The 124,773-nt window shown below is 41.2% G+C and overlaps 1 protein-coding gene across 3 annotated transcripts; it reads right to left on the bottom strand.

Annotated features, from left to right (window-relative positions):
• Window positions 1-3,368: 3,368 nt before the first annotated feature.
• On the bottom strand, window positions 3,369-97,612 carry LOC128693196 (uncharacterized). Of its 3 annotated transcripts, none has more exons than XM_053782676.2 (5): window positions 97,489-97,612; window positions 88,755-88,933; window positions 70,576-70,743; window positions 61,911-61,998; window positions 3,369-5,412 (listed from the first exon to the last, which is right to left on the bottom strand). In XM_053782676.2, exons 2-5 carry the CDS (start codon window positions 88,916-88,918, stop codon window positions 4,267-4,269), a joined length of 1,566 nt encoding a protein of 521 aa, XP_053638651.2. In that variant the 5' UTR covers window positions 88,919-88,933; window positions 97,489-97,612; the 3' UTR covers window positions 3,369-4,266. The 3 variants fall into 3 exon arrangements, with proteins under 3 accessions (XP_053638651.2, XP_069945629.1, XP_069945631.1); XM_070089528.1 differs by lacking the exon at window positions 97,489-97,612 and adding an exon at window positions 78,280-78,865 and having other exon boundaries at window positions 88,755-88,893; XM_070089530.1 differs by lacking the exon at window positions 88,755-88,933 and having other exon boundaries at window positions 97,489-97,594.
• Between the last annotated feature and the right edge of the window lie 27,161 nt (window positions 97,613-124,773).

The raw sequence follows: 124,773 nt of genomic DNA, 5'->3' as shown, positions 1-124,773 counted from the left end.
ATGGTAGAAAATTTAATCTTTATACACTCAAGTTTTTACCTAATACAGAGAGAGAGAAAGACAATATTTCCAACTTGAGCTGGAAGTATTGATTCTCTCTGGACCAGAGAGAAGCAAACTCACCTGACAGCCACAATGTGAGGATAATATTAAATGTTTAGGGGAGGATCCCAAGCACAACCTGTCACTAGGGACGCTGGCTGTGAGTGGTGCTGCTGGCTGTGAGTGGTGCTGCTGGCTGTGAGTGGTGCTGCTGGCTGCGAGTGGTGCTGCTGGCTGTGAGTGGTGCTGCTGGCTGTGAGTGGTGCTGCTGGCTGTGAGTGGTGCTGCTGGCTGCGAGTGGTGCTGCTGGCTGTGAGTGGTGCTGCTGGCTGGTGTAGTCTTAAACTGTTATTATCCGAGTCAGTACTTTGAATTTCGACTGTTGTTATCACATGAGCGAACTGTTTCACCTTACACCTTAGTTATCATTTGAACGAACAGACACAGATATCATCTTTAAAGCATTTACGAAATCCTAGATAAACTTAGACCTGATTCATAAAGGTCGGGGAATTATTAAAAATGCAGTTCCAGCGTGAATATGTTCCACTTATACTTGGAAAGTTAGCAGTGAGTGTATTGTTGTTTTATCTGCCATTGTTCCATAATTTCATAACCAACATGTGCATCACACTTCTTGATAAAAGTTGTAATAACGTAGTTGTAATGTGTCTGACGCACAACAAAGCTTATCATCTGTTTATACACTTACACTTATAATTAGGAATTCCCGAAGGCCAGCCATTAATTGGTTACTAGATTTTTTATCCAGTTTTGTTTTACTTTCTAGAATTTTTTTTTCATTCATGACACCAGAAAGTCTCATCTGATCGACTTCAAATATTCAGTACTAGAATGCGGTAACTAGGGCAAGATTTCTAGTAACACTTGACATATGCAAGTGCCCAGCATCCTGGAATGACTCCAGTAATTTCCAAAATCCTCTGCGGCGTAGCTTCAAACATTAAAAAATTGGATCTCTTAATTCAGTAAGAGTCTAGAGTGAAATTCCATTATGTATGTCGGTGCACATTTGCTAATTTTAATTCTCATTGAATCGTATTACGGTCAGGTGAGCGTCCATTATGTTTAGTTTACCTGCGGCTAATTTTGTCAAACCAATATATTTTTTTCATTTATTTTGGAACTGATGGAATCAGAGTTATAAATGGAGAATTCCTCTTCTGATAGGCTTCAGAAGTGTTAATAAACTTCATTAAAAGATAACTTGACTTTCTCATTGAGTTTTGTAAAAAATTAATTGTCAGTTATATCAGATATATTCAACGGCTCTTCTGATCGGCTTCAATAACTTAATTATTGATGTATGGCAACTGTAAATGTATTTTTAGTGAAATTATCAATGTTCCAGTTATATATTGTTATCAAGTTTGACCTTAAAAAACCCAATTCAAATGACATAAAAGACTTTGTTCGGATTTTTAACCCAGGAGGGTAAGCCACCAGGGGAAATCCCATGAAAGTCAGTGCGTCATCGAGGGTTGTCTGTCTTATTTCCATTGTGGTCCTCAGTCTTGTTCCCCAGGATGCCACCCACACGAATCAACTAACACTCAGGTACCTACTTGACTGCTAGGTGAACGGGACAACACGCCCAATGTTTCCAACCTTGCCTGAGATCGAACCACAGAGACTCATCGTGTGAAGCAAGAACGTTGCCTACCAGGCCACGGGCCACCAGTACCAGTATATGCCCTCTCTTAAATTTTACGAAGACGATCCCATAAATTGGTTTTCCCGAGATAATTCTAGAATGCCTCTTCCGACCAGGTTCATAATTTCAACACAGTTTCGTCTAAGTTAGAGCAAAGTTTGTGATGTTTATGGTGTGTGTTGGCGCCATTTTTACCACTTCAAATCTTTAAATAATATTGTAATATTTTGCATTAAATAATTAGCTTATACTTCTTGAAGTAGGATGCCTTGATGTCATTCAGGGGCTCTTGATCCAAGGAAAAGAAATATTCTTCCTATTGCTTAGCTCGTCTCTGAATGCCTTCCCATCCACAGGCACCTTATAACCCCTACGGGTTTAACAATTCCCCCTCATTAAAATAAATGATCTGCGAATAGTATCAGTCAATCTGGGGCATATATAGGAAATCTGCTTAATATATGTGGTATCTTATTTCCATTAATAAGAGATCTTAATATATCACATGTGTTATTATAGTGCCTGTTTCTATATTCTTCAATAAGCAGACCAGTAAGTATATAGTGTTCAAGAGAGTGATAACAGGGCTGCCCACACTGCCAGAAGTACTTGTACCTAACCCTGAGTCTGGCTGCTGCAGCAGTTGGCTCACATTGGAAGTTGCTCCAAGAGCGTACTTATCTACAGTTATGTTATCACACTGGATGATACACCTACTCAGACTTTTATCTTCATTGCTATAACATTCAGTTGCATTATTTACTTATCTGCTAATTTATTTCTAATGCTTGACACAGGCATACCAAGGTTATATTGTATATTTGCCTTCAGGGTATGTGTGATGAGATACATAACACTTGTACCTGGAGTTTACCTGGAGAGAGTTCCGGGGGTCTGTGACCAGGCCTCCTGGTGGATCAGAGCCTGATCAACCAGGCTGTTACTGCTGGCTGCACGCAAACCAACGTACGAGCCACAGCCCGGCTGGTCAGGTACCGACTTTAGGTGCTTGTCCAGTGCCAGCTTGAAGACTGCCAGGGGTCTAATGGTAATCCCCCTTATGTATGCTGGGAGGCAGTTGAACAGTCTCGGGCCCCTGACACTTATTGTATGGTCTCTTAACGTGCTAGTGACACCCCCTGCTTTTCATTGGGGGGATGTTGCATCGGAGTTTTGAGTATGTTTATCGGGCTCCACCAGTTAACATGTTGTTAAAGTCATAATGGGAATCAAGTCTTTAGTGATGACGTGGAATTAGTAATAGTAATGGAGTCAAGCTCAGTCTCATAATTTAACTTTAGCACTATTAGAATGGCAAACAATTCAGTTTGCAATGTAGAATGTTAATCATTGTTAATTTTGATATCTAACTTTACATAGTTCCTATCGTCATTTTCTAGGGAGATTGTAGCAAGAGCAGACGCAGCCCTGCCAGTAGACTCCTGCTTAGATCCATCAGTGTATATAACTTGCAAAAAATTACCACAGACAGGAGTTGCCTTTACAATTGATTTAAGGAAAGGATTTCTAATGATGAGCTTCTTGGAAGGGAAAAATAAAATAAAATAAAATAGATATACCTAGGTAAAGAGAACATTAGTATATATAGGGCGGGGAGTTTTGTGGAGAATGAAGATTGAGAAACTTATGCAATACATGGGAAACTTTATTGAGGAAACGTTTCGCCACACAGTGGCTTCATCAGTCCAATACAAATCAGAAAGGTTTAAGTAGAGGAGGAATTTGAGGTAATCAGTCCCTCAGCCTGGAGTCGATGTGTTCAGTCCATCAATCTTGTAGAAAGTACAGTATAGGGCCGTAGAAGTGGCTTATATAACTGAGGTGAGGTCATAGTGGTATCATCCACTAGTCGAAGTAGGTCTTCGTCCAAAGGATGGACAAGGTTGAAGAATTCTTTGTTTCAAGATCCCATAATGCTGCAGTGTCTGACAGATATGATAAATGGTTTAAAACCGACAAGTTTAAGATTGAGACACTTATGTAACATAGGCAATCTTTAATTAAAGATTCCCATATTTTGCATAAGTATTTCAGTCTTCAACTTGTCGGCTTTAAACCATTTATCACACAGGTGGAGAATGCTGGGTAGGTTGGATTTGAGACTGACCTGCACGGGAGGGGCAGGTGTGCTTCTAGTTATGAAGGATAATGAAGGAACTTCTTAGCAAGTGGTTCAGCTATTTTATAGAACAGTTGTTCTGGTTGAAATTGCTAGATATGCAGATAACTGATGATTCCAGGCTTCTGCAGTACTGATTCTCTTCCCTGGCGATAAGTCTTGCGTTTCTGTAGCTGATTAAATGGTTGTGGAAATTTCGGTGTTGAGTGCAGGCGTTCCTTAAATCATGGATTCTGCCTTCGTATTGGTGTTCAGAAATACGTGTGTGGAGGTCTCTGGACGTCTCGCCGACGTATAATTGATTGCAGTCATTACTAGGGATTGTGTATACTCCTGTAGAGGGGTAAGTTACCTATCACATAACCTTTATAATATTAGCAAAAAATGCAGGCCTCAAGAACATACAAGGTTAACTATTAATTATTTCACGAAAGACTGATACAACTTTGTCATGACACATTTGTGCAGTGTCGGAGTTTATGCAATATGGTGAATAAAACATATCAAACTCAACCTTCTCACGTATATTACATATGCCAGTAAAAAATACGAAATCACTGGCATTTAGGGGAACATAATATTTTATCTCTGTCTGTTGTACACGTCTTCCTACTCCATAGTTAAAAAATCTTGGTAAAAACATATTTGTAAAAATATAGTCATATTTAGGAGGTGAAGGAGTTGCATACAGATGATCAAGGTTGCAGGTATCTGGGAGAGTCATCTTGCGTAAGGCAAAATCTCTTAATATCTGTTTGTTTTTCAGGTTGCTGCGGAATTCAGTGTCAAACTGCGTAGCATATTCCCAGAATATGTCTTTGACATTGTAAGGGGTTGCCATGGTGTGTGATATTGAAAGAGTATGGAAACCCATTGGGTATACTTCAGAGTATCCTTTCATGTAACGGCGAAGGTCAATGGAGTGTAAACTGCTAATATTGTAGATGTCGCGTATAATTCCAGCCTCCCTTACTAGCTCAACCAAAGCAGTGTTCACTAAACCAATAAATCCAGAGTTGAAAGTGATTTTTCTAGCCTTGCATTCTTCATTAAACTTATTAACTTCAGAAAAATCTAGTACTGCATATTGTAAGTTTTCTGTACTGATATTAGGTGGTGAACTTGGAGTACCGAATGCTTCTACAAGAAGTGGAGTGTGCTTTCTATTTTTTAGCTCATTTAGCATTAATTTTAACTTTTGGGGATCCTTTTCAAGTTCTTCTGTCATTTGTTGAACAATCTTTGATGTATGACTGTGGTCAACAAGTTGTCCAAACTGTTGCTTATCAATAGGGATTTTGCTGATGTAATCCTCCAGAAGCTTCGTAAATAACCCAGTAATTGAAAGTAAATCGGGACCATCAACTATTCCATGATGGAAATTAAACAACACTTTGTTTTGATATGGGAACTTTTCTTTCACTTCCGGCCAGAGACAAGGGTAGTCAGATGAGAGTGGCATAAGTCGAACTTGCCACAGTGGTCCTTCACTCAAGTTGAATGGCGTGTTTACCATAGCCTCTCCTTCCATAAATGAGTCTGGTCCATTGACAACCTGAAAAAAAACACAACCGTGATGATGATTAATTCAAAGTAGAAATTACTTGACACATAGATAATGGCACATAATCCTGAAGTATTTAACATTTAATGAGATTACCAACAGTGGTGTACCTAAGATATAGCAGGTATGGCATATTCCTTGGGTGCCACTTGAAGGGGGGGGGGCGCCACTGAGGAGTTTCTATTAAAGTCAGACAAGTAATCCTCATTATTATTTTTATTATAAACAAATAAAGCGCTAAACTGACAAGGGTCATGCAGCGCTGTGGGCAGAAAATAGTGCCGGGTCTATAAACAACTAGTTGGAAAGGGGATCCAAGGTGGGGGGGAAGAGGGCTGCAGATGACACTATGGGCCATGCATCAAAGTTCGTATAATAAAGCAGTTGCTGACAAAAAGTCAAAAACTCATCGTAAGTTAAAGGTAGGGTCGTCTGCAAGAAGGGAAGATAAGGTAAGAGCAGTAGGGTTGTAGCGTCGGTGGAAGTAAATCCTGCAAGCTCGCTGGTAAACCAGACAATCCACAAGCTCGCTGATAAACCAGACAATCCACAAGCTCGCTGGTAAACCAGACAATCCACAAGCTCGCTGATAAACCAGACAATCCACAAGCTCGCTGGTAAACCAGACAATCCACAAGCTCGCTGGTAAACCAGACAATCCACAAGCTCGCTGATAAACCAGACAATCCACAAGCTCGCTGGTAAACCAGACAATCCACAAGCTCGATGATAAACCAGACAATCCACAAGCTCGCTGGTAAACCAGACAATCCACAAGCTCGCTGGTAAACCAGACAATCCACAAGCTCGCTGATAAACCAGACAATCCACAAGCTCGCTGGTAAACCAGACAATCCACAAGCTCGCTGGTAAACCAGACAATCCACAAGCTCGCTGGTAAACCAGACAATCCACAAGCTCGCTGGTAAACCAGACAATCCACAAGCTCGCTGACAATAAACCAGACAATCACAAGCTCGCTGGTAAACCAGACAATCCACAAGCTCGCTGGTAAACCAGACAATCCACAAGCTCGTAAACCAGACAATCCACAAGCTCGCTGGTAAACCAGACAATCCACAAGCTCGCTGGTAAACCAGACAATCCACAAGCTCGCTGATAAACCAGACAATCCACAAGCTCGCTGGTAAACCAGACAATCCACAAGCTCGCTGGTAAACCAGACAATCCACAAGCTCGCTGGTAAACCAGACAATCCACAAGCTCGCTGGTAAACCAGACAATCCACAAGCTCGCTGGTAAACCAGACAATCCACAAGCTCGCTGGTAAACCAGACAATCCACAAGCTCGCTGGTAAACCAGACAATCCACAAGCTCGCTGGTAAACCAGACAATCCACAAGCTCGCTGGTAAACCAGACAGACAATCCACAAGCTCGCTGGTAAACCAGACAATCCACAAGCTCGCTGGTAAACCAGACAATCCACAAGCTCGCTGGTAAACCAGACAATCCACAAGCTCGCTGGTAAACCAGACAATCCACAGACAATCCACAAGCTCGCTGGTAAACCAGACAATCCACAAGCTCGCTGGTAAACCAGACAATCCACAAGCTCGCTGGTAAACCAGACAATCCACAAGCTCGCTGGTAAACCAGACAATCCACAAGCTCGCTGGTAAACCAGACAATCCACAAGCTCGCTGGTAAACCAGACAATCCACAAGCTCGCTGGTAAACCAGACAATCCACAAGCTCGCTGGTAAACCAGACAATCCACAAGCTCGCTGGTAAACCAGACAATCCACAAGCTCGCTGGTAAACCAGACAATCCACAAGCTCGCTGGTAAACCAGACAATCCACAAGCTCGCTGGTAAACCAGACAATCCACAAGCTCGCTGGTAAACCAGACAATCCACAAGCTCGCTGGTAAACCAGACAATCCACAAGCTCGCTGGTAAACCAGACAATCCACAAGCTCGCTGGTAAACCAGACAATCCACAAGCTCGCTGGTAAACCAGACAATCCACAAGCTCGCTGGTAAACCAGACAATCCACAAGCTCGCTGGTAAACCAGACAATCCACAAGCTCGCTGGTAAACCAGACAATCCACAAGCTCGCTGGTAAACCAGACAATCCACAAGCTCGCTGGTAAACCAGACAATCCACAAGCTCGCTGGTAAACCAGACAATCCACAAGCTCGCTGGTAAACCAGACAATCCACAAGCTCGCTGGTAAACCAGACAATCCACAAGCTCGCTGGTAAACCAGACAATCCACAAGCTCGCTGGTAAACCAGACAATCCACAAGCTCGCTGGTAAACCAGACAATCCACAAGCTCGCTGGTAAACCAGACAATCCACAAGCTCGCTGGTAAACCAGACAATCCACAAGCTCGCTGGTAAACCAGACAATCCACAAGCTCGCTGGTAAACCAGACAATCCACAAGCTCGCTGGTAAACCAGACAATCCACAAGCTCGCTGGTAAACCAGACAATCCACAAGCTCGCTGGTAAACCAGACAATCCACAAGCTCGCTGGTAAACCAGACAATCCACAAGCTCGCTGGTAAACCAGACAATCCACAAGCTCGCTGGTAAACCAGACAATCCACAAGCTCGCTGGTAAACCAGACAATCCACAAGCTCGCTGGTAAACCAGACAATCCACAAGCTCGCTGGTAAACCAGACAATCCACAAGCTCGCTGGTAAACCAGACAATCCACAAGCTCGCTGGTAAACCAGACAATCCACAAGCTCGCTGGTAAACCAGACAATCCACAAGCTCGCTGGTAAACCAGACAATCCACAAGCTCGCTGGTAAACCAGACAATCCACAAGCTCGCTGGTAAACCAGACAATCCACAAGCTCGCTGATAAACCAGACAATCCACAAGCTCGCTGGTAAACCAGACAATCCACAAGCTCGCTGGTAAACCAGACAATCCACAAGCTCGCTGGTAAACCAGACAATCCACAAGCTCGCTGGTAAACCAGACAATCCACAAGCTCGCTGGTAAACCAGACAATCCACAAGCTCGCTGGTAAACCAGACAATCCACAAGCTCGCTGGTAAACCAGACAATCCACAAGCTCGCTGGTAAACCAGACAATCCACAAGCTCGCTGGTAAACCAGACAATCCACAAGCTCGCTGGTAAACCAGACAATCCACAAGCTCGCTGATAAACCAGACAATCCACAAGCTCGCTGGTAAACCAGACAATCCACAAGCTCGCTGGTAAACCAGACAATCCACAAGCTCGCTGGTAAACCAGACAATCCACAAGCTCGCTGGTAAACCAGACAATCCACAAGCTCGCTGGTAAACCAGACAATCCACAAGCTCGCTGGTAAACCAGACAATCCACAAGCTCGCTGGTAAACCAGACAATCCACAAGCTCGCTGGTAAACCAGACAATCCACAAGCTCGCTGGTAAACCAGACAATCCACAAGCTCGCTGGTAAACCAGACAATCCACAAGCTCGCTGATAAACCAGACAATCCACAAGCTCGCTGGTAAACCAGACAATCCACAAGCTCGCTGGTAAACCAGACAATCCACAAGCTCGCTGGTAAACCAGACAATCCACAAGCAAGTGAAGAACCGAAATATGGATCTGACAAAGCTCACAGAGATAAAGAGGGTTTTGCTCTATGAGATACCCATGGGTAAGGTGAGTATACCCGATGAGATACCCATGGGTAAGGTGAGTATAGCCGATGAGATACCCATGGGTAAGGTGAGTATAGACGATGAGATACCCATGGGTAAGGTGAGTATAGCCGATGAGATACCCATGGGTAAGGTGAGTATAGACGATGAGATACCCATGGGTAAGGTGAGTATAGCCGATGAGATACCCATGGGTAAGGTGAGTATAGACGATGAAGAAACGGGAGAGTGCAGTCTCCTGAGTACGGCAACGGTGGTAAGAAGATGGCCACAAACCCAAATGCAGTTTAATAAAATGTAATTTGTTATGGTGCATTTCCGACCACCGTTGTTGTCAACGACCATGAAGATAGGTAGAGTTGATGGTAAAATGGACCCTGAATGGAATAATTCTACAGGAAACTGGAAGATCATGCACTGCTGACCGTGCAGCAGCAACCGCCTGTTTGTTGCCCCATACATCAACGTGTCCCGGGACCCAACAGAAATTGGCCACTTTGTGTTTGCTAGTTACATGGCACAACCAAAGTTGAATATGAAGGACCAACAGATGAGGGGAATCAAATTGTTTAATGGCCTGCAAACCACTGAGGAACCCGAAATGATCACGAAAACTGAAGGAAATATTAATACGGAGAAGTGCTAAGAGGATGGCATACAACTCGGCAGTAAAAATACTAGCATGGCAGTAAAAGTACTGCCGTGCTAGTTGGGTTTGCAGCGGCAAAAATGTTGCCATGATCCCAATTCCGTCAGAAGATTTAGAACCATCTGCATAAACAGCAACAGCACAAGTGTGAGACTGGAAGTGATCAAGAAAAAGAGTGAGCAGCAGCCGTAGGTAGGGGAGCATTAGCACATGGCAGTAGGGGAAGACATGAACCGTCAGAACCTCCCAAGGAGGAAGGGAAAACGCAGACGCTACATGAACATACAAGTGAGGCAACTTGAGAGAAGACCGGAGTGAGCGAAGACAAAGAGGAAATTGACAGAGTAAGCAGGGGCACTGATCAAATAACGGACCTCTACTAACATCCGAGACCAACCTATATGTAGAAGGAACACAAAGTAACGAATGCAATGAGCATCATGACTATCAGCTAAGGAACATTCACCTCAGCATAGAGACTTTCAACAAGGGATGAACAAAAGGCACCAAGGCATAAATGTAGACCCTGATGATGAACGGGATCTAGTTTAGAAAGAGTTGCAGGAGAACCTTGGTTGCCATAGTCCAGCTTTGACATGACTAAGGTGGAATGCAAATGGAGGAGAGGCCGGCAATCTCCTCCCCATGAAGAGGGCAAGAATTGTAATGTGGTCCAGCCAACCATGGCAAGCTGTCTTCAAAGAGGAAACATGAGGGTTTTCATGTCAAACGGTGATCGAACAGAAGGCCAAGAAACTTGACCGTATTACATTCCAGGATATGTGAGCCGTGCAAATACAATGGAATATCTGGGACAAGAGAGCATCTAATGAAGGTATTGAAATGGAGTATTGCACTAGAAAATTTAAATCCACGAGAAGTGGCCCTGTAGAAAATGCTGTATATTTTCCAAAAGTACAGTGTATTTTGTATGTAAATCGATGGCATATATTGTAGGTAATAAAAATTAATTTGTAAATAAATAAAGAACCAGCAATGGGTGAGCGTTGCTGGGGAGAGACGCCATTGTTTGGAATGGGGTAAAGGAACGCTAGTGAAATGTGCATAAATTTCTTCGCTCTGGAAGTTAAATTGTGGTTGAAACTTCCCAAATAGGAGCCAAAATTGTTGGATTTGCAGTCCTGCATAATGTGAGCATTAAGCAGATGGACAGGACAGCTTTGGAACCCCAGCTAAGTTGTCTATTCTTGCCTGTATTTTCTTCATAATTTTTAGGCAGGGGGTTTGTGTATGATACACCAAGTAATCTCCAGACAAATTGGCGAGTGTTATGATTATAAATTCTCCTTGTGTTACATAAATGTGTATATGTAATAATTTATTAATTTTAATATACAGTCTACATATTTATATTAATGTTTTTACCAGAATTCCTGGTGATGTATATTTCATTTGAAATTAATATAGGTCCAGAGTGACTTATGGAGAGATTATCGGAAGTATCAAAGGGGGACATTTTTTGTGACCTAGGTGTCCTAAAATTCCTACTTGTCTCTGTAACCTTGATAAAGAATAATTATCTTTGTTACCATTTACTGGTATGTATCTTATGAGTTACATCCAGGTAAATTTAATCTTCCACAGGCCCAATGGGAAACATGGTCAATCACATCCTGAAGGGAGACTGCTACCAGGGAACAGTCAGCGCCTGTGTAAGCTACAGCAAAGCCATCCATATAAAGTGACGACCAATATGAGATGGAAGAATGGACGGTAGGTCATTCATAGCTAATAGAAAAAGGGCAGTGCTAAGGACACAACCTTCTGGGACTCACTCGGCCTGAACAAAGTCTGAGGAAAGCCGGGCACCAACACGGACACGAAAATGTCTTTCAGATGAGAGAACAGCAAGAATGGTCGCTAGATTACTGCAAAGGCCTAAGGGGCTGCAGGTCGTCCGCGGCGCGAGAGTGAAAAAATCGAGAAATTATGAAAATTGAGTTAATCATATAGAAAATAGCTTATCTCTTTGGCAACACTGGTACATATAAAAATATAAATATTTATTTCTTTGTACAGCTTACATGTTATAAGCTTACATGTTATAAGATTTTAATTACAAAGATGGTCATTATCATGCCTAGACACTTCCTACAAGGAATTAGTCATTTATAACGTGCAGTGACACCACCAGCCGTAGCATGATTACTCACCTGTCGTTAATTTTACTTTTTTTCCCATTTTTTCGTTTATTTCTTGTATTATTCTTTCTAATATAGTAATTGGCGATTCTGCAACATAACAGAGTGGGCGGAGCTAATGAGGAGTCTGAGAGCCAATCAGGAACCGCCAGGGAATATTTGTTTACGTCAGCGGGAATTCCTGAGTCTCGAGATAAAGGGAAAATATTTTATTATTACGATAATATCAACTCTACGGCTTATTTACCAATCACAATTTATCTAATATGACATAATAAACAATATAAATGACATAGAAACATGGTAAATACTACAGAATTAATATTTGGCATAAATAGCGGTGGTCCGCCGGAGGTATATTACTTCTGAGGGGAAGAGGTGAACCGGGACACTCCTAATCCCCTTATGGGTACCATGTATTAGAGAAAACGTAACGTAGAACAAGGCTAACTATGATATACACTCGTAATGCATCATAAAACTGAAAAAAAACTATTTTCTCGGAAAAAAAAAAATCGGCGGGATTGCGCTTGTTTTCGTCGATATCTCGGAAGTTATCCATTTATTTCTTGCCATACTGTCATTAATAATGATAGGAATGCAATATATTTCACAGACAACATAAAACAATGATTGTTACACAAACTGGTTCTGGAGTTTATCTGGAGAGAGTTCCGGGGGTCAACGCCCCCGCGGCCCGGTCTGTGACCAGGCCTCCTTAGGTCAGTGTCCCAGGATGCGACCCACACCAGTCGACTAACACCCAGGTACCCATTTTACTGATGGGGAACATAGACAACAGGTGGAAAGAAGCACGTCCAATGTTTCTACTCTGGCTGGGAATCAAACCCAGGCCCTCACCGTGTGAAGCCAGAGCAGATATTTTGCTAAATATCAAAACCATACTAACTTTATTTTTTTAAGAACGAAGATTGCATAAATTACAGTAAATAGTTTCGTGTAAAAATCGGATTAGCAATGTTTTATAAGTAGGTTGCGCCAAAATATTTTCTCCCAGTGCCAATACATGTCTATGGCTTTCAATGTATGATTTTTGGTAATTTTTTTTTCTCAATTCTTTGGAAATAAATGGTATAAAATACCGACACAATGGAAATTGAACATTAAAATGGTATAAAATACCGACAGGTTGTTAGGTAAGACACATATGCAACAGTTAGGTATCTTTATTATGAAACGTTTCGCCTACACAGTAGGCTTCTTCAGTCAAGTACAGAAAAGTTGATAGAAGCAGAAGATACTTGAAGACGATGTAATCAGTCCATCACCCTTAAAGTTTTGAGGTGGTCAGTCCCTCAGTCTGGAGAAGAGCATTGTTCCATAGTATGAAACAATATGGAGAAGAAGTGACAGGATGGAGCTTTTTATAGCGCCAAGAGGTGAGACGTAGGCCACTAGGAGAGGTAAGAACTCAGATGTTGAGAGGTCAGGTCCCTCTCAAATCCAGCCCCTCTCACTAGTGGAAGTTGTCGAAGTTGATTGCAGGTCTGTACCAAGATACCCTTGTGTTGCAGTGTCTGACAGATTGAACATTAAAATGGTATAAAATACCGACAGGTTGTTAGGTAAGACACATATGCAACAGTTAGGTATCTTTATTATGAAACGTTTCGCCTACACAGTAGGCTTCTTCAGTCAAGTACAGAAAAGTTGATAGAAGCAGAAGATACTTGAAGACGATGTAATCAGTCCATCACCCTTAAAGTTTTGAGGTGGTCAGTCCCTCAGTCTGGAGAAGAGCATTGTTCCATAGTATGAAACAATATGGAGAAGAAGTGACAGGATGGAGCTTTTTATAGCGCCAAGAGGTGAGACGTAGGCCACTAGGAGAGGTAAGAACTCAGATGTTGAGAGGTCAGGTCCCTCTCAAATCCAGCCCCTCTCACTAGTGGAAGTTGTCGAAGTTGATTGCAGGTCTGTACCAAGATACCCTTGTGTTGCAGTGTCTGACAGATTGAACATTAAAATGGTATAAAATACCGACAGGTTGTTAGGTAAGACACATATGCAACAGTTAGGTATCTTTATTATGAAACGTTTCGCCTACACAGTAGGCTTCTTCAGTCAAGTACAGAAAAGTTGATAGAAGCAGAAGATACTTGAAGACGATGTAATCAGTCCATCACCCTTAAAGTTTTGAGGTGGTCAGTCCCTCAGTCTGGAGAAGAGCATTGTTCCATAGTATGAAACAATATGGAGAAGAAGTGACAGGATGGAGCTTTTTATAGCGCCAAGAGGTGAGACGTAGGCCACTAGGAGAGGTAAGAACTCAGATGTTGAGAGGTCAGGTCCCTCTCAAATCCAGCCCCTCTCACTAGTGGAAGTTGTCGAAGTTGATTGCAGGTCTGTACCAAGATACCCTTGTGTTGCAGTGTCTGACAGATTGAACATTAAAATGGTATAAAATACCGACAGGTTGTTAGGTAAGACACATATGCAACAGTTAGGTATCTTTATTATGAAACGTTTCGCCTACACAGTAGGCTTCTTCAGTCAAGTACAGAAAAGTTGATAGAAGCAGAAGATACTTGAAGACGATGTAATCAGTCCATCACCCTTAAAGTTTTGAGGTGGTCAGTCCCTCAGTCTGGAGAAGAGCATTGTTCCATAGTATGAAACAATATGGAGAAAAAGTGACAGGATGGAGCTTTTTATAGCGCCAAGAGGTGAGACGTAGGCCACTAGGAGAGGTAAGAACTCAGATGTTGAGATGTCAGGTCCCTCTCAAATCCAGCCCCTCTCACTAGTGGAAGTTGTCGAAGTTGATTGCAGGTCTGTACCAAGATACCCTTGTGTTGCAGTGTCTGACAGATTGAACATTAAAATGGTATAAAATACCGACAGGTTGTTAGGTAAGACACATATGCAACAGTTAGGTATCTTTATTATGAAACGTTTCGCCTACACAGTAGGCTTCTTCAGTCAAGTACAGAAAAGTTGATAGAAGCAGAAGATACTTGAAGACGATGTAATCAGTCCATCACCCTTAAAGTTTTGAGGTGGTCAGTCCCTCAGTCTGGAGAAGAGCATTGTTCCATAGTATGAAACAATATGGAGAAGAAGTGACAGGATGGAGCTTTTTATAGCGCCAAGAGGTGAGACGTAGGCCACTAGGAGAGGTAAGAACTCAGATGTTGAGAGGTCAGGTCCCTCTCAAATCCAGCCCCTCTCACTAGTGGAAGTTGTCGAAGTTGATTGCAGGTCTGTACCAAGATACCCTTGTGTTGCAGTTTAAGGGTGATGGACTGATTACATCGTCTTCAAGTATCTTCTGCTTCAATCAACTTTTCTGTACTTGACTGAAGAAGCCTACTGTGTAGGCGAAACGTTTCATAATAAAGATACCTAACTGTTGCATATGTGTCTTACCTAACAATCTGTCGGTATTTTATACCATTTTAATGTTCAATCTGTCAGACACTGCAACACAAGGGTATCTTGGTACAGACCTGCAATCAACTTCGACAACTTCCACTAGTGAGAGGGGCTGGATTTGAGAGGGACCTGAACTCTCAACTTCTGAGTTCTTACCTCTCCTAGTGGCCTACGTCTCACCTCTTGGCCCTATAAAAAGCTCCATCCTGTCACTTTTTCTCCATATTGTTTCATACTATGGAACAATGCTCTTCTCCAGACTGAGGGACTGACCACCTCAAAACTTTAAGGGTGATGGACTGATTACATCGTCTTCAAGTATCTTCTGCTTCTATCAACTTTTCTGTACTTGACTGAAGAAGCCTACTGTGTAAGAACATAAGAACATAAGAATGTAGGAACACTGCAGAAGGCCTACTGGCCCATACGAGGCAGGTCCTTATCAAAACGACATCTACCTAAAGCTACTCAAGAAACAACTCTCGCACCCCCCAACACCAATCAAACCCAGCCCCTCCCACTCATATATTTGTCCAGTCTCTTCTTAAAGCTGCCCAAGGTCCTAGCCTCTATCACCCCACTGGGAAGACTGTTCCACGCATCTACAACTCTGTTAGAAAACCAGTACTTACCTATGTCCTTTCTAAATCTAAATTTATCCAACTTAAATCCATTATTCCTGGTTCTTACCTGGTTCGACACCCTCAGTACTTTATTAATGTCTCCCTTGTTTATGCCCGTCATCCACTTATACACTTCAATGATATCTCCCCTCATTCTACGCCTCTCCAGAGAGTGGAGATTTAAGGCTTTAAGTCTATCTTCATACGGGAGGTTCCTTACACAGTAAATCATTTTAGTCATTCTTCTCTGTATGTTCTCTAATGAGTCTATGTCCATCCTGTAGTAAGGGGACCAAAACTGAGCAGCATAATCTAAATGAGGCCTCACTAGTGATGTATAGAGCTGTAAAATAACTTTTGGACTTCTGTTACTTATACTTCTTGAGATAAATCCAAGTAATCTGTTGGCCCCGTTGCGCACACTGAGGCACTGCTGTCTTGGCTTTAGATTTCTGCTTACCATGACTCCCAAGTCTTTTTCACATTCTGTATGACCAAGCTCTACTTCACCTAGATTATAGCTTCGAGGGTTATTTTCATTACCAAGGGCAAGTACCTTACACTTATCCACATTAAACTTCATCTGCCATTTCTCAGACCAAGACATTAATTTGTTCAAATCGTCCTGGAGTTCATTGACGTCCTCCTCAGAGTGAATTATACGGCCTATCTTTGTATCATCAGCAAACTTACTCATGTCACTAGTAATCCCTTCATCAAGGTCATTAATGTAAATTATGAACAAGAGAGGGCCTAAAACTGATCCTTGTGGAACGCCACTAGTGACTAATCCCCATTCAGATTTCACTCCATTAATGGTAACTCTCTGCTTTCTATTGGTAAGCCATGCCTCAATCCATGCTAGAACTTTACCTCCTATACCATGAGCTGCCACTTTTCTTAAGAGTCTCTTGTGAGGTACTCTGTCGAAGGCTTTACTAAAATCCAAATAAACAATATCATATTCCTTATCACTGTCAACTGCCTCAAATGTTCTATTGAAGAACGTCAGTAAGTTTGTCAGGCAGGAACGACCTCTCGTGAATCCATGCTGAGATTCATTTATCAAGTTATGCTCTTCAAGGTGACTTCTGATAATGTCAGCTATAATTGATTCTAATAACTTGCCCACTATAGATGTCAGGCTTATTGGACGGTAATTTGAAGGAGTGGACTTATCCCCTGATTTGAATATAGGAACCACATTAGCCATCTTCCACATCTCTGGCACAACACTGGTAAGGATGGACGCATTGAATACACTCGTTAATGGCTGACTAAGCTCCATCTTGCATTCCTTAAGTACCCTTGAAAACAACTCATCGGGTCCCGGGGACTTATTTTGTTTCAGTTTGTCTATCTGTTTAATAACCATGTCCCTCGTGACAGTAATATTAGTTAACTTAAATTCATCAGGAACTAAATAATTGTTAATTACTGGAATCTCATTTACATCTTCCTGTGTAAAAACTGACAAAAAATAGTCATTAAATAAGGAACACATTTCCAGTTCATTATCCGTCAGCTGTCCATTCCCAGATTTCAGAGGTCCTACTTTTTCCTTCACCTTCGTCCTATACACTTGAAAGAACCCCTTTGGATTAGTCTTTGATTCATTAGCGACTCTAATTTCATAGTCACGTTTAGCCTTTCTAATCGCCTTTTTTACTTCTCTTTTAAGCTGAACATATTGGTCAGTAAGGTTAACCTCTCCTCTTCTGATGCGCCTATAAATTCCCCTTTTCTCCCCTAATAGATGCTTTAACCTCCTGTTAACCCATTTGGGATCGTTATTATTAGACCTAATTTCTCTCTGGGGAATGTATATACTCTGGGCACTGTGTACATTATTAAGAAAACAATCATAAAAGCAGATCCCTTCATATTCATAAGTATGATTATCGTCAATAAAATCATTAGCTAGATAACCCCAATCAAGATTAGAGAGATGTTCCCTAAGTCCATTATAATCGGCAGAACGAAAATCGGGGATTTTTACTGTATTATCATTATTCTTGCATTCCCAATTAATGCTAAAGGTGATGGATTTGTGGTCACTTGCGCCAAGCTCTTCAGTGATCTCCAGATTATTCACTAGTGTTTCCTTATTTGACAAGACTAGGTCTAGCAAATTATTACCCCTGGTAGGTTCAGTTACACTCTGTTTCAGAAAACAGTCCTGAACTGTTTCCATGAAGTCACTGGACTCTAGATTACCTGTCAAAGAATTCCAGTCAATTTGGCTAAAGTTAAAATCCCCTACTATGACTACGTTACTGTGTCCAGAAGCCCTAACAATTTCGTCCCAAAGAAGTCTCCCTCTATCGTGATCCAAGCCTGGAGGTCGGTATATTACACCTAGAATTAGTTTTTCTTGACCCTCCACGAACTCTACCCAAACAGACTCTGTTACTGCTCCATCTATTTTTATACCTGTTTTTATGCAACAATTAATATTTTCTCGAACATACAATGCAACTCCTCCCCCCTTCCCATTACATCTATCCACATTGAATAACTTAAATCCCTGAATATTACACTCAGCAGTCATATCCCGACTCTTTAAATCATACCACGTTTCAGTTAATGCAATGATATCAAAGTTCCCAGCACATGCTACCAAACGTAGTTCATTAATTTTATTTCTTGCACTTCGACTGTTAGCATAAAATACCATCATATGTTTTTTCTTCTGCACATTTTTCCTATTCATCTTTGTTTTTACACAATTTCTGAAATTATCATTACCCAGAGTTACTCCATGACAGTTACTATTAAGATTCTTAATATCAGAGCATAAGTCAATATATCCATACTCATTATTAATCATTTCTAAACCCATACCTCTAACTAATCCTAGTTTAAAGTCCTAACAACCCCCTCAACTGAGTTAGCAAGAAAACCCACACCTGCCCTGGATAAGTGAACCCCATCCCTGGCATACATGTCATTTCGGCCATAGAAGTTGTCCCAGTTGTCAATGAATGGTACTGCATTATCCTTACAGTGTTTATCCAGCCAACAATTAATACCAATTGCTCTGGACAACCATTCATTACCAACACCTCTTCTTGGCAAAATGCCACATATAACAGGGCGCCCCCCCTTCTTCCTAATCATGTCTATAGCTGTCCTGAACTTTCTAACTAAATCCTCACTTCTACGCTTGCCTACATCATTGCCTCCAGCACTGAGGCAAATAATAGGATTGATCCCATTACCGTTCATGATGTTGTCAAGCCGGCTAACAATGTCCTCCATCCCAGCCCCAGGAAAGCATACCCTTTGTCTCCTACTCCTGTCCTTCAAGCAGAATGCCCTATCCATGTATCTAACCTGGCTATCCCCAACAACAACAATATTCTTACCTTCCTTGTCGTTCGTCGTGACGATCCCAGTAGTAGACTCACATTCGTCGGGTAGCACCGAGAATGCGTTGGAGGTTTCCACGGGAGTTTCCACAGCAGTCTCTTTCTTCTTCATCGTTTCTGGCTTTCCATTCGTCTTCTTGATCGTCAACTTCGTCGTCCCCTGCTGTCCAGCCACTGACCACGATCCCTTCTTGACCTGAGGACTCGAAACAGGAGGACTACTACGAATCCTCTTGTTTTCCTCGGTCAATCGCCGTATCTCCATCTTCGCTGCCTTCAATTCTTCCTTAAGTTGCTGGTAAAGTTGCTCGATGGAGGGCATCTTGGTTCAGTCCACGGGAGCAAACAAGACACTTCTTCACAGAGTTAAGTACAGGTCAGCAATCAAAGTACAGGTCACCACTCAAGAGCACACAAACAGGTCTTCACAGAGCTAAGTACACGTCACCACTGGACTAAGTACACGTCACCACTGTAGAATGTAGGCGAAACGTTTCATAATAAAGATACCTAACTGTTGCATATGTGTCTTACCTAACAACCTGTCGGTATTTTATACCATTTTAATGTTCAATCTGTCAGACACTGCAACACAAGGGTATCTTGGTACAGACTTGCAATCAACTTCGACAACTTCCACTAGTGAGAGGGGCTGGATTTGAGAGGGACCTGACCTCTCAACATCTGAGTTCTTACCTCTCCTAGTGGCCTACGTCTCACCTCTTGGCGCTATAAAAAGCTCCATCCTGTCACTTTTTCTCCAGATTGTTTCATACTATGGAACAATGCTCTTCTCCAGACTGAGGGACTGACCACCTCAAAACTTTAAGGGTGATGGACTGATTACATCGTCTTCAAGTATCTTCTGCTTCTATCAACTTTTCTGTACTTGACTGAAGAAGCCTACTGTGTAGGCGAAACGTTTCATAATAAAGATACCTAACTGTTGCATATGTGTCTTACCTAACACATAGGTAAGTACTGGTTTTCTAACAGAGTTGTAGATGCGTGGAACAGTCTTCCCAGTGGGGTGATAGAGGCTACGACCTTGGGTAGCTTTAAGAAGAGACTGGACAGATATATGAGTGGGAGGGGCTGGGTTTGATTGGTGTCAAGGGGTACCGGAGTTATTTCTTGAGTAGCTTTAGGTAGATGTCGTTTTGATAAGGACCTGCCTCGTATGGGCCAGTAGGCCTTCTGCAGTGTTCCTACATTCTTATGTTCTTAAATGGTATAAAATACCGACACAATGGAAATATAAACACATATGCAGTATAATGTGATCCTTCATTGACTACGCTTCGCCCACACAGTGAGCTTTTTGAAGTCACAAACAGATCTACCTAGGGTGGAAGAGATGCGAGTATTTATAGTCAGGTTCAGAATGCTGAGGTCAGGTGGAGAATGCTGCATCTGATGATGTACCGAGTGGGGTTATAGAGTCTAAAATCTTGGGTAGCTTGGAAAGGAGATTGGATAAGTTTGTGAGCAGACCTTCTACAGTGTTCTTCCATTCCTGTGTTCTTATGTGGGATAGCGATGAAGAAGTTTCTTGGCAAGTGGTTCAGCTATGTTATAGAGGCCACTATTCTGGTTGAAGTTGTCGGATATAGAAATAAGTGATGATTCCAGGATTCTTCGGTATTGAGTGTTGTCTTCTGTGGCGATAAGTCTTGAGTTTCTGTAGTTTATCAAGTGGTTGTGTGAATTACGGTGTTGTACACAGGCATTCCTTGTGTCTTCAGACCTGCTTGCGTACTGGTGTTCTGAAATACGTGTTTGGAGGTCCCTTGCAACAAATTATACGTGGGCGAAACATCAAGGGACCTCCAAACACGTATTTCATAAAGTAAAAGGACACAAGTGCAACTAATGTGACATTTATTGTGGCAACGTTTCGCTCTCCAGGAGCTTTATCAAGCCATTACAAACAATACATGGACACAGAGGGTATATAAAGGCTCAGAGTGAGGTGAATACTAGTGAGGTACCATTTCGATGTTCACTAGTGGTAGTAGTAGTAGTAGTAGTAGTGGTAGTGACAAAAGTAATACAATATGGTAGAGCAATTAATTCGTACATGAGTAAAAGGATATAAAAGCTATTACTTGGGTAACATAAAAATAGGTTGGACAAATATAAACTGGAATGAGGCAGCTTGTTTCAGTGTTCACTCTCTGTGCTTTGTGTAGTATAACAGGAGAGACTATGTGATGGCAGGGTTTACTGTTTTCAGGAGGATTCTTGCTAAGACTTCGGAGATGGTGAAGCTGCCGTTGTTTTGTTTAATTGTATTCGAAACAGCGATCAGTGCTGATTCAAGGCACTTGCGTGTGCGGAAATTAGTTTCTTTTATCACTAATTGGGCGTCTCTGAATTTCATAAGATGATTGGTGGAATTTCGGTGTTGTACACAGGCGTTGTTTAAGTTGTCGTTCCTACATGCGTATATGTGTTCATTGAGGCGGGTGTCGAGGTTTCTTGCTGTTTCACCTACGTAGATCTTGTCACAGCCTCCACAGGGTATAGTGTAAACTCCTGCATTGACTGGTTCGTGGTGCTTGGGTTTTGTCCTGGTTAGATCCTTTATTGAAGTGGTAGAAGCGATGGCGACTCTGGTGTTAGCTTGTGAAAGTACTTTTGAGACGTTTAGTGCAACCTGGCTGTTGGGAAGAATTATAACTTTGTTGGGAGCGGTGTTGATGCGTGGAGAATTGATGATCTGAAGAGCTCTTTTCTTGCAGTCTTTGATGAAAAAAGAAGGAAATTGTAACTCAGTGAATGTTTGGTGAATGTAAGTACATTCCTCGTCAAGAAACTCAGGACTACAAATTCGGTATGCTCTTAGGAAAAACCCGATGATGATGCCTCTTTTGGTCTTGGTATCTTGACTGGAATAGAAGTGTGTGAGATCATTTTTATTGGTGGGTTTCCGATAAACTTGAAATCTTAGGTTGTTGTCTACTTTGTGAATGAGGACGTCGAGGAAAGGTAGCTTGTCATTGGACTCTTCTTCTAGTGTAAACTGAATCGCTGGTTCAACTGCGTTGAGCCTTGCCTGAAGATCCCGTACATCAAAACGTTTTGGAGTTATTACGAGGACATCGTCCACGTAACGTAACCAAGTGACGCTTGAAGGGATGATGTTGGCGAAGTGTTCGGACTCTAGGTGTTCCATGTATAAGTTGGCTAGGACGGCACTTATTGGGGACCCCATTCCCATGCCGTAGGTTTGTTTGTAGAGCTTGTTATTGAAGGAAAAACAGTTGAAGTTAACACAGAGTTCAATCAAGTCAACAAAATCTCCGGGAGGTAAAGGAAGATTAAGGTCCTGGTTGACTTTACGTCGTAGAACCTCGATGGCTTTTTTGGTAGGTACTTTTGTGAAGAGGGAAGTCACATCCAAACTGCTTAGTTTCTTGTTACGGATGGAGAGGTTACGGATGCGGTTGAGAAGGTCGCCTGAGTGTTTAAGATGAGCGGGGCTGATGGTCCCCAGAAGGCAGGAAAGATGTTTGGCAAGAACTCCGGCTAGTTTGTGTGGAGCACTGCCTATTCCTGACGTGATTGGTCTGAGAGGAATATTGTGTTTATGGGTCTTGGGTAAACCATACATGTGTGCTGGTTTAGGGTTGCTTGGTAACAAGTACAGAAGTTTCTTCCCTTCTCTAGTGCGTTTGAGTATTTGTCTGGTTTTGTATAGAAAGTCTTTGGTGAGCGTCTCCCACTGTTGAGTGCTGATGGGTTCGTATGTAGATTGATCATTCAAAAGGTCCATCATTTTAGTGTTGTAGTCACTGGTGTTGAGTATGACGACTCCACCTCCTTTGTCGGCGGTGGTGACGATAATGTTGGGGTCGTTGGCGAGGTCCTTAAGGGCAGTGATGTATCTTCTAGGAAGATTAGAAGAAGAAGGTTCACATAAAGCTGCAGTGAGAAGGCCCTGTATATAACCCTTCTGGAAGTTGCTGTCACTGTGTCTATGGTTCCTGGTAACAAGATTGAGTTGATAGTTAGGTTTGCGTATGTTGGTGGTAAATTTGAGTCCCAGACTCAGTGCTTGTTTCTCGTAGTCGGTTAAGGTGCGTGACGATAAGTTGTTTATCAGGGATTCGCGTCCCATTTCCTTCCATCGACTGTTAGTGCAGAGGTACTGAAGTTTGCGATTGAGTTTGATCTTCTGTTGGAGGTTAGCTGTGGTGACTGTGCTGAGAATATGCTCAGCAGTGTGTTGGTCAATCTGAAGATTGGCCCTCATATTCCTTGCAGTTTCAAAGGTTTCCTTAGCGATGTTAGAAAGTTCTTCGGCACATTCAGTTAAGTAAGCTTGGGTAGCTGGAGAGAAGGGGTGCTTGGAGTTGGAGAGTTGTGCAGGAGTAGACTTAGGGATCACCTTCTCTGCCAGGCAATCTTGTAGGAAGTTGTGTCTGTTGCGATAGCTGTGAGCACGAAGAAGGGTGTCCAAATAACGTCTGCATGAAATGTCCATTATGTTGCGGTGTCCGACAGATTGTAATAAAGTTGGTAGAATTACCGACAATATGTAAAGTAAAAGGACACAAGTGCAACTAATGTGACATTTATTGTGGCAACGTTTCGCTCTCCAGGAGCTTTATCAAGCCATTACAAACAATACATGGACACAGAGGGTATATAAAGGCTCAGAGTGAGGTGAATACTAGTGAGGTACCATTTCGATGTTCACTAGTTGTAGTAGTAGTAGTAGTAGTAGTGGTAGTGACAAAAGTAATACAATATGGTAGAGCAATTAATTCGTACATGAGTAAAAGGATATAAAAGCTATTACTTGGGTAACATAAAAATAGGTTGGACAAATATAAACTGGAATGAGGCAGCTTGTTTCAGTGTTCACTCTCTGTGCTTTGTGTAGTATAACAGGAGAGACTATGTGATGGCAGGGTTTACTGTTTTCAGGAGGATTCTTGCTAAGACTTCGGAGATGGTGAAGCTGCCGTTGTTTTGTTTAATTGTATTCGAAACAGCGATCAGTGCTGATTCAAGGCACTTGCGTGTGCGGAAATTAGTTTCTTTTATCACTAATTGGGCGTCTCTGAATTTCATAAGATGATTGGTGGAATTTCGGTGTTGTACACAGGCGTTGTTTAAGTTGTCGTTCCTACATGCGTATATGTGTTCATTGAGGCGGGTGTCGAGGTTTCTTGCTGTTTCACCTACGTAGATCTTGTCACAGCCTCCACAGGGTATAGTGTAAACTCCTGCATTGACTGGTTCGTGGTGCTTGGGTTTTGTCCTGGTTAGATCCTTTATTGAAGTGGTAGAAGCGATGGCGACTCTGGTGTTAGCTTGTGAAAGTACTTTTGAGACGTTTAGTGCAACCTGGCTGTTGGGAAGAATTATAACTTTGTTGGGAGCGGTGTTGATGCGTGGAGAATTGATGATCTGAAGAGCTCTTTTCTTGCAGTCTTTGATGAAAAAAGAAGGAAATTGTAACTCAGTGAATGTTTGGTGAATGTAAGTACATTCCTCGTCAAGAAACTCAGGACTACAAATTCGGTATGCTCTTAGGAAAAACCCGATGATGATGCCTCTTTTGGTCTTGGTATCTTGACTGGAATAGAAGTGTGTGAGATCATTTTTATTGGTGGGTTTCCGATAAACTTGAAATCTTAGGTTGTTGTCTACTTTGTGAATGAGGACGTCGAGGACTCTTCTTCTAGTGTAAAAGTTGAGCCTTGCCTGAAGATCCCGTACATCAAAACGTTTTGGAGTTATTACGAGGACATCGTCCACGTAACGGGTCCCCAATAAGTGCCGTCCTAGCCAACTTATACATGGAACACCTAGAGTCCGAACACTTCGCCAACATCATCCCTTCAAGCGTCACTTGGTTACGTTACGTGGACGATGTCCTCGTAATAACTCCAAAACGTTTTGATGTACGGGATCTTCAGGCAAGGCTCAACGCAGTTGAACCAGCGATTCAGTTTACACTAGAAGAAGAGTCCAATGACAAGCTACCTTTCCTCGACGTCCTCATTCACAAAGTAGACAACAACCTAAGATTTCAAGTTTATCGGAAACCCACCAATAAAAATGATCTCACACACTTCTATTCCAGTCAAGATACCAAGACCAAAAGAGGCATCATCATCGGGTTTTTCCTAAGAGCATACCGAATTTGTAGTCCTGAGTTTCTTGACGAGGAATGTACTTACATTCACCAAACATTCACTGAGTTACAATTTCCTTCTTTTTTCATCAAAGACTGCAAGAAAAGAGCTCTTCAGATCATCAATTCTCCACGCATCAACACCGCTCCCAACAAAGTTATAATTCTTCCCAACAGCCAGGTTGCACTAAACGTCTCAAAAGTACTTTCACAAGCTAACACCAGAGTCGCCATCGCTTCTACCACTTCAATAAAGGATCTAACCAGGACAAAACCCAAGCACCACGAACCAGTCAATGCAGGAGTTTACACTATACCCTGTGGAGGCTGTGACAAGATCTACGTAGGTGAAACAGCAAGAAACCTCGACACCCGCCTCAATGAACACATATACGCATGTAGGAACGACAACTTAAACAACGCCTGTGTACAACACCGAAATTCCACCAATCATCTTATGAAATTCAGAGACGCCCAATTAGTGATAAAAGAAACTAATTTCCGCACACGCAAGTGCCTTGAATCAGCACTGATCGCTGTTTCGAATACAATTAAACAAAACAACGGCAGCTTCACCATCTCCGAAGTCTTAGCAAGAATCCTCCTGAAAACAGTAAACCCTGCCATCACATAGTCTCTCCTGTTATACTACACAAAGCACAGAGAGTGAACACTGAAACAACCTGCCTCATTCCAGTTTATATTTGTCCAACCTATTTTTATGTTACCCAAGTAATAGCTTTTATATCCTTTTACTCATGTACGAATTAATTGCTCTACCATATTGTATTACTTTTGTCACTACTACTACTACTACTACTACTACTACCACTAGTGAACATCGAAATGGTACCTCACTAGTATTCACCTCACTCTGAGCCTTTATATACCCTCTGTGTCCATGTATTGTTTGTAATGGCTTGATAAAGCTCCTGGAGAGCGAAACGTTGCCACAATAAATGTCACATTAGTTGCACTTGTGTCCTTTTACTTTACATATTGTCGGTAATTCTACCAACTTTATTACAATCTGTCGGACACCGCAACATAATGGACATTTCATGCAGACGTTATTTGGACACCCTTCTTCGTGCTCACAGCTATCGCAACAGACACAACTTCCTACAAGATTGCCTGGCAGAGAAGGTGATCCCTAAGTCTACTCCTGCACAACTCTCCAACTCCAAGCACCCCTTCTCTCCAGCTACCCAAGCTTACTTAACTGAATGTGCCGAAGAACTTTCTAACATCGCTAAGGAAACCTTTGAAACTGCAAGGAATATGAGGGCCAATCTTCAGATTGACCAACACACTGCTGAGCATATTCTCAGCACAGTCACCACAGCTAACCTCCAACAGAAGATCAAACTCAATCGCAAACTTCAGTACCTCTGCACTAACAGTCGATGGAAGGAAATGGGACGCGAATCCCTGATAAACAACTTATCGTCACGCACCTTAACCGACTACGAGAAACAAGCACTGAGTCTGGGACTCAAATTTACCACCAACATACGCAAACCTAACTATCAACTCAATCTTGTTACCAGGAACCATAGACACAGTGACAGCAACTTCCAGAAGGGTTATATACAGGGCCTTCTCACTGCAGCTTTATGTGAACCTTCTTCTTCTAATCTTCCTAGAAGATACATCACTGCCCTTAAGGACCTCGCCAACGACCCCAACATTATCGTCACCACCGCCGACAAAGGAGGTGGAGTCGTCATACTCAACACCAGTGACTACAACACTAAAATGATGGACCTTTTGAATGATCAATCTACATACGAACCCATCAGCACTCAACAGTGGGAGACGCTCACCAAAGACTTTCTATACAAAACCAGACAAATACTCAAACGCACTAGAGAAGGGAAGAAACTTCTGTACTTGTTACCAAGCAACCCTAAACCAGCACACATGTATGGTTTACCCAAGACCCATAAACACAATATTCCTCTCAGACCAATCACGTCAGGAATAGGCAGTGCTCCACACAAACTAGCCGGAGTTCTTGCCAAACATCTTTCCTGCCTTCTGGGGACCATCAGCCCCGCTCATCTTAAACACTCAGGCGACCTTCTCAACCGCATCCGTAACCTCTCCATCCGTAACAAGAAACTAAGCAGTTTGGATGTGACTTCCCTCTTCACAAAAGTACCTACCAAAAAAGCCATCGAGGTTCTACGACGTAAAGTCAACCAGGACCTTAATCTTCCTTTACCTCCCGGAGATTTTGTTGACTTGATTGAACTCTGTGTTAACTTCAACTGTTTTTCCTTCAATAACAAGCTCTACAAACAAACCTACGGCATGGGAATGGGGTCCCCAATAAGTGCCGTCCTAGCCAACTTATACATGGAACACCTAGAGTCCGAACACTTCGCCAACATCATCCCTTCAAGCGTCACTTGGTTACGTTACGTGGACGATGTCCTCGTAATAACTCCAAAACGTTTTGATGTACGGGATCTTCAGGCAAGGCTCAACGCAGTTGAACCAGCGATTCAGTTTACACTAGAAGAAGAGTCCAATGACAAGCTACCTTTCCTCGACGTCCTCATTCACAAAGTAGACAACAACCTAAGATTTCAAGTTTATCGGAAACCCACCAATAAAAATGATCTCACACACTTCTATTCCAGTCAAGATACCAAGACCAAAAGAGGCATCATCATCGGGTTTTTCCTAAGAGCATACCGAATTTGTAGTCCTGAGTTTCTTGACGAGGAATGTACTTACATTCACCAAACATTCACTGAGTTACAATTTCCTTCTTTTTTCATCAAAGACTGCAAGAAAAGAGCTCTTCAGATCATCAATTCTCCACGCATCAACACCGCTCCCAACAAAGTTATAATTCTTCCCAACAGCCAGGTTGCACTAAACGTCTCAAAAGTACTTTCACAAGCTAACACCAGAGTCGCCATCGCTTCTACCACTTCAATAAAGGATCTAACCAGGACAAAACCCAAGCACCACGAACCAGTCAATGCAGGAGTTTACACTATACCCTGTGGAGGCTGTGACAAGATCTACGTAGGTGAAACAGCAAGAAACCTCGACACCCGCCTCAATGAACACATATACGCATGTAGGAACGACAACTTAAACAACGCCTGTGTACAACACCGAAATTCCACCAATCATCTTATGAAATTCAGAGACGCCCAATTAGTGATAAAAGAAACTAATTTCCGCACACGCAAGTGCCTTGAATCAGCACTGATCGCTGTTTCGAATACAATTAAACAAAACAACGGCAGCTTCACCATCTCCGAAGTCTTAGCAAGAATCCTCCTGAAAACAGTAAACCCTGCCATCACATAGTCTCTCCTGTTATACTACACAAAGCACAGAGAGTGAACACTGAAACAAGCTGCCTCATTCCAGTTTATATTTGTCCAACCTATTTTTATGTTACCCAAGTAATAGCTTTTATATCCTTTTACTCATGTACGAATTAATTGCTCTACCATATTGTATTACTTTTGTCACTACATACTACTACTACTACTACCACTAGTGAACATCGAAATGGTACCTCACTAGTATTCACCTCACTCTGAGCCTTTATATACCCTCTGTGTCCATGTATTGTTTGTAATGGCTTGATAAAGCTCCTGGAGAGCGAAACGTTGCCACAATAAATGTCACATTAGTTGCACTTGTGTCCTTTTACTTTACATATTGTCGGTAATTCTACCAACTTTATTACAATCTGTCGGACACCGCAACATAATGGACATTTCATGCAGACGTTATTTGGACACCCTTCTTCGTGCTCACAGCTATCGCAACAGACACAACTTCCTACAAGATTGCCTGGCAGAGAAGGTGATCCCTAAGTCTACTCCTGCACAACTCTCCAACTCCAAGCACCCCTTCTCTCCAGCTACCCAAGCTTACTTAACTGAATGTGCCGAAGAACTTTCTAACATCGCTAAGGAAACCTTTGAAACTGCAAGGAATATGAGGGCCAATCTTCAGATTGACCAACACACTGCTGAGCATATTCTCAGCACAGTCACCACAGCTAACCTCCAACAGAAGATCAAACTCAATCGCAAACTTCAGTACCTCTGCACTAACAGTCGATGGAAGGAAATGGGACGCGAATCCCTGATAAACAACTTATCGTCACGCACCTTAACCGACTACGAGAAACAAGCACTGAGTCTGGGACTCAAATTTACCACCAACATACGCAAACCTAACTATCAACTCAATCTTGTTACCAGGAACCATAGACACAGTGACAGCAACTTCCAGAAGGGTTATATACAGGGCCTTCTCACTGCAGCTTTATGTGAACCTTCTTCTTCTAATCTTCCTAGAAGATACATCACTGCCCTTAAGGACCTCGCCAACGACCCCAACATTATCGTCACCACCGCCGACAAAGGAGGTGGAGTCGTCATACTCAACACCAGTGACTACAACACTAAAATGATGGACCTTTTGAATGATCAATCTACATACGAACCCATCAGCACTCAACAGTGGGAGACGCTCACCAAAGACTTTCTATACAAAACCAGACAAATACTCAAACGCACTAGAGAAGGGAAGAAACTTCTGTACTTGTTACCAAGCAACCCTAAACCAGCACACATGTATGGTTTACCCAAGACCCATAAACACAATATTCCTCTCAGACCAATCACGTCAGGAATAGGCAGTGCTCCACACAAACTAGCCGGAGTTCTTGCCAAACATCTTTCCTGCCTTCTGGGGACCATCAGCCCCGCTCATCTTAAACACTCAGGCGACCTTCTCAACCGCATCCGTAACCTCTCCATCCGTAACAAGAAACTAAGCAGTTTGGATGTGACTTCCCTCTTCACAAAAGTACCTACCAAAAAAGCCATCGAGGTTCTACGACGTAAAGTCAACCAGGACCTTAATCTTCCTTTACCTCCCGGAGATTTTGTTGACTTGATTGAACTCTGTGTTAACTTCAACTGTTTTTCCTTCAATAACAAGCTCTACAAACAAACCTACGGCATGGGAATGGGGTCCCCAATAAGTGCCGTCCTAGCCAACTTATACATGGAACACCTAGAGTCCGAACACTTCGCCAACATCATCCCTTCAAGCGTCACTTGGTTACGTTACGTGGACGATGTCCTCGTAATAACTCCAAAACGTTTTGATGTACGGGATCTTCAGGCAAGGCTCAACGCAGTTGAACCAGCGATTCAGTTTACACTAGAAGAAGAGTCCAATGACAAGCTACCTTTCCTCGACGTCCTCATTCACAAAGTAGACAACAACCTAAGATTTCAAGTTTATCGGAAACCCACCAATAAAAATGATCTCACACACTTCTATTCCAGTCAAGATACCAAGACCAAAAGAGGCATCATCATCGGGTTTTTCCTAAGAGCATACCGAATTTGTAGTCCTGAGTTTCTTGACGAGGAATGTACTTACATTCACCAAACATTCACTGAGTTACAATTTCCTTCTTTTTTCATCAAAGACTGCAAGAAAAGAGCTCTTCAGATCATCAATTCTCCACGCATCAACACCGCTCCCAACAAAGTTATAATTCTTCCCAACAGCCAGGTTGCACTAAACGTCTCAAAAGTACTTTCACAAGCTAACACCAGAGTCGCCATCGCTTCTACCACTTCAATAAAGGATCTAACCAGGACAAAACCCAAGCACCACGAACCAGTCAATGCAGGAGTTTACACTATACCCTGTGGAGGCTGTGACAAGATCTACGTAGGTGAAACAGCAAGAAACCTCGACACCCGCCTCAATGAACACATATACGCATGTAGGAACGACAACTTAAACAACGCCTGTGTACAACACCGAAATTCCACCAATCATCTTATGAAATTCAGAGACGCCCAATTAGTGATAAAAGAAACTAATTTCCGCACACGCAAGTGCCTTGAATCAGCACTGATCGCTGTTTCGAATACAATTAAACAAAACAACGGCAGCTTCACCATCTCCGAAGTCTTAGCAAGAATCCTCCTGAAAACAGTAAACCCTGCCATCACATAGTCTCTCCTGTTATACTACACAAAGCACAGAGAGTGAACACTGAAACAAGCTGCCTCATTCCAGTTTATATTTGTCCAACCTATTTTTATGTTACCCAAGTAATAGCTTTTATATCCTTTTACTCATGTACGAATTAATTGCTCTACCATATTGTATTACTTTTGTCACTACCACTACTACTACTACTACTACTACTACCACTAGTGAACATCGAAATGGTACCTCACTAGTATTCACCTCACTCTGAGCCTTTATATACCCTCTGTGTCCATGTATTGTTTGTAATGGCTTGATAAAGCTCCTGGAGAGCGAAACGTTGCCACAATAAATGTCACATTAGTTGCACTTGTGTCCTTTTACTTTACATATTGTCGGTAATTCTACCAACTTTATTACATCCGGCTTGACAACATCATGAACGGTAATGGGATCAATCCTATTATTTGCCTCAGTGCTGGAGGCAATGATGTAGGCAAGCGTAGAAGTGAGGATTTAGTTAGAAAGTTCAGGACAGCTATAGACATAATTAGGAAGAAGGGGGGGCGCCCTGTTATATGTGGCATTTTGCCAAGAAGAGGTGTTGGTAATGAATGGTTGTCCAGAGCAATTGGTATTAATTGTTGGCTGGATAAACACTGTAAGGATAATGCAGTACAATTCATTGACAACTGGGACAACTTCTATGGTCGAAATGACATGTATGCCAGGGATGGGGTTCACTTATCCAGGGCAGGTGTGGGTTTTCTTGCTAACTCAGTTGAGGGGGTTGTTAGGACTTTAAACTAGGATTAGTTAGAGGTATGGGTTTAGAAATGATAAATAATGAGTGTGGATATATTGACTTATGCTCTGATATTAAGAATCTTAATAGTAACTGTCATGGAGTAACTATGGGTATTGATAATTTCAGAAATTGTGTAAAAACAAAGATGAATAGGAAAAATGTGCAGAAGAAAAAACATATGATGGTATTTTATGCTAACAGTCGAAGTGCAAGAAATAAAATTAATGAACTGTGTTTGGTAGCATGTGCTGGGAACTTTGATATCATTGCATTAACTGAAACGTGGTATGATTTAAAGAGTCGGGATATGACTGCTGAGTGTAATATTCAGGGATTTAAGTTGTTCAATGTGGATAGATCTAATGGGAAGGGGGGAGGAGTTGCATTATATGTTCGAGAAAATATTAATTGTTGCATAAAAACAGGTATAAAAATAGATGGAGCAGTAACAGAGTCTGTTTGGGTAGAGTTCGTGGAGGGTCAAGAAAAACTAATTCTAGGTGTAATATACCGACCTCCAGGCTTGGATCACGATAGAAGGGACTTCTTTGGGACGAAATTGTTTGGGCTTCTAGACACAATAACATAGTCATAGTAGGGGACTTTAACTTTAGCCAAATTGACTGGAATTCTTTGACAGGTAATCTAGAGTCCAGTGACTTTATGGAAACAGTTCAGGACTGTTTTCTGAAGCAGAGCGTAACAGAGCCTACCAGGGGTAATAATTTGCTAGACCTAGTCTTGTCAAATAAGGAAACACTCGTGAATAATCTGGAGATCACTGAAGAGCTTGGTGCAAGTGATCACAAATCCATCACTTTTAGCATTAACTGGGAATGCAAGAATAATGATAATACAGTAAAAATCCCTGATTTTCGTTCTGCCGATTATAATGGACTTAGGGAACATCTGTCTAATCTTGATTGGGGTTATCTAGCTAATGATTTTATTAACGATGATCATACTTATGATTATGAAGAGATCTGCTTTTATGATTGTTTTCTTAATAATGTACACCGTGCCCAGAGTATATACATTCCCCAGAGAGAAATTAGGTCTAATAATAACGATCCCAAATGGGTTAACAGGAGGCTAAAGCATCTATTAGGGGAGAAAAGGGGAATTTATAGGCGCATCAGAAGAGGAGAGGTTAACCTTACTGACCAATATGTTCAGCTTAAAAGAGAAGTAAAAAAGGGGATTAGAAAGGCTAAACGTGACTATGAAATTAGAGTTGCTAATGAATCAAAGACTAATCCAAAGGGGTTCTTTCAAGTGTATAGGACGAAGGTGAAGGAAAAAGTAGGACCTCTGAAAATTGGGAATGGACAGCTGACGGATAACAAACTGGAAATGTGCTCCTTATTTAATGACTATTTTTTGTCAGTTTTTACACAGGAAGATGTAAATGAGATTCCAGTAATTAACAATTATTTAGTTCCTGATGAATTTAAGTTAACTAATATTACTGTCACGAGGGACATGGTTATTAAACAGATAGACAAACTGAAGCAAAATAAGTCCCCGGGACCCGATGAGCTGTTTTCCAGGTTACTTAAGGAATGCAAGATAGAGCTTAGTCGGCCATTAACGAATGTATTCAATGCGTCCATCCTTACCGGTGTTGTGCCAGAGTTGTGGAAGATGGCTAATGTGGTTCCTATATTCAAATCAGGGGATAAGTCCACTCCTTCAAATTACCGTCCAGTAAGCCTGACATCTATAGCGGGCAAGTTATTAGAATCAATTATAGCTGACATTATCAGAAGTCACCTTGAAGAGCATAACTTGATAAATGAATCTCAGCATGGATTCACGAGAGGTCGTTCCTGCCTGACAAACTTACTGATTGTTAGGTAAGACACATATGCAACAGTTAGGTATCTTTATTTCGAAACGTTTCGCCTACACAGTAGGCTTCTTCAGTCGAGTAGAGAAAAGTTGATAGAAGGAGAAGATACTTGAAGACGATGTAATCAGTCCATCACCCTTAAAGTTTTGAGGTGGTCAGTCCCTCAGTCTGGAGAAGAGCATTGTTCCATAGTATGAAACAATATGGAGATGAAGTGAGAGGATGGAGCCTTATATAGCGCCAAGAGGTGAGACGTAGGTCACTAGAAGAGGTAAGAACTCAGATGTTGGGAGGTCAGGTGCCTCTCAAATCCAGCCTTTCTCACTAGTGGAAGTTGTCGAAGTTGATTGCAGGTCTGTACCAAGATACCCTTGTGTTGCAGTGTCTGACAGATTGAACATTAAAATGGTATAAAATACCGACAGGTTGTTAGGTAAGACACATATGCAACAGTTAGGTATCTTTATTTCGAAACGTTTCGCCTACACAGTAGGCTTCTTCAGTCCATTTAATGTTCAATCTGTCACTTCATCTCCGTACTGTTTCATACTATGGAACAATGCTCTTCTCCAGACTGAGGGACTGACCACCTCAAAACTTTAAGGGTGATGGACTGATTACATCGTCTTCAAGTATCTTCTGCTTCTATCAACTTTTCTGTACTCGACTTTATTACAATCTGTCGGACACCGCAACATAATTCGACTGAAGAAGCCTACTGTGTAGGCGAAACGTTTCGAAATAAAGATACCTAACTGTTGCATATGTGTCTTACCTAACAACCTGTCGGTATTTTATACCATTTTAATGTTCAAACTTACTGATGTTCTTCAATAGAACATTTGAGGCAGTTGACAGTGATAAGGAATATGATATTGTTTATTTGGATTTTAGTAAAGCATTCGATAGAGTACCTCACAAGAGACTCTTAAGAAAAGTGGCAGTTCATGGTATAAGAGGTAAAGTTCTAGCATGGATTGAGGCATGGCTTACCAATAGAAAGCAGAGAGTTACCATTAATGGAGTGAAATCCGAATGGGGATTAGTCACTAGTGGCGTTCCACAAGGATCAGTTTTAGGCCCTCTCTTGTTCATAATTTACATTAATGACCTTGATGAAGGGATTACGAGTGACATGAGTAAATTTGCTGATGATACAAAGATAGGCCGTATAATTCACTCTGAGGAGGACGTCAATGAACTCCAGGACGATTTGGACAAATTAATGTCTTGGTCTGAAAAATGGCAGATGAAGTTCAATGTGGATAAGTTGAAGATTGAGACACTTATGCAGCATATGGGAATCTTTATTCAGGAAACGTTTCGCCACACAGTGGCTTCATCAGTCCAATACAAAGAGGAAGGCGTAAGGAGAGGAGGAGCATGAGGTAATCAGTCCCTCGGCCTGGAGTCGATGTGTTCAGTCCATCAATCTTGTAGAATTTCTACAAGAATTTCTACAAGATTGATGGACTGAACACATCGACTCCAGGCCGAGGGACTGATTACCTCATGCTCCTCCTCTCCTTACGCCTTCCTCTTTGTATTGGACTGATGAAGCCACTGTGTGGCGAAACGTTTCCTGAATAAAGATTCCCATATGCTGCATAAGTGTCTCAATCTTCAACTTGTCGGTTTTTCAAACCATTCATCACAATGTGGATAAGTGTAAGGTACTTGCCCTTGGTAATGAAAATAACCCTCGAAGCTATAATCTAGGTGAAGTAGAGCTTGGTCATACAGAATGTGAAAAAGACTTGGGAGTCATGGTAAGCAGAAATCTAAAGCCAAGACAGCAGTGCCTTAGTGTGCGCAACAAGGCCAACAGATTACTTGGATTTATCTCAAGAAGTATAAGTAACAGAAGTCCAAAAGTTATTTTACAGCTCTATACATCACTAGTGAGGCCTCATTTAGATTATGCTGCTCAGTTTTGGTCCCCTTACTACAGGATGGACATAGACTCATTAGAGAACATACAGAGAAGAATGACTAAAATGATTTACTGTGTAAGGAACCTCCCGTATGAAGACAGACTTAAAGCCTTAAATCTCCACTCTCTGGAGAGGCGTAGAATGAGGGGAGATATCATTGAAGTGTATAAGTGGATGACGGGCATAAACAAGGGAGACATTAATAAAGTACTGAGGGTGTCGAACCAGGTAAGAACCAGGAATAATGGATTTAAGTTGGATAAATTTAGATTTAGGAAGGACATAGGTAAGTACTGGTTTTCTAACAGAGTTGTAGATGCGTGGAAGAGTCTTCCCAGTGGGGTGATAGAGGCTAGGACCTTGGGTAGCTTTAAGAAGAGACTGGACAAATACATGAGTGGGAGGGGCTGGGTTTGATTGGTGTCAAGGGGTACGGGAGTTGTGTACGAATGGTATATAATACCGACAAGTTGAGATTAAGACACATGTGCAACATGTGGGTATCTTTATTGTAGACGTTTCGCCATCCAGTGGCTTTATCAATACAAATTCTAGGACATAACTTGAAGACAGTAGAACTATGTACAGAAGATGAGGTAATCAGTCCCTCAACCTAGGGGTAGGTGCGAAGAGCACCATAGTCATGGAGATTCTGAAGCAGAAGAAAGGACCCTGGCGCTTATATAGTAACGTCAGGTGTAGCAGACGAGGCCATATTCACTGGTAGGCGGGATTCCCCAGTGGAAGTAGGTCCTTCCCAAAGAGATGGGTTAGTTGTAGTAGTAGTTGTCGTAGTTGTGAAGGTTATGTACATGTCCTCAGAATTAAGATTCCATGATGTTGTTAGGTAAGACACATATGCAACAGTTAGGTATCTTTATTATGAAACGTTTCGCCTACACAGTAGGCTTCTTCAGTCAAGTACAGAAAAGTTGATAGAAGCAGAAGATACTTGAAGACGATGTAATCAGTCCATCACCCTTAAAGTTTTGAGGTGGTCAGTCCCTCGGTCTGGAGAAGAGCATTGTTCCATAGTATGAAACAATATGGAGAAGAAGTGACAGGATGGAGCTTTTTATAGCGCCAAGAGGTGAGACGTAGGCCACTAGGAGAGGTAAGAACTCAGATGTTGAGAGGTCAGGTCCCTCTCAAATCTAGCCCCTCTCACATTTTAATGTTCAATCTGTCAGACACTGCAACACAAGGGTATCTTGGTACAGACCTGCAATCAACTTCGACAACTTCCACTAGTGAGAGGGGCTGGATTTGAGAGGGACCTGACCTCTCAACATCTGAGTTCTTACCTCTCCTAGTGGCCTACGTCTCACCTCTTGGCGCTATAAAAAGCTCCATCCTGTCACTTCTTCTCCATATTGTTTCATACTATGGAACAATGCTCTTCTCCAGACTGAGGGACTGACCACCTCAAAACTTTAAGGGTGATGGACTGATTACATCGTCTTCAAGTATCTTCTGCTTCTATCAACTTTTCTGTACTTGAATGAAGAAGCCTACTGTGTAGGCGAAACGTTTCATAATAAAGATACCTAACTGTTGCATATGTGTCTTACCTAACAACCTGTCGGTATTTTATACCATTTTAATGTTCAATCTGTCAGACACTGCAACACAAGGGTATCTTGGTACAGACCTGCAATCAACTTCGACAACTTCCACTAGTGAGAGGGGCTGGATTTGAGAGGGACCTGACCTCTCAACATCTGAGTTCTTACCTCTCCTAGTGGCCTACGTCTCACCTCTTGGCGCTATAAAAAGCTCCATCCTGTCACTTCTTCTCCATATTGTTTCATACTATGGAACAATGCTCTTCTCCAGACTGAGGGACTGACCACCTCAAAACTTTAAGGGTGATGGACTGATTACATCGTCTTCAAGTATCTTCTGCTTCTATCAACTTTTCTGTACTTGACTGAAGAAGCCTACTGTGTAGGCGAAACGTTTCATAATAAAGATACCTAACTGTTGCATATGTGTCTTACCTAACAACCTGTCGGTATTTTATACCATTTTAATGTTCATTCCATGATGTTGCAGTGTCTGACAAGTTGTGTACGAATGGTATATAATACCGACAAGATGAGTGTAAGACACATGTGCAACATCTGGGTATCTTTATTGTAGACGTTTCGCCATCCAGTGGCTTTATCAATACAAATTCTAGGACATAACTTGAAGACAGTAGAACTATGTACAGAAGATGAGGTAATCAGTCCCTCAACCTAGGGGTAGGTGCGAAGAGCACCATAGTCATGGAGATTCTGAAGCAGAAGAAAGGACCCTGGCGCTTATATAGTAACGTCAGGTGTAGCAGACGAGGCCATATTCACTGGTAGGCGGGATTCCCCAGTGGAAGTAGGTCCTTCCCAAAGAGATGGGTTAGTTGTAGTGTCTGACAGTGTCAGACACTGCAACATCATGGAATCTTAATTCTGAGGACATGTACATAACCTTCCCGACTACGACAACTACTACTACAACTAACCCATCTCTTTGGGAAGGACCTACTTCCACTGGGGAATCCCGCCTACCAGTGAATATGCCCTCGTCTGCTACACCTGACGTTACTATATAAGCGCCAGGGTCCTTTCTTCTGCTTCAGAATCTCCATGACTATGGTGCTCTTCGCACCTACCCCTAGGTTGAGGGACTGATTACCTCATCTTCTGTACATAGTTCTACTGTCTTCAAGTTATGTCCTAGAATTTGTATTGATAAAGCCACTGGATGGCGAAACGTCTACAATAAAGATACCCACATGTTGCACATGTGTCTTAATCTTGGTACGGGAGTTATTTCTTGAGTAGCTTTAGGTAGATGTCGTTTTGATAAGGACCTGCCTCGTATGGGCCAGTAGGCCTTCTGCAGTGTTCCTACATTCTTATGTTCTTATGTTCTTATGTAAAATAACTTTTGGACTTCTGTTACTTATACTTCTTGAGATAAATCCAAGTAATCTGTTGGCCTTGTTGCGCACACTAAGGCACTGCTGTCTTGGCTTTAGATTTCTGCTTACCATGACTCCCAAGTCTTTTTCACATTCTGTATGACCAAGCTCTACTTCACCTAGATTATAGCTTCGAGGGTTATTTTCATTACCAAGGGCAAGTACCTTACACTTATCCACATTAAACTTCATCTGCCATTTTTCAGACCAAGACATTAATTTGTTCAAATCGTCCTGGAGTTCATTGATATCCTCCTCAGAGTGAATTATACGGCCTATCTTTGTATCATCAGCAAACTTACTCATGTCACTAGTAATCCCTTCATCAAGGTCATTAATGTAAATTATGAACAGGAGAGGGCCTAAAACTGATCCTTGTGGAACGCCACTAGTGACTAATCCCCATTCAGATTTCACTCCATTAATGGTAACTCTCTGCTTTCTATTGGTAAGCCATGCCTCAATCCATGCTAGAACTTTACCTCCTATACCATGAGCTGCCACTTTTCTTAAGAGTCTCTTGTGAGGTACTCTGTCGAAGGCTTTACTAAAATCCAAATAAACAATATCATATTCCTTATCACTGTCAACTGCCTCAAATGTTCTATTGAAGAACGTCAGTAAGTTTGTCAGGCAGGAACGACCTCTCGTGAATCCATGCTGAGATTCATTTATCAAGTTATGCTCTTCAAGGTGACTTCTGATAATGTCAGCTATAATTGATTCTAATAACTTGCCCACTATAGATGTCAGGCTTATTGGACGGTAATTTGAAGGAGTGGACTTATCCCCTGATTTGAATATAGGAACCACATTAGCCATCTTCCACGACTCTGGCACAACACTGGTAAGGATGGACGCATTGAATACACTCGTTAATGGCTGACTAAGCTCCATCTTGCATTCCTTAAGTACCCTTGAAAACAACTCATCGGGTCCCGGGGACTTATTTTGTTTCAGTTTGTCTATCTGTTTAATAACCATGTCCCTCGTGACAGTAATATTAGTTAACTTAAATTCATCAGGAACTAAATAATTGTTAATTACTGGAATCTCATTTCATCTTCCTGTGTAAAAACTGACAAAAAATAGTCATTAAATAAGGAACACATTTCCAGTTCATTATCCGTCAGCTGTCCATTCCCAGATTTCAGAGGTCCTACTTTTTCCTTCACCTTCGTCCTATACACTTGAAAGAACCTCTTTGGATTAGTCTTTGATTCATTAGCAACTCTAATTTCATAGTCACGTTTAGCCTTTCTAATCTCCTTTTTTACTTCTCTTTTAAGCTGAACATATTGGTCAGTAAGGTTAACCTCTCCCCTTCTGATGCGCCTATAAATTCCCTTTTCTCCCCTAATAGATGCTTTAGCCTCCTGTTAACCCATTTGGGATCGTTATTATTAGACCTAATTTCTCTCTGGGGAATGTATATACTCTGGGCACTGTGTACATTATTAAGAAAACAATCATAAAAGCAGATCCCTTCATATTCATAAGCATGATTATCGTCAATAAAATCATTAGCTAGATAACCCCAATCAAGATTAGACAGATGTTCCCTAAGTCCATTATAATCGGCAGAACGAAAATCAGGGATTTTTACTGTATTATCATTATTCTTGCATTCCCAATTAATGCTAAAAGTGATGGATTTGTGATCACTTGCGCCAAGCTCTTCAGTGATCTCCAGATTATTCACGAGTGTTTCCTTATTTGACAAGACTAGGTCTAGCAAATTATTACCCCTGGTAGGCTCAGTTACACTCTGTTTCAGAAAACAGTCCTGAACTGTTTCCATGAAGTCACTGGACTCTAGATTACCTGTCAAAGAATTCCAGTCAATTTGGCTAAAGTTAAAGTCCCCTACTATGACTATGTTACTGTGTCCAGAAGCCCTAACAATTTCGTCCCAAAGAAGTCTCCCTCTATCGTGATCCAAGCCTGGAGGTCGGTATATTACACCTAGAATTAGTTTTTCTTGACCCTCCAAGAACTCTACCCAAACAGACTCTGTTACTGCTCCATCTATTTTTATACCTGTTTTTATGCAACAATTAATATTTTCTCGAACATACAATGCAACTCCTCCCCCCTTCCCATTACATCTATCCACATTGATGCAAGGAAAGAATTTGTTCGACTGTGTACTTGTAAATGATGCATAAAGAAAGTGGAAGTCGTGTAGATAATTTCTGGGTGGAATGGGCGGAAATCGAAGGACCGTCGTCAGCAAATGGTCTGGAATGTTTAGTCACAGGACCGCGGGTGGCCCACCTGAGGCAGGTGGGCAATCCGAAAACCGTGGCACTGTAAAGGGAGGGGTGGGAGGGGGGAGGAAAGGGAAAAGGGATAATAGGGGGATGGGATAGAGAAGGGATTATTGGGGTAATTAGGTTCGGTCTATGGAAGAAGACCAAAACGTCCAATTCTTCAGACCAATAGCCTCTTTACCGCGACAAGGAGCTCCCCATAAGAGTTTGGTAAGATTCTAAAATATTTATATACAAACTATCCAGTAGGGATTTGGGACCGAATAAATTCCCACAAGGTTAACCGATGTAGACCTGTCAACGAAGCGATTAGCAATCCTGTCTTATTTACCTTACTATTTAAAATTTATTGTCTCTTGGCTTTGCTAATCAGTGGCGTATCTGCGGAAAACAGCGCCTGTGGCAAGAACTAGAACTGCGCCTCTCTCCAAACATCTGACACTATCTTTTACATAACTTTATCATAAAATTAGCCCAAAAATACAAGTCTAGGTCCTTAATTTTTTAATTAGAAAATTATGGAACTAAATGAAAATTATAATTGCACCTTGCTTGCTTTGACTGATGCAAATTGGACTGTGATGTGCTCAAAATCAGCTTTTTTTTTTTTAGTGTCTCCTCATTCTATACTCAGCAGAGCAAGAGCACAGACTCTGCCTTGACCCATGGAGGCTCTCAAATACGAAAGTATTAGTTTTAACTTTGCTGAATGATCTCTCACAGCTAGAGATGGAAACTGCGATGGTTAACATTATTTGAATATCAATGCGAAGATTGGGGAAGACGCTCTCATCTCCATACTGAACAATAAATTCGAGAAGCGCTTCAGGTCTTGATATTTTCTTGCTGGCCCGACTTACTACCAACATTCTACAATCCAAAATTTCTTCATACAGCTTCTGTCCATCAACATCAGAGCTGTACAATTCGCCCAAATTTTCGCACTTCTTTAGGTGGTTACTATACAGTCCCTCGACATCAAGAAGAAACACAAACTTTGCGTCTGTGCCGTGCAGACGGGGCGAATCTATCATCCATTTCTCTGTACTCACCTATTTGTACTCGCCTATTTGTGGTTGCAGGAGTCGATTCATAGCTCCTGACCCCGCCTCTTCACTGATTGCTACTAGGTCCTCTCTCTCCCTGCCCCATGAGCTTTATGAAACCTCGCCTTAAAGCTATGTATGGTTCCCGCCTCCACTACGTAACTTTCTAGGCTATTCCACGACCTGACTACTCTGTGACTGAAGAAATACTTCCTAACATCCCTTTGACTCATCTGAGTCTTCAAATTCCAATTGTGACCTCTTGTTTCTGTGTCCCATCTCTGGAACATCCTGTCTTTGTCCACCTTGTCTATTCTGCGCAGTATTTTTATGTCGTTATCATGTCTCCCCTGACCCTCCTGTCCTTCAGTGTCGTCAGGCCGATTTCCCTTAACCTTTCATGGTACGACAATCCCCTTAGCTCTGGGACTAGTCTTGTTGCAAACCTTTGCACTTTCTCTAACTTTTTGACGTGCTTGACCACGTGTGGATTCCAAACTGGCGCTGCATACTCCAGTATGGACCTGACGTAAATGGTTTACGGAGTCTTGAACGATTCCTTACTGAGGTATCGGAACGCTATCCTTAGGTTTGCCAGAAGCCCATATGCTGCAGCAGTTATCTGACTGATGTGCACCTCAGGAGATATGCTCGGTGTTATACTCACCCCCAGATCTTTTTCCTTGAATGAGGTTTGAAATCTTTGGCCGCCTAGACTATACTGTGTCTGTGGTCCTCTCTGCCCTTCCCCAATCTTCATGACTTTGCATTTGGCAGGGTTAAACTCAAGGAGCCAGTTGCTGGACCAGGCTTGTAGCCTGTCCAGGTCTCTTTGTAGACCTGCCTGATCCTCGACCGATTTGATTCTCCTCATTAACATCACATCATCCGCAAACAAGGACACTTCTGAGTCTATCCCTTCCGTTATGTCATTCACATTCACCAAAAACAGCACAGGTCCAAGGACTGACCCCTGTGGAACCCCGCTTGTCACAGGAGCCCACTCTGACACCTCGTCACGTACCATGACTCGTTGTTGCCTCCCTGTCAGGCATTCTCTGATCCATTGCAGTGCCTTTCCTGTTATGTGTGCCTGATCCTCTAGCTTTTGCAGTAACCTCTTATGAGAAACTGTGTCGAAGACCTTCTTGCAGTCCAAGAAAATGCAGTCTATCCACCCTCTATCTCTCTTGTCTTACTTCTGTCACCTTGTCATAGAACTCCAGTAGGTTTGTGACAGAGGATTTTCCTTCCCTGAAACCGTTGTCGATTATACACTTGTTTCTTTCCAGGTGCTCCACTCTCCTCCTGATGATCTTCTCCATGACTTTGCATTCTATACACGTTAATGACACAGGTCTGTAGTTTAATGCCTCATGTCTGTCTCCTTTTTTAAAAATTGGGACTACATTTGCCATCTTCCATACCTCAGGGAGTTGCCTAGTTTCAATGGATGCATTGAAGATCTTTGTTAATGGCACACACAGTTTCTCTGCTCTCTCTAAAGACCCATGGAGAGACGTTGTCTGGTCCCACCGCCTTTGAGGTGTCAAGTTCACATAGCAGATTCTTCACCTCCTCCTTGGTTATGTGTACCTCATCCAGCACATGTTGGTGTACCTCCCTGTTCTGATTTCCTGGAGTCCTACTGGTTTGCACTGTAAATACTTCTTTAAATCTCGTGTTGAGCTCCTCACATACCTCTTGGTCGTTTCTTGTGAACTTCCCATCACCCTTCCTCAGTCTGATTACCTGGTTCTTGACTGTTGTTTTCCTCCTGATGTGGCTATACAACAGCTTCGGGTCAGACTTGACTTTCGATGCTATGTTATTTTCATATTGTCGTTGAGCCTCCCTTCTTATCAGTGCATATTCATTTCTGGCTCTTCGGCTAATCTCTTTATTTTCCTGAGTTCTTTGTCTTCTGTACCTTTTCCATTCTCTAGTACACCTAGTTTTTGCTTCCTTACACCTTTGGGTGAACCAAGGACTCGTTCTGTTCTTCACATTATTTCTGTTTCCCTTGGGAACAAACCTCTCCTCTACCTCCTTGCATTTTGTTGTCACATAGTCCATCATTTCTTGTACTGGTTTTCCTGTCAGTTCTCTCTCCCACAGAATGTCTTGCAGGAAGTTCCTCATGCCTGAGTAGTCCCCCCTTATGTAGTCTGGTTTTTCCAATCCTATTCCTGCTACTCTCCACCTGAAGCTCAACTATGTAGTTAAAGCACAGAACCACATGATCACTAGCTCCTAGAGGCCTTTCGTACATGATATCCTCGATGTCCAAACTACTCAAGGTGAATACAAGGTCCAGTCTTGCTGGATCATCCTCACCTCTCTCTCTGGTAGTGTCTCTGACATGTTAGTGCATGTGGTTTTTCCTGTACCACATCCATCATCTTGGTTCTCCATGTTTCAGGACCCCCATGGGGCTCCAGGTTTTCCCAGTCAATCTCCCTGTGATTGAAATCACCCATAACTAGTAACTTTGCTCCCCCCATGTGAGCTCTTCTGACCACCTCGGCTAGTGTGTCGACCATTGTTCTGTTGCTCTCATCGTATTCTTCTCTTGGCCTCCTGCAGTTCTGTGGCGGGTTGTTCATTACTGCAATTATCACCTTATGGCCTTCAGACTGGATTGTTCCTACTAAGTAGTCCCTTTCACTCATGCCGTCCATTCCTTCCATTTTCTCAAAACCCCACTGCCTTTCCTGAGGATTTGATATCCGGGTGGAAAGATTGCATCTGTTATTCTGGTGAGTTTTGTTTCTGTGAGTGCTATTATGTCTGGGGAAGTCTCCTTGATTCTTTCATGACACTCCTCACACTTATTTGTTATTCCATCTGCATTTGTATACCACTCAGACAACGACTTTTAACAACCACAGGCATGGTATTTTTGAGCTTTTCCCAGCAATATTTTGAACGAGAAAAGAACACGTTGAGAGCTTCGATTTTTCCAGAAAATGTAACCATCATTGTATCCAACTTGGGGGCATGTATACCCACCAAGTTAAGTGAGTGATTGTCGCAATTCACGAACACTGCCAGGTTATTTTTCTCACTTATTCTTTGATGAACACAACTTCTGTGTTTTGTCAGCGTGGAGAGTGTTCTGTGGGTGGTTCAGAGGAAGGTTGTGTTTCCTGGTCCTCCTGAGTCCAGGCACCCCTGCTCGAGGTAAAATCTTGCCAGTAAATTCAACATCACCATCACCACCACCACCACCACCATAGTCTTCCCCTCCTGTCATGTTCACGTTTTCTCTGGCAGCCTCACTTTTAATCTCTTCATACCCGGATTTATCTGACTTGACTTCCTCCTCGGCTTGTGATGCATTTGTATTTGATCCACCTTCAAAGTTTATTCTATAAGGATTACAATGTTGAGTTTACAGAAATTTGGTTATTGTTTGGTTTAACATGTAGTAAAATTGAGATTACAGAGTGTACCACTAGAACGCTTAGCATGGCTAGGCATTTCGGGCATACTTAGTTTTATTCTTAAATGTAAAATATTACAAATTATGAGGTAAGTTGGTATTATGGCTAAGTGACTAAATACTATTTTGTGAGTTTAGCAGTGTGAATGCTTTTGTTTTGGCACAGTATATAGTTTCAGTATTGGAGTATCACAGGATTCATTATATTAAGACTGAGATTAATATTACTGTTTATGGTCAAATGAGTGTGCGAGTGTAAGTGTGAACCACCAGGTGGTATTCGTGAAGTTAGTTGACGGGGTGTATCAGGGATTCTAACAACTTGTAGTAGGTGCAGTTGACTCCATGGAACGTGCAGAATATATTATTCCGGGTTTTTCAAAGAAAGGCATGAAGAACTTAATTGACTTATTGGCTTCCTCCCCCTCCAACTTTCGTCTCTTCAGCCCTTCTACTCCACTTTCCTTCTTGTTTCGTGGTCTTCTTACACAATGCTCTGAACCAAGGAAATGGTACTTTTAATACGAAAATTAAATTTCACAGATTTTGCACAATATTCTAGACTACATCCCTGGTTTCCACAGTAGAATGGTCTTGCTGCCAGTTACCACTGAGTAGTGGTCTTGTGACTTACGTAGCTCTCACCACTGCATTTTTACCTAATAATTTATGTAAGTGGTTTAACAATCTTGCCATCCTAGTGCTTCTCACTCATGATATTCAAAGACAGAGCAAACATTTGAAGAATTTTTTTTTTTTTTTACGATCAGAGTATTACTTCCTCTTTAAAACCCAGCAACAAATTTCTAGAAAACAACAAAGATACCGTAATATTAGTGTACTAATTTATAGATTTAGGCCTGAAGAATAATTTAGGTATGCTTGAACCATTAGTATATAGTATTAGAATTAATGTTAATTAGTGAGGTTAGACATATTGAGACAGCGGGCAGCCTACAGCAAGGCAAGCTGCAGCTGCCCAGAAAGCTTGAATGGTCTTCAGGCATCAGCAGTCGTTGAGTGAAGAACCAGACAAGAGCTGATAACTCCACCTTCATTTTCGCTGCCTGACCACGGTAGAGTGCGGTTGTGCTCTGCACCCCTCTGCTGTTTTCAGGCGAGCTACCTCATTTCGTCACTCAACCTTTGAGTAGTGAGGACGTGTGCTGCTGCTGCCCCTGGCGTTGATTAGTGGCAGTTATATTTTCACAGCATGGCGCAGGCCAGCCGGAGACGCATAAACACAGTCTGTGTTGAGCTTATCCGTGGGGCTGTGACAGGAACTTCTATGGACCTGCTACTACCTGCAATCATACGAGATACATATGGTATTGCTGACGAGGAGATATATGGAGTAGCGCTGAATGGCACGACGAGGATCTTTGTCAAGTTTAATTTGGCAAGTGTGTATGAGGCGGTGGTAGACAAGTACCAGGAGGTTACTTTGACAGTTAACTCCGCTGTGACCGTGCGACTTCACGACGTTTCTCGCCATTACACATGGGTTAAGATTAGAAATGTGCCATTCGAGGCGGATGATTCTGACATCCGTCTTGCGATGGGCAAATATGGTACAGTACATATGGCCACTGTTGGGAAGTGGGCCACTGGGCCATACGCAGGGAAACTCGAAGGAACGTATTCTGTGAAGATGACGTTACGTTACCCTATTCCGTCGTACGTAGTGCTGCCAGAATTTCGTACCCAGGTGTTTGTGACATACGCTGGGCAACGCCGGACCTGTCGGTTATGTGGGTCATATGATCACCTAGCGGCTCTGTGTGGAAGGAGGCGTGGCAACATGGAACAAAGGCAACGACATACAGCAGTAGAGAAGGGTGAGGAGCAAGATTTGCCCTATGTGACTCTGCCTACACAAGGTGGGTCCTGGAGTGAGGAGGTCGAGAGAGCGGAGGAGATGGAGTCAGCAGGTGTGACGAGGGGGGGGGGACACCCCTTCATTGAACGCAGCTCAGGTGTTGGAAGAGGACACCCCGACTGCGAGTGATAGCGATGTGGAAGACTCATTAGCCATGGCTTTAAATGTGTTATTGGCTGACAAGAGTATTGGGAAGGTTGGGAGTCCAGACCTAGTTCTTGGGTCTGTTGTGGATCAGGGCGTGGAACAGGATCTGCGGTCTGCGCAGTGTGATAAGAATATTTTGATGCAAGAGGTGGAGGTGGAGGTCCACCGGGACAATGTATCAGACGACATGATGCAAGCAGAGGGAGTATCACGGAAGCGCGCTGCTGCGCTATCTGACTCCGAGGACGTGATCACGCCTGCTCAGCGCACTGGCAAAAAGTCCTGGGCGGAAGTTACGCAGAGAGGACACAGCGGCCCTAAGGGGCAGGAGTTGGTTAAGAGCGTTTCTAAAGGGGGGGAGAGGGACCGAGGTGTCACGAAACGATCTGGTGGCAAGACAGTACCAGGGTCAAGAAGGAAAACCACTCTGTAAGCTTCAAGTGCATGACATTGAACATTAATGGATTGAGATCAGAGAGAAAGTGTGTATGGTTTAGTGAATATTTGGTGCGTAATAGTGTTGACGTGGTGTTCGTGCAGGAACACAACTACAGACCAGGTTATGAGTTGAAGGTGAATGGGTATAATGTGTATGTGGAGCATGCGATAAGGTTGAAAGGAGGAGTTGCCATCCTGGTAAGGGAAACTAGCCCGTTCGTAGTGAGGCATTGTGAGGGTGGGGAGGGGAGGGTGATTCGTGTAGATGGGTGGTGGGGTAGGGTACAGATGAGTTTGGTGTGTGTGTATGGTCCGGCAGAGGGAGATGTGCGTATTAAGAATAAATTTGTGAAGGATGTCCTAGTATATTATTTGCGTGCTTTGCCGGGTGTAGCTGTAATTGGTGGTGATTGGAATTGTGTGATAAGGCGTAAGGATGTGGAACCTAGAGGGGCAGGGTATTGTTTGGGGATTTTGGGGGAATTATTAAATGGAGTGGGGTTAATGGACGTTGGAGGGGGTGGGGTTGTAGAACATACTTTTGTTAGACGTGGATATGCGGCAAGACTGGATCGATTGTATGTGCCCCGAACAGTAATAGTGAGCAGAGTGCGTGTGGTGGACGCGGTTTTTTCGGATCACAGAGGAGTAATGGTGGACCTAGAATGGGAGGGATTGCCTAGAAGGGGTCAAGGTTATTGGAAGTTAAATGTGAAGCTTTTGCAGGGTGAGGAATGTCGTCAGTCTTTTGCGCAATTGTGGGAACGGTTGGTGGATGAGGCGCCGGGGGATGATGAACTGGTAAATTGGTGGGATTCGGTGGCTAAAAATCGTATCAGAGAATATTATATTTGTCGTGGGAGGGAAGATAATCGGTTAAAGTATGGGTTTCAAAGATATCTTGAAGGGCAGCTGCGTGACTGTTATGCAAGAGGAGGAGCAAGCTATCCAGTGCAGGACATTGAGGGTTTAAAGGAGAGTATTAGGGTATTGCAAAACGAGCGTTTTGATGGTGTGCGAATTATGGGAGGATTGGAAGAAGTGCTATGGGGTGATCGGCCGTCGGCTTGCGTGTTAAGAGGCCAGAGAAAGAGGAGAGTGACGATGGAGATGATGGGGTTAAACGTACATGTAGGGATGGAAGGGTATAGAGCGGGTCAAGCATTGGTAACGACAGAGGGTATGAGTGGATATGTAGACGCTTGGTTTAAGTCATATACGCAAAGCGTGGGCTTCCGTGAGGTGGCATTGAGGGAAATGGGAGAGTATGTGCAGTGTGAGCTTGATGGTCAAGATCGGGTGACATTAGGTGGGCCGATTACGGAGTGTGAGATTTGGCAGGCGTTGTCAGGAGTGAGCTTGGGAAAGGCGCCGGGTATAGACGGACTGCCAAATGATTTCTACGTAAAGAATTGGGGGGTTCTGAGGTTTTTTTTAGTAAGGCTGTTTAACATACTTAAGGCGGCTGAGGTAATGGGAGAGCAGCAACGGACGGCCGTTGTGGTGTTGGTACCGAAAGGGGAGCAGTCAACGGTAATGGATTATCGGGCACTTTCGCTTATGTGTGGAGATTATAAGTTGTTTGCGAGAATATTAGGGAACAGAATCAAGAGGGTAATAGGCAAGGTAATTGATAGGGGGCAATATGGGGTGCCAGGAAGGTCGATGTATGAAGGGCATGGCATGATTCGAGAATTTATAGAGAAACTGGGGGAGTTGGGTGATGGAGGTGTATTGGCGTTAGATTGGAAGGCTGCTTATGATAGTGTAGAAAGGGAAGCGTTATGGAGGTTCATGCGTTGGCAAGGTTTTGGGGAAGAAATAATATCTTGGGCAAAATTATTGTATCAGGGGGCGTCGATGAGGGTGCAGGTTAACGGGAGGCTAGGAGTTAAAATACAGATGCGACGGGGACTGCGCCAAGGCTGCCCACTATCACAAATATTGTTTGCGTGTATACAGGATCCATTTTATAGGGCCATTCGGAGGTGTGTTGCGGGAGGTGGGGAGGGTACTGACCGGGGGGAGGGGGGGCTGGTATCGTAGGTTATGTGGATGACACGACTGTTTTGGTGAGAGGTAATGGGGATTTGCTTAGGGTGGGTAAGGTGGTGGATGTGTTTGGGGAGGCTTCAGGTATGAAAATTAATGTTGAGAAGACTAAGTTTCTAGACTTAAGGGATAGTACAAATGGGGATGAGGTGGTAGGGGGTGGGTGGAAGGTGGTGGATCAACTAATGATATGTGGGATAATTTATGTGAGAAATACACGGGTGGCTCAAGAGGTGAATTCGGTGAGAATAGTGGATGGAGTATTGAAAAGACTTGGTGGTTTGAGGGCGGCGCAACTAACGCTGCATCAAAGAGTAATAGTGACGAACGTGCTATTGTACAGCAAGATATGGCATGTCGTTGTCATGTACCCGCTGATGAGACGTGAGGTGAAACGTTTACAACATGGGGTTTTTAGGTTTATATGGGGATCGGGCTGCGAATGGTTAAGTAGAGCGGTGTTAACACTTCCGGTCAGTCGAGGAGGGCTGGGACTTTTACCTCTGGAAAAAAGGATGATGAGCGTGTACCTAAAACGAAGTTATATAAGGGAGGGGTGCGGGAGGGGAGGTGGACTTGTGCGAGTACGTAAGGATATGCAACGGTGGTGGGGGGGTAGGGATTTAATAGTTGGTGAGGCCATGTTGAGGTTATTAATGACAGTGAGGGATCCGTCGTGTGTTAAATTGCGGGTCCTCGAAGGAGTGGAAGGTAGGTCAGTGGTGGCTGCTGTTGAAGGAGCATACCCTATGTATGCGTGGAACGAAATATGGACGCGTCTAAAACAATTACGTGTAAAACCGGGTGTTCGGGAGGTAATGTTTAGATTTTTACATGGGATTTTGCCGTCTGGGGTTGTCCTATTCAATAGGAGGATAAGGGAGGGAGGGGAATGTAGAGCGTGTGGAAGCATGGAGACAATTTTGCATGCGGTATATTTTTGTGACTGTATAGAAGTTGTGCGGGTCTGGTTAGGAAAGGTGTTCAGGTTAGTGGGTGGGGGAGGGTTGCAGGTGTTGCGGGCTTTAAGTTTGGATATAGGTGGGGTGAGTAAGATGGTGGAGAATGCAGTGGCGTATTTGGTCACGGATTTTATATATACGTCATGGGCCATGAGGGAGGTGGGCGTGGATGAGAGGATAAAGGTGTTAGCTGCGACATTTTACAGAACTAAGTGTCGTAATAGGGAAATTTATGGAGGGAGTTGGGAGACTGCTTTTACTGAGGGCTATCGGAGTTTTCGGTTGAGGGATTTATGGGATTTACGTGCAATGTAAGGGGTCGCGGCGGGCTGGCTTCCCGATAAGGACAGTGTGAAAGGGTTTAGTGTGGAAGAGAATGAATATAGTACTGAGACATAAGTGCCTTTGACTGTGTGATGAGCGGGTTGTGTGTTGTGAACGATACAAGTTCTTCAATTTAATTATTAATTATGCAATTGACAAAGGACGACAGACGTCGTAATGTGATGGAATATTATATATCTGCAACGAAATTATTGGTATGTGTGTAATGAAATGACAATGTGGGTGCACTGTGTGAATGCGAAATATATATATACACATGAAGTATTGCGAGTGGTAGGAAGGCTTCAGTATTTATCGACGTGTGAAGGTCATGCACTGTTATGTTTTGTGCTAACAGACTTACATCTTAGTAGTGGTTTTAATGATATGGGTGAAATATTTTTAGAAAGCTTGACTTATCCTGTTTTCTTATTACATATTGTTTTTTCATGGGAGCTCTATAGAGCCCGTAGGTTTAGGTTACCGTTGAGTTGATATATATTATAGGGTAATTGATGGATGACATAGGATTAGGCTTATAGTTTCACTGGTTGTGTTGTAAAGTGTATGTAACATATGTATATATTTATACCTTCCTGGAGAAGGTGATATGTTTGGGTGTTTAGTAGATATACGTTGTACATGAATCATGTAGAATTGAATTTTATATTATATCAATACATTGAGTGATACTGAACGTATCATGTTGTTCAATATGGAATAATGAAAGTATTTCATACAATATACAGTTACATATAAAGATTGTTACGTGTCAGGTGGATTGACATGCAAGAAGGGGGGGGGGTAGTGTTTTTAGAATGTAAGGTGTACATTCCGTGGCAGGATGTACAATGTAAAGTGTACATTCCGTGGCATGATGTACAATCAGGAATTAGATGTACTTGCCAAGGAGTCTTTAGGTTAGATTTAGTGTTCCAGACATAATGTCATTACTTCAAGGATTGGAGTGGTCATTGTTTACTGTACAGATTTGTGTCTTTCAGATGTAATATGTTAATTGGAAAGTACATGTACTATGCAGAATTTTTCATCATTGTTTTCACTATGTAATTTGTCGTTTATTTTTATTTACTATGTATGTCTTTTAAATAAAATATATATATAAAAAAAAAAAAAAATCCACCTTCCAAGCTCCTTAAAAAATACTCGTCTGGCAGTGATAAATAGATAGGCATCACCAACACACCGAGGTCATTCGTATTATTGGGGGAAAGACAGGAATAATTTAGCATTGTGTTATGAACAGGTCTAGAGCCCAAGCTAGGATACTTAGCGGGCAACCGAGTTGGCTAAGTGAACTGTCCCTTGAATATTTAGCCAGAAGCTAGTAATCATTCTGTGTACATTAAAGATAGTTAAAGAAACTTCAGAGAATACAGGGACTCACTAGAATGTAGGCTGGGATTTCTAACATTATTTAATTGATTGCAGAAACTATTTTCCTAAGCACGTAGCATCAAAGAGAGAAGTCACATAGAAGTCAAGTTACAGATATGTAAGTGAATTAGGCAAGTTAGGCTTTTTTTAGGCTAAGTTACTTGCATGCAAATATATGTATTGACTGACTACCTAAGAAGTGGGATTCCAATTTTGTTTGTGCTAATCAAAGACTGTACACACCTAGTTGTACTCACCTAGTTGTACTCACCTAGTTGTACTCACCTAGTTGAGGTTGCAGGCGTCGAGTCCAGGCTCCTGGCCCCGCTTCTTCACTGGTCGCTACTAGGTCACTCTCCCTGAACCGTGAGCTTTATCATACCTTTGCTTAAAGCTATGTATAGGTCCTGCCTCCACTACATCGCTTCCCAAACTATTCCACTTCCTGACTACTCTGTGGCTGAAGAAATACTTCCTAACATCCCTGTGATTCATCTGTGTCTTCAACTTCCAACTGTGTCCCCGTTTTGCTGTGTCCCATCTCTGGAACATCCTGTCTTTGTCTACCTTGTCAATTCCTCTCGGTATTTTGTATGTCGTTATCATGTCCCTCTATCTCTCCTGTCCTCCAGTGTCGTCAGGTTGATTTCCCTTAACCTTCCTTAACTGTGTGTCGTTCTGTGTAAATTTTTGTTGTTAGTGGCATAAACCAGTGTGTAGGTCAAGCCTTGTAATTACTTGCCAGCAGTAGACACTCACTCCTAAGTTCAACAGTGTATTGTTCACCGCTTATAGACTGCAAATTCCTAGGTTAAGCTATCATACCAACAAATATGTCTAAAACTGCACTTGTAGGTCATAGTCAACTTCCAATAAACTTTCCAAGGATCCCTGATTGTAACAAAGTTATTCAGAGAGCCAGAGGTTAGAGTATTGAATTTTAATACAAATTCTGTTTTAAAGAACGCACTAATTTGTCCACACCACTTAACAGCTTTGTTTCTGGGAGGTAACGATACTGAGGCAGGTTGTATACCCATCAACATCGTAAAAGGTATTCTGCAAGTGGCAAATTCCTTTAATGAACATCACGGTTCAAGAGCAGCAAAAATCCTGGTATTACCTGGAGTTTACCTGGAGAGAGCTCCGGGGGTAAACGCCCCCGCGGCCCGGTCTGTGACCAGGCCTCCTGGTGGATCAGAGACTGATCAACCAGGATGTTACTGCTGGCTGCACGCAAACCAACGTACGAGCCACAGCCCGGCTGATCAGGAACCGACTTTAGGTGCTTGTCCAGTGCCAGCTTGAAGACTGCCAGGGGTCTGTTGGTAATCCCCCTTATGTATGCTGGGAGGCAGTTGAACAATCTCGGGCCCCTGACACTTACTGTATGGTCTCTTAACGTGCTAGTGACACCCCTGCTTTTCATTGGGGGGATGGTGCATCGTCTGCCAAGTCATTTGCTTTTGTAGTGAGTGATTTTCGTGTGCAAGTTCGGTACTAGTCCCTCTAGGATTTTCCAGGTGTATATAATCATGTGTCTCTCCCGCCTGCATTCCAGGGAATACAGGTTTAGGAACCTCAAGCGCTCCCAGTAATTGAGGTGTTTTATCTCCGTTATGTGCGCCGTGAAGGTTCTCTGTACATTTTCTAGGTCAGCAATTTCACCTGCCTTGAAAGGTGCTGTTAGTGTGCAGCAATATTCCAGCCTAGATAGAACAAGTGACCTGAAGAGTGTCATCATGGGCTTGGCCTCCCTAGTTTTGAAGGTTCTCATTATCCATCCTGTCATTTTTCTAGCAGATGCGATTGATACAATGTTATGGTCCTTGAAGGTGAGATCCTCCGACATGATCACTCCCAGGTCTTTGACGTTGGTGTTTCGCTCTATTTTGTGGCCAGAATTTGTTTTGTACTTTGATGAAGATTTAATTTCCTCGTGTTTACCATATCTGAGTAATTGAAATTTCTCATCGTTGAACTTCATATTGTTTTCTGCAGCTCACTGAAAGATTTGGTTGATGTCCGCCTGGAGCCTTGCTGTATCTGCAATGGAAGACACTGTCATGCAGATTCGGGTGTCATCTGCAAAGGAAGACAGTGCTGTGGCTGACATCCTTGTCTATGTCGGATATGAGGATGAGGAGCAAGATGGGAGCGAGTACTGTGCCTTGTGGAACAGAGCTTTTCACCGTAGCTGCTTCGGACTTTACTCTGTTGACGACTACTCTCTGTGTTCTGTTAGTGAGGAAATTATAGATCCATCGACCGACTTTTCCTGTTATTCCTTTAGCACGCATTTTGTGCGCTATTACGCCATGGTCACACTTGTCGAAGGCTTTTGCAAAGTCTGTATATATTACATCTGCATTCTTTTTGTCTTCTAGTGCATCTAGGACCTTGTCGTAGTGATCCAATAGTTGAGACAGACAGGAGCGACCTGTTCTAAACCCATGTTGCCCTGGGTTGTGTAACTGATGGGTTTCTAGATGTGTGGTGATCTTGCTTCTTAGGACCCTTTCAAAGATTTTTATGATATGGGATGTTAGTGCTATCGGTCTGTAGTTCTTTGCTGTTGCTTTACTGCCCCCTTTGTGGAGTGGGGCTATATCTGTTGTTTTTAGTAACTGTGGAACGACCCCCGTGTCCATGCTCCATCTCCATAGGATGGAAAAGGCTCGTGATAGGGGCTTCTTGCAGTTCTTGATGAACACGGAGTTCCATGAGTCTGGCCCTGGGGCAGGGTGCATGGGCATGTCATTTATCGCCTGTTCGAAGTCATTTGGCGTCAGGATAACATCGGATAGGCTTGTGTTAACCAAATTTTGTGGCTCTCTCATAAAAAATTCATTTTGATCTTCGACTCTCAGTCTGGTTAGCGGCTTGCTAAAAACTGAGTCATATTGGGACTTGAGTAGCTCACTCATTTCCTTGCTGTCATCTGTGTAGGACCAATCTTGTTTAAGTAGGGGCCCAATACTGGACGTTGTTCTCGACTTTGATTTGGCATAGGAGAAGAAATACTTTGGGTTTCTTTCGATTTCATTTATGGCTTTTATTTCTTCCCGCGATTCCTGACTCCTATAAGATTCCTTTAGCTTAAGTTCGATGCTTGCTATTTCTGTGACCAGTGTCTCCCTACGCATTTCAGATATATTGACCTCTTTTAGCCGCTCTGTTATTCTTTTCCGTCGCCTGTAAAGGGAGCGCCTGTCTCTTTCTATTTTACATCTACTCCTCCTTTTTCTTAGAGGAATAAGCCTTGTGCATACATCGAGTGCCACCAAGTTAATCTGTTCTAGGTATAAGTTGGGGTCTGTGTTGCTTAGTATATCTTCCCAGCTTATATCGGTTAGGACTTGGTTTACTTGGTCCCACTTTATGTTTTTGTTATTGAAGTTGAATTTGGTGAATGCTCCCTCGTGACTAGTCTCATTATGTCGGTCTGGGGCTCCACGCATACATGTCTGAACCTCAATTATGTTGTGATCTGAGTATATTGTTTTTGATATGGTGACATTTCTTATCAGATCATCATTGTTAGTGAAGATGAGGTCTAGTGTATTCTCCAGTCTTGTAGGCTCTATTATTTGCTGGTTTAAATTGAATTTTGTGCAGAGATTTAAAAGCTCGTGTGAGTGTGAGTTTTCATCAGAGCTGCCTCCTGGTGTTATTACTGCAACAATATTATTTGCTATATTCCTCCATTTTAGATGCCTTAAGCTGAAATCCCCCAGGAGTAAGATGTTGGGTGCAGGAGCTGGAAGATTTTCCAGACAGTGGTCAATTTTTAACAGCTGTTCCTGGAATTGCTGGGATGTTGCATCCGGAGGCTTGTAGACTACCACAATGACTAGGTAGAACACAGGTTTCTACAGCCAGGAGGTAAGTACGAGATTACTGCTGATGATTACAACTAAACTGCTTAGAATATAAAGTAAGACTATTGAAGAAGACCAAGAATATATATCACATGCAGATAATAAACTTGCCTGCTAAACAGTTAGTTATGGCTGCCAGCTGACGGTGTACATCTTCACTCAGAGTCGAGTCAGTATATAATAAGGAACTTTTTTAACGGGACAGTGCTAAGACATATTTGATCTTAAATAATGTTGTACCATGCTGTGAGGGCTAATTAATGTTGCACCATGCTGTGAGGGCTAATTAATGTTGTACCATGCTGTGAGGGCTAATTAATGTTGCACCATGCTGTGAGGGCTAATTAATGTTGTACCATGCTGTGAGGGCTAATTAATGTTGTACCATGCTGTGAGGGCTAATTAATGTTGTACCATGCTGTGAGGGCTAATTAATGTTGCACCATGCTGTGAGGGCTAATTAATGTTGTATCACGCTGTGGGTGGGCTAATTAAAGTTGTATCATGCCGTGGGTGATTAATGTTGTATCATGCTGTGGGCAGGCTAATTAATGTTGTATCATGCTGTGAGTGGCTAATTAACGTTGTATCATGCTGGAGGTGGCTAATTAATGTTGTATCATGTTGTGAGTGGGCTAAATATTGTTGTAACATGCTGTAGGGGCTGATGTTGTACCATGCTGGAGGCTAATTAATGTTGCATCATGCTGTGGGGGCCAATTAATGTTGTATCATGCTGTGGGTGGGTTAATTAATGTTGTATCATGTTGTGAGTGGGCTAAATATTGTTGTATCACGCTGTGGGGGCTGATATTGTACCATGCTGGAGGCTAATTAATGTTGCATCATGCTGTGGGGGCTAATTAATGTTGCACCATGCTGTGGGTGGGCTAATTATTGTTGTATCATGCTGTGGGGGCTGATGTTGTAACATGCTGGGGGCTAATTAATGTTGCGTCATGCTGTGGGGGCTAATTAATGTTTCACTATGCTGTGGGTGGGCTAATTATTGTTGTATCATGCTATGGGGTTAATTAATGTTGTATCATGCTGTGTGGGATAATTAATGTTGTACTATGCTCTGGGTGGGCTAACTATTGTTGTATCATGCTGTGGGGGCTAATTAATGTTGTATCATGCTGTGTGGGATAATTAATGTTGTATCGTGCTGTGGGCGGGCTAATTAATGTTGTAGCATGCTGTGGGTGGCTAATTAACGTTGTATCATGCTGTGGGGGCTGATTAATGTTGTTTCATGCTGTGGGGGCTAATTTTTGTTGTACTATGCTGTGGGGGCTAATTAAAGTTGTATCATGCTGTGGGGGCTAATTAATGTTTTGTCATGCTGTGGGTGGGCTGATTAATGTTGTATGATGCTGTGGGGGCTAATTAATGTTTTGTCATGCTGTGAGGGCTAATTAATGTTGTACCATGCTGTGGGGCTAATTAATGTACCATGCTGTGAGGGCTAATTAATGTTGTATCATGCTGTGAGGGCTAATTAATGTTGTATCATGCTGTGGGGGCTAATTAATGTTGTACCATGCAGTGAGGGCTAATTAATGTTGTATCATGCTGTGAGGGCTAATTAATGTTGTATCATGCTGTGAGGGCTAATTAATGTTGTATCATGCTGTGGGGCTAATCAATGTTGTATCATGCTGTGGGGGCTAATTAATGTTGTATCATTCTGTGAGTTGGCTAATTAATGTTGTATCATGCTGTGGGGGCTAATTAATGTTGTACCATGCTGTGGGGGTAGTTAAAGTTGTATCATGCTGTGTGGGCTAATTAATGTATCATGCCGTGGATGACTAATTAATGTTTTATCATGCTGTGGGTAGGCTAATTAAAGTTGTATCATGCCGTGAGTGACTAACGTTGTATCATGCTGTAGGTGGCTAATTAATGTTGTATCATGTTGTGGGTAGCTAATTAATGTTGTATCATGTGAGTGGCTAATTAATGTTGTATCATGCTGTGGGTGGGCTAATTAATGTTGTATCATGTTGTGAGTGGGCTAAATATTGTTGTATCATGCTGTGGGGGCTAATTAATGTTACATCATTCTGTTGGGACTAATTAATGTTGTACCATGCTGTGGGGCAAATTATTGTTGTACCATGCTGTACCATTGTTGTACCATGCTGTGGATTTGCGAGGTTATCTGGAGTATACCTGGAGTATACCTGAAGTATACCTAAAAAGAGTTTCGGGAAAAAACGCCCCCGCGACCCGGTCTGTGACTAGGCCTCGTGATGGATTATAGCCTGATCACCCAGGCTGTTGGCCGCACGCAAACCAACGTGCTAACCACAGCCTGGGTGGTCAGGTACTGACTTTAGGTGCCTTTCCGGTGCCTGCTTGAAGACAGCCAGGGGTCTATTGGTAATCCCCCTTATGTATGCTGGGAGGCAGTTGAACAGTCTTGGGCCCCTAAAACTTATTGTGTTGTCTCTTAGTGTACTCATGGTGCCCCTGCCTTTCACTGGGGGAGGGGATGTTCCAGTCTTTTGCTTTTGTAGGGAATGATTTTCGTGTGCAAATTTGGGACTAGTCCCTCTAGGATTTTCTAAGTGTATGTTATCATGTATCTTTCTCGCCTGTGTTCCAGGGAGTTCAAAACAAGGGACTTGAGCCATTCACAGTAATTTAGTTGCTTTATCGTAGTTATACATATCATGAAAGTTCTCTGCACATTTCGCAGGTCTGCAATTTAGCCTGCTTTGAAAAGGGCCATTAGTATGCAGCTGTATTCCAGCCTAGAGAGAACAAGCGATTTGAAGAGAACCATCTTGGGCTTGGTGTCCCTAGTTTTGAAGATTCTCATTATCTAGCCTATCATTTTCCAGGCAGATGTGGTAGATATATTGCTGTTGTCTTTGAACGTGATATCCTCTGACATTATCACTCCCAGGTCCTTCACATTAGTTTCTCGCTTTATTGTGTGATTTAGAATTTGTTTTATACTCCGGTACACTGTTATTGTCCTCGAGTTTTCCATATCGGAGTAATTGAAATTTCTCTTCATTGATCTTAATATTATTTATACTGAACTTTCATAATGTTTTCTCGGAGGCCAAAACTGAAACTATGTACTGTGCCAAAACAAAAGCATTCACATTGCTAAACTCACAAACTAGTATTTAGTCACTTAGCCATAATACCAACTTACCTCATAATTTGTAATATTTTACAATTAAGAATAAAACTAAGTCTGCCCGAAATGCCTAGCCATGCTAGGTGTTCTAGTGGTACACTCTGTAATCACTATTTTACTACATGTAAACCACACAATAACCAAATTTCTGTAAAATCAACATTGTAATCCTTATAGAGAATAAACTTTGAATTGAAATTGGGGTGTTTCAGCCTGAATTTGTAATAGGAGTCCGTGTTAATGTCCTTTGGAGAAGAACTAGGACAGGGAATTTGCAGGACCTCAAGAAGAGGACTTCGATGAATCCTTCACAACAACATACCTTAGCTACATGATGCATACCCATAACGTATAGCAGTTCCTGCGTTGGTCATCATAAATCCTAGTTGTTAGGGTATAGTTAGGTTGTGTTCCATCAGCATTGTCTTCCAGTAATTAAATGTTAAGTGTTATTAAGAATTTCCATTCAAATAACACTAATAATTTTTGTATTATATGAATATTGGTGGATGAATTTGGTAGGGTGTGCAAAAGAAGAAAATTAAAGGTGAATACAGGAAAGAGTAAGGTTATGAGGATAACAAAAAGATTAGGTGATGAAAGATTGAATATCAGATTGGAGGGAGAGAGTATGGAGGAGGTGAACGTATTCAGATATTTGGGAGTGGACGTGTCAGCGGATGGGTCTATGAAAGATGAGATGAATCATAGAATTGATGAGGGAAAAAGAGTGAGTGGTGCACTTAGGAGTCTGTGGAGACAAAGAACTTTGTCCTTGGAGGCAAAGAGGGGAATGTATGAGAGTATAGTTTTACCAACGCTCTTATATGGGTGTGAAGCGTGGGTGATGAATGTTGCAGCGAGGAGAAGGCTGGAGGCAGTGGAGATGTCATGTCTGAGGGCAATGTGTGGTGTGAATATAATGCAGAGAATTCGTAGTTTGGAAGTTAGGAGGAGGTGCGGGATTACCAAAACTGTTGTCCAGAGGGCTGAGGAAGGGTTGTTGAGGTGGTTCGGACATGTAGAGAGAATGGAGCGAAACAGAATGACTTCAAGAGTGTATCAGTCTGTAGTGGAAGGAAGGCGGGGTAGGGGTCGGCCTAGGAAGGGTTGGAGGGAGGGGGTAAAGGAGGTTTTGTGTGCGAGGGGCTTGGACTTCCAGCAGGCATGCGTGAGCGTGTTTGATAGGAGTGAATGGAGACAAATGGTTTTTAATACTTGACGTGCTGTTGGAGTGTGAGCAAAGTAACATTTATGAAGGGATTCAGGGAAACCGGCAGGCCGGACTTGAGTCCTGGAGATGGGAAGTACAGTGCCTGCACTCTGAAGGAGGGGTGTTAATGTTGCAGTTTAAAAACTGTAGTGTAAAGCACCCTTCTGGCAAGACAGTGATGGAGTGAATGATGGTGAAAGTTTTTCTTTTTCGGGCCACCCTGCCTTGGTGGGAATCGGCCGGTGTGATAATAAAAAAATAAAATGAATATTTTGTGTAACCAGCAAGTAAACCAAAATTGCATACAGTCTACATAACTTTATTTACTAGAGTAGCTGGTTTTAATACTGTAATTTTTAATTTAATTAATGTCAGGGCTAGCTTTTCCTGAGAGTGGTAGTGACCTACTGTGACTAAGTTCCACTTACCTCACCCAAATTACTTGCAGGTAATAATTCAGGTAATGTTCTGTAAACCTCCTGCAAGTGATTTACTTACATAATAATAATAATAATAATAATAATAATAATAATAATAATAATAATAATAGTAATAATTTTCACAGTAGTAGTAGTAGCAGTAGTAATTGAATCAATAGTTGTAGCAGTAATAGGGTTAGTACTTGTAGTGGTTATGGTAGAAACAGGAGAAGTGTAGTAGTAATAAGGAATAAGAATGACTTCCAAATCAGTAAACGTTTTACGTAGTATTTACCTCAAAATCTAAGGCGGGTTTTGGCATGGTACAGTACCACCACTGGTTGTCTCGTTGACGTAAACACAACCTAAGTACTTCAACCTTACTGAAAAAAACACAAAATATTGTGAATTATTCTATTTTATATTTCAGTGTTATTCTGCCATCATATATTATAAATTCAGAATATTATAATACATTTACGGAAATAATACAGTTAATATCACTTTCAGTTAACTTATGTACACTGAGTTAACTCTGATTCTTCGCCATTACTGGAGAACTTGACTTATGGTACGACTAACAACGTGGTTATTGGCGCCGCCAGGTATAATAACTGACTCAAAATAAGGGAAACTAATGTACATTGTTATGGATTTCATCACACAGTGAATTACTCCTTCATGATAAAGTGTCATGAAGGAATATGTAGAATATAGCGTTAGTATATCTAGTTTAGTTTTAGAAATATTAGAATGAAGTAAATAACGAAAGTAAATGTCGTGAGACGCATTAACGAGCCAGAGAAAATCATTCTCTCGCTGCGATATCATGGAATTAGACAAGCATGTTTATGGAGCAATTTTAATGTTACAAGCTGATCGATGTTAAAGTATAAATGTCTCTGGAAGTTTAACAGAGACACAGATGACGGTTAAACTATATGCAAAGTTTTTATTTGTGTTTTATCGTCTAATTGTTGAGGAATGTAAACCCAGACAGTGTAATAACCTTCGCTAACTGTCGAGGTACTGTCTTATTAATGAAAATAAGTTACAAAACATAATTAGTAAATATCGTAAATTTTCTTGCAACTGATGAGTCAACTCTAGATATAAATCTAGATGTGTTCCCATTAAGCCTTTTTGGGGCCTACTTTCTGGGCCATTTATATATCCATATGTAGGTAAACTAGCGAGATGTAATCTCGGGAGATATTTACGTATACTGTGATTCTAGTCAAGGTTTTCATTGGCCAGAAAAATGGTAAACATCGAACTTAAGCTTAAGAAATCATACAGGAGCCAAGAAACACAGAAAGAACTTAAAGCAATAAACGAAATTGATACAAAAAAAATTATTTTCTTATTCTAAATTTAGGGCAAAAACCACAGCCAGAATTGGGCCCCTGTTTAAACAAGATGTGACTTACACAGATGACAACAATGAACTGTGAGATACAGAAGTACCAGTATGACTCATCGTGTAGTGGGCAGTTAATAAGACTAAATGAATTTTTTTTTTTTTTGACTGAGACTCAAAATGTGGGTAATTCAAGAATTTCTGATATAATCCTAACACCATAGGACTTTCAAAAAGCAATGAATGACATGCTCATGCACTCTGTCCCGGTACAGACTCGTGGAACTCCGTGTTCATCAATAACTGCAAAGAAGCCGCCTTTAACGTGCATTAAATATTCCGTGGAGAGGGAGCATAGACACAGGGTCGTCCCACAGTCACTAAAAACAACGGATATAGCCTCACTCCACAAAGATGGCAGAAAAGCATTAAAAGAAATACAGATAGATAACACTAACATTCCATATCATAACAATCTTTATAATGGTGCTTAGAAGCAAGATCGCCAACCACTTGGATACCTAACAATGGCACAACCAAGGGCAGCATAGGTTTAGAGCAGGTCGCTCCTGCTACTGGACAACTGTGACATGATCCAGGATGCACCGGAGGACAAACAAAATGCCGACTTTGCAACAGCCTTCGCACACAATATATGTCATTAATAAATAAGAAAGGTGGAAAGATGTATCTATAACTTCCTGATAAATAGAACACAAACAGTAATACTACACAGAGTAAAGTCAATGGCGGTTACAGTGAAGAGCTCTGTTCCACAAGTTACAGTACTCGCCCCTTGTGAAGGCTCACTCAGCTCTGTCAGACCCTCTGAGAGTACCTACATAGAGTGTTGTCAGTTCTACTTGTGGTACTGTTCTGACCTTCAAGGGTGCTACCCTGGCCTTTGAAGTAATTAGTGTACTTCCTTCAGCATTACTCATGTAAGCTACAGCGCCATAACCTCTGGTTGACGCATCACAGAACACATGTAATGTGTACTTGTTTCCCTCTTGACCTATTTGCCTGGGAAATTTAATTTGATGAAGTTGTTTAAACTCCTTGGATATTTCATCCCATGCTTGACTCATTTCTAGAGGCAAGTTCTCATCCCATCCAATTTTGAGTTTCCATGCATCTTGCATAAGTATTTTACCCTTTATGGTAATTGGTGAGACGAGTCCTAGAGGCAATTATATACAACACGTAGTGGAGACCATGATGATTCTCTTCAAATCGCTTGTTCTCTCTAGGCTGGAATATTGCTGTACACTAACAGCCTCCTTCAAGGCAGGAGAAACTGCTGACCTGGAGAGTGTACAAAGAACTTTCACGGCACAAATAAGTGCGATAAATCACCTAAATTACTGGGAACGGTTGAAGGTCCTTGATGTGTATTCCCTCGAACGCAGGCGAGAGGGATACATAATATACACTTGGAAGGTCCTGGAGGGATTAGCACCAAACTTGCACACGAAAATCACTCCCTATGAAAGCAAAAGCCTCGGTAGGAAATGCAACATTCCCCCGATGAAAAGCAGGGGCGCCACGAGTACACTGAGAGACAACACAGTAAGTGTCCAGGGCCCAAGACTGTTCAACTGCCTCCCAGCATACATAAGGAGGATTACCAATAGACCCCTGACTGTCTTCAAGAAGTCACTGGACAGGCACCTAAAATCAGTACCTGACCAACCAGGCTGTGGTTCATACGTCAGCTTGCGTGCTGCCAGCAGTAACAGCCAGGTTGATCAGACCCTGATCCACCATGAGGCCTGGTCTCAGACCGGGCCGCGGGGGCTTTGACCCCCGAAATCCTCTCCAGGTAAACTCCAGGACTCCATGAGTCAGCTTCTGTCTTCAACTTATCTTCGACTACTTCCTCAATGAATTTATTGTCCAACTGTTCTCGTATGATATTATCATAGACAGTCAGCAGCTCTGGATTCTTCCTGAGCTCATGTATTTGTGCTTTCATCTGTCCGAAAGCCATGAGATAATTGCTAGGCAGATGTGGTGGATTTAATTTCCATGGTAACCTAACCCCATACTGTCCATCTTTATATTTGACAGTGTCCAAATATTGGTTATAAGTCTGAGACTCTTGTGGGCTTGGTTTATTTACATCAATACCTATCGCATCTAAATCCCACAACTTATCAACTGGTTCATTCATTTCTTCCAGTAATGATAATTTTTGCTGTGGTACATGATCAGCGGTTATTCTCGTAACTAGTACATTTTCCACTGAATCAATATCAGCTTCTTTCCCACTTTGAGAGGGAATTGGACCACATATCATGTGGCCTCCTGCTGTTTTCAGCAAGTGAACATCATAAATAACAAATAAAGGCACAATACCGTGACTGGAACGATACACAAATAATCCGCACATAGAAGAGAGGAGCTTACGACGACGTTTCGGTCCGACTTGGACCATTTACAAAGTCACACTAACGAGAAGTAGAGCAGGACGGGTATATATAGGCAGGAAGAGGTAGTAGTAGTAGTAGTAGTAGTAGTAGTAGTAGTAGTAGCAGTGGCGGAGATGGAAGGAAATAGTAATGGGAAAGTAAGGAAGAGGAGCCAGTCAAATACAAAAAGAAGGGAGCACTGCAAGGGAGCTAGGTGCCATCAAGGGAGCTAGATGCCAACAAGGGAGCTAGGTTGTTAGGTAAGACACATATGCAACAGCTAGGTATCTTTATTTCGAAACGTTTCGCCTACACAGTAGGCTTCTTCAGTCGAGTACAGAAAAGTTGATAGAAGCAGAAGAGACTTGAAGACGATGTAATCAATCCATCACCCTTAAAGTTTTGAGGTGGTCAGTCCCTCAGTCTGGAGAAGAGCATTGTTCCATAGTCTGAAACAATATGGAGTTGAAGAGACAGGATGGAGCCTTATATAGCGCCAGGAGGTGAGACGTAGGTCACTAGTAGAAGTAAGAACTCAGATGTTGGGAGGTCAGGTCCCTCTCAAATCCAGCCGTTCTCACTAGTAAAGGTTGTCGAAGTTGATTGCAGGTCTGTACCAAGATACCCTTGTGTTGCAGTGTCTGACAGATTGAACATTAAAATGGTATAAAATACTGACAGGTTGTTAGGTAAGACACATATGCAACAGTTAGGTATCTTTATTTCGAAACGTTTCGCCTACACAGTAGGCTTCTTCAGTCGAGTACAGAAAAGTTGACAGAGGCAGAAGAGACTTGAAGACGATGTAATCAGTCCATCACCCTTAAAGTTTTGAGGTGGTTTCGTGTCATCTGTCCCTGTCTTCCCTATTTCTATGGCCTTCCCAAAACTCATAAACCTGATATTCCTCTACGTCCTATCATATCCTCTAGAGGTTCTGTCTCTTATTCTCTTGCTTCTTGACTGGCCAAAACCCTCACTCCCTTTCTTGGTGCTTTTTCTCCTGCCCACCTCCGTCACTCTCAAGACTTCATTGAACGGGTTCGCTCTCTCCCAACCTGTAAGATGCTTAGTCTTGACGTTGAGTCCCTCTTCACCAATGTCCCTCTTGATGATGTCCTTGATTTTCTTAGAGAGAAAGTCCATGAAGGGTTTCTTCATCTCCCTATACCTACTGATGTCTTTCTTGATCTTATCCGCCTCTGTGTGGACTCTAATTCCTTTTCCTTCCAAGGTAAATGTTATTCTCAAACCTTCGGTGTCGCTATGGGCTCTCCTCTCCCTCCTGTACTTGCTAATCTTTACATGGAATACTTCGAGACTGTTCTTCCTACCATCGATGTTCGCCCTTCACTCTGACTCCACTTTGTTGATGACATCTTTGCTCTGTGGCCTCATGATTCCAGTCTCTTCCAACCATTTCTTGGTGCCTTTGATAATCTTGCCCCTTCCATTAAGTTTAAAGCTGAATGGGAGTCTAATTCCTTGCTTCCTTTCCTTGATGTCCATGTCCACCGCTCAGATACAGGTTTTTCCTTTTCCGTTTACCACAAACCTATGCACAGTGGCATGTACATTCACTACTTTTCCTAACATGCTTCCCATGTCAAGAAAAGTGTTCTTGTCTCCCTCTTTCTCCGTGCCCTCCGCATTTGTGATCCTCAGTTCCTTCCAGGAGGAATTTCCACTCTTCATAATTCATTTTCCCGTCTTGGCTACCCTTCCCATTCCATAGACTCTGCCCTCTCACGTGCTAAACATAATTTCTTCTCTCCCAAACTCTCTACTCCTTGGAACTCTTCTGTCCTCTGCCTTCCTACATTTCCAGTCTTTCTAATCTCAACAATTCTCTCCGTCCCTTAAACATCAAGGTTACTTTCAGCCAGACTAACACTCTTCGCACTAATCTCGTTCATACCTCTCCTCCGTCTGCAGATGTTCCTGGTGTCTACTCCATTTCTTGCTCCTCCTGTCCTCTTCAATACTTCGGAGAAACTGGTCGATCTCTTTCTGACAGACTTAGGGAGCACAAAAATAGTGTTAGGCTTGCCGATGCTAACAATGCTCTTTTCTGTCACGTCAGAGATCATAGCCATCCTATTGACTGATCTTCTGCTAAAACTGTCTTCCCTACTTCCAACTTTAACAATCGCTTTCTTGTTGAATCTTCCCTAATACACAACTTTCCTTGTATGAATCTTAGTCCTGGCTTCGTCTCTGTAGATGCCTTCCTCTCCCACTACATTGTAAAATGCTCCAAACTTCAGAAAACTCGTAACCTAACCTGATTCCTCCATTTTTATTCTTCCCTCTTCCTCTTTCCCTTTTTCTCTTCTGTGTTGTCTTTCTTACATTTGTCTTGTGTTTCTGTTCCTTCATTATTTATTTCATTATTTCCCCTCCCCCCCCACCTCTGTATTCTTGCTCTCCCTCTATTGGCACCTAGCTCCCTCTGTTGGCACCTAGCTCCCTCTGTTGGTATGTAGCTCCCTTGTTGGCACCTAGTTCCCTTGTTGGCACCTAGTTCCCTTGTTGGCACCTAGTTCCCTTGTGGGCACCTTGTTCCCTTGTGGGCACCTAGCTCCTTTGTTGGCACCTAGCTCCCTTGTTGGCACCTAGATCCCTTGTGGGCACCTAGTTCCCTTGTTGGCACCTAGCTCCCTTGTGGGCACCTAGCTCCCTTGCAGTGCTCTCCTTTCTTTGTATTTGACTGGCTCCTCCTCCTTACTTCCCCATTACTACTTCCTTCCATCTCCGCCACTATTACTACTACTACTACCACTACTACTGCTACTACTGCTACTACTACTACTACTACTACTACTACCACTACTACTGCTACTACTACTACTACTACTACTACTACTACTACTACTACTACTACTACTACTACTACTACTACTACTACTACTACCTCTTCCTGCCTATATATACCCGTCCTGCTCTACTTCTCGTTAGTGTGACTTTGTAAATCGTCCAAGTCGGACCGAAACGTCGTCGTAAGCTCCTCTCTTCTATGTGCGGATTATTTGTGTAAGTGAACATCATGTTTACTTACTATATTTTGCACAAAACAGTGATAATAATCACTTCCAATGATTAAATCAATTGGACTAATTGTGTCCGTCTGTATGTCAGGACAGGCTAACTTGACCTTAGCTGCTTTCAGTGCTGCAACTGTTTCTTTTAATCCCTGGATCTGCACAGACTTAGGCAAATCATCTACTACCACAGTTTCTACTGTCTTTTTCCTGTTTCCTAGACCAACAGTGATTCTGGCTAGGTCATATGTCTGTTTACCAGAACTTCGGAAAGAAACATCTCTATGTAACTGTATTTTGGCATGGGTTTGTTTATTCATTTTCTGCAACACTGTTCTTCTTATGAAGACCCTTTGTGAGCCTTGATCAAATAGTGTTAGCACATTGGTTTTGTGTAATTTATTAAATAACTCAACTCAAGCTATTGGGAGAGCAGTCGATTTAGACGCATCTCTCACATTGAAAGTTGTTGTCGTTTGTTGTTCAGCGTAAGTGCTTGGGCATAATGCTGTATGATGCATACCCTTGCATTTAAAAAATTTCTTCAGTGAGCATTTATCTCCTTTGTGTTCACCTAAACACTTTGTGCACTTTTACAGCCTATGAGCACGGTGTTTACGTACCTTCATTGATGTGTATTGATTACAATACTGTGCCCAATGTGTTCCATCACAAAGTACACATTTTGGAGTACGTTTATTTGTGACAGTTTGTTTACTGTCTGTTGTATTCACAACTTGATATGTGACTACATGGGATTTCCCATTCTGTGATTTAGTGGGAGTAGGTATACTCTTTTTATACTGAGTTGAATGTTTAGTATCCATAGTAGGATTTGTGGATTTAGAGTTGTGAAGTTTAACCTCCTAACTTGGCTCCTGTCAACCAGCCTATGGACCAACAGGTGACTTCGAATTTTTTACAACTTTACAGGGAGGTCCTGTTTTAAAAGTGTTTTGAGATGACTTTTGACACTGACCTAACTCACAGAGACTTTCGAAGAGTCAGTCCAACATCCTCCAGTGTGTGAAGCTGATAATTAAATAAAGAAAATGATTATAGTATGTGTTCTGCGCTTTGGGGGTAACTTATTCTTGCCCAGAACCAATTACTACATTTACATACATTGAAATGAGAAATACTGTTTCGGACATCGAACTTTTCGCAGTTCGAACAGCACTTAGGAACCAATTAAGTTCAAACACCGGGATTCCATTTTTTTTTTAATCTAATACAAGTATATTGAACTGATACACTAAAGAAAACTGTATACTCTCAGAGAGCTCTGGAAAAAAAGTAGTGTAATAACCATATTTATAATATTATTACGACTATTATCAATAAACAACAGAACTGTTTATTAAAGTTGTTAATTCAACTTGTTATTTTTTTCAACAGTAACAACAGGTTCTTCACAGAACACAACAGTCTACTAAGTCACTTTACCCTAACTTAATCTAAGAATCTACATTAACAAATATTGTCATTTTACTATATAGACTTTAGAATTTTAATTCATAAGGAATTCTTGTCTAATCGTTACGTATTTCTCAAACTCTAAATCAAAGGATTACTACTGAATTATTTTTTTTCTTATTATTGATTGAAAAAGCCAAATTAGATTTTTTTTTTTTTTGTAAATTAAGTTTTATGTAAATTAAATTATTATTAATAAAACGTCTTATAATCAGAATAGTAAAAAAATGGTTACAAAAAATTATTTTCTATTTTGTAAGTAAGAGATATATTTAGATACTGGAAATTAAAATAAAATACTTATGAATAAACGACAAGTTATTAATCCAATATTCTGAATTATAACTTAATTAAAAACGTTTCCTCTATGACTTGACTCATTGTAACAATATTTACTTTCGTATATATGGAAGTACACGACATAAATAACCAGTCTTTTATTCTTTACAGTAAATGTTTATGTAAATAATATTTATAATGACAGAGTAAATTATCAGAGTCCTTCAACACTTCGTCTATACTTGTATTTATTGATAAAGAAATTATGGTCAATAATTTTACAGAGTCAACAGAAGCCGTAATAAAGTTAAACATTTTAATAATGCACATTTCTTTATCAAAATAAAGCTAATATAGTCTTCAAGTTAAAATAAATTACACATATAAACTTACTTATATAAATGTGTCAGCACTTGAGAAACGTGTTCAGGTTCTAGAGGTGTGTCAGTATTTATGGTAAGTTGTACTCCATTGTGGAAAAATTTGTTATTATTCATGGCTATTATGAGATCCAGCCTTTTATCACCTGGGTGAAGCCAAGTGACCTCGTCGCTATCACGCCTATAATAACACATGATAATTATTATCAGAATTACTACTGGCAATACATGTTGCTTAATACACTGTATAATGTATCAGAATTAGTACTGTAAATACATATTGGTTAATACATTGTATAATGTATCAGAATTAGTACTGGAAATACATATTGGTTAATACATTGTATAATGTATCAGAATTAGTACTGTAAATACATATTGGTTAATACATTGTATAATGTATCAGAATTAGTACTGGAAATACATATTGGTTAATACATTGTATAATGTATCAGAATTAGTACTGGGAATACATATTGGTTAATACATTGTATAATGTATCAGAATTAGTACTGGAAATACATATTGGTTAATACATTGTATAATGTATCAGAATCAATATTAAGAAATGGATAAGCTATGTGGAAAATTCTGTAAGTATTTTAAGGAAATACAGTATTTTATATGTAAGTTGATGGCCTATATTGTATTTAATAAAAATTATATTATAAAAAATGGAAAGCTCGGCGCCTGCGCTGACGAGCAGGAAGAATCACAATTGTGTTTTTGAATGAGCCAAGAAAACGTTAGTGAAAATAAGAAGATTTTTCGTCGCTCTAGAGGTTATATTGGGCTTACACCTCCCAAATAGGAGCCGAAATTGTTGTATGTGCATTTCTGCATAATTTGAGGATTAAATCGATGTACAGGACAGCTCCAGGAACCTCAGATAAGCTATCTAACTTACGTTTGTAATTCTGGCCAGTGTTATCATCATAAATTTAGTTAGAGGGAGGTTTTGGGTATTATACATAGTAATCTCAAGACTAATTGGTGAGTGTTATGATTATAAATTCTCCTTCTGTTATGTAAATGTGTATATGTAATTATTTATTAATTTTAATATAGAATTCATAAAAATTATAATAATTTTACCAGAATTCCTGGTGTGCATGTACATTTCACTTGTAATTAATATAGGTCTAGAGCAACTTGTGGATATGAGAGTTGTAGGTATCGAAGGGGGACATTTTTGTGACCTAGGTGTCCCAAATTCCCACTTGTCTATGTAACTTTGATAAATAATAATTATCTTAGTTACCATTTACTGGTATGTACCTTATGTTACGTCCAAGTAAATGTAATTTTCCATAATTTGCCCGTTGGTCCTTCTTGAACCAGAGGTAATTAGTGAAGTCATTAATTAGTGAATTAATTACTTAATAATTATATGTGAAATGACAGAAGGAGGTGGATGTTAAATCCACAAATATACTTAATGTGTAGTGGATTATAATTTGTATAACATTAAATTTGCTAAGCCAAATCTGGCTAAAGTTTATATTAATGTGTATTTAAAATTTATATTATAATTTTCTTACATGTGTAATTACTAAGCTCAAGTGTAGCTAACATTATTAATGTGTATTTAAAATTTATATTACAATTTTCTTACACATAATTGCTAAGCTCAAGTGTAGCTAGGATTTATTCAAAGGTAAGTTCTAATATTTACCTTTATGAAGTGCATAATTTAGTACATAATCAGTGTTATTAAATAAGTTCAATTTAATACATTGCATCATGGGTGAAAATGAGGAAATTAATGTAGAAGACAAACATATGGAATATAGAGCAAAAAAAAGCATCACTGCAAGCTAGAAAGGGTCATATAACAAAGGCATATAATAAATGTTTGGAATTAATGAATCAAGAAACTGTGAAAACTGATGATTTAAAATTGTATTTAGATGCTTTAGGTAATAGATATGATTCATACAAATTATATTATAACAAATATGAAGGAGATTTGTTAGTAAACTGTGTAGATGAGACTGAAGTAGATCTTATGATTAACCAGTATTATGAAATAGAAGAAAAGATTCTTTCTTGTAAAAGTCAGGCTTTGAATAAATTAAAATGTGTAAACCAGGCAGTTAATCAGTCTGCTCCAACAAATAATATATCTTTGCCAAAACTCCCAGAATTATGTTTACCTGTATTTAATCCTGGTGAAAATTGGGAGGAGTTTTGGTGTATTTTTAAAGCAGCTGTGCATGACAGGAGTGACCTAGCCTATGTAACTAAATTATTTTACCTCAAAGGACAGATAAGAGGAGATGCTCATATACTCATACAAGCCTTTCCCAATGTAAATGATTCTTACAAAGAAGCAGTTGACTTGTTGAAAGTCACTTATGGTAATACAGAACAAAGTAGGTTGGTTCTAGTGAATATCATTGTTAATTTAAAATCTCCAGATCACACTTACAAAGGTTTACAGCAGTTTAGAGTTAAATTGGAGAGCACTCTCAAAACTTTAAGTAATAAATATAATCTGAAGGAATCGGACTGGTTATTGAGTGCCATGGTACAGAATAAATTAAACTATAAAACACTTGAATGGCTCTTCAAACAAATATCACAAGGGTTATTTTGGTCTGGAGGAAATAAGACTAGGTCTACAAGAATTAATTGTTCAGTTGCAGACCAGCCAACCAACTCATTCTGAAGATGCAACACATAATAACTCTGAGGTATCTGTCAAGTTTCACAAAGGGAAAAACTATCCCAATGTTAATAATCAAAATTCATTTCCTAAAAAGAGTTACATAGGTGCATATCAAGTAGCAAGAATCAGAAATAATGATTCTCCACAAGGTAAGAAGAATAAGTACCCTCCTAAGAGTAGCCCAGTTAATAAGAAACCAGTCAAAGAAAAGAGAGATTGTCTTTTCTGCAAGGGTACTCATTTTGCTAAGAACTGCAATGCATACAATTCATGGAATGATAAGGTTGAAAGATTGGAGGAACTTGACAGATGTATCAGATGTCTAGGTAATCACAATGTAAAGGATTGTCATGCCAAATTAAATAACTGTTATAAATGTCACAAAGGAAGACACCATATAGTCATCTGTAAAGGTCTATATGATAATATTGATAATAATGATAATGTTGACAATCCAGACACAACAGTGGCTAATGTAAAAATTGCTGCTAATGTTAATAATGATGGTTTTGCTGAAGTAGCCTTACCTGTGTTACAGGTAAAAATTGATGATAAAAGGCATAAATCAAAAAATGTAACTGCATTATTAGACCAAGGATCCCAGCGTACTTTCATAAAACGTAAATGTCTTGATGGTATGAAAGTACAGATGGGAGATCCTTCAACTTTAATTAAAATTATCTGGTTTTCTCTCAGATAAAAGGGCTCAATTGTATGACACTGTTTATGTAACTGTCAGGTTGGGCAATGAGAAAAAACGTGTTAATGCAGTAATTGTAGATAGACTTCCAGAGAAAATATCTACAGTAGGGCTTAGTAAAGCTACAGAAAGACTCTCACAATGTAAATTTAGCACCTTCTGGTGTTAATGATGATTCTGTAGGCCCAATAAATATTTTGATAGGTAGTGACTATTATGCCTCCTTTGTAAAGGGTATGGTAAAGAAATGTGGTGTCACCCTTTTGAAGACTGCAGGAGGACATGTAATGTATGGTAGGATTCCTCGTAATAATAATTCATGACTAGAGGAAACTATAAATACCATAATTGTGTGTCTTACTCATGAAGTCGTGCCCCAGTATAACTCTTCCATAGAGGATGGTGTTGAGCCAGTGCATAAATTGTGGGAATTAGACAGCATTGGAATAAATGTAAATGAAGAAAGTCCAGACGATTCTATTACTCAGGAACAATACCTGAGAGATGTAAAATTTGAATCTGGACAATACTGGGTACGACTTCCGTGGAGTCTGAACCATCCAGAATTGCCCACTAATTACAGAATGGTATATGGACAATTAAAGACTCAGCTCCGCGAACTGAGTAAGACTCCAGAATTGTTGACTGCCTATAATGATATAATTACTGAACAATTAATTAATAAATTTATAGAAGAGGTACCTCCTGAGCAAGCCAAAATTTATGGTCACTATTTACCACATCACGGAGTGAAGAAGGATTCTAAGATCACTCCTCTGAGGATTGTGTTTAATTGTAGTGCCAGGAGTAACAAAAATGTACCTAATTTAAATGACTGTTTGATGACAGGTCCGTTGTTGACGGAAAAATTAGGAGATATCTTATTAAATTTCAGGATGAAGAATTATGCCTTTACTGCTGACATAAGTAAAGCTTTCCTAAGAGTGGGTTTACAAGAGGCTGACCGGGATTGTACCCGCTTCTTATGGCCTGAGAATCCTAGTGACCCACTTAGCCCTCTGAAAACCTTTCGCTTTAGGAGCGTATTATTTGGTGCTACATCCAGTCCGTTCCTACTTCAAGCGACGATAAATGCACACCTTAAACATATAGGAAGTCCAATGAGTAATGGAGTAATTTGTTAATGTTAGAATCTAATAATTACAGTATGACCAATAAATTAACTAAGAGAGTTTTGCTTGCTGAAGTTTTCAAATGTTTTGATCCACTAGGTTTAGTGTCACACCTTACTATAAGAGGGAAATTATTAATACAAGAAGCATGGAAGCCAAAATGTGCTTGGGATGAAACTCTGCCTGAGGAATTCGTTAACAGGTGGGATAAATTAATTGGCAATTTTAAAAAAATTCCAATGTTGGAGTTCCCACGCCAGGTGGCCAATCCAGATGGGAAAAATATACTCCACATTTTTTGTGATGCTTCAAAATTGGCGTATGGAGCAGTTGGTTACCTTTAATGTAATAGTGTTATTTCTCTTGTTATGTCTAATTCTAAAGAGTCTCCAATTAAATCACGTACCTTACCTCAGTTGGAATTAACAGCCATTTATGTAGGTGTCAAATTAGCTAATTATATAAGAAATAAGTTGCAAGAAATAAATTAGATAAATATTCCTATTTGTCTATGTAACTTTGATAAATAATAATTATCTTAGTTACCATTTACTAGTATGTACCTTATGGTACATCCAAGTAAATGTAATTTTCCATAAGTGAAGAACAAAATGGATAAGTGAAGAACAAAATGGATAAGTGGAGAACAAAATGGATAAGTGAAGTACAAAATGGATAAGTGAAGAACAAAATGGATAAACGAAGAACAAAATGGATAAGTGAAGATCAAAATGGATAAGTGAAGAACAAAATGGATAAGTGAAGAACAAAATGGATAAGTGGAGAACAAAATGGATAAGTGAAGAACAAAATGGATAAGTGAAGAACAAAATGGATTAGTGAAGTACAAAATGGATAAGTGGAGAACAAAATGGATAAGTGAAGAACAAAATGGATAAGTGGAGAACAAAATGGATTAGTGAAATACAAAATGGATAAGTGAAGAGCAAAATGGATAAGTGAAGAGCAAAATGGATAAGTGAAGAACAAAATGGATAAGTGAAGTACAAAATGGATAAGTAAAGAACAAAATGGATAAGTGAAGAACAAAATGGATAAGTGAAGAACAAAATGGATAAGTGGAGAACAAAATGGATAAGTGAAGAACAAAATGGATAAGTGAAGAACAAAATGGATAAGTGAAGTACAAAATGGATAAGTGAAGAACAAAATGGATAAGTGAAGAACAAAATGGATAAGTGTAGAACAAAATGGATAAGTGAAGTACAAAATGGATAAGTGAAGTACAAAATGGATAAGTAAAGAACAAAATGGATAAGTGAAGAGCAAAATGGATAAGTGAAGAACAAAATGGATAAGTGGAGAACAAAATGGATAAGTGAAGAACAAAATGGATAAGTGAAGAACAAAATGTATAAGTGAAGTACAAAATGGATAAGTGAAGAACAAAATGGATAAGTGAAGAACAAAATGGATAAGTGAAGAACAAAATGGATAAGTGAAGAACAAAATGGATAAGTGTAGAACAAAATGGATAAGTGAAGTACAAAATAAGTGGAGAACAAAATGGATAAGTGAAGAACAAAATGGATAAGTGAAGAGCAAAATGGATAAGTGAAGTACAAAATGGATAAGTGAAGATCAAAATGGATAAGTGGAGAACAAAATGGATAAGTGAAGAACAAAATGGATAAGTGGAGAACAAAATGGATAAGTGAAGAACAAAATGGATAAGTGGAGAACAAAATGGATAAGTGAAGAACAAAATGGATAAGTGAAGTACAAGATGGATAAGTGAAGAACAAAATGGATAAGTGAAGTACAAAATGGATAAGTGAAGAACAAAATGGATAAGTGAAGAACAAAATGGATAAGTGGAGAACAAAATGGATAAGTGAAGAACAAAATGGATAAGTGAAGTACAAGATGGATAAGTGAAGAACAAAATGGATAAGTAAAGTACAAAATGGATAAGTGAAGAACAAAATGGATAAGTGAAGAACAAAATGGATAAGTGAAGAACAAAATGGATAAACCATACCACGGGCGGGGATAAAACCCGCGATCAGAGAGTCTCAAAACTCCAGACCGTCGCGTTAGCCACTGGACCAGCATTTGTGGTCACAGTGGTGGCCTATGCTAACCTTCCTATTGTGTAGAAATATACCTAGTTGGACGAATCTTATTGTGGCTAGCTGCTCCAGTGGCTAACGCGACGGTCTGGAGTTTTGAGACTCTCTGACCGCGGGTTCTATCCCCGCCCATGGTATGGTTTGTTTGCAATCGTGTCATTGCGATTTCGTGAGCCAAAATGGATAAGTGAAGAACAAAATGGATAAGTGAAGAACAAAATGGATAAGTGAAGAACAAAATGGATAAATGAAGAACAAAAATTAGCTACTTTGGCTCTAACTTATTTTATTAAATAGTTATTGATTATTGTTTAATAAAGGCTATTTATTTAATAAAGGCATCTATTGTGTGCACATCCGTGCACACAATAGATGTCTAGGCTCCCGGAGGGGTCCAAGTGGGAACAACCATCAGCCCTTCCCAGCAGACAGAGCTGACAGCCACCGTGATTTCACCTCTACAGATGACCTGAAACCTGCAATCAAATTAACATCCTCCAGGTTGCTGACACACATCCCAAAGAAGCCCGCCGTCAAGCTGCTAGCAGATTCGCTGACCTCTTGAAGAAAGTCACTGATGTCCCCACAAACAACGGTTCCTAGCACAAACTACTGTTATTTGGCAATGCCTGTCAGGCTTTCCCACCATGGAGGGACAAGTCTCTGGCAACATCTGTGAATAGGACAATAAATTCGTTCCCTATAGATGACAACCTCAACCGTCTCCCCTTTAGGGCGACAAACACCCGCCTGGCAAATTTCAACAATAGAACACCTGATGCCTCAAAAATCAGAGCCCAAATTAGCAAAAATTAGAAGAGGCTAATGCTACTGGAGCACTGAGACTTATAACCAGTGAGGATACCATCGCTCCTAAGGACGTCATTACAGCACAAGCTCTGAAGGACAAACATTCACCCAGAGCTCCCAGTACCAACACTGACCTCCCTGACATTGCAGCAGATGAGGAACATTTAACTCAACAGGATGCTGGTGTTTATAAAGCAGCTGTGTCATTTCCGCAGGGCTCAGCAGGGGTTTTCACCGATTTAAGGCAACAACACTTAAAACAAATGCTCAATCCAGCACTCAATTCAGAGAGGCTGTTGTCTGAACTCACCAAATTTTTCAGTATGTGTGCTTGGCTGGCAGCGCGCTCCGACGTCATTAGACCCTTCTTCTTTCGCGCCTCACTGTGTGCCCTCCGGAAAAAGGGTGGAGAAATCAGGCGCATAACAGTGGGCAACACCCTTCGGCGCCTTGTCGCCAAGGTTGCAGTAAGAATGGTGAGTCAAGAGGCTGCCGCAGTGTCGAAACCAACTCAGTTCTGTTTAGATGTTCAACAGGGTTGTGAAGCAGCTGCCCACGCAGCACGAAAATACATCAACAACATGTCAGAAGAAAAAGCCTTGATCAAACTGGACTTTGCCAGTGCATTCAACTTAGTCAGAAGAGAGGCTGTTCTCCAAGCAGTTTCTAGACACTTCCCTTCCCTCTATCCCTTCATACAATCATGTTATAGTGTGGCTTCTAAGCTTTTGTTGGGAGACCATGAAATTGACTCTTGTGAGGGTGTGCAACAGGGGGATCCTCTCGCCCCTTTTCTTTTCTGTTTGGTCATCAAGGAAGTCACAGAAGCGCTCTCCAGTGAGCTCAATATCTGGTTCTTAGATGATGATACCCTGGCCGGAACTGCAGAATCTCTCCTGGAGGACATCAGAAAAATTAAAGACATGAAAGAGAGCCTGGGCTTATATTTAAACCCCACCAAATGCAAAATAGTTTTTACCAATCATCAGATCATTGAGGCTCGTGCTCCTGTTTTACCAGAAGCACGAGTCATTCATCCAGCCAACAGCATTCTCTTCGGTGCTCCTCTTTAGCCCAACGTCATTCATTTGACCCTAGAAAAGAAAATCTCAGACCTCTGAACGATGGAAGGCAGGATGCACGGCATTGATACAATGATGCCTTCTACCTACTCACCAGGTGCCTGTCCATCCCAAAACTTACCTACTTCCTGAGAGGCTCCCCATCCTTCAGCAGTCCAAAACTCAAGGAATATGACTCCCTTCTAAAGACGATCCTTGAGAATGTATTGAATCTTCCCCTTGAAGATGGACAGTGGTTGCAAGCCTCAGGCCTGGCGGGGCTGGGAATACACAAATCCACTCAGATTGCCCTACCAGCTCTCACATCCTGTTTCATAGCATCAAACAAGTTAATAAAACAAATTCTTGCTGACAACCTTCCTGACTCAGCAGGAATACAGGGCACTAGCTAAGCCAGTGCCATTACCGAATGTGAGACTCGCAGCTGCAGCACCAAAACCTAGTGCAGCACTGGCCTGCAAATAGTCAAGTTGGGATGGCCCATTGCTGAAAAAGTGCTTGCCAACATGCTTAGGGCTGTAACATCAGACAGGGAGACTGCCCGTCTCCAAGCTGTGAGCACACCTCACTTTGGGGACTTCCTCCAAACAGTTCCCATTTTGGCACTTGGAACATGCCTTGACCCAACGACCTCTGTATTGCAGTGGTCTCCACTTCACTGGCAAAATTCACACAGAATATACGTGTTTTTGCAGTGATGCGCAAGCTGACCAATATGGTCTACATAGTCTAAACTGCTCCAAAACCAAGGGGTGTCGTATGAGGCGACTAAAATGCCGGGAGCAATGGGCTAGTAACCCCTTCTCCTGTATACAATTACTAAAAAAGAGAAGAAGAAAAACTTTATAAAACTGGGTTGCTTAAATGTGCGTGGATGTAGTGCGGATGACAAGAAACAGATGATTGCTGATGTTATGAATGAAAAGAAGTTGGATGTCCTGGCCCTAAGCGAAACAAAGCTGAAGGGGGTAGGAGAGTTTCAGTGGGGGGAAATAAATGGGATTAAATCTGGAGTATCTGAGAGAGTTAGAGCAAAGGAAGGGGTAGCAGTAATGTTAAATGATCAGTTATGGAAGGAGAAAAGAGAATATGAATGTGTAAATTCAAGAATTATGTGGATTAAAGTAAAGGTTGGATGCGAGAAGTGGGTCATAATAAGCGTGTATGCACCTGGAGAAGAGAGGAATGCAGAGGAGAGAGAGAGATTTTGGGAGATGTTAAGTGAATGTATAGGAGCCTTTGAACCAAGTGAGAGAGTAATTGTGGTAGGGGACTTGAATGCTAAAGTAGGAGAAACTTTTAGAGAGGGTGTGGTAGGTAAGTTTGGGGTGCCAGGTGTAAATGATAATGGGAGCCCTTTGATTGAACTTTGTATAGAAAGGGGTTTAGTTATAGGTAATACATATTTTAAGAAAAAGAGGATAAATAAGTATACACGATATGATGTAGGGCGAAATGACAGTAGTTTGTTGGATTATGTATTGGTAGATAAAAGACTGTTGAGTAGACTTCAGGATGTACATGTTTATAGAGGGGCCACAGATATATCAGATCACTTTCTAGTTGTAGCTACACTAAGAGTAAAAGGTAGATGGGATACAAGGAGAATAGAAGCATCAGGGAAGAGAGAGGTGAAGGTTTATAAACTAGGGTAAGATATAAACAGCTATTGGAGGATAGATGGGCTAATGAGAGCATAGGCAATGGGGTCGAAGAGGTATGGGGTAGGTTTAAAAATGTAGTGTTAGAGTGTTCAGCAGAAGTTTGTGGTTACAGGAAAGTGGGTGCAGGAGGGAAGAGGAGCGATTGGTGGAATGATGATGTAAAGAGAGTAGTAAGGGAGAAAAAGTTAGCATATGAGAAGTTTTTACAAAGTAGAAGTGATGCAAGGAGGGAAGAGTATATGGAGAAAAAGAGAGAAGTTAAGAGATGAAGCAATGTAAAAAGAGAGCAAATGAGAGATGAGATGTTATCAACAAATTTTGTTGAAAATAAGAAAAATGGATGAGATTAACAATAAGAAAGCCTAGAGAACAAATGGATTTGTCAGTTAAAAATAGGAGAGGAGAGTTATTAAATGGAGAGGTAGAGGTATTGGGAAGATGGAAGGAATATGTTGAGGAATTGTTAAATGTTGATGAAGATAGGGAAGCTGTGATTTCGTGTATAGGGCAAGGAGGAATAACATCTTGTAGGATGAGGAAGAGCCAGTTGTGAGTGTGGGGGAAGTTCGTGAGGCAGTAGGTAAAATGAAAGGGGGTAAGGCAGCCGGGATTGATGGGATAAAGATAGAAATGTTAAAAGCAGGTGGGGATATAGTTTTGGAGTGGTTGGTGCAATTATTTAATAAATGTATGGAAGAGGGTAAGGTACCTAGGGATTGGCAGAGAGCATGCATAGTTCCTTTGTATAAAGGCAAAGGGGATAGTGCAAAAATTATAGGGGGATAAGTCTGTTGAGTGTACCTGGTAAAGTGTATGGTAGAGTTATAATTGAAAGAATTAAGAGTAAGACGGAGAATAGGATAGCAGATGAACAAGGAGGCTTTAGGAAAGGTAGGGGGTGTGTGGACCAGGTGTTTACAGTGAAACATATAAGTGAACAGTATTTAGATAAGGCTAAAGAGGTCTTTGTGGCATTTATGGATTTGGAAAAGGCGTATGACAGGGTGGATAGGGGGGCAATGTGGCAGATGTTGCAAGTGTATGGTGTAGGAGGTAGGTTACTGAAAGCATAGTTTTTACGAGGATAGTGAGGCTCAAGTTAGAGTATAGGAAAGAGGGAAATTTTTTCCCAGTAAAAGTAGGCCTTAGACAAGGATGTGTGATGTCACCGTGGTTGTTTAATATATTTATAGATGGGGTTGTAAGAGAAGTAAATAGGGTCTTGGCAAGAGGCGTGGAGTTAAAAGATAAAGAATCACACACAAAGTGGGAGTTGTCACAGCTGCTCTTTGCCGATGACACTGTGCTCTTGGGAGATTCTGAAGAGAAGTTGCAGAGATTGGTGGATGAATTTGGTAGGGTGTGCAAAAGAAGAAAAATAAAGGTGAATACAGGAAAGAGTAAGGTTATGAGGATAACAAAAAGATTAGGTGATGAAAGATTGAATATCAGATTGGAGGGAGAGAGTATGGAGGAGGTGAACGTATTCAGATATTTGGGAGTGGACGTGTCAGCGGATGGGTCTATGAAAGATGAGGTGAATCATAGAATTGATGAGGGAAAAAGAGTGAGTGGTGCACTATATATATATATATATATATATATATATATATATATATATATATATATATGATAAATTAGACACGTGCAACTCTTGGGTATCTTTATTGAGGAAACGTTTCGCCACACAGTGGCTTCATCAGTCCACACAAAGGAGAATCTTGAAGAACAGGAGGAAAATGAGGTAATCAGTCCCTTAACCTTGAGTCGAACCATTCATCTACAAGCCTGTCAGACACTGCAACTTCTTGGGATCTTAATACTTGGGAATTCTTCGCTTGCCTAACCCTTGGGCACGACCTACTTCCACATTGAACAAATGTGACACCACCTATGACTGCTGCACCTCTCCTTCCTACGGTTTATAAGTTCCTTCTCCGCACATATGCCGTATTCTATTCAAGATTGATGGACTGACCACATCGACTCAAGGTTGAGGGACTGATTACCTCATTCTCCTCCTGTTCTTCAAGATTCTCCTTTGTATGGACTGATGAAGCCACTGTGTGGCGAAACGTTTCCTCAATAAAGATACCTAAGAGTTGCACATGTGTCTAATTTATCAACGTGTCGGTTCTCTGAACCATTCATTTACAAAATATATATATATATATATATATATATATATATATATATATATATATATATATATATATATATATATATATATATATATATATATATATATATATATATATATATATATATGTATGTACATATATATATATATATATATATATATATATATATATATATATATATATATATATATATATATATATATATATATATATATATATATATATATATATATATATATATATATATATATATATATATATATATATGCAAAACAACCACTCTGAAAGAATAGAGAAATTCCAAGCGCTTTCGTGGCTACTCACATTATCAAGGAACTATGAAAGTAAAGCATCCAAGGAAGCTATATAAGGGGTCTGGCCAGCACCTCACTATCAGATCCCACAACGGTTAAATACCTGACGCGCGCCGACCCAACTTGGATAGGTCCTTTGCAAAACTCACCCACAAACTATTCTACCCAAGAAAATTTAAAAATTATTATTTGTCCAGTGTATTATTAAATTCTTCCCAAATTCTATTAATTATAAATGGATCTAATTTATATAAACCAAAGGAAATATTCATATTATTGTCAAAACTGCTTTTTATGAAACAAGATTCAATTATATTCCTGTCGACCATGGACTTGCTTGATACTACTTTCTCAACTTTTTGAAAATCAATTGGATGGTTAAAATCTCTTACATGAATAAATAGAGCATTGGAATCTTGTCCAGTTCTAATGCTATATTTATGTTGTTTTAATCTTAGTTCGAGATTTTTACCAGTTTGACCGTAATAAACTTTATCGCAAATTTTACAAGGAATCTTATAGACACATCCATCAGCATTTTGGGGGGGAATTCTTTATCAAAAGTTTTTTTACTGTATCAAGATTTTTGAATACAACTTTAATATTAAAAGTCTTAAGAAGAGAAGGCATATCAACCAAGTTTTCATGGTAAGGGAGAACCAACATATTTTTAGTTGAATAAGGCTGGTTGCCCCTTTTTGGATTGTAAAAAGTATTTCTAGCAACTTTAAAAGATTTATCAATTACATTTCTTGGGTATTTTAAATCATTACCTATTTCATAAATTTTGGATGTTTCCTCATCTATGAACTCAGGACTACAAATTCGTAAAGCTCTCAAAAACATTGATGAGAAAACAGACAGTTTGACTCTATCCTCGCATCAAGATAGTCAAACTGTCTGTTTTCTCATCAATGTTTTTGAGAGCTTTACGAATTTGTAGTCCTGAGTTCATAGATGAGGAAATATCCAAAATTTATGAAATAGGTAATGATTTTAAAATACCCAAGAAATGTAATTGATAAATCTTTTAAAGTTGCTAGAAATACTTTTTACAATCCAAAAAGGGACAACCAGCCTTATTCAACTAAAAATATGTTGGTTCTCCCTTACCATGAAAACTTGGTTGATATGCCTTCTCTTCTTAAGACTTTTAATATTAAAGTTGTATTCAAAAATCTTGATACAGTAAAAAAAACTTTTGATAAAGAATTCCCCCCAAAATGCTGATGGATGTGTCTATAAGATTCCTTGTAAAATTTGCGATAAAGTTTATTACGGTCAAACTGGTAAAAATCTCGAACTAAGATTAAAACAACATAAATATAGCATTAGAAGTTGACAAGATTCCAATGCTCTATTTATTCATGTAAGAGATTTTAACCATCCAATTGATTTTCAAAAAGTTGAGAAAGTAGTATCAAGCAAGTCCATGGTCGACAGGAATATAATTGAATCTTGTTTCATAAAAAGCAGTTTTGACAATATATATATATATATATATATATATATATATATATATATATATATATATATATATATATATATATATATATATATATATATATATATTCATATATATATATATATATATATATATATATATATATATATATATATATATATATATATATATATATATATATATATATATATATATATATATATATATATGCATATAACAACCACGGGGAAGTTCAGTGATAGCTCTAGGCCTTTCGTGTTGCAATCAACATATCATCAGGAGCTTGCAATGTTGTGGAGGTCAAAACAAATACATGAAGCACTTCCTGTGATATAAGATGGTGTATAGGATCGTCCTTGTTGGTAGGTTGTCTATACACTATACACAGGAGTCACGTGATCACATTGTCTACCCGTCCTCATCCGTATATGATTATTTTTTCTGGTCACCATGAGTCACTCCTACCTCACTCTCTGCCTGTATATACTGTCATTTTAACCTGTGTATGTTAGAAGTGATCAAGGTCCCAAGACCGAAACGTTTTCTAATAAGTATGCCCTAATGTTTGCTTATATATCTTTGCAAACCAAATTGTTGGTAACTGTTACCAAGGTTTACACTACAAAAGTATATGGGTCACAGGGATGTTAGGAAGTAGTTCTTCATCCTCAGAGTGGTCATCAAGTGGAATGATCTGGACACTGAAGATGTAGAAGAAGGATCTATGCAAAACTTTAGGAAGTGGAATGATATAGTCTACAAAGCGATGACAGTGTAAACCGGACTGAACCATCACTCTCCGTGGACTGAATCACTCTTTGTGGACTAAAGATGCCCCCCTTTAAGCAATTTTACCAGCAGCTTAAGGAGGAATTAAGGGTAGCGAAGATAGAGATACGGCATTGAACGGAGGAAAACAAGAGGATTCGTAGTAGTCCTCCTTTGTGAGTCCTTAGGTCAAGAAGGAAACCTGGCAGTGGCCGGACAGCATGGAACAAAGTTGAAGATCAAGAAGACGAATGAAGAGGTAGAAACGATGAAGAAGAAAGAGACTGCTGTGGAAACTGTTGTGTGAACATCGAACACATTCTCCTTGCTACCCGACGAATGTGAGTCGACTACTGGGAACGTCACGACGAACGACACCAAGGAAGGTAAAAACAATGTTGTTGTTGTTGGGTTAGGTACAAGAATAAGACAGTCTGCTTGAAGGATAGGAGTAGGAGACAGAGGGTTTGCTTTCCTGGGGCTGGGATGGAGGATATTCTTAGCCGGCTTGACAACATCATGAACGGTAATGGGATCAATCTGATTACCTGCCTCGGTGCTGGAGGCAATGGTGTAGGCAAGCGTAGAAGTGAGGATTTAGTTAGAAGGTACAAGATAGCAATAGACATAATTAGGAAGAAGGGGGCATGTCCTGTTATATGTGGAAGTTTGCCAAGAAAGGGTGTTGGAAATGAATGGTTGTCCAGAGCAATTGGTATTAATTGTTGGCTGGACAAACACTGTAAGGATAATGCAGTACCATTCATTGACAACTAGAACCACTTCTATGGCCGAAATGACATGTATGCCAGGGATGGGGTTCACTTATCCAGGGCAGGTGTGGGATTTCTTGCTAGCTCAGTTGAGGGTGTTGTTAGGAATATAAACTAGGATTAGTTAGAGGTAATGATAATTACAGAAATTATGTAAAAGCAAAGGTGAATAGGAAAAAGGTGCAAAGGAAAAAAATATGACTGTATTTTATGCTAACAGTCGTAGTGCAAGAAATAAGTTAATGAATTACGTTTGGTAGCATGTGCTGGGAACTTTGATGTCATTGCATTAACTGAAACGTGGTATGATTTAAAGAGTCGAGATATGATTGCTGAGTGTAATATTCAAGGGTTTAAGTTGTTCCATGTGGACAGATGTAATGGGAAGGGGGGAGGAGTTGCATTATATGTACGAGAAAATATAAATTGTTGCATCAAAACAGGTATAAAAATAGTAACAGAATCTGTTTGGGTAGAGTTTGTAGAAGGTCAAGAAAAACTAATTCTAGGTGTAATATTCCGACCTTCAGGCTTGGATCAGGATAGATGGAGACATCTTTGGGACGAAATTGTTAGGGCTTCTAGACACAATAACATAGCGATAGTAGAGGACTTTATCTTTTGTCAAATTGACTGGAATTCTTTGTCAGGTAATCTGGAGTCCAGCGACTTTATGGAAACAGTTCAGGACTGTTTTCTGAAGCAGTGCGTAACAGAGCCTACCAGGGGTGATAATTTGTTAGACCTAATCTTGTCAAATAAGGAAACACTCGTAAATAATCTGGAGATCACTAAAGAGCTTGGCTCAAGCGATCACAAATCCATCACTTTTAGCATTAACTGGGAATACAAGAATAATGATAATACGGTAAAAATCCCTGATTTTCGTTCTGCCGATTATAATGGACTTATTGAACACCTGTCTAATCTCGACTGGGGTTATCTAGCGAATGATTTTATTGACGATGATCATACTTATGATTACGAAGGGATCTGTGTTGATGATTTTTTCTTAATAATGTACATCGTGCCCAGAGTACATACATTCCCCAGAGAGAAATTAGGTCTAATAATAACGATCCCAAAAAGGCTAATGCATCTATTAGGGGAGAAAAGGGGAATTTATAGGCGCATCAGACCAATATGTTCAGCTTAAAAGAGAAGTAAAAAAGGGGATTAGGAAGGCTAAACGTGACTATGAAATCAGAGTTGCTAATGAATCAAAGACTAATCCGAAGGGGTTCTTTCAAGTGTATAGGACGAAGGTGAAGGAAAAAGTAGGACCTCTGAAAATTGGGAATGGACAGCTGACGGATAACGAACTGGAAATGTGTTCCTTATTTAATGACTATTTTTTGTCAATTTTTACACAGGAAGATGTAAATGAGATTCCAGAAATTAAAAATTATTTTGTTCCTGATGAATTTTAACTAATATTACTGTCACGAGGGACATGGTTATTAAACAGCTAGATAAACTGAAGCAAAATAAGTCCCCGGGACCAGAAGAGTTGTTTTCCAGGGTACTTAAGGAATACAAGATGGAGCTTAGTCAGTCATTAACGAGTGTGTTTAATGCGTCCATCCTTACCAGTGTTGTGCCAGAGTTGTGGAAGATGGCTAATGTGGTTCCTATATTCAAATCAGTGGATAAGTATATTCCTTCAAATTACCGTCCAATAAGCCTGACGTCTATAGTGGGCAAGTTATTAGAATAAATTATAGCTGACATTATTAGAAGTCACCTTAAAAAGCGTCATTTAATTAATGAATCTCAGCATGGGTTCACGAGAGGTCGTTCCTGCCTGACAAACTTACTGACATTCTTATTCCCTTTTTTATTTCTCTCTTTAACTGAATATTTTGATTTCTTAACTGCCCCTCTCCTCTTTTGATTCGCCTATAAATGCCTCTCTTTTGATCAATGAGATGTTTCAATTTATTGTTCATCCATTTAGGATCGTATTTGCTTGATCTGGTTTCCCTATTTGGAACATAAGTTGCCTAAGCAGCTAGAACTATGCTCTGGAAAATGTCATGTCGGCAACCATCACCACCTACCTGACCCATAGTCAGGTCATTCCAGTTCAGCCCACCCAGGTAATTTTTCAGTCCTATGAAATCAGCCAAGTGGAAGTCAGGGACAAAGACTTGATTGCCATTATTAGAGTAATTCCATGATATATTAAAACTGAGTGATTTGTGATCACTTTCCCCAAGCTCATCATTAACCTCAAGACTATTAATTAGCGATTCCCTGCTGGCAAGAACCAAGTCAAGCAGGTTATTTCCTATAGTTGGTTCTGTAAAGGTATATATATGGGTATATATGTGGGTATATTCGTGGGCTAGTTTGGACTATCGCGCTAAATAATGACAACCTACTCATTCTCCTTAATATATAAATAACCATTAATCCAAATACAAGTCAAATATTCACTATACAAATTTACATAATACATTATATACAGTGAGACCAGGAAATACACCAAGCTTTTTTTATTTTACGATTTTTTATAAATTATGCACATCAGTATTTAGTTAGCATGCAAATTTAGTAGAACTGTTGCAGAACTTACGTGGTAGTGCCAAGGAAAGTGCTGGAGGAGAAAGTACGGAAGGAGAGAGCAACTGAGGAACTTTCCCCATTGTAACGTTTGACTGTCTGCTGGAGGTTTGTGCCCAAGAGTCGCCAGACTCGTCCAGCTAACACGGCTCCTCCAAGATGAAGTAGCGATGACATAAACAAATTTCCTTTCTGTCAATGTAAAAATGTTTATATTTCAAATATTTCAGGAAGACTCATCCCTTAGTGCAGAAATATATTCATTAGTTAACGCAAGTTTGTTCGTTATTGGTAATTAAAATAACGCAACTTTCTTCCCCAGTTTCTCACGAACTCGGAAATCAGTTCCTTCAGAATAGTTACAGCCTAAACGTTTTCAAGAACATAAGAATGGAGGAACACTGCAGAAGGCCTTCTGGCCCACACAAGGCAGGTTTTTATCGAAACCACTGCTACCCAAAGCTACCCAATAATTTACTCCCGTACCGACGACACCAATCAAACCCAGCCCCTCCCAGTCATATGTTTGTCCAATCACTTTTTAAAGCTACCCAAGGTCCTAGCCTCTATCACCCTACTCGGAAGATTGTTCCACATCCACAACTCTGTTGGAAAACCAGTACTTATCTATGTCCTTTCTAAACCTAAATTTGTCTACCTTAAATCCGTTACTTCTGGTTCTTACCTGGTTCGACACCCTCAGTATTTTATTAATATCGCCTTTGTTTATGCCCATCATCCACTTATACACTTCGATGATATCTCCCCTCATTCTACGTCTCTCCTGATGCTTATTTGAGAAAAATTATCGTATTTCACGGCGTCGAAGATCATATTTTTTCAAAAAATAAACCTCGAAAATCTACCCAGCATTTTGGAGGCCGAAGTGCCATTTATCATTTTTTCTTCCCAAATATAGTCAGTCAGAATTGTGGGGAAAGGGGACGCTGCGGCCTCGACACCGGTGCGTCTTGTTCACGGTAAAATAGGGTAATTAATTCTCTTAACTAAATCATATACTGACTCATTCACATAGTTTAAACAGCAGAATAATTTTTAAAATTACTCATAGAATTAGGACGCAAATATGAGTATATTCATTATATTCTGTATATTCATTATATTTATGTGTAGGAAACCGTCTATAATGTACAAGAATGGTAGACAATACAGACAAGATGAAAACTAAGACACGTGCAACATCTGGGTATCTTTATTGTAGACGTTTCGCCATCCAGTGGCTTTATCAATACAGATTCTAGGACATAATCTGACGACAGTAGAACTATATACGTAAGATGAGGTAATCAGTCCCTCAGCCTTGGAGTTGGTGTGGAGAGTACAGTAGTCGTGAAGATTCTGGAGCACAGACGAATGAACGAACGGACAAGTGCAGGTAAGATCCCCGTGGGATAAGCAGGGAAGATGGGACAGACGATGAATAGCGGTGGGGAGGAGTGTTCTAAGTCGTAGAAATAGAGCCAGGGCTTAACCCAGCAGCTAAGGAGATCGTGGGACAGTGGGACGAACAGCGCAAGGTACCTGTGAGAAAACTCCTAAGGTTATCTGTAAATAGGGTTAGGAGCAGGATCATACAAGGAGTAGAAAAGGTTGTGTTGGTTTGTGGGTCTGCGAATGTCTTCGTCAAGAAGAGAGGTCCAGTAGTTATGCCGTGTCTCAAGTTTGTCTGTCTCTCTGTCAGTGAGAATCTTTCAGTACAGATTCAGCGCAGGGATGTCTAAATGGGCATGGAGAGACTGGCTTGTGGTGAAGTCCTCCCATTTGACATCAAACACTGAGCACAGACAAGAAGGCTGGCGCATGTATACTAACGTCAGGTGGAAAGGGACGGATTGCAGACCAGGGCATAGTCACAGGTATGCGGGATTCTCCAGTGGAAGTAGGTCCTACCCAAAGGGATGGGTTAGCTGTGAAGTAAGTTATTTAGATATTCTCAGAACCAAGATTCCATGATGCTGCATTGTCTGACAAGTTGTACAAGAATGGTATACAATACCCGTCCCTTTCCACCTGACGTTAGCATATAAGCTCCAGCCTTCTTGCCTGTGTTCCAGAATCTTCCCGAATAAGGTGCTCTTCACACCAACTCCAACACTGAAGGTTGGATTACCTCATCTTTTGTATATAGTTCTACTGTCTTCAAATTATGTTCTAGAACTTGTATTGATAAAGCCACTGGTGACGAAACGTCTACAACAAAGATACCTAGATGTTGTACGTGTCTATAATATTTATGTATAAGGGACCTTCTATAATATTTATGTGTAGGAAACGGTCTATAATATTCTTGGGGTCTTCCAATTTTATTTTGCTTTTGATGATTTTTATGGATAATTTTTCACTATAGCTCTTGTTAGATAAAAGGACACAAGTGCAACTAATGCGACATTTTATTGTGGCTTGACACAGCTCCTGGAGTCCGAAACGTTGCCACAAAAAACGTCGCAATAATTGCACTTGTGCCCTTTTATTTAACATATTGTCTGTAATTCTACCAACATTATTGCATTACAGCTCTTGTAGTATCGGCAGATATTGTGAACAACCTTAACCTAGAATATTACTGGAACTACTGCCACCTGTGTATTTTTCCACGATGAACCAGCCTCTGACTGCTTCGCTTCAACTATACAGTATATAAGGCCCGCTTCTCCCCCCCCTTCCTTCTCCTTTCATATTTTGTACTTTGATCAAGACTGATGAACTCAACACATCATCTCCAGGCTGAAGGACTGATTACCTTAAACTCCTCATCTTCCACCATTCATCTCTGTACGGGACTGAGGAAGTCACTTGTTGGCAAAACATTTCCACAAACAAAGACACCCAATTGTTTCATTAATCTCCTTGGGTTCAGTATTTCCGGGAAGATTTTCCATACCTCCTGTAGAGCTTTTAGCGATTCTTATGGCTGGCGCAGTAATGTGATCCTTTATTGACTACGTTTCGCCCACACTTGGGTTGTAGAGTCTAAAAGCTTGAACGTTGAAGCGCTTCAACGTTCAAGCTCTCCAAGACAAGCTCAACCAGGTCGAGCCTTCAATCCAGTTCACACTTGAAGAAGAGGTCGACAACACTCTTCCTTTCCTTGATGTTCTACTCTGCAAAGCTGACCACGAACTTCGTTTTAAAGTCTATCGAAAACCCACCAACCAAAACGATCTTCTCCACTTCTACTCTCACCACGACACCAAAACCAAACGTGGTGTAATTATAGGCTTCTTCCTGCGTGCACTCAGAATCTGCAGCAACGAGTTCCTTGAGGAAGAATGCACTATAATTGAACAGGTATTTTCCAAACTCCACTATCCTCGTCACTTCATCAGAGACTGCAGACGGCGAGCACTAAACATCTTCAACACACCCAGAGAAGACACTGCCGAGAAGAGATACATAGTCCTTCCCACCAACTCCATTGCCAAACATGTTTCCAACATCTTTGCCAAAACATCATTCCATAAGATTATCTTCCATATTTATATAATAGTAAATATAATAGTAAATATATCAGAACATCCACACTTACTACTGCGCAATCTACATCTACAGGACCTTAAATTCCAATATTAACTTTGACCTAAAACGCTTTCTTCATAGTTGTTACAGGATCCACAGGCATAACACCAGACACAAACATCTCTATGACATTCCCCGTGTCAGACTAAACCTTTACAAAAATTCATTGTATTTCAAAGTACCTAAAATCTGGAACACCCTACCTGAAAACTCTAGAACTGCAGACACATTCATCACTTTCAAAACTACAGTTAGAAAACATCTTATCTCCCTGATACACCCCGACAACTAACTACATGATAACCACCTGGTGGTTCACAATTACACTCACTCACCCACTGACTATAAACACGGAAATACTTATCTTAATCTTAAAATAATAAATCCTAACTAGTCATAAGTTTGCCTATGATACTCCAATATAGACACTTTGTATTGTGCCAAAACAAAAACATTCACGTTGCTAAACTCACAAATTATAATGTAGTCACTTAGACTTAATACCATAATCTGTACGGATTTAATGTTAAGAATTAATCTAAGTTTGCCTGAAATGCCTAGCCATGCTAGGTGTCCTAGCCATGCTAGGTGTCCTAGCCATGCTAGGTGTCCTAGCCATGCTAGGTGTCCTAGTGCCACCCTCTGTAATTAGTATTTTATAACATGTAAACCACAAAATACCCAAAACCTGTAAACTCCACATTGTAACCCTTATAGAGAATAAACTTAATAATAACATGTTCGCAATATAATATATGTGAAGTGTATTATTTGCTCCCATTTGAACGGTTTTGTATTTTTTAGTGCACAAAAATTTCCGAACTACTGATCACTTGTAATGTATTTAATGTACATCCAAGTTTACAGATTGTAAACATTGTACCAGAGAACCATGAAGTTGATAAATTAGACAAATGTGCAACACTTGGGTATCTTTAATGAGGAAATGTTTCGCCACACAGTGGCTTCATCAGTCCATACAAAGGAGAATGGTGAAACAGGAGTAGTTTGAGGTAATCAGTCCCTCAGCCTTGAGTCGATGTAATCAGTTCATCAATCTTGAAAAGAATACAGCATATGTGCGAAGAAGTGGTTTAAATACAGTAGGCAGGTGAGGTGCAGGAGTCGTAGGTGGTATCACATTTGACAAATCCAGATGAGGAAGTAGGTCATGCCTAAAGGGTTGCAACTGAAGAATTCCATGTATTAAGATCCGACGATGTAGCTGTGTCCTCAGACTCCTAGGTGTTTCTAGCACATCTACCGAAACAGACCGACTGCCTGAGGTATGGAAGACAGCAAATGTAGTCCCAATTTTTAAAAAAGGAGACAGACATGAAGCACTAAACTACAGACCAGTGTCACTGACATGTATAGTATGCAAAGTCATGGAGAAGATTATCAGAAGAGTGCTGGAGCACCGAGAAAGGAATGAGCTTATCAACGACAACCAGAACGGTTTCAGAGACGGGAAATCCTGTGTCACAAACCTACTGGAGTTCTATGACAGTGTGACAATAGTAAGATAAAAGAGAGAGGGGTGGGTAGATTGTATTTTATTGGACTGGAGGACCAGGCAAGTATAACAGGGAAAGCACTGCAATGGCTCAAGGAATACCTGTCAGGAAGACATCAGTGAGTCATGGTACGTGACGAGGTGTCAGGGTGGGCGCCTGTAACGAGTGGGGTTCCACAGGGGTCCTAGGAACCCTGCTGTTTCTGGCATAGGTGAAAGATTTGACGGAAGGAATATACTCAGAAGTGTCCCTATTTGCAGACGATGTGATGTTGATGAGAAGAATTCAATCAAACGAGGATCAGGCGGAACTACGAAGGGATCTGAACAGGCTGCAGGCCTGGTCAAGAAACTGGCTCCCGGAGTTTAACCCCACCAAATGCAAAGTCGTGAAGATTGGGTAAGTGCAAAGAAGACTGCAGATAGAGTACAGTCAAGGTGGCCGGAGACTACAAACCTCACTCAAGGAAAAGGATCTTGGGGTGAGTATAACACCAGGCACATCTTCTGTGGCGCACATCAACCAAATAACTGCTGCAGCATATGGGCGCCTAGCAAACATAAGAATAGCATTCCGGTATGTCAATAAGGAATCGTTCAGGACCCTGTACACAATGTATGTTAGGCCCATATTGGAGTATGCAGCACCAGCTTGGAACCCACACCTAGCCAAGCATGAAAGGAAATTAGAGAAAGTGCAAAGGTTTGCAACAAGACTAGTCTCGGAACTAAGGGGTATGTTAAGGGAAATCGACCTGACGACAATGGAGGACAGGAGAGATAGGGAGGATATGATAACGACATATAAAATACTGAGAGGAATTGACAGGGTGGACCGAGACAGGATGTTCCAGAGATGGGACACAGCAACAAGGGGTCACAACTGGAAGTTGAAGACTCATATGAATCATAAGTATGTTAGGAAGTATTTCTTCAGTCAAAGAGAGTTCAGGAAGATTGAATATTCTGGAGAGTGATATAGTTGAATCAGGATCCATTCATAGCTTTATGAAGAGGTATAATGAAGCTCATGAAGCAGGGAGAGAGTAGATCTAGCAGCAACCAATAAAGGGGCAGGACCAGGAGCTATGAATCGATACCTACAACCACAATTAAGTTAGTACACACACAAACACACACACACACACCTTGTCGCAAAGGTTTGCGACAAGGTTAGTTCCAGAGCTAAGGGAAATGTTCTATGAAGAAAGGTTAAGGGAAATCGGCCTGACGACACTGGAGGACAGGAGGGTCAGGGGAGACATGATAACGACATATAAAATACTGCGCAGAATAGACAAGGTGGTCAAAGACAGGATGTTCCAGGGAGGGGACACAGAAACAAGAGGTCACACTTGGAAGTTGAAGACTAAGATGAGTCAAAGGGATGTTGGGAAGTATTTCTGCAGTCATAGAATTGTCAGGCCATGGAATAACCTAGAAAGTGACGTAGTGGAGGCGGGAACCATACATAGTTTTAAGACGAGGTTTGATAAAGCTCATGGAGCAGGGAGAGAGAGGTCCCAGTAGCAACCAGTGAAGAGGCAGGGCCAGGAGCTAAGACTCGACCCCTGCAGCCACAAATAGGTGAGTACACACTCTATTTACACACACACACAAATGTATATAACCTTTACATTTCGTGGTAACAAGCAAAAACAAAAAAATAAAAAATTGATCCCAATGAGTAGGATAGAAAGTCAGATTATCTGAGGAAGAGTCTAGGAAGGAAGAATGGAGAGCAGAGTTTATAAAAAGGGAACAAGAGTGGGAAAGAAGGGTAGAAGATCTTAGCAAAAAAATGGAGGAGAGGATGGCTGCAGAGAGCAAGAGGTGAGAGCTACAAGCCACAGCTGCTGAGGCTAAGATACAAAACTTAGAAGATGAACTGGAAATTCTAAAACAGATCAAAGAACTGAAGAGCAGAATGGGCATGCCATCAAGAACAAGAACATTAGCAACCAACGAGGAGACCAAAAGAGGGGAACGAAATAAGTCATACAAAAAGGCCATATCAGACCACTGGGGGCCTGAGAAAAAGATAAGGGGTGAAAATGTTAGGCTACTGGGAACAGGGACAGCAGACAGAGAGGGGACTGAAGGAAGGAAAGAATACAGGTTCCGAATGAGACATCCAGGAAATGTTAAGGAAAGCAGCAATGGAGATACGTAAATCAGATCATGAGATACGAAGGGAAAACCAATAGGAGGATGAAAGTGAGAGATAAATCATTGTTCATGGGCTCTGGGAGGCTTAAGGGGCAACTTATGAAGTATGACAATTGGGGGAGCTAAAAGGGATTGATAATATCATGAAAGACATAAGAGAGGAAGACATGACCCAGATGACAAATTTTAAGAGAACAGGGGGGTCCTCAAGAGAAGAAATTGTCCAGTCAAAACGATTTTTAAGTCAGAAATAATGCAAAATAGGATTCTGCAGAAACACAACCAAGGGGCTCATAAAATTACCAGAGGGTGTACCTCGACTGCAACAGAATACAAGAAGAAAGACAGAACCTGAGAGAGTGCATACAAAGACACAAGGAGCAGGAAAGAGAGTCAAGCATGTAGATGGACAGAGGGACTCAGACTCAGAAGGAAAAGCAAACACAGCCTCCCTCAGAACCAGCTACAAAAGACCCTCAACACCGACAGCCCCACTGCAACCAAGCAAACTAACCCAAAACAGCCAGCATTCCGTACCCACCATAAATTCCACCTTCACAGCAGCCCCCCATAATATCTTGCCAGGCCTCTCACTTCCCCAATCCCCCACAAAATGACCCAGACCACAGTATTTGAAAAGAAGCTGAAGGCTTAGTACACCAACACAGATGGAATAACAAATAAATGTGAAGAATGGGATGAAAGAATCATAGAGACATCTCCATACATCATAACATTCACGGAAACGAAGGTAATGTAGAGGATAACAGATGCAATCTTTCCATCTGGATATCAGATGCTGAAGAAAGATAGACTGAGCAGACAGGGAGGAGGTGTACTGGTCATCAAAAATCAGTGGAGATTTGAGGAACTGAACAGACTGGAAGCAAGGGACTACAAAGTAGCAACATTTCAGACTAAAGGTCCCAGGGAGGTGATTGAAGTGATGTACAACCCGCTAGAGAATAGCAGGAGGCTAAGAGTAGAATATGATGAGAGCAATAGAGCAGTGGTGGACACACTAGCTGAGGTGGTCAGAAGGGCCCATATGTGCAGGCCAGAATTATGGGTGATTTCAATCACAAAGAGATTAGCTGGGGAAACCTGGAGCCACATGGGGGACCAGAAACGTTGAGAGCTAAGATGATGGAGTTGGTATTGGAAAACCTCATGCATCATCATGTCAGGGACACTACCAGAGAGAGAGAGGAGGGGACGAACCAGCAAGGGTGTACCTCATATTCACCTTCAGCAGTTCTGACACTGAGGAAATCACATATGAAAGGCCCCTCGGAGCTAGTGATCATGTGGTTTTGAACTTTGAATACATTGTAGAGTTAAGAGTGGAGAGTGAAGCAGCACGAGTATGACGGGAGAAGCCAAACTATAAAAGAGGGAACTACACAGGCATGAGGACTTTCCTTTACAGGTACAGTGTTAAAGAGAACTGGTAGGAAAAACAGCAAATGAAATGAAGAAATGACAATACTTTGCTTCTCTCTGGACCAGAGAGAAGCAAACTCACCTGACAGCCACAATATGAGGATAATATTAAATGTTTAGGGGAGGATCCCAAGCACAACCTGTCACTAGGGACGCTGGCTGCGAGTGGTGCTGCTGGCTGGTGTAGTCTTCCACATGGACTTTAGACTGTGGTTATCAGCTGAATGAACTGATGCACCTTACACCAAAACATACAGATATCATCTCAATAGTATTTGCGGAATCCCAGCTAAACTTAGACCTGATTGATAAAGGTCAGGGAATTATTAACAATGTAATTCAAGCGTGATAATATTTTACCTATACTTGGTAGTAGTTTGTAGTGATAATGTTGTTGGTTCGCCTGCCATTGTTGCATCATTTCCTAACCATCAGGTATATCACACTTCTTGATAAAATTTGTAATTACGTAGTTGCAATGTCTCACTCATAACAAAGCTTATCATCTGTTTATACACAATAACTTATAATTATATATTCCCGAAGGACAACCATTGATTGCTAGATTTTTGTATTACCTTATCGAATTTTACTTCTCTCGTGACACCAGAAAGCCTCATCTGATCGAATGCGGTAACTAGGGCAAGATTTCTAGTAACACTTGACATGTACAAGTGCCCAACGTCCTGGATTGACTCCAGTAATTTCCAAAATCCTCTGCGGCGTAGCTTCAAACTTTAAAAAAATGGATCTCCTAATTCAGTGAGTGTAGAGTGAAATTCCGGTCTGTATGTTGGTGCACATTTGCTAATTTTATGGGTAAAATAGTGTGGAATTTTAATTTCCGTTGAATCATATTAATTTAAGTTCGATATTTGCTGTTTCTCTAACTAGTGTCTCCCTGCGTATTACAGATATATTAGCCCCTCTCAGCAGCTTTGTAATTCTTTATCTTTCCTGTATATGGAGTTTCTCTTTCTAGTTCACATCTTCTCTTCCTTTTTTTAAGGAACGTGTCGTGAGCAGACCTCAAGTGCCGGAGAGTTAATTCTTTCTTGGTAAAGGTTTGGATCCATGTTGTTTTGAATATCTTATCATCATGTTTCGTTTAGGACATGGTTGACTTGTTCCCATTGTATGTTTTCGTTACTGAAGTTCAATTTGGTGAAGGCTTCCTTGTAACTGATCACATTTTGCTGGTCAGGAGTCCTGCGTGTACATGATTGTACCTCTGTTATGTTGTGGTTGAAGTTAATTGTCTTTGATACTGTTACATTCCGAATCAGATCGTCATTGTTGGTGAAGATGAGGTCTAGTGTATTTTCCAGTCTTGTTGGTTCTATTATTTGCTGGTTTAAAGTAAATTTGTTGCAGCGATTTAATAGCTCATGTGTGTGTGAATTTTCGTTGGAGCTGACTCCTGGGATTATTTCTGCGGAAACATTATTTGCTACACTCTTCCACGTTAGGTGTCTTAAGTTGAAACCGCCCAGCAGCAAGATGACAAGGTTTTAGTTTTCGATCTTTACTGCCAAAACTTCAACTACATCATTTGAGGAGTTTAGTAGCTCCGAACAAATGACCGACTCTGTGACATACAGGTCAACAACATCCCCTTACTTGCCTGTTGCTCTGTCACATATTTTGTTGTGAAAGTGATCCTTTATGTAGGCCTCTGTGAGCAGCCCCTTGATGAAAGGTATTTTGTTGTTTGTTGATGGCTTAAGACCTTGAATGTTTGCTAAGATAAATGTCTCTGTGCTGAGGGTACGTAGGGGGGGGGGGTTTGCTGGCATTAATATATGTTGTTCTGTTGTGGAGGCTTGTAACTGTGCCTGCGCTCCAGAAGTGTTTTGAGCGTGTGTAGGATTTCTGTAATTTATTACCAGTTTCCTTTTCTTCTAGGCACTAGAAAACCTCTGTCTCTGGAATGACTCCCTAGTTTATTTTCCATAAGGGTGATCTGTATCATCTCGTCCCCTTTAGATGGTGCACCTGACAACATATGTTGTAGCATTGGTTTTCCTGGACTGAAGAGCGACACATTTCAGGGTGAAAAAAGTTACAGGAAGAGGAGTTACATTCTCCTTTTGTCACGTGTGTGTTGCATTTTTTGAGATGTACAAAAGTGCATGTCCCACCTGTTCTTGCAGATATTCCATGCCTGCAGATACTCAAAGCATAGAATATGCATTGATTTGATTTCCGTTTATGATTTTTTTGTGGCTGCATTCCCTACAGGTGCATTTTTTCTGTCTCACCATTACCTACACCCATTGTACTGACATCAGTTTAAGACGAGGTTTGATAAAGCTCATGGAGCAGGGAGAGAGAGAACCCAGTAGCAATCAGTGAAGAGGCAGGGCCAAGAGCTATGACTTGACCCCTGCAGCCTCAAATAGGTGAGTACAAATAGGTGAGTACACACACACACACACACGTGTACAGATACACACTACCACCCAGTGTAAACGGAACCTCATGTAGGTTACACTTACTGCAAACCAAACTTTCAAACTACAATGTGATACAACCCACTGTGGCATGCAAAGAGTATGATGTAACCTTTATTCGGCGCATGTACACACCCTCATTTACAGGCTATCTCCCCCAACCAGCGAACCAGGTTGCTAAGAGTTGATGATGGGGCCCCGTCATTCAACTAGTGACCAGGTTCTAGCCAATAAGAAGATGGTTTTGGCAATCGCAGAGGTTATGTGGGTACCGCTCTCCTGTCTGCCCTTGTCATTCCCATTCTAGAGCTGGTTGAAGCACGGTCTGCTATCTTGTGGCTTCTATTTCTGCCTTGCTTACCGTGGAGTGCACTATACTTATCACTGTACATAGTGTACATATTGCTGTTCTAAATTGGTGAAGGGTAATATAAGTCTAAACTTTTTCTACTGTGTTTATTTTGCTCCCATTACACCCAGGATAACAGGCCATTTGGAATCCTGGGTTGTAATATGGGGGCCTGTCCGGGATCTGGAGCTGGACTTAGAGAAACGGTTGAGTTTAGGGTGAAGCTCGTAGCAGGAACATTGTGCAGCTTGCTGTCTGGCATTGCTTTACAAATTTTGCGTGTCAGTTGCTTTATGATCAGCCTTACTATTGTGTGATCATTCAACAGCTCGCTACTACCTTGTTCGGTGTGCTCGCTTCGCTACGGTCAATCTTCTAGAACAGTGTAGCTGTCTGGCATTGCTTTACAAATTTTGCGTGTCAGTTGTTACTAGCCTGTTCGGTGTGGAGAATTTTGCAGTCGGCTTTGCTTGTATGCATATTCTGCAATCGTACTGTGCATAGCTAAGCGTGTTCTGCAAATTAACGTGTTACGTTCGGGTATTCTGCAATCGTACTGTGCATAGCGAATAACTTATGCCACCTAGACGAGTCAGACGTCTGGTGTCGGCATATACTTTGCATAACCTACCTAAATTGTCCCTACAGCATTGTTGGCAAATTGCTCGTTCCATTGGCATTACATACAAACGCACTCTCACAGCTGCGCAACTGCGTTCACAGATTGCTGACAAACTTATAGAAGAAGAGATGGCACATCAGACTCCTCCCTCTACGGGAGCTAGGGCAAAAACTCCTATGTTCTCGCAGGAGGAAGATGATACACCTACGGAGCAAAATGGTCAGTATAGTGCAGCTGGGTTGTCTCAGGGTGAATCAGCGTCGTTGGCACTTGAGCTGGCAAAAATCAATCTTGAGCAAACTAGGGAACAGAGAGCATTCGCAAGGGAAGAATATGATAGGGAAAGAGAAAGGAGGCAGTTTTCGCATTCTGTAAATGATTTTAGTTTACAAAAAGCAGTACAGCTTGTTCCCCGCTTCAATGAGGCCGAACCAGAGCTATTTTTCGAAAGCTTCGAAAATCAGGCTCGAGCCTTGAGGTGGCCGGAACAGCATTGGGCATCGTTGGTTCATACAGCATTATTGGGTAAGGCACAGGAATTTACGTCAGTATTAAATGATGCTGAATTTTCTGATTATCAAGTAGTGAAGACCACAGTGTTGGGAGCATATACATGTATCCCAGCCAAATACCGCAAGCTTTTTAAATTAAGCAGGCGGCAGCTTGGTCAATCCCTAGTGGACTTTGTGAGACAGCAAACCAAAGCTTTTACCAGCTGGTATAAAGCAAGTGGTGTCTCTACCTTTGAGGAGCTGGTGCAGCTTATTCTGATTGATAACCTGCTGGAGTCTGTGGGACCAGAGGTTCGAGTCTTTCTGCAGGATCGTGACTTAACCACTGCATTGGAGGCAGCCAGGTTGGCTGATACCTTCGAAACTAACCGCTCCTTGTCCGAGCGGTCCCGTCTCTCTTTTCAACAGCCTGGCATGAGCAGAGATCGTCAACCTTGGAGAATGAAGTGCCAGCCGGAGGGAGAACGTCTACGTCAGCCAACTAAGTCACCTGGTGAGCCACGCTTCTCAACATATGGTCCACCTGCGGAGAGGCAAACTACTCATGGCGCACCTCGACAACAGTATCCAGAGAGACACCAGCCAGAACGACACCATTTGCAACGTCAGCAGGGAGTAAAGGGCAAGCCTGTCGTCTGCTTCCTCTGCAACAAAGTAGGTCACATCCGTCCCAACTGCCCCCATAAACCCCAACCCATTGGGAAAATCTCTAATATCCCTAGTAACATGTCCCCTAGAGAAGTAGAGAAAGGTATGGCCCCTTATTATTGCAAGAGTCTTATTTCCCTTCAGGAAAACTCAGAAACAACTAAAGTAAAAACCTTTAGAGATACTGGAGCATATTGCTCACTTGTGAGAGAGGGAATATTACCCCTTTCAGAGAATACTTCTTTGAATTCCTCTGTTTTATTGGAAGCATTTGGAGGAGCTATATATTCTGTTCCTTTGCATAAAATTTATGTACAGTGCAAATATTACACTGGGTACTTGACTGTAGGTGTCTCAAAAGGATTCCCCATGAAAGATGCAATGTTATTACTGGGTAATAACATTACTACTGTTAGTTCGTGTCCTGAACCTATAATGATTAATTCTTCTCCGGTGTTGGCCATAACTCGGGCAACATCCCAAGGGTTGTCTGGAGAGAATGTTGACCTATCCTTGGACGACTCCGATCTCGGAATAGCCACGTTGTTTTATGAGGCACACCGGCCGGAGCCTCGTAAATCAAGTGAACAGACCCCGATCAAGCCTTCCTATTCCCAGGTTGCAGGATTGCCAGATGTCTCTGTTTCCATGCCCGAGGGACTGTCCTTCCAGGAGGAACAACGAAAGGACCCTTCTTTAAAATTCGCTTTTGAGGAAGCCATGGGTAAATCCTCTTTGGGTCATCCGGTCAAGTATAAAGTTAAAAACGATTATTTGATCTGCACTGAGACTGGTAAGGAGATAGAGGGCCGGCAATTGTTTAACAGGTTAGTGGTTGCAACAAAGTATAGACCTCAAATATTAAATATAGCTCATAATACTTCATTAGGAGGTCACTTAGGAATTACAAAAACCTTGTATAGAATCACAAAAGAATTTTATTGGCCAAAATTAAAGAAAGATGTGGAGAATCATATTAGGTGTTGCCGAGAATGTCAGAAAGTAGGAAAACCTGGACATTCCATTAAACCTGCACCTCTCCAACCTATACCTACTGATGGAGAACCTTTTGCAGATTTAATTATAGATTGTGTAGGTCCACTACCTAGGTCAAAGTCGGGAAATCAATATTTATTTACGATTATGGATAAAGTAACCAGATATCCTGAAGCAATTCCCATGCGTAGTATTAATACTAAAGCTATTCTCAAAGCTTTAACAAAATAAATTTCTTGTTTTGGCATTCCTAAAACTATTCAAAATGATCAAGGTACTAACTTCACTGCCAAAGCATTTAGGGAAGTATTAACTAGGTTAGGGATAATCCACAACTTATCCACTGCCTATCATCCTCAGTCCCAAGGCGCCTTGGAAAGATTCCACCAGACATTAAAAACAATGATGAGTTTTTGCATGCACTTTCCTACAGACTGGGATGAATCGCTACCTTTGTTGCTGTTCTCAGTACGAGAAACGGTGCAAGAGTCTACAGGGTATAGTCCGTTTGAGCTGATCTTTGGGCACAATGTACGAGGTCCTCTTCGGGTGCTCAAAGAAGGATGGATGGGAGAAGACGTTAGCTCAACACTCTACAACCCGTCTTCAAGGTTGCAGGTGGCACGTCAGTTAGCCAAGGCTAACCTAAAGACAGCTCAAAGTAAGATGAAACAGAGGTATGACAGAAGTGCACAATTCCGCTCCTTCCATCCAGGAGACAAGGTGTTGGTGCAGGAACCTTTACCTGGCCACACCTTGAAAGCTAGATTTACGGGACCTATGCAGATTGTAAGTAGATTATCTGATGTAAATTATGTGGTAGCTCCCATTGATAAGACCTCAAAAACTAAAACTTACCACATTAATCAAATAAAGGCTTTTCATACACCAGATAAAGTCCCAGTAATGACTCTGTCCTCTACCTCTGAGGACAACTCTGACTCTTTGCACTCTATCTCTGAAATTAATATTAAACTTTCAAATTCTGTCCTCCTCAAGGATCCTAGCCCTTTAATGGAGGGACTATCTGAAATGCAAGCAACAAATTTAACGGAGCTTCTACAGTCATATCCTAATATTTTTTCGGATGTGCCGAAAAAATGTACGTTAGGTTACCATGATGTAGATGTGGGAAACTCTAAACCAATTAAACTCTCCCCCTACAGAGCTAATCCTGAAAAGCAAAGGCTACTTCAGCAGGAAGTAGAATTTTTGTTAAAGCATGGTTTAGTGGAGGAATCATCTAGTCCATGGGCTTCACCGTGCATCCTTGTGAAGAAGGCTGATGGAGGGTTTCATATGTGTACAGACTACCGTAAGGTGAACGAGGTCACCATTACAGATGCTTACCCTCTTCCTCGTCTGGATGACGTAATTGACTTTGTGGGTAAGGCTACTTTTGTGTCCAAGTTAGATCTCCTTAAAGGCTACTATCAGGTACCTTTGACGGATAAGGCGAAGGAAATCTCTGCCTTCGTAATTCCAGGTCATTATCAATACACAGTTACCCCCTTCGGAATGAAAAATTCCCCCTCTTCATTCCAGAAACTTATCCATCAGGCTATTAAAGGACTTGAAGGCACGGCAGCATACCTAGATGATATTGTTGTGGTGTCTGATACTTGGGATCAACACCTACTTAGACTTAAGGCTCTGTTTGAGACCTTAAGAGTTCCCATTTAACAGTTAATTTATCTAAATCTTCCTTTGGCCAGGCCACTGTCACTTTTCTAGGCCATGAAGTAGGTAGTGGTAAAGTTGCACCTAAACTTGCTAAAGTTCTTTCTATTAAAGATTATCCAGTTCCTCATAATAGGAAATCTCTTCAACGTTTCCTAGGCATGATAGGATTTTACAGAAGATTCTGTAAGAATTTCTCAGATATTGTAGCCCCTCTTACCTCTCTTACCAGTCATAAAGTTCCCTTTAATTGGACCTCAGACTGTAACACTGCTTTTAATAAAGCAAAAAGATTATTGTGTACTGCACCCATTCTCTTGTCTCCAGACTTCTCCAAATCTTTTTCATTACAGGTTGATGCTTGTGAGTCTGGGGTTGGGGCAGTACTATTACAAATCGGGAACAAGGAGTTGCAGCCTGTAGCATACTTTTCAGCCAAGTTCCAGCCACATCAGAGGGCTTACTCTACCATTGAAAAAGAAGCCCTCGTGCTGGTACTGGCTTTGGAGCATTTCGATGTTTATGTGGGCCAGACATCGCAGGTGGTCACAGTCTACAGTGATCACAATCCTCTAGTATATCTCCAAGCCATGAAGAACCACAACACAAGGCTTATGCGCTGGACGCTAAGGCTGCAGCCCTATAATATTTCCATTAAATATATTGCTGGCAAAGAAAATATGTTGGCAGACTCTTTATCTAGAGTATAATATTTTATTTAGGTTAGGATGTTATTTATGGTAACCCCTTTTCACATTCTTTTTTTTTATCCCCTGGTGTGGGTTTTTTTTTTAGTGAGGGGATGCGGGCTACCGTCCGCCTGTGTCTTGGACCTATGCTAGCCTGTCTGACTGCTGTCTCACTCTAAGTTTAGGGTTTGGCTTTTGGTCACGAGAAAAGCTGAGCTCTATCTAAGAGTTGGATGGTGGAGAGGAAAGGCGGTCCCATTATTTTGTGCCATGGCGGCACGGTTACCACTGGGAGGTGGCAGCCTAATCCTGAGCCTTCTCGGGGTGGGGGTGTGGCATGCAAAGAGTACGTAACCTTTATTCAGCGCATGTACACACCCTCATTTACAGGCTATCTCCCCCAACCAGCGAACCAGGTTGCTAAGAGTTGATGATGGGGCCCCGTCGTTCAACTAGTGACCAGGTTCTAGCCAATAAGAAGATGGTTTTGGCAATCGCAGAGGTTATGTGTGTACCGCTCTCCTGTCTGCCCTTGTCATTCCCATTCTAGAGCTGGTTGAAGCACGGTCTGCTATCTTGTGGCTTCTATTTCTGCCTTTCTTACCGTGGAGTGCACTATACTTATCACTGTACATAGTGTACATATTGCTGTTCTAAATTGGTGAAGGATAATATAAGTCTAAACTTTTTCTACTGTGTTTATTTTGCTCCCATTACACCCGGGATAACAGGCCATTTGGAATCCTGGGTTGTTTTACCCACACACATTCACCATACATGTTGAGCACCAACCCCTCCCCCTCCAGGAACTCAAATGCCTCTGAACCCCACCAAACCCCGTTGCCCATTCTCCCCACCCACCAGGAGCCCAGTACCTCCAGGAACTGGCTCCACTACGGTCATAATGCTAGCAGATACCTGACACTAATACTCAAATAATCCCTCGTGAAACTCTTCCCCAGCGTACTGCCATACAACAGTTTATTCCTACACATTGTTCTATAAAACTTCGCCGCCAGAATACGACGTTGCGCTTCCATATCTCCTCCCTCACGTAAAAGCCCACATGATATAAATATAATCAACAACAACACAGCTGCAGCTCTCGCTGCTGTATCAGTAACACCACTCAAGTCTAAACTCAACGCCCTTAGTACTGAAACATTCCTACTACCTGTCACCAAAATTAGCACACGAGTGAGCCATCACCTCACTCCCTCATAACACCCACAGAAGTATACTACATAAATTGCAGTCTCATCAACCCCATAAACTTTAGAGGCTCCATCCTCCACCACCTTCCTATACAATAACAACACTCGAGCAGGCAAAATTCCATGTAAAAACTTACACATAACTTCTCGTTCCCTCTGAGGGATGTGTAATTTCGCAAACATATTCCAAATACTCTCCCAGTTATACATGGGATATAAGGAAACTACAGGAGCCCTTATATCTCCCATCAACACGCTACACAAAACCCTAATCTTATTTTGTCCCGGCTCCCTCACCGACATCATCTCCCTCAACTGCCGCAAACAATCTCGAAAATCTATCCCTCTAAAAGTTATAAATAACACAGCATAAACACGCTCAAGACGTCCCTCTTGCAGCACTGACCTTTTAATATAAACACACAACAAGCGTTTTCGAAGATCGAATAACCCCACACCTCCCCTTCTTACTGGCATCTTGATGACTTCCCTCCGCAACCATTCACACTTTGAGGACCACAAGAACTTCCTACCCTGAATCCTTCGTATCACCACGGTAGTTAAAGGGTAAACGTCTGCTACATAACATACCTTACTATACAGGAGGGTGTTTACAGTAATGACTCTCTGCACAAGTGTTAAATGATAGGGCCGTAGTCCTTGTAATCGAGTAACAATGCTAGAGAGTGGAGATACATAACCTACAATCTGTCCTCATAGGGAAGATTTCTGATACATGGGATCAACTTTGTCATCCTCCTTTGTACGTTTTCCAGTATATATATATCTAATCTGACCAGACCTGTGCAGCATAAACTAAATAAAGTCTAACCAACGACACATAAAGTTGAAGGATAACCAGATGGCTCCAATTATTTATGCGTCTTGATATGAAGCCCAGAATTGTATTTGCTTTATTGACAACACTTACGCACTCTTGTCTTGATTTTAAATTACTGATAACCAGAACTTCCATTTTTTTTTTTTTGAAGTCAGTACATATTTAAATCTACATTATTTACATATAAGTGTCAGGCTTATATTAATTTCCAAAGCAAAGAACTTTACATTTGTCTACACTAAGCTTCATACACCACTTCACCGACCACTGCATTAGTCTATTCACATCTTCCTGCAACACTCTAGCGTACTCGTCAAAATTAATTCGACTACCTATGTTGGAGTCGTCGTTAAACTCGCTTACATCGCTATTTATTCCCTTATATATATATCGTTTATGTAAATTCTGAACAACAAAGGACCCAACACTGACCCCCGAGGAACACCGCTTGTGACGCGACCCCATTCTTATTTCTCCCCGTTTATGCAAACTCTCTGTTGCCTATCTTTCTACCACGCCTCTATCCAGGAAAAAAAAATCTTCCTATTCCGTGAGACTACTTTCCTTAATAACCTTCGATGTGGATCTCTATCAAAAGCCTTACTGAAGTCCATATGTCCATATACACAATATCATATTCTTTACAATAATATACCTCCTCCAATATCTTAGTGAAAAAAAACAGTCGGTTTTTCAAACCATTCATCACATGAAAAAAACAGTAACTGAGTAAGGCAGGAAAGGCATTATGTAAAACTGTGCTGAGATTCATTAATCAATATGTCTTTCAAGGTGGCTTCGAATGTCCTCTGTAATTACACAGTGACGCAATTTTTGTTCCTGGCAAGTAAGTGTTATTTTCCAACTCCTTTTATTGTAAAATAATAGAAAATGCCCATTATTCCTTTTAAACTTTGTTTTTGTGGCTTACAGGATGAATTTTTTGACAAAAAATGGCTAAATTTTAATATGTTTTGCTAGTTTTGGATGTAAAACAAAAACATATAATGAAATAAATATAAATTACATAAATTCAATAAAATTTATACAAATTTTATGTTAAACTTTCTGAAGCATATTTACAAAGTTAAAAATGAACAATTTTTCTAGATTTGCGAGCAGCAACAAATCACTTTCCCGTTTAAGCCCACAAATGTAGTGTGCCATCATGTTTTCAGTATAAGATCATTGATATCTGTGTTCAAAGTCTATTATATGTTGGTGGAAGCGTTCCCCTTGCTACTCTGAGTATGCTCACATATTCTCCTTGAAATTGTCAAGATGAGCATCAAGGATATGGACCTTAAGGGACATCCTAGAGCCCATCTGACCATAGTTTTTTACCAAGGTCTCAACAAGTTCAACATAATTGTCAGCCTTGTTGTTGCCCAGAAAGCCCTGTGCTACAGCAACAAAACTCTCCCAGGCTTCCTTTTCCTTCTCTGTGAACTTCTTTGGAAATTCTGAGCACTCTATGATTTTCCTAACTTGTGGTTCAGTGAAGATGGCAGCCTTCATCTTTGCCTCTGATAGCTTGGGAAAGAAATCTTGAAGATACTTGAAGGCTGCAAACTCTTTGCCAAGAGCTGTAACAAACTGTTTCATTAGCCCTAGTTTGTTGTGTAATGGAGGTAACAGAACCTTTTGAGAATCCACCAATGGTTTATGTTTGATATTATGTCTTCCTACTGAGAACTCAGTCCTTTCAGGCCAGTGCTTCCTCTGGTAATGTGCTGCTCTGTCTCTACTATCTCAATGACAGAGGTAACAGGGAAACTTGGTAAAACCTCCTTGGAGTCCCATCAAAAATGCCACCATTTTGAAGTCTCCAATAACCTCCCAGCCATATTTATCATAGTTCAAAGCTTCCAGTAGAAGTCTGACACTGTTGAGCCAAAGGAAGAGATGGATACTTGTTCCCATTGTGCAGAAGTACAGCTTTCAGGTTTCTGGAGGAGCTGTCAATGAAGAGTCTCCACTCATCTGGATTCCATTCAATTCCAGTTGCATCAGACAGGCTTGATGCATCATTACAGTTACACAACCTGTCTTCATAAGTGAAGAAGCTTGAGAAATGTTGGTGACATTTTCTTTGACTTGTCACTTGTACACTTTCATCTACCAAGTCCCACTCCTTGAGCCTTGAAATCAAAAGGTCAGCATTTGACTTTGTCAAACCAAGATCTCTGATAAGGTCATTGAGGTCTGTTTGGTTTGGGTTGTAAGGATTCCTCACAACAGTTGCATCTGTGAGATCATAGTCTTGTTCACTGTGTTCTTCATTTTCTGATTTGCTGCTTTCTTCTTCTGATGGTTAAGTTCTTTCTAGAGGTGTAGGTACAGGAAGATCAGTACTGTGTGGTACTGGTGCAGTAGAAGAGGGAAGGTCTGGATAAGAAGTAGCAGGTGCATTTTTCCCCAGGCAGAAGTAGCAGGTGGTTGAGTGATCAGCGGGTTCACACCATATTCTAGCAACACCAAACTTCATGGCTCTTTATTCTCCTCTATACCATCCTGTAAGAGAACAAAACAACTAGTTTCTGTTACATACATTTCATTTAAAATATGTTCCTGTTCAAGATTTTATCCTTCATATAACTAGTGACTTTCTTACCTACCAATGTTTTCTTACAATGTTCACCAGCAACATGAGGCGCCCAGGTCTTGCCTTGGTCCACAACTGGCATGACAAAATATGCTTTGTAAGCTTCACACATTTTTTTAGATGCTGTTACAGAGAACTTCTTTGCTCTTGTCTTAATGAATTGACCACATATATAGCAGAATGTATCTGGAGAATGATTGCAGCCTCTTGATGCCATTTCACTTCTTCTGATGTGTCTTCTCAGGCTGCCAGAGCTGAACTGAATGCTGGTTTGTGAGTCCCTGTTTTTATATTTGCCAAACAAAATCCTAGAACATAATAGTTTTACATCAGTTCTCCTTGAAAGTGTTCCAGAAGTGTCCTGACCACAAGAGCAAAGTTCTGGGATTTAAATTGCTTTTTTAAAGTTTGTTTAGTTATAAAGGATTGGAAATGATGCTTATTTCCCAGGAACACGACAAAAGTGAAATTTTACTGTTACACAGTGTTATTCATTCCATTACAGGTTAGACTTACTTGTCTATAGGTCGAAGCTAAGGATCTGCCTCCTGATTTGTAGATTAGAATCACATTTGCCATTTTCCACTTATCTGGCATTTTGAGCCAAAAAAGGATAAAAAGTGTGCAATAACAGCAGAGCTATACTCCATGAGGGGAACTATAGGCCTAGGGTGCCATACTCCCAGAGGTGAACTATAGGCCTAGGGTGCCATACTCCCAGAGGGGAACTATAGGTCTAGGGTGCCATACTCCCAGAGGGGAACTATGGGCCCAGAGTGCAATACTCTAAGAGGGGAACTATAGGCCTAGCATGCCATACTCCCAGAGGGGAACTATAGGCTTAGGGTGCCATACTCCCAGAGGGAAACTATAGGCCTAGCGAGTCATATTCCCAGAGGGGAACTATGGGACTAGGGTGCCATACTTCCAGAGGGGAATTATAGGCCTAGGGTATAATACTCCCAGAGGGGAACTATAGGCCTTGGGTGCCATACTCCCAGAGGGGAACTATAGGCCTAGGGTGCCATACTCCCAGAGGGGAACTATAGGCCTAGGGTGCCCTGTGCATAAAATAATTACTTAAAACTAAGTTGTGAGAGGGAGGAAAATCTCACTGATAACAAAGTGTAATACGTAGTAGTATAGTATTTATCACAGTGGTACCGTAGAGTAACGATAAGATACCATAATAAATGTCATGGTGAAAATTAAGAGAGAAGTGACGGGCCTGATACGTAGATAACTGGTGTTGTAAACAGTTGCCAGCAGTCGCCAGGATCCTACCATGCAGGTCACCTCGCAGGTCACCTCGCAGGTCACCTCTCAGGTCACCTCGCAGGTCACCTCGCAGGTCACCTCGCAGGTCACCTCGCAGGTCACCTCGCAGGTCACCTCTCAGGTCACCTCTCAGGTCACCTCGCAGGTCACCTCGCAGGTCACCTCGCAGGTCACCTCGCAGGTCACCTCTCAGGTCACCTCGCAGGTCACCTCGCAGGTCACCTCGCAGGTCACCTCGCAGGTCACCTCGCAGGTCACCTCGCAGGTCACCTCGCAGGTCATCTCGCAGGTCACCTCTCAGGTCACCTCTCAGGTCACCTCGCAGGTCACCTCGCAGGTCACCTCGCAGGTCAGTTCGCAGGTCACCTCGCAGGTCACCTCTCAGGTCACCTCTCAGGTCACCTCGCAGGTCACCTCGCAGGTCACCTCGCAGGTCACCTCGCAGGTCACCTCTCAGGTCACCTCGCAGGTCACCTCGCAGGTCACCTCGCAGGTCATCTCGCAGGTCACCTCGCAGGTCACCTCTCAGGTCACCTCGCAGGTCACCTCGCAGGTCACCTCGCAGGTCACCTCGCAGGTCACCTCGCAGGTCACCTCGTATTAAAAATCTGCCTGAACCTGCTACTGAACCTGACCTATAGTCTTGTGATACATCTGAGTAAAAATTCTAATTGAAATACCCAAAGGTGCACAATCTTGAGTTTTGCAGAAATACGATGAACAGTGTAGAGTTGTCAGTGAACGCAGCAACACAGCAACAGTGTAGAGTCGTCAGTGAACGCAACATACACAACAACACTAGAGTTGTCAGTGAACACAGCAACACAGCAACACTAGAGTTGTCAGTAAACACAGCAACACAACACTAGAGTTGTCAGTGAACACCGCAACACAACAATACTAGAGTTTTCAGTAAACACAGCAACACAACACTAGAGTTGTCAGTGAACACCGCAACACAACAACACTAGAGCTGTCAGTGAACGCAGCATCACAACAACACTAGAGCTGTCAGTGAACACCGCAACACAACAACACTAGAGCTGTCAGTGAACGCAGCATCACAACAACACTAGAGTTGTCAGTGAACGCAGCAACACAACACTAGAGTTGTCAGTGAACGCAGCAACACAACACTAGAGTTGTCAGTGAACGCAGCAACTCAACAACACTAGAGTTGTCAGTGAACGCAGCAACACAACAACACTAGAGTTGTCAGTGAACACAGCAACTCAACAACACTAGAGTTGTCAGTGAACGCAGCAACACAACAACACTAGAGCTGTCAGTGAACGCAGCATCACAACAACACTAGAGTTGTCAGTGAACGCAGCAACTCAACAACACTAGAGTTGTCAGTGAACGCAGCAACTCAACAACACTAGAGTTGTCAGTGAACGCAGCATCACAACAACACTAGAGTTGTCAGTGAACGCAGCAACACAACACTAGAGTTGTCAGTGAACGCAGCAACACAACACTAGAGTTGTCAGTGAACGCAGCAACTCAACAACACTAGAGTTGTCAGTGAACACAGCAACTCAACAACACTAGAGTTGTCAGTGAACGCAGCAACAGTTGTCTGAACGCAGCAACACAACAACACTAGAGCTGTCAGTGAACGCAGCATCACAACAACACTAGAGTTGTCAGTGAACGCAGCAACTCAACAACACTAGAGTTGTCAGTGAACACAGCAACTCAACAACACTAGAGTTGTCAGTGAACGCAGCAACACAACAACACTAGAGCTGTCAGTGAACGCAGCATCACAACAACACTAGAGTTGTCAGTGAACGCAGCAACTCAACAACACTAGAGTTGTCAGTGAACGCAGCAACTCAACAACACTAGAGTTGTCAGTGAACACAGCATCACAACAACACTAGAGTTGTCAGTGAACGCAGCAACACAACACTAGAGTTGTCAGTGAACGCAGCAACACAACACTAGAGTTGTCAGTGAACGCAGCAACTCAACAACACTAGAGTTGTCAGTGAACACAGCAACTCAACAACACTAGAGTTGTCAGTGAACGCAGCAACACAACAACACTAGAGCTGTCAGTGAACGCAGCATCACAACAACACTAGAGTTGTCAGTGAACGCAGCAACTCAACAACACTAGAGTTGTCAGTGAACGCAGCAACTCAACAACACTAGAGTTGTCAGTGAACGCAGCAACTCAACAACACTAGAGTTGTCAGTGAACGCAGCAACTCAACAACACTAGAGTTGTCAGTGAACGCAGCATCACAACAACACTAGAGTTGTCAGTGAACGCAGCAACTCAACAACACTAGAGTTGTCAGTGAACGCAGCATCTCAACAACACTAGAGTTGTCAGTGAACAGCAACTCAACAACACTAGAGTTGTCAGTGAACGCAGCTCAACAACACTAGAGTTGTCAGTGAACGCAGCAACTCAACAACACTAGAGTTGTCAGTGAACGCAGCAACTCAACAACACTAGAGTTGTCAGTGAACGCAGCAACTCAACAACACTAGAGTTGTCAGTGAACGCAGCAACACAACAACACTAGAGTTGTCAGTGAACGCAGCAACACAACAACACAAGAGTTGTCAGCGAACGCAGCAACACAACAACACTAGAGTTGTCAGTGAACACAGCAACACAACAACACTAGAGTTGTCAGTGAACGCAGCAACTCAACAACACTAGAGTTGTCAGTGAACGCAGCATCACAACAACACTAGAGTTGTCAGTGAACGCAGCAACTCAACAACACTAGAGTTGTCAGTGAACGCAGCAACACAACAACACTAGAGTTGTCAGTGAACGCAGCAACACAACAACACAAGAGTTGTCAGCGAACGCAGCAACACAACAACACTAGAGTTGTCAGTGAACACAGCAACACAACAACACTAGAGTTGTCAGTGAACGCAGCAACTCAACAACACTAGAGTTGTCAGTGAACGCAGCAACACAACAACACTAGAGTTGTCAGTGAACGCAGCAACACAACAACACTAGAGTTGTCAGTGAACGCAGCAACACAACAACACTAGAGTTGTCAGTGAACGCCGCAACTCAACAACACTTGAGTTGTCAGTGAACGCAGCAACACAACAACACTAGAGTTGTCAGTGAACGCAGCAACACAACAACACTAGAGTTGTCAGTGAACGCAGCAACTCAACAACACTAGAGTTGTCAGTGAACGCAGCAACACAACAACACTAGAGTTGTCAGTGAACACAGCAACACAACAACACTAGAGTTGTCAGTAAACACAGCAACACAGCAACACTAGAGTTGTCAGTGAACGCAGCAATACAAGAACACTAGAGTTGTCAGTGAACGCAGCAACACAACACTAGAGTTGTCAGTGAAAGCAGCAACAAAACAACACTAGAGTTATCAGTGAACGCAGCAACACAACAACACTAGAGTTGTCAGTGAACGCAGCAACGCAACAACACTAGAGTTGTCAGTGAACGCAGCAACACATCACTAGAGTTGTCAGTGAACGCAGCAACAAAACAACACTAGAGTTATCAGTGAACGCAGCAACACAACGACACTAGAGTTGTCAGTGAACGCAGCAACACAACACTAGAGTTGTCAGTGAACGCAGCAACACAACACTAGAGTTGTCAGTGAACGCATCAACACAACACTAGAGTTGTCAGTGAACACAGCAACACAACAACACTAGAGTTGTCAGTGAACACAGCAACACAACACTAGAGTTGTCAGTGAACACAGCAACACAACACTAGAGTTGTCAGTGAACACAGCAACACAACAACACTAGAGTTGTCAGTGAACACAGCAACACAACAACACTAGAGTTGTCAGTGAACACAGCAACACAACAACACTAGAGTTGTCAGTGAACACAGCAACACAACACTAGAGTTGTCAGTGAACACAGCAACACAACAACACTAGAGTTGTCAGTGAACGCAGCAACACAACACTAGAGTTGTCAGTGAACACAGCAACACAACACTAGAGTTGTCAGTGAACGCAGCAACACAACACTAGAGTTGTCAGTGAACACAGCAACACAACAACACTAGAGTTATCAGTGAACGTAGCAACACAATACTAGAGTTGTCAGTGAACACAGCAACACAGCAACACTAGAGTTGTCAGTGAACACAGCAACACAACACTAGAGTTTTCAGTGAACGCAGTACCACAACACTAGAGTTGTCATTGAACGCAGCAACACTACAACACTAGAGTTGTCAGTGAACACAGCAACTCAACAACACTAGAGTTGTCAGTGAACGCAGCAACTCAACAACACTAGAGTTGTCAGTGAACACAGCAACTCAACAACACTAGAGTTGTCAGTGAACGCAGCATCACAACAACACTAGAGTTGTCAGTGAACGCAGCAACTCAACAACACTAGAGTTGTCAGTGAACGCAGCAACTCAACAACACTAGAGTTGTCAGTGAACACAGCAACACAACACTAGAGTTATCAGTGAACGCAGCAACTCAACAACACTAGAGTTGTCAGTGAACGCAGCAACACAACAACACTAGAGTTGTCAGTGAACGCAGCAACTCAACAACACTAGAGTTGTCAGTGAACGCAGCAACTCAACAACACTAGAGTTGTCAGTGAACGCAGCAACTCAACAACACTAGAGTTGTCAGTGAACGCAGCAACACAACAACACTAGAGTTGTCAGTGAACGCAGCAACTCAACAACACTAGAGTTGTCAGTGAACGCAGCAACACAACAACACTAGAGTTGTCAGTGAACGCAGCAACTCAACAACACTAGAGTTGTCAGTGAACACAGCAACTCAACAACACTAGAGTTGTCAGTGAACGCAGCAACACAACAACACTAGAGTTGTCAGTGAACGCAGCAACACAACAACACTAGAGTTGTCAGTGAACACAGCAACTCAACAACACTAGAGTTGTCAGTGAACGCAGCAACTCAACAACACTAGAGTTGTCAGTGAACGCAGTAACACAACAACACTAGAGTTGTCAGTGAACGCAGCAACTCAACAACACTAGAGTTGTCAGTGAACGCAGCAACACAACAACACTAGAGTTGTCAGTGAACACAGCAACTCAACAACACTAGAGTTGTCAGTGAACACAGCAACTCAACAACACTAGAGTTGTCAGTGAACGCAGCAACTCAACAACACTAGAGTTGTCAGTGAACGCAGTAACACAACAACACTAGAGTTGTCAGTGAACGCAGCAACAAAACAACACTAGAGTTGTCAGTGAAGGCAGCAACACAACAAAACTAGAGTTGTCAGTGAACGCAGCAACACAACAACACTAGAGTTGTCAGTGAACGCAGCAACACAACAACACTAGAGTTGTCAGTGAACGCAGCAACACAACAACACTAGAGTTGTCAGTGAACGCAGCAACACAACAACACTAGAGTTGTCAGTGAACGCAGCAACACAACAACACTAGAGTTGTCAGTGAACGCAGCAACACAACAACACTAGAGTTGTCAGTGAACGCAGCAGCACAACAACACTAGAGTTGTCAGTGAACGCAGCAACACAACAACACTAGAGTTGTCAGTGAACGCAGCAACACAACAACACTAGAGATGTCAGTGAACGCAGCAATACAACAACACTAGAGTTGTCAGTGAAGCAGCAACACAACACTAGAGTTATCAGTGAACGCAGCAACTCAACAACACTAGAGTTGTCAGTGAACGCAGCAACACAACAACACTAGAGTTGTCAGTGAACGCAGCAACACAACACTAGAGTTGTCAGTGAACGCAGCAACAAAACAACACTAGAGTTATCAGTGAACGCAGCAACACAACATCACTAGAGTTGTCAGTGAACGCAGCAATACAACAACACTAGAGTTGTCAGTGAACGCAGCAACACAACACTAGAGTTTTCAGTGAACGCAGCAACACAACACTAGAGTTGTCAGTGAACGCAGAACACAATACTAGAGTTGTCAGTGAACGCAGCAACACAACACTAGAGTTGTCAGTGAACACAGCAACACAACACTAGAGTTGTCAGTGAACGCAGAACACAATACTAGAGTTGTCAGTGAACGCAGAACACAATACTAGAGTTGTCAGTGAACGCAGCAACACAACACTAGAGTTGTCAGTGAACACAGCAACACAACACTAGAGTTGTCAGTGAACGCAGAACACAATACTAGAGTTGTCAGTGAACGCAGAACACAATACTAGAGTTGTCAGTGAACGCAGCAACACAACACTAGAGTTGTCAGTGAACACAGCAACACAACACTAGAGTTGTCAGTGAACGCAGCAACACAACACTAGAGTTGTCAGTGAACGCAGCAACACAAGAACATAATACCATTTATCATCCAGAAATCTTTTCACCAATGTTGGTAATAGCTAATAACAGTATACCAGAAGTATACAGTTACTTGTGGAAATACGAGAAGTATACAGTTACTTGTGGAAATACGAGAAGTATACAGTTACTTGTGGAAATACGAGAAGTATACAGTTACTTGTGGAAATACGAGAAGTATACAGTTACTTGTGGAAATACGAGAAGTATACAGTTACTTGTGGAAATACGAGAAGTATACAGTTACTTGTGGAAATACGAGAAGTATACAGTTACTTGTGGAAATACGAGAAGTATACAGTTACTTGTGGAAATACGAGAAGTATACAGTTACTTGTGGAAATACGAGAAGTATACAGTTACTTGTGGAAATACGAGAAGTATACAGTTACTTGTGGAAATACGAGAAGTATACAGTTACTTGTGGAAATACGAGAAGTATACAGTTACTTGTGGAAATACGAGAAGTATACAGTTACTTGTGGAAATACGAGAAGTATACAGTTACTTGTGGAAATACGAGAAGTATACAGTTACTTGTGGAAATACGAGAAGTATACAGTTACTTGTGGAAATACGAGAAGTATACAGTTACTTGTGGAAATACGAGAAGTATTCAGTTACTTGTGGAAATACGAGAAGTATACAGTTACTTGTGGAAATACGAGAAGTATACAGTTACTTGTGGAAATACGAGAAGTATACAGTTACTTGTGGAAATACGAGAAGTATACAGTTACTTGTGGAAATACGAGAAGTATACAGTTACTTGTGGAAATACGAGAAGTATACAGTTACTTGTGGAAATACGAGAAGTATACAGTTACTTGTGGAAATACGAGAAGTATACAGTTACTTGTGGAAATACGAGAAGTATACAGTTACTTGTGGAAATACGAGAAGTATACAGTTACTTGTGGAAATACGAGAAGTATTCAGTTACTTGTGGAAATACGAGAAGTATACAGTTACTTGTGGAAATACGAGAAGCATACAGTTACTTGTGGAAATACGAGAAGCATACAGTTACTTGTGGAAATACGAGAAGCATACAGTTACTTGTGGAAATACGAGAAGCATACAGTTACTTGTGGAAATACGAGAAGCATACAGTTACTTGTGGAAATACGAGAAGTATACAGTTACTTGTGGAAATACGAGAAGCATACAGTTACTTGTGGAAATACGAGAAGCATACAGTTACTTGTGGAAATACGAGAAGCATACAGTTACTTGTGGAAATACGAGAAGCATACAGTTACTTGTGGAAATACGAGAAGTATACAGTTACTTGTGGAAATACGAGAAGCATACAGTTACTTGTGGAAATACGAGAAGCATACAGTTACTTGTGGAAATACGAGAAGCATACAGTTACTTGTGGAAATACGAGAAGCATACAGTTACTTGTGGAAATACGAGAAGCATACAGTTACTTGTGGAAATACGAGAAGCATACAGTTACTTGTGAAAATACGAGAAGTATACAGTTACTTGTGGAAATACGAGAAGCATACAGTTACTTGTGGAGATACGAGAAGCATACAGTTACTTGTGGAAATGCGAGAAGCATACAGTTACTTGTGGAAATACGAGAAGCAAACAGTTACTTGTGGAAATACGAGAAGTATACAGTTACTTGTGGAAATACGAGAAGTATACAGTTACTTGTGGAAATACGAGAAGCATACAGTTACTTGTGGAAATACGAGAAGCATACAGTTACTTGTGGAAATACGAGAAGCATACAGTTACTTGTGGAAATACGAGAAGCAAACAGTTACTTGTGGAAATACGAGAAGTATACAGTTACTTGTGGAAATACGAGAAGCATACAGTTACTTGTGGAAATACGAGAAGCATACAGTTACTTGTGGAAATACGAGAAGCAAACAGTTACTTGTGGAAATACGAGAAGCATACAGTTACTTGTGGAAATACGAGAAGCATACAGTTACTTGTGAAAATACGAGAAGTATACAGTTACTTGTGGAAATACGAGAAGCATACAGTTACTTGTGGAAATACGAGAAGCATACAGTTACTTGTGGAAATACGAGAAGCATACAGTTACTTGTGGAAATACGAGAAGCATACAGTTACTTGTGGAAATACGAGAAGCAAACAGTTACTTGTGGAAATACGAGAAGTATACAGTTACTTGTGGAAATGCGAAAAGCATACAGTTACTTGTGGAAATACGAGAAGCAAACAGTTACTTGTGGAAATACGAGAAGCATACAGTTACTTGTGGAAATACGAGAAGCAAACAGTTACTTGTGGAAATACGAGAAGCATACAGTTACTTGTGGAAATACGAGAAGCAAACAGTTACTTGTGGAAATACGAGAAGTATACAGTTACTTGTGGAAATGCGAGAAGCTTACAGTTACTTGTGGAAATACGAGAAGCAAACAGTTACTTGTGGAAATACGAGAAGCAAACAGTTACTTGTGGAAATACGAGAAGCATACAGTTACTTGTGGAAATACGAGAAGCATACAGTTACTTGTGGAAATACGAGAAGCAAACAGTTACTTGTGGAAATACGAGAAGCATACCGTTACTTGTGGAAATACGAGAAGCAAACAGTTACTTGTGGAAATACGAGAAGCATACAGTTACTTGTGGAAAGATGTAAAACCTGTAGCTGGCAGTGGTTGTAATATAGACAACAGAAAACAAATATTGTTTCAGTAATCTTTCTTCACCAGTCGCCCTACCATACCAACAATAGTGATAAAATAGCATTTGATATGATGGAGGTGGAAAAAAAGTCTAGAAAAGTGAAATACAGTGATCTATAAGTGTCGAAAACCTCAGCTGTAAAAAAATGTTGCTAGAGGTCACCAATTTCCTTGAACACAGTAGAAGCTGCAAACACTCACGAGCTCACCAAACGCGCAAGTCAAATAATGATAATATCTTATAATCTATAAAAGTATGTATATCAAGCTACACTATATATACCAATATATAAAACAAAATACTTTGATAGTAGACCTTAACCCTAGCCAGCCTACCAGGAGAACTGTTTAAAATGTACCAGGAGAAAAGTTTGTTAAGGGAAACTTAAATTATAAATAATTGATGAAGCTACAGTATATGTACAGGCATTTAAAATAAAATATTTCTAGAGTAGACTTATTCCTAGACAGCCTACTAGAACTGTTTAAGTGTACCAGGAGAAAAGTTTATGTGATAAAGAAAAAATAAATAATTATAAAAACTATATACCCAGCTACAGTATATATACCAGCATATAAAACAAAATACTTCAATAGTGGACCTCTGCCCTAATCAGTGGTCACCTGCAGTCATGCCTGCCTAAGCTCTTGGGAGTTAGCGTGGACTGTCACCAAGCACAATGGCTTGTTGTAGTGTTTTAGAATCTCAGGTTCAAGTGTTGAAGAAGGAAGTTCTACTTCTTCAGGAGGAAAATAAGAGGCTGAAGCTTTGCATAGATGAGTTTGGGAGTGAGTGTGAGAAGGATTTAACTGGTAAGGAGGAAATGGTCACCAGCAGTGATAGTTGTAGCTGCTTTAAGTGGCAAGTGATTCACAGTTCAGGAAGAAGAAAGATGAATAGATTTAATAGAGAAGATGTGAAGGTAGGAAATCGATTCTCTGTTCTCCAAGACGAGTGTACTTCAGTGGTTAGTGAGGTGGAAGGTACCACTGATTCCCCTGCTGATCAAGGTAAGAATATTTTAATAGTAGGCGATTCTCAGGTAAGATATATGGACCGTGCTTTTTGTAACAGAGACAGAAAGGTCAGACAGAGCGTGTGCCTTCCAGGAGCTGGTGTTGGTGACATAGTCAGCAGGTTGGATAATATTATGGCAGGTAATGGGAACAAGTCCATTATCTGTCTTAGTGCTGGGGGTAATGACATTGGGAAGGGCAGGAGAGAGGAGCTGCTGGATAAGTACAGGTCAATCATAGAAGTAGTTAGGTCTAAGGGAGGGATCCCAGTCATATGTATCATCTTGCCTAGAAAGGGAGTGGGCAATGAATGGATGTCTTGGGCAATTGCTGCAAATTGCTGGCTAGACAGGTACTGCAAGGAACTTGCAATCCCATTCATTGATAACTGGGACCTATTGTTGGCAAACGTGATATGTATGCAAGGGATGGGGTTCATCTCTCTGTGGATGGAGTGGTTGCATTAGCCAGTTCAATTGAGAGGGTAATTGATGACTTGTCTAGGAATTTAAACTGATAGATTATAGAGGTATGGGTGTTTGTGGGAAACAATCAGACTGCAGCATTAGGGTTAAAAACAGCAGTTATTACCGGGATACCTCAGGGATATGTTTAAAAGACAATATTCAAAGTAAAGTTGCTAGTAATGGCAAATTAATTGATCAACAAACAAAGAGAGATAGTAGAGGGCAACGAGTGACTAGCTCCCTTAAAGCTTACTATACAAATAGTAGGAGTCTAAGAAATAAGATAGATGAGCTAAGATTACTTGCAAGTGTAGGTAATATAGATATTATTGGTATAACAGAGACCTGGTTCAACCTGAAAGATAGAGAAATGCCTTCTGAATGCAGCATACAGGGTTTTAAACTATTCCACACTGATAGGGTCAACAGGAAAGGTGGTGGAGTGGCGATGTATGTCAGAGAAAATTTAAATTGTTGTCTTAGACATGATATAAGATTAGAAACATCGAACACAGAATCTGTTTGGCTACAGTTTCTCGAGGGACGTGACAAATTAATTTTGGGTGTGATTTATAGGCCCCCAAACCTTGATAGGGAGTGCAGTAAGCTGTTATGGGACGAAATTCATAAGGCATCTAGATATGAAAATGTTGTGATAATGGGAGATTTTAACTTTAGACAAATTGATTGGAACAATATGACAGGAAATCTTGAGTCTAGTGACTTTCTTGATACGGTTCAGGATTGCTTTTTAGAACAGGTTGTGACAGAACCAACTTGAGGAAACAATCTGCTTGACTTGGTTCTTGCCAACAAAAATTCACTAATTAATAATCTTGAGGTTAATGATGAGCTTGGGGAAAGTGATCACAAATCACTTAGTTTCAATATATCATGGAATTACCCATACAGCTGTAATCAAATCTCTGTTCCAGATTTTCGCTTGACTAACTTCACGGGACTGAAAAATTACTTGGGTGGGCTAAATTGGGATGTCCTGACTATGGGTCAGGTAGATGATCTTGGTTGCCAATATGACGCTTTTCAGAGCATAGTTCTAGCTGCCCAGACAACTTTTGTTCCCAGTAGGGAAATTAGATCTAACAAAAATTATCCCAAATATATGAACAATAGATTAAAACATCTCATTGGTCAAAAGAGAGGCATATATAGGCGTATCAAAAGAGGGGATGGGCAGTTAAGAAATCAATATATTCAACTAAAGAGAGAAATAAAGAAAGGAATAAGAAAAACAAAAAGGGATTATGAGGCTAAGGTCGCAAGGGATTCAAAGACTAACCCAAAAGGTCTCTTTCAGGTCTACAGAAGTAAGATTAGGGACAAGATTGGCCCACTTAAGAGTAACTCTGATCAGATCACTGACAGTGATAAGGATATGTGTGAAATTCTCAATACCTATTTCCTCTCAGTTTTCACCCAGGAAAATACTAGCGATATTCCTGAAATAATAGATTATGTAAAACAGAATAATGAACTATGTACTATTGCAGTAACTAGTGACATGGTCCTCAGACAAATAGAGAAACTAAAACCTAACAAATCCCCAGGCCCTGATGGACTGTTTGCAAGGGTGTTAAAGGAATGTAAAGAGGAACTTAGCATACCTTTGGCTAATCTTTTTAACATATCACTACAAACTGGCATAGTGCCTGATAAGTGGAAAATGGTAAATGTATTACCTATTTACAAGGCAGGTGACAGGTCCTTGGCTTCGAATTATAGACCAATAAGCCTTACCTCCATAGTGGGAAAATTTATGGAATCAATAATTGCCGAAGCAATTCGTAGCCATCTTGACAGGCACAGATTGATTAATGAATCTCAACACGGTTTTACAAAGGGGCGTTCCTGTCTTACGAATTTACTAACTTTTTTCACTAAGGTGTTTGAGGAGGTAGATCATGGTAATGAATATGATATTGTGTATATGGACTTCAGTAAGGCTTTCGATAGAGTTCCACACCGGAGGCTATTGAGGAAATTAATAGCACACAGAATAGGAGGAGAAATTTTTTCGTGGGTAGAGGCATGGCTGACAAATAGGCAGCAGAGAGTTTGCATAAATGGGGAGAAATCAGAATGGGGGCACGTCACAACCGGTGTTCCTCAGGGGTCAGTGTTGGGCCCGTTGTTGTTCACAATTTACATAAACGACATAGATGAGGGAATTAATAGCGACATAAGCAAATTTGCTGATGACACCAAAATAGGCCATCCAATTCATTCTAATGAGGACACTAGAGCACTCCAGGATGATTTGAATAGACTGATGCAATGGTCGGAGAAGTGGCAGATGCAGTTTAATATTGACAAATGCAAAGTTCTAAATGTTGGACAGTTAAATAACCATGCCACATATAAACTAAATAATGTAGATCTTAATACTACTGATTGCGGAAAGAATTTAGGAGTTCTGGTTAGCAGTAACCTAAAACCATGACAACAGTGCATTAGTGTTCGAAATAAAGCTAACAGAATTCTAGGCTTCATATCTAGAAGTATAAATAATAGAAGTCCTCAGGTTGTTCTTACACTCTATATATCCTTGGTTAGGCCTCATTTAGACTATGCTGCTCGGTTCTGGTCAACATATTACAGAATGGATATAAATGCTCTGGAAAACGTACAGAGGAGGATGACAAAGATGGTCCCATGTATCACAAATCTTCCCTATGATGACTGACTGAGGGCCCTGAATCTGCACTCTCTCAAAAGGCGTAGAATTAGGGGGGATATGATCGAGCTGTATAAATGGAAAACAGGAATAAATAAAGGGGATGTAAATAGCATGCTGAAAATTTCCAACCAAGACAGGACTCGCAGCAATGGTTTCAAGTTGGAAAAATTCAGATTCAGGAAGGATATAGGAAAGCACTGGTTTGGTAATAGAGTCGTGGATGAGTGGAACAAACTCCCGAGTACAGTTATTCAGACTAAAATGTTGTGTAGTTTTAAAA

This window comes from Cherax quadricarinatus, chromosome 28 (assembly GCF_038502225.1).
Source record: "Cherax quadricarinatus isolate ZL_2023a chromosome 28, ASM3850222v1, whole genome shotgun sequence".
In the NCBI taxonomy this organism is placed as follows: domain Eukaryota; kingdom Metazoa; phylum Arthropoda; class Malacostraca; order Decapoda; family Parastacidae; genus Cherax; species Cherax quadricarinatus.
The sequence above is the reverse complement of the archived record's forward strand: the minus strand, read 5'-3'. Positions and strand labels throughout refer to the sequence as shown.

Coding starts and splice junctions, on each gene's coding strand:
- LOC128693196 (XM_053782676.2), bottom strand. CDS start 88,918: ATGTCATCGCTACTTCATCTTGGAGGAGCCGTGTTAGCTGGACGAGTC. Junction 70,744..88,754: donor ACTTTCCTTGGCACTACCAC/GTAAGTTCTGCA, acceptor GTGTTATTATAG/GCGTGATAGCGACGAGGTCA. Junction 61,999..70,575: donor GTGCTGACACATTTATATAA/GTAAGTTTATAT, acceptor TGTTTTTTTCAG/TAAGGTTGAAGTACTTAGGT.